Consider the following 116,333-nt stretch of genomic DNA (forward strand, 5'->3'; position numbering starts at 1 on the left):
AAACAAAATGCCATTATATATATATATATATATATATATATATATATATATATATATATATATATATATATATATATATATATAATATTATATATAATATATATATATATATATATATATATATATATATATATATATATATATATATATATTTTTATTTTACCATTCACACAAAATTAGACATTCATTTTCTACTGCTTATAGTAATAATATAGCTGTTATTGATTATTTTATTATGATTTTTGCTGCGATATAGCACGCTTTGAATAGCCTTGTTTAGGTTTAGTTATCAAAGCAGCATATTGCAATATCGCCCTCTGTTGGTTCATCCTATGTATTCCTAGTGCCTCTGTTTTTGTGTGCTGAATGATCCATTAAAGTGACGTGACATACAGCAAAGTATGGTGACCCATACTCAGAATTCGTGCTCTGCATTTAACCCATCCAAAGTGAACACACACACTGTGTACACACACCCGGGGCAGTGGGCAGCCATTTATGCTGCAGTGCCCAGGCTCCAGTGGGCTAAAACTAATTAAAAGTATAATAAATGAAATAAAATTAAATCACAATATATAAACTCTATCACTGACACAATAAATAAAAAGCACAAATATAAATAAATAAGACATAAATAAATACAATTTTAAGTGGTGAACACTCTTCAGGGATACCTCTCATTTCAATAAATGAATGTACATGGCTTTTCCAGTCATACTTGATTTACTGGTTAAGAATTAAAGATAAAGATTAGGCCTATATATGTGTGTGTGTGTGTGTGTGTAGACATCTGACAGCAGATGGTGCTAAACTGCAGAAAATGCAGCAGTTACCCTGGAAACCCCATAAATAAAGCAGCTGCACCACTTTCTAAAACATATTTCAATAATTTTAAATAGCCATTCAGATTTAAGTATTCATGGTGTTCATCACAGCGCCAAATACTTATGCTATTTATTTTCAAACTTTTTTTTCCCCATTTTAATCTGGACTAGAACATGCCCTAGATATTGTAAAAGTGTTTTGAATATTTATTGTTCATTCACACTTAACATTAGGGCTTCATTAGTTAACATTAGTTAATTGATTAGTTAACATAAACTGCCAATGAAAAATTCTTCTGAACATTCATTAATTTCAGGTATTACAATATTTAATGTTGTGAAAGTTGCAGCTGTGTTATTTAATGAGCTAACATGAACTAAGACTTGTATTTTTTAACAAAGATTAATAACTTCTGTAGCAAATGTAGCTATTGCTCATTGTGAATGTTAATGCATTAACTAAGGTTAACTAATGAGGTCTTATTGTAAAGTGATACAGATTGGTCTTTATAGTTCTTTTGCACTTTAATCTGTCTAAAACTTTTAACTATATATATATTTTTATTTCTTTGATGTATTTAAATGTTCAGTTATTTTTGTTATAAGAAAAAAGTTATTTAACCTGTTATACTGTATTATGACCACTTTCAATATCATGATATATACAAATTAAAATACTTCATAAGACCAATAAAAAAGTAAAGAAATTTTTTTTGTGAATTGTTGGCCTTCTGGAAAGTATGTTCATTTACTGTACATACTCAATACTTGGTAGGGGTTCCCTTTGCTTTAATTACTGCCTCAATTCAGCGTGGTATGGAGGTGATCAGTTTGTGGCACTGCTGAGTGGAAGGGCTTTCTTTGACAGTGGGCGTCAGTTCATCTGCATTACAGCATCTTCCTAAAGCTGGTCAGCAGAAGGAAGCATGAAGTGCTCCAAGATTTATTGGGTGCAGTGACTTTCAAAAAACACTGTAGTAACTTAACACTGGACTTCAAGCAACTTGGGCTATGAGCTTCTCCACCCTTCCTCCAGACTCTAGGACCTTGGTTTCCAAATGAAATACAAAACTTGCTCTCATCTGAAAAGAGGACGTTTGGCCACTGGACAACAGTCAAATTCTTCTTCTCCTTAGCCCAGGTAAGATGCCTCTGACATCCGGTTTAGGAATAGCTTAACAAGAGGAATACGACAACTGTAGCCAAATTCCTTGACACGTCTGTATGCCTTGATCCCAGCCTCAGTCCATTCTTTGTGAAGTTCACTCAAATTCTTGAATCAATTTTGCTTGACAATCCTCATAAGGCTCTGGTTCTCTCTGTTGGTTGTGCATTTTTTTTCTTCCACACTTTTTCCTTCCACTCAACTTTCTCTTAACATGCTTGGATACAGCACTCTGAACAGCCAGCTTCTTTGGCGATGAATGTTTGTGGCTTACCCTCCTTGTGAAGGGTGTCAATGATTGTCTTATGGACAACTGACAGAACAGCAGTGTTCCCAATGATTGTGAACCAAACTGAGAGACCATTCTGAAGGTTTAGGAAAGCTTTGCAGGTGTTTTGAGTTGATTAGCTGATTGGCATGTCACTATATTCTAATTTATTGAGAGTGAATTGGTGGGTTTTTGTTAAATGAGACAAAATCTTCACAATTAAATGAACCAAAGACTTAAACTACTTCAGTCTGTGTGCATTTAATTTATTCGATACACAAGTTTCACAATTTAAGTTGAATTACTGAAATAAATTAACTTTTCCACAACATTCTAATTTATTGAGATGCGCCTGTATGTATATATGTATGTATATATATGAAACACATTTTGTTGCTTTGCAGCCTGAAATTAAGGCTGTATTTTCCAGCTGTATTTACTCAGTGCAGCATATAACATCAAAATGAAAGATGTAACACAAACAGAATCTTTTCTATATCCACTGTATATATAAAGATAAGGATTAATATATATTTATTTTAATTATTATTTTTATATTTATTTCTAGTTATATATAAACATAAGTATATATATATATATATATATATATATATATATATATATATATATATATATATATATATATATATAATACAAATAACAATTTTAGAGCTTGGCATGACTAGAAAAAAATATTGTTTATAAAAATGCATGCCCATGGAATTTTACAATTTTAATCAGTTTACATTTTAGAGGAAATTAATTAAAATATTTTATTTAATTAATTATAATTAATTAGAACCATGCGTAACAATATTCAGGACAACAGCACTTTTGGTTGTTATTAAACCTATAACAGTGGATAATAAATACCGTATCAATAAAACTGTGGTAACAATAACTGCTGAATGTTGGCAGAAATTGTTACCATGGTAGTATTTCACCTATACAAACTTTCAATTATGACGTAGCTGTTGTGGGAGGGGCTTTGTGGGACCTTGCACTACAATGAATAATATAGTTTTTGCACTACAATGAATAATATAGTTTTTGCGCTACAATGAAGAATGCTGAGTCAACACTTTCTCTACCAAGAGTCAACCATTCCCCAGCTTTGGGTCAGTCCCATCCGCAGTGAAAGTGTTCGTCCACCTCCACGAGCGCAGGTGTTCAGCTGATGAATATACAGAAACACGATCTGTGTGACGTGACGCATGTTAAAACCACACCCTGAACACAAAGAACAGCACTTCTACACGCCCAACAGAGACTCAAGCACCTGACGCTTCAACCGCACGAGTCCCGATGGCGGAGGAGGCAGACTTTATGCGCTCTGTGTTGCCCGTTCACGGCGCTTTTCACTCGGTGGATTCATCTTTAGCTCTACCGCAGGAGGACAAGCTCGCTCTCGCGGACGCACACCGGCTGAACCGACTACAGCAACAAGTGCAGCTCACTCTCTCTCGGAAAAGAAAGAAACCAAAACCGACAGGTATGTGGGATGAAATTGCATGAAATAAAATATAAATAAATTAGAAAAAATGTAAAAAAATATATATATATACAGATAGAATACAGGCAACATGTTTATATTTCTTGAAATTTACAGGATCTCAGTCAAATGTTTATGGTCAGCTTTCATTGGTCCTTTGTTCTTAACTCTGTCCTTTGGTTATTTTATTTAACATTTTATTTGTGTGTAAAATAACATGCAAAAACATATTTATTAATTCCTTCATTTTTTAAATATATATTCTTTACAAAAATACTTTGGTTCTACCATAGTATCAGTGTGATATCAAAGTGACTTTGATGTATAACACGGTACTGAATAATTATTTTCATGTAGAGTAATATTTACATAGTACTTCAAGGAACTTCAAATAATATCTGAAGTCGAAATACAATATATATATATATATAACTATGTAATATAACAATGTTACAAATAAACACATTTGGTAACTTTTTGTGAGTTGAGAAAAGTGAATCCTTCCTTAGTTTGTCAGAACTCATTCAGACCTATTTAGTAGGATCTGCAAGTGATCATGAAGAGTACGTTTTCCATTGTGTTGTATTGTATGCAGTCCAACTGTGTGTGTTTTGGGCGTTGCAGAGTCATCTCTCTCAGACAGTCTATCCAGCTGTCATATTTCCAGTAGTACATCTTTAGGAAGTCTACACCTGAAGGTAAAAACAATTTTCCAGTTGGATAAATTTGTTCTTAAAGAGAGTGCATGCAAAAATTTAAATTCTGTCATCATTTGTTGCCATACAATGGAACTGAATGGTAACTAGAGCTTTCTGGTTTCAAAAAAATGACAAAAGCACCTTACAATTTGTATAAAAGTATTTTGTATGATTTGTGCATTTTCTGAAGCTGTTTGATGGGTTTCTGTCAGAAATGGACTATATATTAGTTTTTATCCATGCTTTTTTGGTTGAACTAATCCTTTAATATTACTAACTTGATTCACTTGAGATAATGGTATACGTCATACTTTGCAGCGGACGTTCACCGTCATTCATGAAGCCACAAGGTTGTCACGGATGGTTGATCGATCTCAGTGGTCAAGTACCGAGCCACCTCGATCTCACAGAGGCTATGGAAGCTTTCGTTACAACACTAAACAGCTGGCTTTATGCTGTGGGGCTACTTCTCTCAGTCTCCCCTCTGTCCCTACAGTCAACCGTTTCCATATGAACAATCAAACTTTACATTATGCCCACTCCGAGGTTTTGCGAAGCCCGAAGTTCGCAGGCCTGTCGGCTGTCACTCAGCTCCCCATTAAGCCTGTGTATCAGAACAATGACATAGATGATACAGATGACGTGTTTTTACCCAACCCCCCAAACAATGCAGAGAGAAACAGGATGGAGTTACAGAAGCACACCCTTCAGAAGACCCTCTGCAGCCTGAGAGAGGGGGGTTTTGGTCTTCAGGAACAATCAGAGAACGTGTCCTGGCAGAGCCGAATACGGAAGCCAAGCCTGGAGTTTGTTGCAGGAAGACGACCCTCCCAACCTGGCTCAATGATCAGCATGCAGGAGCAGTCTGGAAGTTTAGGGAGGATAGCGAAGCTGGAGGTCACACAACATGCAAGGACAGCATCAGCAAAGTATGCCAGTAGTTTATATATTTTAGCTGCTTAATCACACTTAATCACCTATATGGTTTGCCAGGGTTATATAACCATTATTATGTTATTTTAATATCACAGAGAGATTAATTTAGTTTGTTGTTTGCAATTTGCACTTCATAGTATTCATATTTTATACATATATAGGTATACATTTGCATATTTTTGATTAATACTAAAATTATATATTTTGACTGTTTTAGTCATACTTTACCTAGTAGTCAAAAATAAAGTATTAAAACACACACACAAGCATATATTTTATATATATTATATATATAATATATAATTAATATATATTTAATTATTTAATTTAATTTAATTAATTATATACTATAAATAGAAATGATATACATTTTATAGCATTTATACAAGTATCAGTTTGTTAGTAATTACTTTTCAACAATGACATTAGCTATAGATTGCCCTAAAATTTACAAAAATCTTTTCAGAATTTGGTTAAATTACTATTAGTAGTAGTAGTAGTAGTAGTAGACTTAAACTATATAATACTGAATATAAATTAAACCTACATTAAATAAGTGTTGAATTAGTATATTATACTTTACAAAGATTGGCCTGCACTCTAAATTTTTTACATTTAAGTTGCATTTCGGCTATCTGCCTTCATAAGTGTAAAAATGATTTGTTTTTCAGTGATTATATAGAAAACGACAAGCATCAGGTGACCATAATTAGTCCACAGACTCCAGTTTAACATTTGAAACAAATTAATGGGTGCAATAACAGGCAAAAAATGTTGTTCATTAAAATTGTACCCACAATAAAAATGGATATGGAAAAACATTAGACATTAGCTTACACATTGGACAAAGACATACATAAAATTTGGGTACAACTTGGTCTGAACTATTTTAGATGGAATGAACTCTACTATATTTCTGTTGTTTGTCTGTTTGTTGAAGGAAGGGCAGACAAGCTGAACTAGGTCCAGAGATGACACTAAAAGAGGCTGTAAATCTCCTTGAACCAGATAATATGGAGACACAAATCACCGCGGCCAACTTTATACAGAACCAGTGCTTTAACAGTCCTGATGCCAAAAAAAAAGGTAAGTAATACTTCACTCTCAAATGACTAGAATGAAATGCTGATATGCTAGTATGATCCACCCCAAAATTATGACATATCTCGCACAAAGTCTAGCCTCTATGGTTGCATTGATAACAAACACCTTGGGCAAAATGAAACAATGAGTCATAGTACTACATGGTGAGCTGGCTCTTTAATTAAGTGGAAAACGGGTGTGGAAGAAAGTAAAGAATGTATTTAGTGGTGTATTTACACTGCAGTCGAACAGTAAATTATTAGCATGACAACATTTCATTTACTTTTAAGTTACGTTTCTGCTGTTCATTTTCCGTAGGACTTGACCTTCACAAATTTGACTTTAAAACATTGCAACAAACATTCAAAGGACAATTCATATAAAAAAAGGAGTGGTTGTAATGTAGTGGTTTAAGATACGAGCTAGACAATTCATGATCTATCACCACTGAATCCTTGAGAAAAGGCACTTAAACACAGGACGCTCCAAGGGGATTTCCTGCATTCCCTTTGAACCCAAGAATAGCCGAAATTAAAACAGTGTCTGAATAAATACAGCCCCAATCCACCCTTATCATTTCTGAAAACTAACCTGCAATTTATTCTGAATGATCGTGGTTGTGACATTATGACTGTTAGCACATGCACACATGGCCGCCCATGTTTACATATCAACAATGATTCGGTGCTCAGCAACTGTCCTGCGCCTGTCCTGCTGAAAGACAGTGTGAACTGGTATGCAGAGGTTAACCAAATATAAAAGGTCAATTACATATACCACCATTCAGAAGTTTTGGGTCAGATAGTTTCAGGTTTCTACAAAAAAACAGCACAAGTGTTTTCAACATTGATAATAATAAGAAATGTTTCTTGACCAAATCAGCATATTAGAATGATTTCTGAAGGATCATGTGACACTGAAGACTGGAGTCATAATGATGAAAATACAGTTTTGTATCACAGGAATAAATTACATTTTAAAATATGTTTACATTTTGGTATAAGAACCTCGACTACACTAACAGAAATGGACTTTACGGGGAGAAAAAAAAGAAAAGATACAAAATTCTAGAATATGACACGTTTCAATGTTGAAGTTCCTAATTTTAGCATGTTCCTTCTGCTCAGGTACTTTATCTTAAAGGCATCCCAAAATTGCTGAAGCTCATGCAGAATGAGAGCGAGGAGCTCCAACAGGCGGCTGTCAGCTCACTCCGAAATATTGTTTTCGAAAACAATGAGAACAAAATGGAAGTCAAAGAGTGTGAGGGGCTTCCAGTGATCCTGACACTGCTCAAGAAGAACCGAGACATCGAGACCCGACAGCAGCTCACTGGTAAGGCATCCCTTTAGTGTGTTTAAGCTTTGCTGCATTTATATTTCATTACTCAGTCAAACTTGCCTTCACTTTAGCTGATCCAGCTAAAACTCAAACCATGTCTCCAACTAAAAAAAAACATCCAGATCTCGAACGTGTGATCTCTAGCCTTCCGCTAACCTTCCAGATGTTATTCTCTCTCCAGGGCTGCTGTGGAATCTGTCTTCTCATGACCTCCTGAAAGAGCAGCTCGCTAGAGAAGCGGCCAAACCTCTCACAGATAGTGTGCTGGTGCCCTGCTCGGGCATTTTGGAAGGGGAAGACCCCAAGTTGGAGCTCCTTGCTGACCCTGACATTTTCTACAATGCTACTGGTTGCTTGAGGTATTATGAACGGAAAGAGAAAATAAATGCAGATTTATTTTGATAATCCAAGCCATTCTTAGAGCTACAAATGCCGAAGCTATACAGTACATGTGACCATGGACCACAAAAATTGAGATAAATACATAATCTGAACGTTGAATAAATAAGCTTTACATTGATGTGTGGTTTGTTAGGTTATAACAATATTTGACTGAGATACAACTATTTGAAAATCTGGAATCTGAGGGTGCAAAAAAAATCTAAATAATGAGAAAATCACCTTTGAAGTTGGCCAAATTAAGTTCTTAGCAATGCATATCACTAATCAAGAATGAAGTTTTAACATATTTACAGTAGGAAATTTACAAAATATATTAATGGAACATGATCTTTAATTAATATCCTAATGATTTTGGCATAAGAGAAAAATCAATCATTTTGACCCAAACAATGTTTTCTTGGCTATTGCTACAAATATACCCCGGCGACTTAAATCTGGTTTTGTGGTCCAGGGTCACATATACACTACAGTTCAAACATTTGGGGACAGGTAGGTTTTATTTATTTATTTATTTTATTTTTTAATGAATACTTTTATTAAGCAAGGCAGCTTTAAACACATATATACAATTACATATAATATTACAAAAGATTTTTAAAAGATTACCAAATCAGCATATTAGAATGATTTGTGAAGGATCATATGACACTGAAGACTGGAGTAATGGCTGCTGAAAAACCAGCTATGTCATCATAGGAATATATTACATTTTAAAATATACTAAAACAAAACATGGTTATTTTAATTTAGAATAATATTTACTGTTTTTTCTGGTTTATTTTATTTGTAATTTTTATTATTAAAACCATTGGTGAGCCTTGGTGGGCATAATAGAGTAGATATTTTTATATGTATCTTGCATTGCATAAAATGTGTTATTAAATTAAACTTTTTTTTTTTTTAGAAATTTAAGTTCAGCTGGTCCAGATGGCCGTAAAGCCATGCGGGACTGTGAGGGTCTCATTGAGTGCATCATCTATTATATCCGTGGTACCATTGCAGACTACAAACCTGATGATAAGGTAAAGAGCTACTCACATTAAATCCCCATCTTTATCAACAGCAACAGTAAGTCTTTCATTTAAGTCTAATAATTAAAGGAGTCGTATCACAAGGAATCAAATGTTCCTTGATCTTTGAAGATAAAAGAGCTTGATGTTCCTGTACACTGAAAACTTTTAGATAGCTTTCATGACACAGAACGTCCTTCCCAGTGAGGAAATAGAAAGTTTATTCAAACTAAGCTCTTAAAATGACTCATTCTGAATGCTATGAACTTAGTGACACAGATGAAATGTGTAAGGGTGTGACCGTCTACATTTACGTCAAGTGAAGAAGATGCTGTCTAATATGATCCGGAGTGATTATTCCGACTGGTGAACAATTCATAATAATTGAATTATTAATTCTTATATTCCAGGCCACAGAAAACTGTGTGTGCATCCTGCACAATCTTTCTTATCGGTTTGATTGTGAGTTGCCTCGTGTGGATTCCCCGGTGGTACAACAGCCCATACAAAATCACAATGCAGAAACTAGCAACCCTGGCTGTTTCATCCTCAATAGTCCCAAAATCACTGAGGAGGTTAGTGTTACACCGTAAATTAAACAAAGAGTTTGCACCCTCAGGCCATCCGAGAGGTACATGAGTTTGTCTCTTCATCAGAACAGATTTAGAGAAGTTTAGCATAGCAACACCAATGGATTTGGAGAAATTTAGTATTACATCAGTTGCTCACGACTGGATCCTCTGCAGTGAATGGGTGCCGTCAGAATGAGAACCCAAACAGCTGATATTACAATAATCCACAAGTTATTCACATGACTCCAGTCCATCAATAAGCGTCTTGTAAAATGAAAAGCTGCATATTTTTAATAATGAAATCCATCATTATGGCATTTTAACTTTATACCATTGCTTCGAGTCCATAGTCCATAATAACACTTACTCTAGTGAAAGAGTCCATCTCTTGTTGTTCTCTCACATCCAAATACACTAATTTATTTGGGCAGTTATTTGTAAATCTGCTTGATCTGTGCATATTTCTCTCCTTATTCATACAAGATTACTTTTTTTACTGGAGAAAGCAATATTACACAGAGGACTTTTCGCTTTATTAATGGATTGGGGTTGTGATGGATTGGTTGTGGATTATTGTGATGTTTTTATCAGCTGTTTGGACTCTCATTCTGACGGCACCCATTCACTGTAGAGGATCCAGTGGTGGGCAAGTGATGTAATGCTACATTTCTCCAAATCTGTTCCAGTGTTGAATCAAACGTATCTACATCTTGGATGACTTGAGAGTGGATGAATTTGGTGATTCAATATTCTAGCTGATTCCTGTTGAGTATTCAGACTGACCGAAATGCCATCTCTAATGCAAATGTAGTGGTGTGGAACACAAATTGACCTCATATGTTGTGTCTCACCTCAGGAACCAGATGCAGACTATCCCTTACTCGAAGAGAACGGCAGCCCTCACGGTGTGGAGTGGCTCTGGAGCGCCATCACTGTCCGCATGTATCTCTCTCTCATTGCCGTCAGCACAAACCAGCACACAAAGGAGGCATCCATTGGAGCACTGCAGAACCTCACAGCTTGCTCTGGAGAGGTATAATCTAGAAATAGATTATATATTTATATATAAGCAGCATTGGCTTTAAATGACATTCATGCTTAGATGAATTAATGTATTTTATCTCCATTAGATGTCTCAAGCAATTGCACACTTCATTGTGCAAAAAGAGGGAGGCCTATCTCAGGTGAAGAAGATGCTACAAGAAGGAGAGAAGGAGGGGATTAGAATATCTGTGTCACTGCTAAAAAATATCTCTCGTTACCGAGAATTGCACAAAGATATTAGTAAGCTGCCAGTATACACAATAACAGCATGGTTGTGTCAAGGCAGAAAAAGGGAGTAAACAAATGTGTTTTACATCTCTACAGTTAAACAGGTGTTACCGGAGCTGGTTGCCATCCTGCCAAACTCTGACCGAAGTGTAGAGCAGCCTATAGAGGTCACCGTGACAATATGTCGCATTCTCATCAATTTGAGCCATGCATCTGTACCCAACACCTGTGCCATCATAAACCAAGGAGCGTTACCCAAGATCATCAGCATTAGCACTAAAGACAACGGGTATGGTTTCATTTTCAGGAACTTCCAGTAATGGGGCGTCTAATAAAACTCACAATAAAAGTGATTTATGTGGCTTATTTAATTCATACATTTAATTCTCATTTCAATCTAGGTTTGGCCCCACACGGGCGGGCCAGGCGGCTTGTATTTTACTCCATACCCTATGGAGGCATTCAGAGCTGCATAGCAATTTCAAAAAGGTGAGATGTTTTGCAATATGTTTGTATCCTTCAGTCATGAAGTAATAAAGTGTTATTACTTACTATTTTGGGGGACAGATAAATAAACAAGCAGTACATTATCACCAAGAGTCAAAGATGCAGGTCAGTTTAGGGCAGCTACTCAAGATATTAAGAGTGTTAACAAAGAAGGAATGAATGCAGTTAACTGTGGGAAGAAACTAATAGAACAAAACTTTGTAGTTAGTGTTCATATATGTTGATTTTTGGCACTAATGCAGTGAAGCAAATCTGTGTCCTTTCACATCATTTCCTGATCTCATTATTCTGCCTCACTTCCTGATCATTTGTGCCTCATTCGCTCTCTCTCCCATAAAAGTGGCAAAAAGGCCAACAATTAGATAGTACGTGTAATGTGAGAAATGGTCAGAAAGACGCAAAGATTGAATAATATTAGAAAACATTTAAACACAATAACAACAAAAGTGCTTCTATATATTTTTGAAAATGCAGGCAAAATGTAAATGATAAAAAAATGTATATCAGTAATAAAGATACCTATAATTAACACAAATATGGTGTTTTATTATATAATTAATTTGCATAACTTTCCTAGGTCTTGAAATAACTCTTTTTTTTTTTTTATTAGGTTAACTCATATATCTTAATTTTCAATGGGAAACCAGATTTTCCAAAGGTGTGAGGGAGTGTGTTTCAATTAGAAATATTTTGATTTTTATTATTGTTTTTGTTTATTTTTAAAGCACGTTTTGTCTTATTTTAAATCATTTCAAATCCTCATGAGCTTCCTTGGAAGTTTGCAGACTCCGGGTTTAGAACTACTGATCTAAAGTACTCAAAAACTAATTCACATGTTTTAGAATTTGCTTTCATTGCATGCATATTAACTCTTGTCATTTTTTTTTTTTTTTAATCTATGGCAGGCCGGTTACAGGAAAACTGACTTCATCAACAACAGGACAGTAAAGGCTGTGAATTCAGTTCGTGATTAATGGGATCCAGAAATACATTACAATGATCAAGGCTTTTCACCTGCTTTTTTAGGCTATATAAAAAAATGGTGCTAATGACATGGCTTTGGTCTGTGCTTGTGTGTGTGTATATATATATATATATTTGTCTTTGTGTTTTAATTAATAGTTAGCTATGTCTGTCAAAGTATTTATTTTTTACTGAACTTTTTAATATTGTTACTTCCTCGTGTCTATTTAAATAGCAATATTAAAGCATTTTCATCAAAAAATATATCTTTTTGTGTATTTGTTTCTTATTTTGCGGTGAGTAATGTCACTTCCTAGCATCGTGTAGCAAAACATTGTCGATTTTTTTCAAATAAACTAACGTTACAGTATTTTTTCCCGTCGCTTCATGTTTATTTGTGTTTGTTTAGTTACCATGGTTCTGTTTAAATCATATAGCATTAATAAAAACCTCAAAGGAAATTGACATTATACTTTAATCGTGATGGTTTCTGTAATTTGAGAATCACGCTAAAGGTCCAGGAAGTGATTTGAAATCTTTTTGAACAAATAATCATAATTCTCGGTGGGAGGGATTAAGCGAAAGATCGAAGTCCCTTAACGTTAGCGACAGAAATAAAACGCTCGGATGAAACGGACACATACTTACCTCGACAATATATTACGAATTTTTTATGCTTTGTTACTTTTTACAGTAGCTCGCTTTGTCCTCAAAGCATGTTTTAATGTTCTTTTACGTCACATCCGTAAACAAAGAAGCTCATGCGAGCTGGACAGTGCCATTGTGTTACTAGGGGGTAATTGACAGTCCTGTACAAAGCATATTGTCGTAAACTACATTTTTTGTAGTTTTATAATGAAACAACAGTCTCGTGACTATTTTATATTTAAACATCTCTTTCGACAGTTATGTGTTAACTTCTCTTATTAGCTTTACTTTGTAAAACCAAGGCAAAATATCGACACCCCTGTAGCTGCCGAATAATACATTTTCCCGGTTTCACAAAACACTAGCCAAGTGTTGTTTTAAAGAGCCCTTTAAAGTCCTAGTGTACTAAGCAAGGAAGTAGCATTCTGCAAAACGAGGATAAACTCGGTTGTCCACTGTTGTTTGCCAAGTCCTCACTTTCGAGGACTTGACTCAGGTAACTGTTACATAGTTTTAATCGTCGAGTTTATTAATATATATATAAGTTATATAGAAAGGTTATAAATATATATATTGGAGAGCAGGACCTTGGTTATGTTTGCATAGTTTACTCACTAAATGAATTGCATGACTAATTAATTTATTATAAGACACTGGACAATTAAATCGAACACGTAGCTACGTCTTTGTCGTGTTCGCTTTATTAAATGTGCTTGCGCGCGCTATCTGTCTTATTTATTAATATTTTTCTTACATCCGAATCATAAAGTGACTGTTTACTAATTTCGCGTTGCTAATCGTTAAACGGGTTGGGGGTTGCATGATCTAGAAAGTCCAGTTCGGCTGCTCATTTGCTTTGACAGTTTGCTCGTGTCTTGTCCTTGTTTGTGTGCTGAAGATAAGGTCACGTGTGCAGAGCAGCTGAGCGCTGTGTGTGTGTGTGTGTGTGTGTGTGTGTTTGGGTCTGTTACAGAACCTCCTTTTAGCGCCCAGAGCTGCAGGAGCTGTAACCAGTGCCAGTGGTGCTGTTATCTGTCCTTCCTAATTTAAACCTGACTGAAGATGTGCATGTGCATGGGTTTCTGTTTTTACCACCACAATGCTTTTTTCCTATCCTCAACATAGACACTCTCTTCTGGGAGTAACAAGAATGGGAGGGCTTGAACATGTGGTCTTTCTATTGTAACCAGGCTCCAATTACAGGTAGAAGTACTGGTATTTGTAACTGCTATAAACTGTTAGTGAGCAAGTTGAGGTACACAGTTCATAGAAGTGCCCTATCATGCATAGTGAAGTCAACATTATTATTTTTAGAAATTATAACAACACTAAATAACTATAATGTTGAATAAATAAAGCCAAATGTGAGCATTTGACCAAATTATACATTTTATATTATTATAGTGTTTATTAACATTTTGAATCACTTTTCATTTTTAAATGGTTTGTTGTCATTTTAGTTTTAGTAGTTTTCCTGTGCATTTGCCATTTAAAACACAAAGTAAATAGTGACTGAGATTGTGTTCCACAGAAGTGCGAAATTAATACAGGTTTGGAACGACCTGAGAGTGAAGAAAATATGAAAGAATTTACATTTTATGTTGAACTATTCCTTTAACTCTCAGAATGTGCAGAGAATCAATGGAATTTCAAATTCTTGTTGTTTTCCAGTAGCACTGGGAGAAAAAAAGTGATATTTCGGTTGTGACAGATACTAATTACAATATAGTTTAAATAAACAAGCAGTTTTGTCAGAGCATTAAGAATGTATGAATGCATTTTTATTAATTAATGAAGGTCATTGTTAACTTTTTACTGATGCTGACTCAACTTCCTGAAAGACAAGCAGTTAGTCTGTTAAATTAGGAAACAGGTGTGTAGTGGAGCCTATAAAGGCAGAGGGGTGTAACGAGATAGGTTTGCTTTTAAAGCTCACGCTGCTATCTGGTGTTATTTGTTACCCAAGAGGCAGCACCGGTCAACGTCTAAATCACATTTAAAATACAATGTCCCTTTGTGGGTCACATGAATATCATTGAGGCCTTTGGTTACCCATTTATTTTCCCCCTTGCCTTTGCAAGTCAGTTTTCTTTGTCAACAAAGCTTTATGTCCTTGTGGAATTTTCCAGCACTGAAAGTGTGCCAGCTTTTAACTTTATCCTATTGTCATGTAAGTGTTGCCCCGTTTCCACTAAAAGCATCAGCTTTAAGTTTGTCTCCCAAAAAAAAAGAAGTAATTTTAGACACCAGATTCTCCTCAATACCTTTTTTTTTTTCATAATCAGCACCAGCCCCTCACAATGCCACTGAACGATGAACGTCCCACCTCCACATCTACGGTGGCCAGCGAGGACCAGAACAGTGACACCGAGTCATCTGAAAGGTGTGACAGTTTGACCTCGTCTAGCGATGTGGACTATTCTCGCCAGAGCTTCACCAGCGATTCATCCAGCAAACACAACTCTCCTTCTTGTAGGTGTCCTACATGCAAATGCAAATGCAAAAAAAAAAAAGTAGTTTAGCATTTAGTTCAGTTAGAATATACTATCATTTTAGTATCATTTATATGCAATTGTAGTATTTATTAATAAATAATGAATGTTATTTTTTGTTAACATTTAAGTTATTTTTATATGGAATTATAAGTCATATTTTTTTTTATTTAAAAATGTATTCTATTTAGTTTTTAATTTATTTTTATTTTGGTTTAGCAATTTAGTACTTCAACTTATTTTATTAAAGTTGTCAGTAAAACAACATGTCAAGTTTTCATTTAAGTCTTTCTGTGTTATTTCAGATTTATTTCAGTGAACAAAAACAGTTTTAATAGTTAACAGTAACAACCCTTATCTAAACATATGTAGTTGTATTGAAGATTCTGTTGGTCTTTTAATCTGTATTGCTACTGTATTCTCAGGCAGCCCACCAAAAACCCTAACGCTTGATGAGGTCATGGCCTCGGCTCGGGACCTTTCTAATCTGAGCCTGGCTCATGAGATCGTAGTCAACCAGAACTTCCACCTAGAGCCTCCGGATCTACCTCAAAATAGGTACTAAACTGATCTAGATATGGGTCCCACATGATCAAGAAAAGATATACAACTAAAATATACAAAAGGCAATGTTTAGGCATTTTGCTTTCAATTTTGCTTTTTTACTTTCTATATATATATATATAAATAGCACAATTGAATCCAAACCATGTTTTTTTCAAGCCTGGAGAAGAAAGTTAAGGATATGGTGCACAAGGCCTTCTGGGACTGTCTTGAATCTGAGCTGAATGATGACCCTCCAGAGTACAATTACGCCATCAAGCTTCTGGATGAGATCAGAGATGTAAGTTACACATTTAATCTGACACAATGATGAAAAGCAGTCTGATGGCAAATGACGTCTACATCTTTTTCTTCCTATCATCAAAGACCCTGCTGTCCTTCCTGAACCCCGGGGCCAATCGGCTGCGTACTCAGATCATGGAGGTTCTGGACATGGACCTGATCCGCCAGCAGGCTGACAACAATGCGGTTGATATCCAGGGCCTTGTGTCTTACATCATCAATACTATGGGCAAGTTCTGTGCGCCGGTCCGAGACGATGAAATCAAGAAGCTCAAGGAGAACTCGGCCAACTTAGTGACACTGTTCAAGTACGTTATTAAGGTTTCTTCTTTTATAGCTTTGTAGAACTATGTCAGTTTCACTTTAGCACCCATTGGCTGATGTAGTATCATGTTAATAATGCGTCTCATTTTTGTGCATTATTTTGTGCATTATTTTGTCTTGAGTTTACTATAATAACGTTGCATGTAACAATGTAATAATTACATTTTATACATAGATATTTCATCTTAAATATATAAGAAAAAGGTTAAGAACAAGTTTTAGTATGTAAGCACATGTTGTGACATGATATTTTTTTTAAAGGGTAAGTTGTCCTGTTCATACAAATATGAATAATCCAGCCAATTATTAGTAAATGTGATGCAGTAATTGAGAGGGATGAGGGACACAGATCTTCACTAACGGCCATTTGTTGCGAACAGTCACCTGAGGCAAAGTATTTGACTTGGAAATGATCACTTGTGTGGTAACAGGGAGATCTTCCGGGTGCTGGACCTGATGAAAATGGACATGGTGAATTTTACCATCCAGAGCCTCAGGCCAGAGCTTCAGAGGCAGTCAGTAGAGTACGAGAGAGCCAAATTCCAGAGCATTCTGGAAAGAACTCCCAGTAAGTCCACAAAACAAAATTCATATACGAAAATCATTGAAAATTATTTCACATAAATTGCATTTTCACCCATTTTCATAAAAATAAAAAAATTCTGTCTTTATTTATCATCCTTTTTTCAAACTCTGAAACACAAATGATGCTTTGAAGAGTTTAGACTGCTTTTGTCCAACATTGGACACCACTGAAGTTAACTGTATTGACAAAAAATCTCATAAAAGTCATATAGGTTTGAAATGACATCAGTATAGTTCAACCAAAAGTATCTGGACACTTTTTAATTCACCCAGGTGCTTTGGACCACACAAACAAGTGGATCAAATTTTCAATTGAGGAGGCCACTCAAATCATGCCACCATCAGAAAAGAGCAGCGATTCTGGGCAGAGCGGCAAACCCTTACCGGGCCCAACGTTGGTGCTAAATACAGCCTACATCAGACTGCTCACTTGGGACAAGAGCAAGGGCCCGTTGCCTGAGGTTGGAGAACAAAAATGCATTTAAACTCAATCTGAGCTTTGATATCAAACTCAAAATGCATCTTTCAGAGTGTTTTATGACCTGACGGTCTCAATTTTGCACTTGCAGACCCTGATGACGGATGAAGTGAGGTTGCAGGAGATGCAGCGCTCTCTTCAGCTCTATCAAGTGGTCGCGTCTGTTCTGCTGATAGTCTACAGCTCAATAGGAGGGGCTGTGTCAGGCCTGCCCACTCTTGTCGAGCGACTTAAGAAGATGACAGCAGTGCTGCTGGAGGGCATGCACAGCGCGTACGTCCGATCTCTGTCCTTCCGCTAATCTCTGCTCAAGCTAACACATGCACATGTCACACACATACTTCTGCATAAACATAATAATGAACATCTGTCGGCTTTGTTTTTTGTTTTTTTCCCGTTTGGCTTGCAGTGATTTTAATCTCACTGAAGCTCTTGGAAATGTCAGCGTTCAAATCTGCTGTGAGGTCAACAAGTCTCTGGCTGAAAGAAACTTCCCAGCTCTCCCGGCTGAACTGCAGGAAACCTTAAAGGGCCAGATCTGCGACATTACCCAGGAAAACAACCCAATACGCACCCTTGTTGGTAAGGAAAATGCAAAAGAATATTAGAGTCCAACAGCACTTGCGACACTGCAAAAAATTAATTTTTTATTCTTTTTATGTCTTGTTTACCGGTACAAATATATATATATAAAAAAAACATTCTTAAATCAAGACACAATTACCTGAGAAGCAAAATGGATCATATTTAATAATATATATGTTAAATTCTTGTTTTATGCAGCTCAAGTGACTTGATTTAAGAAGGTTTAGAAAAAAAAATTTGTTATGGGAAAAAAGACAAAATACTAAGTAAGAAAATACCTTTTTTGCCTTAAAATAGAAATACATAGAGCCATATTTTGGAGGATTTAAAAGCAGAGACTTGAAACATACAATTTCATAAAAGCAAATACATTGACTCTTCTGTTAAAACCAGTGTATTATTTAAGCTATAAAGCTGTTCAAATAATAATTTTTCTAGTCATTTTACATTGTTTTCATGGCAACTAAGTTATACAATTGCATATAATGGTTAGCAAGCTTTTTTAATATTAACAAGCAAATTGTTTACACTGTGTGGCTATAATTTTAAAACAGTGATACTTTCACATTTATAAATTGATCCCATTCACTTCCATTGCAATAAGCATTTCTGCTCTATTTTATTTATTTATTTAATATGGAATAAAAAAAATGAAAGTGGAAATACATTTCTGTGATAATCAACATTATGACACAAATGCCGTCAGTTGAACTTACCTAGTACTGAACTCGTAATATTTGACTTCGCGCTTTAATGTCCCTTTTCCGTCCCACAGAGGGAAGGGTACAGCAGTACTTTAGGGTGGTCCTGGCCTCTACCAGCTCTCACAGGACGCCCCCTCCCGCACCGCCAGGCTTGGGTCTGATTCAGTCAGAGCTCATGGGGCTTGGGGTCAGTTTCGTCAACCTTGTCAACTTCAACAAAAAGGTTTACGGTCCTTTCTATGTGAGCATCCTGAAGAATCTACTTTTCATTGACATGCCAGCGCCAGCTCCGCAGAATGGGATCGTACAGGGGCCACCCAGCAGTCCACTGCAGTCCAAATAAACCAGGATGCATCATTTACTTGATCCGTTACTATCATCAGACCTTTCACTCATGTGTTTCTCTCGTGTGAATTATTTGAGGCTTGATTCAAGGGAGTCACTACAGTATGAAGGGGACTGAAGAACAACAGGGTGTTATGGTACTTAAAACGGGAAATTATGGGTTGGGGGGCATTGTTGCTGTTTATAATGTTTCAAAGAATTCTATATTCCTTGCCAAGTAATAATTTTAGCATCTCTCTAACTGTGGTTTTCACTTGACAGTGTTACTGCAATAGAAATGCAGTCATTACGAACAGTATATTGACCAAGTTTAGGTGCAAGGCAGAAACTTTTCTATATTTACAGTTGTTAAAGATATAGCCAAAAATAGGCTAATATATTTACATAGATCATTTACATGACTTTTGAGAATATGTTCTATTCGTGTAGAGATATATCAGTGTTGTTGTTTCCCACGCCAATTTTCTAGATCATTAAAAAAAAAATTGTTCATCGGAGCATACTGAAATCCATCCGCAACAAAGTAAAATTGTGCTTTGTTTGCCACACATTATTTTGAAAGAATTGTATTACAATCGTTGACTGTATTTATACTTAAATATTGTCTATTTCGTATTCTGCATAATTTGGAATGTCAGGAACGTGAAATTATATAAAGAGGGAGAATCAAGAACTCTGGGAAGATCAAAATGAACAATATTGTTACATTATTTTGTTTATTATTATTTTTTATTTCTTTGGTCCTGGGAGTGCATTTTATATGCCTACAGATATGACTGGATGATCATCTGTTGTCCTTTTTTATTTTTAAGAAATCAAGATTTTTGTTAGTTCTGAATGCTGTTTGTATATCACTGTGCTTTGTAACAGGCATGTTTGTTTTTATTACTGTTGTTAATGAAAATTAAGGCCATTGTCTTAAATAATTTTTGTGCTCTTACATTGAGTTATATTAATAGTTTTATTTTAACTGTTACCAAACCGCATAGATCACGCCCCTTGTTTTGCTGGTGATTTTTTGCCGTTGTGACAAGCGAATGAATAACATCTTTGTGTGGAAAGCCATTGTTTCAACATGACAGACCTTCAGTTTAACCGTTTTGCAATAGCCTATGTGTTGTTTGTTTCAAGATGTAAGAACCCTTGTAAGAACAAAATATGTGCAGTGTGACAAGCACTAAAAAAAATTAAAAGAAATAAAAGAAAGTGTGAAAACTAGTTCATTTTCGTTTCTTTTAAACCTCTTTCTGCATTCAGTATTTCAATATTAATTTGTTACATTTAAAAAAAATCAATTTAATTTCAATTAATTTAACTACTGTATATGGGATAAAATTAAAGTATTAGATAAATCACAAACTGGTCTATAATTACTTTGTCGTAGATCAATTAATCTGTGCCCTTTACTTCATAAACAAGACTCTTATTTTGCAAGAATACTACTTCCGGTGTGTGGCTGTCACGCTGATGTCATATCAAGCTGGTTAAAGGCTAGACGTGTGTTAAACCAAAGTCCTTTCTCCTGTTAAGTTCACAAGAATCCTAGCTTTCGAGACCTGTGTCACTGTTATTTCGTTTCTTTTCATAATTTCAAAGTTTTAATCATGATGCAATTCATAGTAAGTATATATACACACCTGATCGTGAGATTGTAAACGTGCGTTAACTAGCTGATCAAATGGTTTAATTTGAACTAAACAAACATTTAATATAGAAACAATGTATCTATATGTCATATAAGTTTGTTTATAGAGCATCTTGTGTTTTTGCAGCTCGGCTTCACTCTGGGGAATGTGGTTGGCATGTATCTGGCACAGAATTACGAGGTTATAAAAACCATATTTTTTCACATATTAACTGATTTAATCTGTGGTTTGATAATAAACTGATTTAGATTTTAAGACTGAAATAAATAGCATTAGTCTTGAAATAAGATTATACAGCTCTACTGTTTAGCGATCAATGTCTGAAATAATTTCTTTCAAGGTTCCCAATATTTCAAAGAAAATCGAGGCCTTTAAGAAGGACGTGGAGGCCAAGAAGAAACCCCCAGAATGAGGGACAGGAGACCAGCCCTGTGGGGAAATATGGATAGTTGTAATTAACTAAAGATGGACATTAAAGAACAAGAATATGTTATCTAGTATGTGTTAAAATATGGAGATTAGCCCTCAAGGTGCACAGTATATTCCTTGTGTCAAATAGTGCTTCAAAATCAAATTGTTTTGAAAGTTGACGTTCTGAATTTTGCATTGTACTCTCTCTCTCTTTTTCTCTCTCTCTCTCTCTTTCATTCTAACGCAGGGTGAATTTGTTTACACCTGATGTATTTGCTGTTAGATTTGGGATAGTTATTCATTTATATATATTATATATATATATATATATATATATATATATATATATATATATATATATATATATATATATATATATATATATATATTTCTGGGTTCAGAAACGGCTTGCAGTGTGATGTAGTTCTTGGGTTCCCTGTATTTATGGAGAAACAAGTTTGCAGTGCAAATATAAACTGCACATAATAATCAGTTGTTCAAAATAAATTACTGCAATTTTCATAAAGGCTTCTCAAACAGTGGTAAACCTGGCCTTGTCCCAACTTTTTTGAGATGTGTTGATGCCATGAAATTAAAAATCAACGTATTTTTCCCTTAAAATGATACATTTTCTCAGTTTAAACATTTGATATGTCATCAATGTTGTATTCTGAATAAAATATTGAATTTTGAAACTTCCAAATCATTGCATTCAGTTTTTCTTCACAATTTGTACAGTGTCCCAACTTTTTTGGAATCGGGTTCATGTATGTGTGTACATATATATATATATATATATATATATATATATATATATATATAAAACTTGGCTGAATTTTTTTTTGTCTAAAATACACCAGAGAAACATAGGATTCAAATAATGGGACACAGACTGACACATTATTCATGGAAAATGCCAAAAACATCCACTTAAGATTATTCATCATATATGAAAGTATAAATTAGATAAAAGCTTACACTGATGGTAGGATGATGATAAGCTCACTGGGCAACTTTAGAAAATGTTGCAGTCAACGGGCAACCAGGTTAGACACAGGGCTCACAACCGATCTAAAGTATTCAGATTTAAATTTGTAAACCATCCTTAATGGGGAAGTGCCTAAGCAACGTTGTTTAAAAAAGTTGCCTGGCAAAATTGCTCAAAAAGTTGATTCAATTTTTAAATTGATGTGTGAATGGTGCTGGTTAAAAGACGGACCTCTTTGCCTGTGTGAACAGAGCGTTTCTTTACTGGGAAAGTCGTTCCGGTAATTTTACTGCAATTTAATGCTATTACTGTGTGAAAGGGACTATAATCATAGACTGATTTAAAACAGGATATAGTACTTTAGAAACTTCCACAGGTAGACCGGGGTGTCCTGTTAAAAGTGTGCTGTTGTAAGTTTTGACCGGCAGGTGGCACACGGAAATAAACAACTTTATCCGTACGTTAGTCCAAATATTACAGTTGCATCTGTGTGTACATTTATCAAGGTTATTCTGGTTAAAATTATGTATGTAAAATAATACATATTAACAGTTACTATATATATTTTTACTACAGTGCCTTTTATCACGTCATCACGGAGCACGCAAAAACACATTAAATGTCTTAAACATGCTTTAGATTTGTTTATCGTAGTACTTATTCAAAAAAAGCAATTATTCAGAATCAATACGAGATACATCAGGTTTGTAAAAGTGAATCGGGGAAAGTTTCTCCGGAAGCTGAAAGTGAGTGTTTCCGGTACGCGTGGTCGCCGCTCCGGTGTCAGCTGTTGAGCGAAACAAGCCAAGATGATCTCCCTCACCGACTCCCAGAGTAAGATCAACATAACCTGTCCGTCTCACTGACAGTGTCTAGAGTCAGTGCTTTCACAAAACCTGCGGTGTTTATTATTTCGCCTCTCTCTGGAGGGCCTATGCGTGTGTAGATTCATGCAGCTGCGTGTAGATAACACTCCACCGGTTACTGTTACAGTTACAGTATAGCATTAAAGACGGAAAACAGACGAAAACGGCGTTCTGGCTGAACCCCCACTTCAAATTTGACAGTAAACTGCACCAGACCTAATGCATAAAGACAGAACCAGTCATATAAACACAGCTTCATACTTCTGATAATCAAAATCAATAAATCACATATTCGCATGCTGTTAAATGCATGTGTTTATATATTCGCAAGCTATTAAAGGCATGTGTGTGTATGCATTATATATATGATATATATAATATATTATAACTATTCTAACTAGCTTGCTCTATTCTTTTTTTTATTCTATCTGTTTTAATTTATTATATAATTTAAAAGCCCATGCTACGTGTACTGTGTTAACCTAACTGAGACTTATAGCATTTATATATCATTGTTCTTTTTGTTGTTTTTGATTGCTTCCACTGTCTTCATTTGTAAGTCGCTTTGGATAAAAGCGTCTGCTAAATGAATACATTTAATGTAAATATATATATATATATATATATATATATATATATATATATATGTCATAATATTGGTTTAATTTTATGGCTTTTCATCTCTCTACAGAAATTGGAATAGGGCTAATGGGATTTGGTGTATTTTTCCTGTTTTTTGGGATGATCCTGTTTTTCGATAAAGCTCTCCTTGCCATAGGAAATGTAAGTGTTCTCATGTTGTCATATATATATATATATATATATATATATATATATACACACACACACACACACACACACACACACACAGATGTATACACATTCAAATGTATACATTTTAATATTAAAATATATTCCTAACTATAAATTAATTATTAAATGTATTTAATTTATGTATCAAAGTTTAATAATGTAATATATTTACTAGTCTCTGATCAGTTTCTTTTGTATAGCTTTGTTGTAAATAGTATCTACACATTGATTCACTATGGATTTCTACTTACATTTTCATCATATTCTTCATTATGCTGCTTCAACAGTTTCCTGCTATCAAGTGTCTTTTCATAATAGCTCAAGCACAATTTTTATATAAATTTATAGCACAAGTGAACTTGAGACACATAAGCACAGATGCCTCCACCCAAGGCCAGATTTCCTCTCTCACCTCTCTCTTGGTCTTCATTTGTCTCAGATCTTTTTTGTTGTTGGGCTGGCATTTGTGATCGGGCTGGAGAGGACCTTCAGGTTCTTCTTTCAGAAGCACAAAATGAAAGCCACAAGCTTCTTTCTAGGAGGCGTCTTCATAGTGCTGATTGGATGGCCCATCATCGGAGTGATTCTAGAGTTTTATGGCTTCTTTCTGTTATTCAGGTATTTTTTTTACAGGACTAGGAATCTCTTATCCAGGAAAATTATGCAGCTATACATAGCTCTAAGCAGAGATGTTAGCTTCAACTGGTTTTTAATAGAAACAGATTGGCTAAACGCAGATATAGATATTATATACGCATATACAGTAAATAAAGTAAATATTAAACAGTAAATAAGAAATTTAAATGAACTTTTTCATACATTGTTAAGTAAAACAATTATATTATGTAAATATATATCGTGCATTAATCTCAAAATGATTCCAGTAATTCCTAATAATATATCTTCTTTCTCTTGATGTGTAGGGGATTCTTTCCAGCCGTCGTAGGCTTCATCAGGAGGATTCCTGTGCTGGGATACTTGCTGAATCTTCCCTTTATTAGTGGGGTAAGTTTTACTCAGCAGGGCGATGAAGAAGAAGAGATCGTGAGCTGGTCTTTTTATTTCCATATAAGGATCCTCTAAGATTGCAGTGAAGTCAACCCGTGTCCTAACCAAGCATTATGCAATAAATGACAAATAGCAAACATGAAAAAAAAAAGAAGAAGAGTGTAAATGAGCTGTCAAACCATTAAACAAGTACGTTCTGATTGAATGTGATTGTGTTAACATTTGCACTATCAGTGTGAACAGACACATTACTTATCAATATCAGCTTATAACATTATATCTGTTTAGGACACGGTCTTAAAATAGATTCAAAAGCTTTTGCTTGCTTTAGGAGGTATGAGACTAACATGCTTTTCCACTAAATGGAATACAAATCAAAAGAGGCATCTTTGAAAACAAGTCATATGTTTGTTCAGATATATTCGGAAATTTTCTATTTTATTTTTTAATATTAAGGGCTTTGTTTAATAGCAGTATTTTTCCTTAGTTTTTAAAAATATCATCCTAGTACAAGCTAATTCTATTTATTTTATATATAAGTGGCCATGCATAATTTTTTTCCTTGTTTTCTCGTTATTATGACTTAATTTTCCTGTTATCTCGACATAACGGAAGTTTGTTTTCTTGCTATCACGACATGACAGCTTTTACTGTTGCTATAGTAACAAATTCAACTTTGAAAACCATCTGATGGACAGCCAGGCAGGCGCTCTTACTGTAGCCTAAATTTTTAGCAAATTTTGCTTCACCTATAGGTAATAACGCCTACAATACATAAATAAAGGCTGATCAATCACTGTTGATTTTTCCAGAGACAGTACACGTTTTTGTAATAAACATTTCAAAACAACAGTGCAAACACGGGCTGAGCACCTTCAGAAGGATGCAGAACTATTCTAAGATCTTTTAGAGCTGCTTGGATTAAACTCACTTTTAATTTTCCCTTTATTTGAAATAAAATTATATATAATTTGTAATTTTTGTATTCATCATATGCTGTGACCGATATATCATGTGCGTTACAAGCTTCTGTTTGAAAAGAGCATTCATGTGTACGTGTAGTGTATGTGTGTGTGCAGAAAAAAACGATTACAACATCATAGAACAAAACTGAATTAAATTAGCCTGTGCACTTAACATATACATCACATTTCTCATCAATGTGATTAACAATAAAGATTAATAATAAGGAAAAAAAGCACATAGGAATAACGAGAAAATTAAGTCGTTATAATGAGAAAACAACTTTCGTTATGTTGAGATAACAAGAAAATTAAGTCATTATAACGAGAAAACAACTTTCGTTATGTCGAGATAACGAGAAAATTAAGTCATTATAACGAGAAAACAACTTTCGTTGTTGAGATAATTAGAAAATTAAGTCATTATAACGAGAAAACAACTTTCGTTATGTCGAGGTAATTAAAAAATTAAGTCATTATAACGAGAAAACAACTTTCGTTATGTTGAGATAATTAGAAAATTAGGTTGTCATAACGAGAAAACAACTTTCGTTATGTCGAGATAATAAAAATATTAAGTCATTATAACAAGAAAACAACTTTCGTTGTTGAGATAATTAGAAAATAAAGTCATTATAACGAGAAAACAACCTTCGATATGTTGAGGTAATTAAAAAATTAAGTCATTATAACGAGAAAACAACTTTCGTTATGTTGAGATAATTAGAAATTAGGTTGTCATAACGAGAAAACAACTTTCGTTATGTCGAGATAATAAAAATATTAAGTCATTATAATGAGAAAACAACTTTCGTTGTTGAGATAACAAGATAATAAAGTCATTATAACGAGAAAACAACTTTCATTATGTCAAGATAATTAGAAAATTAAGTCATTATAACGAGAAAACAACTTTCGTTATGTCGAGATCATGAGAAAATTAAGTCGTTATAAGGAGAAAAAACTTTCGTTATGTCGAGATAACGACAATATTAAGTCGTTATAATAAGAAAACAAGAAGGAAAAATATTATAATGCATGGCCGATTAGAACTTCCGTAGAAATTACATACACTACTGTTTGAAAGTTTGTGGTCAGTACTTAAAAAATAAACACAGGAATAAATAAGCAAGGATGCTTTAAATTAATCAAAAGTTTTTTTTTTTTTACTAATAATGTATTAAGCAGCACAATTGTTTTAAGCATTGATAATAATAATATTAATAATAATACGTAGAGGAATAGTCTCTTGAGCACTAAATCAGCATATTAGAATGATTTCTGAAGGATCATGTGACACTGAAGACCGAAGAGTAATGATGCTGAAAACTCAGCTTTGCCTTCACAGGAATAAATTATATTTTATAATGTATTTAAAAAAGAAAACGGGTATTTTAAATAGTCTTTCACTGTATTGTTGTTTTACTGTATTTGTGAGCATAAGAGACTCCTTTCAAAATCTTTTGAATGGTAGAGTATCAAGAACATAACCTGAACTGACGGTAGCACTCAACTAGTGGCTAACGCAAACATTTAGATGAACACTTGGATTGCCACCTGTTTTCACCTTTCAAACGGTCTCTTGAAAGTGTCTTTCAACATGTGTTTGTTGTTCTTTTAAAGCCTTCCTAAGGCTGAGCGGACAGTAAGCTATCTTGGTCAGTCACTGCTAATTCTGCGCATGTGAGCATGAATCATGCCGTCCTTTGTGCACTAATTATTTTAAGTGATAAATGTATCATCAATCAGATTAGATCTAATTGTAATTTCATATCTATAAAAATCTAGAAAATTCCTTGAAAGTGTCCTAATCCTTTTTTGTTTTGTTTCTTTAGTATGTGGACAAAGTGAGTGAAAGCAACAACATGGTTTAAAAGACTCCGCTTATTTATGATGTTTTTTCTAAAGCATTACTATAAAACAGCCATGAGAAGTATAGAGGTCGTATTACTGAAGCTTTATATTCAGACATGTTTCCATTGCAAGGAGGTCTGAGTGATATTTACATCAGTGAGAAGCAAACTGTGCAGGGTGGAAGAGAAGCCACTCCTTCGTCAGCCGTTTGCCAAAGCAAAGCCATCTATAGAGCTGCGTCACAACATCCAGCATCCCTGAACAACTGTGGCCTACTTTATAAACGCAAACTTCACGAAGAAGTTACCGGAGATCCTCTCATCAGGAATGTTTGTTTGAATGTGTAAAAGTGACTTCTTAAAATGTATTCTGTTACAACAATGACCTTTTTACATGGTTGTGTCTATATTTGTATTTTAAAGCAGGAGGAGAGCTGGATGACTCTTAATTTCTGGATTTAAAAAAAAAAAAATTATGACACCTGCTGAAAAATGCAAGTGTGATATTAACACTTTCTGGTATAATTCAACTGTTTCTAACCAGACTGGCATATTGAGATGTTGTTCTTGTTATTATTATAATAATTATTTATAAGTATTATTATCATTGTTAAATATTTTGTTCTTTTTCTGTCTTCGAAAATGTATCTCTATTTCTCAATCACTGTCAGATTGCAGCACTGGAATTTCAAAATGGTTCTGCTGCCACAAACTTTGAAAAATATATTTAAAAACCTGATATGAGGTCAGTGTCATTATTATTATTATTAGTATTGCTTCATTAGGTATTGAGGGTATAGAGTAAAAATGAAAAAAAAAAGTGCAATAGACATTTTTTGGGTTCCTCAAAAAGGGCATTTAAAAAGTTAATTTTTTTTTATAAAAATTCAAAATAGTATTAAAATAGTTGAATTCATTTTATTTGATAAAATATTATGTTTGAATTAATTATCACCAAAAGCAATAATTAATAGTACATTTCTATCTATATGCACACAATTTCTATAAATTACTTCATATATTATTCTGATAAAAAAATGAGATTTTTATTGTTGTTCTTGTTGATACAAATATTTTTTTTATTAAATTCATTTTATTCTTTTTCTAAAACTTGCTTTGTTTTATACACACACACACACACACACACACACGCGCGCGCAATGCATTTTTTGTTTGTCTTTTGTTCTGTTGACCTGAAAAATGACAAATTGTGTCTCAAGTATATTGAGGAATTAGACAGACTTGTTTTCTTCTTCTACCTAATTTTTACTCTGCCATGATTTGTTGTTTTGTAATCTATTTCAGAGGCTATACCCATTTAAGGCTGTTTCTTATCCATTATTCCCTTCGAGAAGTGACATAAATTGCAAGTAATTTAGAGGCAGAGCCCAGCAGGTATTTATATATGTAGAGTCAGCCGCTCACTGTTCATTCATAAAAAACGATTAACTGGTGTATTTGAGACGCTTCATTGCTGAAGGTGCAAACATATCAATACTTTCCCCCCACTTCTTTTCATTAGTTAGCTATTAAAAGTGCGCACGAATGGAAATTTCCCTTCAGTAGTGCTAGAACACATCCTAGCTAACAGATGTAAATGTAACCAGCCCTGCGATTGTGTCTTCAAAACGTCATCGCAGTAAAGTAGCCTTATTATTTTTAAAGGAAGGGTTAACTAATAGCTCCGAAAGGTTCATGGTCCGGCCCCGTTGTGAATCAATGGGACTTGACCTATAGCCGAAGACTAATTCATTCAACATTCCCCCACCCTGATGATTATAAATATCGAGGACACACTTCACAGTCTTCATTCTTGATCTCGCCTCTGAGACTCAACAGTTGAAGAGAACGTCTGACACTATGAAAGTAAGTCCACATTCATGCCTTCACTGACTAGACAGAATAAAAAAAGAGAGAAGCTGATGTGACCACCAGGAATTTAGTCATTTTAATAGTAGAAATCTTGTTTAGATACTTTTGTGCATTATGTAATTAACAATGAAGAGAAAAGAGACTAATATACAGAGTTGTAAAAGGCTGATTGCAATGCTCTTGCTCATGGGAAATGATATATTTTAACATGACTTCATCTTTTCAGGATTTAAGGACTCTTGCGGCTTACGCACTTGTGCTGTTACTTCTGGCAACATTTGTGTCCCATTCCTGGTGTGCACCCAAGGTATGATTTAATATTATTTCTTTAAACATTTACTATTTTAAAACTTTAATTATTTGGAACTATTCGATATTTTAATTATGTTCTACATCAACGTGCAAATAATTTATCAGTTCTTTTTTCTTTAATATATAATTAAAGGGCAGTTTTCAGCGTCGGAATTGGACACCTCAAGCCATGTTATACCTTAAGGGCACACGTATGTTCCATATTTTTTGTCTAAAACTGCTTATATGATTACTTTTGTTCTGTACAATTTTGAATGAATTAGTCTTTTATTGTTTCTAATAGAGGGACGGCGCTTTGTGACAGAAGACAGAAATGACGGGGACTTGTATGACACAATACGCTTGGGTACGAATTAAAAAGAAAATCTCACGATGTTTGACTTTTGTACCGTAAACCATTATTTATGCTTGCTGAGACTTTAGTGTGCATATTGCATGCAACTGGGAATCTATTTGTTTAATACTAAGGAAGTGTAATACTAATTGTAAGTTTGTAAACAGATATTAGTATTAATTTGTAAACTCATATGTACACTCCATAGAGTCCCGCAGCCAAAACACAGAAAACCTGAGGATCTCTAAAGCGGCTGCATTTCTCTTAAATGTTCTCCAGCAAGCCAGAGACGAGGATGAGGCTTACTGAAACTTGCTCGAAGTGCGCCAACAACTCCCTCTTTCATCTTCCTGCTTTGTGAGCCATTTGGAATTGAATGTTTTCAAGTTTTCATCCTCTGCTACAGTGACGCCCGTGTTTGAGATCTCTGAAGGTTCATCACTTACTGGTCAACACGATTACAGTCAGATTTGAGTAATGTAGAGTTATGTGTGTCTCCAGATTGTTTGAATGATTCCACTTGGACTGCTCATTTAAAAAGACTGATAGTAAGATATTTTTATTTCTTTTATTTCTTTTAGGGGAAATAATGGGTGGTTTTTTCAAGACATATCATCTTGGAAAAGAGACTTATTTATGATGATTGGAATTCTGTGTAATATATAATTAACTGTACAGATTCTTTTTTTGTCCTTTTAATTTAATTTTCTCATGTGAATTGACTGGTCTGCAAAATACATATTTGCAAATATGTGAACATTTTCTCAATTAATTAAACTGAATTTGCACTGATAACCACTACTGTGAGTGAGACTTTTTAATAAAACATGGATATAGGATACATGAACTTTGCTAATCATTAATAATAGTTTTTCAACATTAATACACAAATTAATAATATATGCCAAATTTGATGTCTAATGTGGTTTAAAACACCCAAAAAGATGTGTTTTTAGTACCGAATTTATATCCAAAAGTCTACTTGAGTCAACCTTGATGAGAGTGTCTTGAGCTTCAACAAAAGCTACAATCATCTGTACAAATGAGTCCACATGGTTCAGTTACCATTTATTTTATATGGGTTATTAAATCCCAGATTTTCAGGATCATCTTAGACTTTTGAATCCCACTGTATGTTATCTTCCCATTCATACATTGAACATACTTCATCAATAATCCGTTCAAAGGCTGCAGGCAGATGAATGTAGCACATTCTCAGTGGGCAGGGGGTGTGAATATTTCTGAAAGAGTCTGAACTACAGCAGCAGGTGGGTGCAGATCTTACTTCCCTTTTTCCATTTCACCCAGAGTGAACGGTGCCTTGATGTTCTGCCTGTCCCTCTCCGCCTCCTCCTCTTCGTCATAGCTGTCGTCATCTTCCTCATCGCTGTGGTGAGGGGTGGAGTGGAGGGAAGCCGATGGGGATGGAGGGACGGAAGAGGGTCGGGGGTAACGGAAGCCTTGTGTCTGTGGAAACAAAAAGATTTCGATTTAGTCACACTAATTCAAATAGAGTCAGAATTAAATTAGAGACTTCTTTATTCAATTATTTCATAATATGGCAGGTTTATTTGCGTGTGTGTGTGGTTTTAGTTAAGTGTATGTGTAGATCAGCTGTGAGCGAGTCTGTGGGGATCGCCACAGTTCGAATGGAAATCAAGTCATCTTCCTGTGCATGTAAATGTTATCCTGTCAATTAAACTCGAGAACGAAGCTCAGTTCATCCTCATCACTCTGGAGTGTTAGACGTCACACATACCGGTACATTCAATAACACTCGGATTAGGAAAGAGATGAACAAAGTGGATAGAAAGTACTTGCTCCACATCAGCATGAAAATTATTTATTGTCTTTGATTTCTATAAATTATGTCATATAAACCTGACTTTCAGGACTAGGTGTATTTGAGTGATTTTCTATTTTTATGGAAAATGTTTTTTAAACAAGTCTTTTATGCTCCTCAATGCTGAATTTATTTGATCAAAAATAAAGAAAAAAAATGTAATCTTGCAAAATGTTATTTCAATATAAAATAATGGTTTGTATTTTGTTATCATTTAAAATATAATTTATTTCTGTGATGCAAATCTGAATTTCCATCAGCCATTACTCAAGTATAAAGTGTCACATGTTCCTTCAGAAATCATTCTAATATGCTGATTTATTATTAGAATGATCAATGTTGGCAACAGTTGTGCTGCTAAATATTTTTTTGGAAACTGCAATACTTTTTTCAGGATTCTTTGATAATTAAAAAAGTTTAAAAGAACAGCATTTATTCAAAATATAAATCTTTGCTGTTGCCTTGTTTTAAATTAAAAAAGAATAAACATTTAATGACTCCAAACTTTTGAACTGTAGGGTATATTGTTAGAAAATATTTTTATTTTAAATAAATGCTCTTCTTTTTAACTTCATCAAAGAATCCTGAAAAAAGTATCACAGGTTCCAAAAAAAATATTTAGCAGCACAGCATGTTTACAGCGCTGTTAATAAATCAGCATATTATTAAAGTTACACACTGAAGACTGGAGTAATGATGCTGAAAATTCAGCTTTGCATCACAGGAATAAATTACATTTTAATATATATATATATATATATATATATATATATATATATATATATATATATATATATATATATATATATATATATATATATATATAACTTTATTTTACATAATAATATTTCACAATAAAACCTTTTTATCAAATAAATGCAGCCCTAATGAGCATAAGAAACCCAAATTTTTGACTGGTAGTGTATATACACACACACACATATCATTTTACATTTTATTAATGATATATTAACATCCTTGCCCTAGGGTCATACATTGAAAATAAGCACACAGCTTACATGGAGTGCAGCACTCCATTGAGTTGTCATTGTCAGTGACAGAGGGACATGACAAGCCATGAACATGCATCTGAGAGAGTGTGAGTGTTAGCAGGGCTCACCGGTGCAATGTTAAGATGGTCCATTTTGAATTTACTAGGGAAGGATCTGCTGAGGGACAGATGCCGGGCGTACATGTAGAACTAAGCAGAGAGAAACCCGGGTCAACACCATATTAACCAAATGAAGAAAAGTGAAACACACCTGAATGCTCAGAGAAAAGCTGAGATGACACCCACCCGTCCGAGGTATCTCCAGTCTAGCAGGTCAGAGAGTCTCTCTGTGCGGTTGCGTTGGATTATTCGCTGTCTACGTGACTGCTGGCAAAACGAAAACATGAACTGAGTCAGCTGGTTACAAGAGCCCTCCGCAGAACGGAACCGCCGGTCCACAATGTAGATTCCTACAGCACATACGGAGACAGATTCAATGTGTTATATCAAATACACTCCTGAACAAAATCTTAAGACCGCATTGCAAGTTTTACACATTTCACACTTGTGGATCATAACCGGGTTGTAAGTGCTGCTTCAAAATGCCAAAGGAAGAAACAGGAACAAGAGACAAAAAAATAGAGTATAGGCAATTTATTGAAAACTGCATTTAAACTCATGTTCATCAGCTGATCAAAAGTTTAAGACCATAGCCCAAAAATAAACGCACAACAGAACTAAAAGTGTCAAAAAAGGACTCAGTAGTGAGTAGCCCCACCGTTCTTGTTGATCACTTCAAACACTCGTTTCGGCATGCTTGATGCGACTGTTTCCAGGAGGCTGATGGGAACGTTGCTCCATGTGGTGAAGATGGCTTTACGAAGGGCATCCACGGTCTGGAACTGACGTCCGTTTTTGTAAACTTCCCTTGCCATCCATTCCCAAATGTTCTCAATGGGATTTAGATCAGGGGAACACGCAGGATGGTCCAAAAGAGCAACGTTATTCTCCTGTCCTTCGTCAGGCAGGCGTTGTGAATTGCAGCATTGTTCTGTTGAAAGACCCAGTTATTACTGCACAGACAGACAAGCCCTTCTCTCGAGGATCGACCTGTGTGTTCACGGACAACCCGTCGGATCCTGCGGCTCAGTGCAGGTGAAATCTTTTTGGGTCTACCACTTGACTTTTTTGTCAGGATTTTTAAAGAAATGTAAAATGACTGTCTTACTGCGTCCGACCTCAGCAGCGATGGCGGGTTGCGAGAGGCCTTGCTTGTGCAGCTCAACAATCCTGCCACGTTCAAAGAGAGAAAGCCTTTTTCCCTTTGCCATCAGGAGATCTTGACAGTATGACTGCTTGAAGAACAATGACATGAAAGCCATATTTTTGTGCAGATTTGACCTTTTTATGGCTATGGTCTTAAACTTTTGATCAGCTGATGAACAGCCTGTTTGAGTTTAAATGCAGTTTTCAATAAATTGCCTACTCTCTATTTTTTGTCTCTTGTTCCTGTTTCTTCCTTTGGCATTTTGAAGCAGCACTTACAACCCGGTTATGATCCACTAGTGCGAAATGTGTCTTGCAGTGCATCCCCCGGTCTTAAGATTTTGTTCAGGAGTGTATGAAGTGTAATTGAAATAAAGTGATAATGCAAATAAATAAATGATTAAGCAGTGACTTATTCACTCACCATATTCAGAAGGGTCAGATACATGCTCCTCGATGAAACAGCCAAACCCAGACAGATTGGTGGTTACGCTAGGGATGCCCATGACGGTACACTCACCTGAACACATCACATTACAAAAAATGATCAGTAAGAGTCATATAATGCAATATACATGATGCAAAAAATATATCATTTCATTATATGAGATCATAGATCCTATCCTATGCATACAAAAAATCTACATTTTAAATAACATTTATACTGTATATATATATATATATATATATATATATATATATATTATATATATACAGTATTGTTCAAAATAATAGCAGTACAATGTGACTAACCAGAATAATCAAGGTTTTTCGTATATTTTTTATTGCTACGTGGCAAACAAGTTACCAGTAGGTTCAGTAGATTCTCAGAAAACAAATGAGACCCAGCATTCATGATATGCACGCTCTTAAGGCTGTGCAATTGGGCAATTAGTTGAATTAGTTGAAAGGGGTGTGTTCAAAAAATAGCAGTGTGGCATTCAATCACTGAGGTCATCAATTTTGTGAAGAAACAGGTGTGAATCAGGTGGCCCCTATTTAAGGATGAAGCCAACACTTGTTGAACATGCATTTGAAAGCTGAGGAAAATGGGTCGTTCAAGACATTGTTCAGAAGAACAGCGTACTTTGATTAAAAAGTTGATTAGAGAGGGGAAAACCTATAAAGAGGTGCAAAAAATGATAGGCTGTTCAGCTAAAATGATCTCCAATGCCTTAAAATGGAGAGCAAAACCAGAGAGACGTGGAAGAAAACGGAAGACAACCATCAAAATGGATAGAAGAATAACCAGAATGGTAAAGGCTCAGCCAATGATCACCTCCAGGATGATCAAAGACAGTCTGGAGTTACCTGTAAGTACTGTGACAGTTAGAACACGTCTGTGTGAAGCTAATCTATTTTCAAGAATCCCCCGCAAAGTCCCTCTGTTAAAAAAAAGGCATGTGCAGAAGAGGTTACAATTTGCCAAAGAACACATCAACTGGCCTAAAGAGAAATGGAGGAACATTTTGTGGACTGATGAGAGTAAAATTGTTCTTTTTGGGTCCAAGGGCCACAGGCAGTTTGTGAGACGACCCCCAAACTCTGAATTCAAGCCACAGTACACAGTGAAGACAGTGAAGCATGGAGGTGCAAGCATCATGATATGGGCATGTTTCTCCTACTATGGTGTTGGGCCTATTTATCGCATACCAGGGATCATGGATCAGTTTGCATATGTTAAAATACTTGAAGAGGTCATGTTGCCCTATGCTGAAGAGGACATGCCCTTGAAATGGTTGTTTCAACAAGACAATGACCCAAAACACACTAGTAAACGGGCAAAGTCTTGGTTCCAAACCAACAAAATTAATGTTATGGAGTGGCCAGCCAATCTCCAGACCTTAATCCAATTGAGAACTTGTGGGGTGATATCAAAAATGCTGTTTCTGAAGCAAAACCAAGAAATGTGAATGAATTGTGGAATGTTGTTAAAGAATCATGGAGTGGAATAACAGCTGAGAGGTGCCACAAGTTGGTTGACTCCATGCCACACAGATGTCAAGCAGTTTTAAAAAACTGTGGTCATACAACTAAATATTAGTTTAGTGATTCACAGGATCTAAATCTAAATCCCAGAAAAAAAAAATGTTTGTACAAAATAGTTTTGAGTTTGTACAGTCAAAGGTAGACACTGCTATTTTTTTGAACACACCCCTTTCAACTAATTGCCCAATTGCACAGCCTTAAGAGCGTGCATATCATGAATGCTGGGTCTTGTTTGTTTTCTGACAATCTACTGAACCTACTGGTAACTTGTTTGCCACGTAGCAATAAAAAATATACTAAAAACCTTGATTATTCTGGTTAGTCACATTGTACTGCTATTATTTTGAACAATACTGTACATATATATATATATATATATATATACACACAATATATACTATATATACACAAATGAACAAAATATTATTAAGCTAAGTAGTCATTTTTATTAAAATTGAATATGCTGAGAAGGTAATAAAATGGAAGTTTGTGTGTGTGTGTGTGTGTGTGTGTGTGTGTACGTGTGTGCGTGCATGCGTTCTGTGTGAAACCTGGAGTGTAGCCCCATGGTTCATAGTAAGATGGAAACACTCCCAGATGGCAGCCGCGCACAAACTCCTCATAGTCCATGGGCAGCAAGGGGCTGGTGGAGGACAGGAACTCCGGATGGAACACAATCTGACATAAAAACAATGAACGCATTCATAATTTATCAGTAAAGTACATAATTTTTATGCAACAGCGTCATGGTAAAACACAAAAAATCTTAAATTCAAATACAACTGGGCAAATGTGAAAAAAAAGATTAAAAAAAAAAAAGTAAATACTGTGCCCTACATTTTAGCTGCTTTTAATGAAAGTATACTGGCATCCGCCATAGTAAACTACACACCTTCACTCTGTCATTGCGTCCATTGAAGAGGCCGATTCTGCGGATGTTGCTCAGGATCGGGTCTGTGGAGTCGTCCAGCATGTTGTGAGTTGTAACTGGAGGAAGAGAGTTTCTCTGTGGAGAACAAACGCATGGATGTAATAAAAAATTGAATCATGTATTTCCATTCCATTTAATTTCAGTAATAATAATAAATCCTAATCTTACTATAAAAATTGGCTGCCTGCTCTGCTTCTGTGTTTCTGCTTGCACAATTTTAACACTTTCTATACATTACTTTTGCCATTAAATTCGAGAGTCTAGGTCACTCATATGAAAAACGTAAATGGACTTTTCCCTTTAGAAATATTAGACACATTTCTTACTCTTATTCCTTCTTATAAACAAACACCAACGCTAACAGATCAATATCTCTCCCCGAAATATTGATACCCAGATAAATCTAACCGGAGTAGCTGTATATTGACTGGCTGCTCATAACACTGCCATTAAAAAGCTGTAGAATAAATCTCAGTAACACATTCAATCGATTGACTGCAGACAGTCAGCAAATGCGGTTAAATACGTCACTAAGCTCTGTAACACAAGTAATCCAGCAGAGCGATGCAGGGGTTTCCACCTCAGATTTACAGAGGCGTAGTATGTCAATATTCACTACAACCTAAGCCTGACCTTTGATTAGAGCCTATTCATAAAAAACCATGCAGGGGAATGAAAACCCCCTGAGAATGCTTATTTATTAGTTCTGAGATGTCCATCTTCAGACCCATATCCTCGTTTGACGTGTAGCTAAGTATGGTGGCCCATACTTGGAAATGGTGCTCTGCATTTATCCCATCTAAGTGCACACACACAGCAGTGAGAAGATGCTGGGAGAGAGGGTGAGTGTGATTTCAACAAGTACAACATGTTCTTGGATCAACAACCTACGTTCCAATTGACCAATCAGAATAGAGATATAACTTACCAGAAAATATCAGTTTTAGGCTTACAATCTGGGTTAGGTGCTTCTTACACCCTTGTTAATGAGCTATCATTTCCCACTGATTTTAGGAATAAATTATTGGTAGGGTTATGTTTAGGGGTCGGAATTAGGTTAATTCTATATTTTTGGACATTAACGTTGATCCAGGTTCATCAAAAAATGTTGCTTGCTTGGCAAAATCACGGTGACCGAAAGAGAGCGCTGTACATTTACTCCCCCTCACCTACAATTCCAACGGATACCAAAACTAAAACATGCAACCTATAGTTTACAAATCTGACTCTCTAACCATTAGGCCACGACTGCCCCAAAGAGATGATGACAAAAACTTACTTGAAAGCAACCTTAGCGTGATGTTGGGCTTTTTAAGATAGCGTGGTTGTTGTGAGAACACGATTTCACGCCAATCTGTAACTAAAGTCACGTTAGACCTAGCTGTCAGCAGAGGGATAGCAACAAAAAGATGAATGTTGAAATTTCCCGTATTTTGGATGAGTAACTCGAGAAATTTCCCTTATTTTCAATGTTGACTTAAGCTATATAAATTAATATTCAGATGTTATGGTCTCCGTAGTCGCGCCTCCAAGCAGGAAAGCGGTGTAAAGTTAATCCATTCTCATTTTATTTTCCCCATGGCGATTATGTGTTGCGCTATTACACCCCACAATACAGCAATGGTTGAAAATGGTTAAAATAGATTTTTAATTAATCAAATTAAGACACACGGATGAGAGGGAGTATGTCTAAACATTGCGCAGTAGTCCGAGTGGCAGTAAAGGAGGCATTCAACATGGCGGCCACGCCAAGTAATGACGTCACGACGCCCAAGCCCTATTCACAGCATTAAATTTGCACGTTCAAAGTCTAGTGTGACCGCCCCTTTACCCTTTACTCAGTTTCCGGTCTGATGAATTCACATGCATATGAATGGAAGTCAATGGAACAAAAGTACAGTGTGACCGCCCCTTTACTCTACTATCCTCTCTGGTTTGTTTGTCCGAAGAAAATTGCAGATTCGGCGTTATGATTGGTCAGATCAACTGTCAATTTATTTATTTTTTTATTACAAATTGCATTTCTATTAAAAATGCTCTTGAACAGTTCAAATGTAATAACCATTTTTAAATATGTCTATTAATTAGAAAAGTAAATTTTCTATGTCATTTTTTTTTTAAACATTTTGTCTAACCTGTGTTGCAAAAATGGCCCTCTTCATGATTGTGAAATCATCTCTGTTCAGGATTTTGCTCATGTCTGGGATCTCACCCCTGTGAACGCAGAAGAGCTTCATTAGAGGAGATACTATCTGAATATAAACTCAGTTAGCCCAAGCCTCAACTCATGGGAAATGACCCACTGACATCACACAATGTCATTATGAATATCCTATAATCTGACAACTCCCTGGGGAAGTGCAGGGCACTCAATCAACACCTGGATAACGCTGTGAAATATCAACACAGCCACTCCAGTTTATGACATCAGATTTTCATACTTCCTGTTCATTAACATATACTGACAACATTTACTGTCACATCAATTTTGAGCCCTGTTATGACAGGAAAATCACCAACCTTAACAAACTCTCATAAAGGCTTTTGCCAAATTTCTCCTTCACGAACTGAGCAGTGTCCCTAAGAAACAGACGAAAGACATTTTTAAGAAGTCTTATACACTAAAGCCATTTAAAAATAAGAGCCATTTCTGGATCGGGGCTTCCTTTCATTGCTTAATATATAATATTAGTATAGCTAAGGAAACGCTGATCCAGCATCAGGGCTCTATTAGTTGTACATATAAAAAAATTAACAAACAAAATGAATTTCATTAATATCCTGGAGACTTGTAATGCTAAGGTTATGCATTCAAGCAGATACGCACCACAGCTGCTTGCGTACAGCCTGTCCTTTAAGAGACTCCACGTTGAAGTTGTTGGTTTTGGCAGGCATGATGAAAAACACAACCACTGTAACATCACTCTTATGAACCTAAACACACAATTACATATGAAAATCTTTGCTTTGATTGTTGCTAGATTATTATTACATTTTATTAAAAAAAAAACGATAAGTGTTTTCTTAAGTACAGCCGTGACTGTTCATACCCTCAGCAAGTAGTTTAATCTGGAGAGAGACTCTAGCAGCAGGTCTGCTCCTTTATTCGAAAACTCATATCGTCCTGCGGTGAAAAAGAACAGGGTCTTTTCCAGATTGAAGTCCAGATGGCTGCCAATGAGAACATTTTTATTATTATTATTATTATTATAACAAGTACAATTTTTTTGTAAGTGCACAAGTATGTGTTATTGTGCAGACAGAGAGAGCTCTAACCCGTAGAAGTGACCCCTAACAAACTCCTGGATCTTGGCTTTGTTCAAGGAGTGGAGGTTCTGGAACTCGTGCATGGCTGAGAACTTCCTAACATTCAGGCCGTTTGGGGTCACGACATCTGCAAAGGCCATAAATATAAACATGAACTTTTAACGTGATATATCCAGAAGTCAATAATATGATGAGGTGCTTTGTAATGCAGTTGAAACCTGGTTGTCTATGGACCATGTGATTGGCCTCCACAGCTGTGATCTGTGACACTGTGGTGAAGACATGTGCACAGTGTACCGCAGTTCTCTCCAAACAGTACCGATGGTAGATCTGTCTCTCTCCTGCCTCTCTGTCTATGTTAAACTGCATGAGGATAAAAATGACCAGTTTGAAGGGAAAGACTATGGACTAATGTTATTCAGAGTTCATTTTTTCAGCCTTCACTTTCCCTTATCAGCAACTGAAGGAAGTCTCTGTGGAACCAGAGGGCAATCGCATCAGCCGGTAAATCATAAGTTGGTGTCAATTACTCTTCAATCAACCCCTGCAACCTTCAGGCATGATGACCTTTATGCTCCTTACTCCAGGGCCAATTATCACTGCATGCACTCACACCTGCTCAGTTCCACCTCTAATAGGTGTTCACTACACAAGCCAACTTGACTGATTTCTGTGGGAGACACTTTAAATAGTAAAAAAATGTGGGATGTTGTACTGTATGTCTTAAATTGTAATATTTTGTATCATTGACCCCCACCCCCCAATTTATTTTAATTTATTTTATTTTAGGCCATATATATATATATATATATATATATAAAAATTAATTTATGTGTATTTTTAAAGATAATGATAGGAAGTGCAGGATGGCTTACATTATATATTAAATACATGATGTAAATTTTATGCATCTATTAATATTGTTATTAATAATAATATATAAAATATATATTTTTTCAATATTTTTACATTTTAAAATGCTAAACAAAATCTAATAAAATCATGAAATGAACCGAGAAATGACAAGTGAAATCATATTTACCCCTATATCTATTCTTTCTTTTTTTTTTTTTTTGAAGCGCAAACGGTTCTTGAAACTCCTGAAATTAGGTTAAATTAATCCACCTATATCAACACCTATATATCCTCAGGGATGGCCCGTGCATTTGTGGGGCCCCAGGCAAAATCATTAAATCGGGGGCCATTTTCATGATCTTATCAATACTGCCATTTAATTCACACTACATAACGGATGCAAGCATGAATAAAATCACAAAAAATAAGCAGACTGTGGGTTGATGACAAACATCATGTATGTCCTGTATTCAGGTCTTGTATATCCCAGGCATATAAAAGTAGTAGACACAATATGTAAGGGGCCTTTGAATATTGTTGGACAGTGAGGGTACAGTGTACAGCATCAAAACAATCCTCACCTTGTCCAGGTTGTTGTAGAAGTCTGCATTGCCAGCACACAGGTACCGCCCCAGTAGGGTGGCATGTGTGGTAAAAATGGTTGCCAAGGGAATCTTTTGGGAGCGGCTTAGTAGAAGTCCTGTCCCAGCTTGCCACTCATGGAAATGAGCAATTATGTTCTGCTTGTCCTGTAGTTGGTCTGTTAACTGCAGAGGAAGAAATGCGGGTTTAACATCACCGGCACATTACTCCATCAAACCTTCAAAGTTTCATCCCACAAAGTTACCATACACTAAATCATTCATATTACAGCTATGAAGGACTAGAAAAGTACAAGCGAAACTACAAAAATAATCCATGCAGTGTGTTCTAGGCAAGCAAAATCAGATGGTTTCTTAGTGTGAAGTTTACTAAAGGGATTCCTTCACCTCCTTGAAGAACCAGGCCACAAGAGAACCAAAGATGAGCGAGTCGTTGGCCTCTCTGTCATGATAGGGCAGCCCGATGTTGCACACTTTCCACAGATCCCCCTTCCAGCGGTCCAGGTTCCAGGCAGATGCCCCAATATCAAAGAGGATGACGTATGGACTACCCTCAATCAACCAGCGGCCAAAGTGCACCTGTGTTTAGAGAGAAAGTAAAGGCCAAAAACGCTACTAATAAATAAAATCTGGATGGTGTGAAGATGTTGACCCTTTTATTTCTATTCTTGTTGAAATCTGTCAAATCAAAAGCATCAGAAAAAGAATTTCTGAAAAGTGACACTCTAGCATCATCTGCTGGTCAGAAATGGTCAAATGAACTCAATGAACCTGATTATTAAGGTCTACCTGATCATACCAGGTCTACATATAATATGTGGACCTTGTGATAGGAAATCACCAATAACCACCTGGGAACCGTTGTTAATCAAGGAATCCATGGCAGCTTTGATGGCTGGGTTTGGGGGTTCACATTTCTCCACCTGGGTCTTGAAGTTGTGTTCGTAGTAAGGTCCCATCATGATGTAGTTCTCTCCCCATTCATCCGCTGTGATCTTTGCTTTAGTCTGAATAACAGTGTATATACCGCCAACTGGAGACAGACACATGTTTGTAAATATAACATTTGTAAATGAGAAACAGAGAAGATAAACAAAATAAGAACGTTGCTGAAAGTGAAATTTAAAAGTATCCATTTGGACATTGTGTAGTTTCAAAAGCAATTTTGTATCATCAAGATTACATTTAATATGATAAATAACATACCCACAAACTCACATCAGTTGTTATCTTATAAAACATTCCAAAAGATTCAGGTCTCAAAAATCTGGCTATTGATCTGAAGCTTAATATTTAACCTGTTATACAGCCCAGCTGATACAAGACTGTATGAATTCTGCACACATGAAAACATTTGCCTAAGTGACAACTCTGTCTTGTTAAACTATTTTCAAGCCTTCTGATAATAGGATGAACAGTCTTGAGGTAAAATGCACTTTCAGGGGTCAAACTCACAACTACCTTCTAGCTAAAGTTTGAAAATAAATGTAAAAAAAAAAAAAATAAATAAAAAAAAAAGAAAAGTGATTTTACAGTTCTAGACACTTTTGGCCTAATGTACTTTTAGAAAAGGCATCATAGGCGACATATAAGTATCAAAGCAAATAATATTTAGAGTATTCAACGACCTACACATTTGTCTGGCAAAGGTTTAACTCATAGCTAGCATTTTATGTATCATAAATAAAATCTAATATTATTTTCATATATGTTTTCATAAATTATTTGCATATATGTAATGTTAACATATTACATAAATTAAAACTTCTAACACACTTAAAACATAAAGTGTCGCAAGTTCTTACCCTTATTTGTGACTTCCCACGAGACCTCAAAAAGCAGGAGATCTTGCACAGGTAGACTTTCCTCTTCCCATAGCGGAAGCCCACTTAATGACGATATTGACAAAGACCTGGACAGTCGCATCTCACAGAGTCTTTACAAATTGTTTTTATCTGTAAACTGAGGTTTGCAAATGTGCAATGAGCCAAATTACTATTATTACTAGTAAAGAACCTAAAACCATCAGCCAACAGCCACCAATACAACAAATGCTGTTTCTCTTATAGGTAATGCAGCGCCTGGAGCACCTAAATACGCTGTGAATTGTTGCTCAATCTCTTCCTCTAACCTTTAGTGAAGTCTAAAAAAAAATTGTGATTGCATATCTGATGTCCACACATATCAAGGTCAAAGGTTTAGCCAGGACATCAGGAGCACGCACACCACATAGTGCTATTTTTATATACTTTTTACTTTTCTATAACGTATTGCATATCTCAATGGGTTTATCATGAATGGGTTTTTTTCACATCAGTATTACTAGTCAAAAATAAATTAAATACATAAAATATAAAAAATGATGATAGTTAAGATTAAGAGAAGTTATGACAAGGTATGACACACGTCTATGTGTATTTGACATATAACTGCTGAACTACAACATTTGTCATTTATTTTTATGGAGAAAAAGTCCATTAAAGTTTATATCCAAAATTCTGAATTAAGCTCTATAGGTATAAAACGATCTATCTGCTGTATCTATGTATCTATAGATCGATCGATCTATAGATAGATAGATAGATAGATTAGAAATATTAGATGAGTAGATAGATTTTATACCTTTATTTCTATGCCTTATTTGGTAGTTCTGGTTTTTAATTGGTATTGCCTGCCAAGTTTGCCACCCCTTATCACTATATTTCTCATAATGGTGGAATTTGGCCAAATCAACACTACTGATGTCAGCATTTGGAAATCACCCAAAGTTCACAGGGTTATTTTAGTTCACAGGTGCATTTCAGAGGTCAGTTTAGTTCACAGATACAACTTAGTGGAATATTACCAGGACCTCCCAGTGGGGGGTCTTTTATATGTCCAACACTACTACTGCCCTATGGGAGGGCCTTTATACACCTGACCCTCTTCATGACATTAAGTATTTGGGAATAACTCAGCATATTGATCAGTATATTGCTTTCTTTCATAGTTATGCATAACATTATAAGTAAGATAATACCATATTGAGTAAATAATATAGAATAACACATTTGTATTGAGTAATACCAAAGAATAACACAATAATTGATGGATGGATGGATGTATGGATAGATAGATAGATAGAGACAGACAGACAGATTGACAGACAGATTCTAAACATGGCTGGGTTAAAAATAACCCAGTTGGCAACCCAGCACTGTAGAGTCTTGTAGACCTCCCCTGTCATCCACGGCTTCTGGTTTTTTAAGCTCCTCTCTGTGTGGTGTAAACAAAGTCTAAAATGTTATTACCTCCTGTTGGAAAGTGTATGTGTTGGTGTATTTTTGGAAACACACTCTTTAAGTCAGCATGTTTGAAATCCCCAGCTATGATGAGAAAAGCATCGGGGTGTGCTGTCTGCTGCTCACTGATGTGCTGGTACAGTTCATTTAGCGCATCGTTCAGGTTGCAGTTGATGTTCAGGGGAATGTAAACCGAAACGAGCAGTATGGCAGTATATTCCCTCGGCAGATAGAATGGCCGGCCCTTGATAAACCATAAACAAGCAGGGGTGAGCAGTGTTTGCAGATCACAACAGCATCACGGCACCACGCTTCATGTCACTGAAGTTACTAAACAGATGCTAGTTGAGAAACTGAAGTTAAATATTTATCTACTGCCACAGCTGATAGATGCATTATGTTTTGAAACAGTGCAGTAACTTCCCCCTTATTGGCATTATTCACCTAATTATATATATTTATATATATATATATATATATATATATATATATATGTATATATATATATATATATATATATATATATATATATGTGTGTGTGTGTGTGTGTGTGTGTGTGTGTGTGTGTTATTGAGTTCCCACAAGTTTCACTAATTTTGTTGCTGTCATCTGGATGTGTCAACTGGGCAGGTCAAAACCTTTTCATGGCCTCGGTTGCATAACAGAGATTACCCTTGATGCAGTTCCAACTACTCCATTGGGCAACCAAGATCACAAAACTTTAACTGTAATATTTAACTTTGCAACGTGCTGACTGGGATACATCTCTAATGTAACCTGCCAAAACTCAAATGGAATCCCATTTACTTTAGCATCTGAGTTTCCAATGCCTCACATGGAAACCTGTCAATCCGTGTCAAGGGTTGGACAATAATATGGGCGTGTTTGTATTGGGAGGTGACGTCAAATGCTTTTGCATTTACACTGTCACAATTTATGCGTCCACATGTGGAAAAATGCAATTAAATATACAATTGCAATTCCTTGTGAAAATTGTCCAGAATATCCTTACCTGTCCATTGATTATGATCAATGCCTGAGAGATCTGCTGGCATTTTTTAATCACCATGACAAACGGGTGGGGGTTTTGTGGACTCTCCTCGGTTAAGGAATTCCATGTTTGTTATTTTTTCCAACCTACAAAATAAAGTAAACAAAAAACATTGTTTTAATAGCAGTGATTCAATTCAATGAACTGTGTGAAGTTCGTCATGAAATTGAGTTCGTCATGATTATTAGTTACATTCACAGGTCTACAGAAGCTCGAAATATATTAAATGGCTATATCGACACATACATTCAGAGTCACTGGCACACAGATATGGGAGATCACGCTGCATATGTACACACAGACATTTCTATGACAAGCCACACATGTTCTGGGTTACTCCACAGCTTTAAAATAGCACATAGGTTATATAAACACTTACGTGTACCAAAAACGCAATTTGGAAAAATTGCTGATGATGTATGTACATATTACAATGATGTATTCGCTCATTATAAATTCTGAACATTATGAACACAAAGTTACAAAGTGCATCTTTAACTTTAGCACAAAACAAAATTATATGTGCGTTTAGTTACTTTATAAGCCACACAAGTATCAAATCACCTCACTAAGGCGGCCTATGGCACTCGCTGTGCGTGCACGCACCAATACCACTTTCGAGGCCCTGAGATGTCGATTCTTTTCCATGGATGGATGGATGGATGGATAGCTTTTTACATTACGTTTAGTTATGTTTGTAGCTTTACAAAAAATAAATAAAACTTGAAGGCTGAGGGTAAAAAGCTTTTTATCTGTGCACCATCACAAAAGTGCTGTACCAAAAAACCATCCTACATTTGCATTATTCATAATCACACCATGCAAGATAATGTTGTATGCCAGTAATATTTTCGTCTTGTTATGATATCCAGGCATGGCCATATGCTGATTGCTGAAGACAAGATTACAATGAAAGCTTACGGTGTTCTTCCACAAGTTACAGAAAATGACCATGATTGTGCACCATTACGGTGGCTTCATTCATGATTCCCTATAACAAGCCCTCATTTTACTTTCATATCATGTTTTCCCTGGCAACAAATGAGAGTAAACTCAAATCCAAATGTGTATAAAAACACACATAATGTGCTTTGGTGGGATCTGCAGAACTTCAGAAGCTATCTGAATAATCACAGTGGATTTCAGTGTACAATTTATCACGAAATAAAACATGTGAACAGTGAAAACGCTCTGGATGAGGCTACAGGGAGGTCCTATTTGCCAGAGACACTCATACATGTAAAATAAGGTCAGAGGATGTCAGCAGCAAAGCTTTATATTGAAGCAGGACAGCAGAGCATGGGTTTGTTCACTGAAGAGAGAAAGGCTCAACTGTGCTCCATAAGCTTTCCAATTCAGCAGCATGAAAATCAAGACACTGATTCTCTTCATGTCTGCAATGATCTGTCAGTCCACAGCTTTGAGAGCCTCATTCACTGACATGGATATATCTGATTCTGAGCCCGTTCCAGGTAAGGTGATGCATTTCAATCGAAACGCTTGATAAATATATAAAATAAAAGCTTGTTAAGGAGTGCTTTGAAAAGCCTATGTTACTTTCCAGACTCCAAGCAGCACTATCTCTCAGTGGAGCGGAGGCAGTTTGACGAGCCCAGTTCTTCAGACGACGCAAGCCTTTGTTTTTTCTTCCAAGAAAAAGACGAATCGACACATATTTCCTGCCAACATCGATTACCACGCAGTAAATTCAACTACAACCCGTTTGGGCTGCGCTTTGGGAAGCGAAATGAAGCGCCAACTGACAGACCCAAACACAAGCACCTGCTGCCAATGATGATTTACCGGAGAAAACAGTCAGAAACTTCTTGAAAATCACATTTCTGTCAGTCTTCATCAGAATGGAAAACTGTGGGTAATTATTTCAGGCACGCCTTGCCTGTTATTATGCTTTTTTTTATTTCCCAGTCATGGAATTTTATGGCGCGCTTGTTTCAGTCCGTAATTGTATTTGTGCAATAAACGTTTTATTTTGTTTGATGGCTTCGTTAAGTAAATCAAATGTATTTGATTGTTGACACGGTGTGAATTGGGAGTTTAATTATTTAAAGTTGAATTATTTTTTTACAAATCGGTAAATATTATTTTGAATGAGTTTCAAACATTTTAATAACAGCTTTAGGTTTACAAGTATTTTTAGAGTGAGTATTTTCACCTGGCCGTTTGCTGCAGATCACTTTTATTCAATTCAGAACATTGACAAAAATACTTAAATTTCCGATTATTCAACATCAGTTTTTAAAAAGTTTTTTTTTTTTTATATATATCGTTTTCAAAACTGTTAGCTTAATGTGAAATGGTGCAAAAAAAAAAAACGAGAGAAACCGTTTTAAAATTATTATTGTATAATTTGCACACTTACTATTGAAAATCGTACAAGTTCCTGAATTTAACCACAGAAGGGTACAAAATATTTGTATTAGTGCATGAAGATGACAAAAACAGCTAACAGACAGATTTGAAAAGATTGATTTATTAACTTCTTATACACACTCCTATGACTGACACTTACAACATGATTCAGAAGAATGAATACATTTGTATCTATTTCACTTCAGTCCCTTCTCCTCTTCAGTTTAACAGAAAGCCATAAGAATGATCCCTTCCCTAACGATCACACTAAATGATGTCCAGACAAGAGAGGTGTTGGTTCTTTCTTCACTGCCCACGCAGAATGACTTGGTTAACAAGTGCAAGTGTGAAGAACCAAAGATCTTTCCTTTTGATCATTCTCTTTAGAAGAAGAAACATTCCACATTTTGGATTATTATGCCTACACTAGCCACCATGAAAAAAAGCAATCGTGTCCAAAAGCAAGTGATAAGAAGGAACCGACATAGAGAGCGTGTACAGATACAGAGGGAGTGTGAACAGAGTCGAGGGAAGCGGTGCAAGGTGTCCAGCGGTTGATCTACAGGTCCTTCAGGTCTTTCTGGATGCCCCACAGAGTGTCTGCGCTCTTCTTCAGCTGAGCGATCTCTTCATCGGTCAGGGTCATGTTGATGACGCTGCCCACTCCACCGCTGTTCAGCACACAGGGCAGGCTCAGGTACACCTCCTCACCAATACCATACATGCCCTGCAGAAGACACCATAGGAAACACATGAAGTGATCACTAATAATAATAATAAAAAAGGATGTTTACACATTTCATCAGTGCAGTTCTGTGACATGGAGGATCATGATTCTACTGCTACTGTAAACTCCGCTCACCTTCACCATGGTGGAGACAGGGTGGACCCTGTTCAGGTTCTTCACCAGGGTCTCAGTCAGGTCGGCCACACTGAGGCCGATGGCCCAGTTAGTGTATCCCTTCAGCCTGATCACTTCGTAGGCACTAAGAGAAGATAGCAGCAACTAATTAAGAATAGATATTTTATTTTCATTATTCAAGCCTGTCATGCAGTTTCAATCCTCGCAGCTGCCATTTCTTTGTTTCTGAACACAAAAGGAAAATTTGGAATACAAACCCTGCATCCAAATATACCTACTATATAGCAGTATGTGAGAGGAGAAGTATATCCAAAATTAATAGTATTTTGAAACCAGTAGGCGAAAAGTACCCAGATGAGATGAAGATTTGAAGTGCATTTCTGATTAACATTTTACCATCCCATAAGGTCATGGATTTGAGATGGAAGGTGCTGGTAGGTCATGTGACAGTGGCACAACGGGGGATATTGTATATAGAACCAACTTTTTAAAGTTTAAATCTAAACGTAGTACCTACTAGAAAGTACGTGATTTCGGTTGCGTCTTTTTGGAGCTGTACAGATGTGGTCACAGTGTAAACTTGAGTTTTAGTGTAAGAAATACTTCACAAAACCTCCTTTAGTGTTCAAATAATAATAATAATAAAAAAAGAGACTTCATAAGGGTTTGAACATTAAAATGTGTCTGAAAATTATTTTACCTTCTCAACAGCACTGTGGTCATCTAAAATGCATTGATATATATTCCCAATCAGTCAGATGACCAAAAAAAATAAATTTGCCCTACCTGTCCACAACCATCTTGTGAGCTTCCTTCCAGTTCTCGCTGTCTTTATCTGTGCCGATGTCAGGGTTGAGTTTCTGCAGGCTCACGCCAGCCACATTTACTCCACTCCATACAGGCACTGTTAAACACAAAAACAGCACTTTATGCCGTGACTGACTGAAATCACGCCACATCAAGCAGCAGTTCACATTCATCCATCTTATTCTTTCTACCAGCCCTTCATCCCCTTCCAGCTCCCCCGCTCACCGCTGGAGTCTCCGTGCTCTCCCAGGATGTAGCCGTTGAAGCTGCTGGAGTGGATGCCCAGTTTTTCGGCCATGATGTAGCGGAAACGAGCGGAGTCCAGGTTGGTCCCGCTGCCGATGACACGGTGCTTTGGCAGGCCGCTCAGCTTCCACGTCACATAGGTCAAAACATCCACTGTATGAACAGAGATCCACACTTACAGTTATAAATACAGCACAGGAGTATGAAAGGGACATATCTTTAGAATGCCATTTAGAATTTTGCATTCTTGATCTCATTAGGAGTTGCACAATATCTGGGGCTAATATTTTATTTGCCATTAACTATGAAAACATATACTTGTATTTCTTCACATTGGTTGTTGCGCTGCACAGGAAAGCATTGAGATTAAGCATGATGTGGGAGTGTGTTCGTTTGCTCACCTGGATTGGACACCACAATGAGGGTGCAGTCAGGACTGTATTTGACAATCTGAGGGATGATGTGTTTGAAAATGTTGACGTTCCTCTGCACCAGGTTCAATCTGCTCTCACCCTCCTGTTGACGCACTCCGGCCGTCACCACCACGATACGAGAGTTAGCGGTCACGGAGTAGTCTGTCAAGCAAATACAAATCATAAACATAAAAACTTTGGATACCTCTATTGAAATAAACATATACCTTCAAACATTTCAGCATTAAGGCACAGTTCCATTTACCACTCGCTGTTCATGGGCAAAATCTAGTCATTTCACTAGGTATGCATGTGATCTGGAATTTCGTGTCAGGGTGAAAGATTATCCCATGCTGATTTTGCAATCAGTTCAAGTTGTTTGAGCAAAGGCTGCTTGGTTATGAGTTGTTGTTTTTTTTTTGAAAGAGAGATGTGCTTCATGTGTCACTGCACTATTGACGATTTAAAAAAAAAAAAAAAACAGCAACTGACTTTTGTCTAAAATTTCACTATTGTGACCACACCTTATAACTTTAGCTCAAAAATCATAAGATAATGAGTGGGAAAAAAATGAGTCCATCTAAACTTAATATACATTAATATATCATTTATAATAATCAGATTTTTAACAGTAAGAGTCAGCCCCATGCAATGGAAGTGCGACCCACCCTTATCAGCCACAATCTTAGGGGTTTTGAGGAAAAGGCTGCCATGTTGCAGATCCAGCATCTCCCCCTTCAGTCTATCCTCCACAACATCCACCAGAGCCAGTTCATCTGCAAGCTCCTACAAGACCGAGAACAAAGTGTATGGAACATTATAATAGATTAAATAGCTGACACAATAATAGTATAAAGGTGTGGTGGTCTTGCATGCGAGTGAAATCTGCACAGGGAACGTTTGTGCCCTCAAGTGAAACTCCTGATTGCACAGATTTCTATTGCAACCACTGGATTTTGCCAGTGGAACTTCACCAAGCAATGGTAAATGTGATTCAATGTGATATATTTCGAAATATAAAAGCTTAAAATAAACAATATTTGAATACTTTGCTCAATACACAAATAAACCTTCATTGGTGATTAAGATCTCTTACCCGGAGCAGGATGCTGACGGCACATGCCATGCCCACCTGCCCCACGCCAACAATAGTGACTTTGTTCCTGGGGGGCTCAGCGGGGCCGCTGGCCAGAGGGGTGATCAGCTTCTCCATTACTGAGGCCATGATCACGCTGGAAGAATGGGACAGATCATGTTCACAAATGTAAACTATTAAGAGTGTACGATAATAGAAAAAGAAAAGTTCAGAGAAAACCACAGTAATCAGTGGGGTAAACCGTAAATGTTAACTAGGTAGAAGTTTCAGTTAAACTTAACATGGTCAGGCACCAAAGCTGGGTTACAACATTACTCCATACTGAGAAAATTACCATATCCTAAATTGCAAGCAGAGGCCCACACAGTAATATAATTAGCCACTGGAGTCAGGTCACTCTGCCCACCTTTGCTAATCTAGACAAACTACACATACACACAAGGTTATTTAGGCAATGTGTGCTCACTTTAGTCAATGACCATTTTTTTGTTCATTACAAGCACCAAAGAAAAAATCCATTACTGATATAAACTAAATTAAAATTAAGTTTATGCATCTATAGGGACTTTTAGAGAGACATTACACAAGTAGAAATTTATATTTAGACCGTTAGAATTCCATCCAATCAAGTTTATTCCAGTTGACTAGACGGTTTATGAGCTTGCAAAGCCTGACACACACAGCCTTCACGTGAAACACTAATCCTCAATGGGCTCATGAGGATTATGTCAGACATTAGATATATTCAAGAAAACGTCATATATTGCCACAATAAAAGGTGCATCTCTCCCTTGCCATAACACGGTCGTGTGCTTTTATATCACCCAAGATAAACCTTATCTTGGAATGCTGGCACTACTTAACATAACTTTCTTAATGAATGGAGAGCCTATAATGAGTGGATGCTGATAGCGCTTACTTTTTAATTATAACAACAACATATACATACATACCGTACATACACACTTCAATTGTGTTATGTTTCAATTATTTTATATATGGATTCAAAACAAGCATAAAATAAAGTTTAGTTTAAAATGTACACATTTTGTTAAAAGTTAAAGAAAAAATACTGTATAATTCAAATAAATATTTGCTCATTTTAAATACAATAATAATACATAGGTTGTTGCAATTTCGTATACAACAGAAAAATCACAAATGGTTAAAACTCTGAAAGAGAAAGTATTAAAACTTAATTTGGCGCTATTACGACGCAACTGTCCTTATGATGTCCTTGACGATTTGGACGCAACGATTGCGTTTGAAAACAAACGGTAAATTGTAAAATCATGACGGTAATCGATCTGCTCTTATTTTAAGCGTCTCGAGTTAATCACACATTCGCAGTTAGGCCTCGTTCCATCAGATCTTTCCAAACAAGTCCAAATTCAAGTTTAGCGTGCTCTGGATTCCTCCATGTTCACGCGTGCACCACTTAATCGTCATTGGCTGCTAATCTAACAATTCAGAATAGAAATACGATTGTGGCTTCACTTGTAATGCAACAAAAAAAACTTTTAACCTCGAGATGTGGTGCACGGAAGTGTTGCATTCATCACTGAGCAGCCGATTATCCGCCACTCTTCAATGTCAACGACACTGGTTTAACGCAATGCTAATCGAGAGAATTTATTTAGATGAGGCATATGCAAAGCAATAAAACAGCCATTCAAAGTATATACATACATTTGTAGCAGGAATGTTAAATAAGAATCCTTAGCTGCAGGAAGGGCAAGTGAGAGCCGCTGTGCACCGGTGAGAGAGTGCGTGCGCGTTCGCGTGACTCGTGGAGGAGCAGAATTTGAGCGTGGGGCGTTACGCAGAGAGCGTATGACCTTCTGCTACAAGTGCATGCGAAGCCCTTGATGATATGAGGAGTATGAGAACGACTGACCGGCCCACTTTCTCCTTGGATAGTTGTGTCAAGGATTTCACTGCCATCATCATACAAATACTTCCTCTTCACTGACCTTGGTGTTCAATGGCATCTGTTTTAATGCAATATTTGCCACATTAGAGATGTATCCCAGTCAGCACGATGCAAAGTTAAATATTACAGTTAATGTTTTGTGATCTTGGTTGCCCAATGGAGTAGGTGGAATAGCATGAAGGGTAATCTCTGTTATGCAACCGAGGCCATGAAAAGGTTTTGACCTGTCTAGTAAACACATCCAGAAGACAGCAACAAAATTAGTGAAACTTGTGGGAACTCAATTATAAATATATATATATATTTTTTCTTTTAATGCTTGGCTACTTTATGTAAAGAGGACATATAAGAAACCAAATGTTGAAATACACATGCATGTATGTACATAAACATGCTCTAAATTTTAAAACCCAAAAACTGTTTGATAAAAATTAGTGTTTCAAATGGTTTTATTTAATGTTGGAGCCATATAAATGTTTACTAAAGAGTGATGTCTATTATAGATAGATAGATAGATAGATAGATAGTGTTTGTGCTATGGCACCCCAGCAACAGTTTGCCTTCACATGAACAAACAATAGTTCCTTTACTCCTAAATATGGGGACCAATGAGGCTCCTGTTCCTCCCACTGGCTTGTCCAATAAGAGCATTTATCAGTCAGTGACATTTGAGCAGCATTAAGGGCCTTGTCATTATTTGCTAAAAGGAAGAATGTGTGTCATACTTTAAAATGGGGAAAAAGATGAAAGATAAATGGAGAAAGATGAAAAGGAAAAGAGCAAGAGAGAAGAGGCGATGTGTTTGTGTGTGTGTGTGTGTGTGTGTGTGTGTGTGTGTGTGTGTCACAATAAAAAAATAGGAAATTTAAAATTTGTATCATTATTTACTCTCCTTCATATGCTCCAAACTGATTTTTCTAAAATGGTTGATTTCTCAAAGATGTCTTGTGTTCCACAAAATAAAGAAAGTCATACAGTTTGGAATGACATACGGGTGATTAAATAATGACTGAATATTCATGTGTGTGTGTGTTTACTATTCCTTTAAGACAATCAAGCTGCCAAAGAACACTTCAGCATGGTTATCTCACATACTTTTTATCTTAACTGTGTCAATCCTGCTAAATTTAGATTTTTGTAGTCTAAAAATGACACTTTGTAAATATCCAAGGACAAATACAACCTTTCATGTCACTGAAGTTAGTTATCAGATGCTAGTTAAGAACTTGAAGTTAAATATTTATCTATTACCACGGCTGATAAATGTTTTCTGTTTAAACAGTGCAGTAACTGTGTACACATCATGGGTTTGCCCCTTATTGACATAATTAACCTCATTTTTTTCTCCCCAGTCAGTGAAAGAGTAACCAATCACTGCAGAGAGAGAGAGAGAGACGGTTCTTCATGAGGGTAATGAAGGCAGCTGGAACATAGGATATGTATAGGATTTCTTCCATGAGTTCTGACTATGAGCTGGCTCTTCAATCTCTCTCATGGAATATTACAGCGGCTGCCAATCCTTTGGTTATTAATGAACTCTTGAGACCCGGCGAGAGGACCGTATGCTATTTCAGACTGACCTTTATGAGACAAGGGTTGTGACAATAAAGAGAGACAGACACATTAACTCACACTCACGTGCACTACTCTCTTGTGAAGCTGTACAGGTTATGATCTCTTCTTCTGGCCTAAATGTTCTACTTCAGCCTTTATTATAAACTATTATAAATGTGGTAAAACTTTACAAAAAAAAAAAAGTTTCATTTGTTAACATACGTCATGAATGAAAAATACTTCTAAAGTATTTATTAATCTTAGTTGATTCCAACATTTACTAATACTTTATTCAAAAAAAAAGTTGTATCTAATAATGTTAGTTAATAGATGTGAGCTAACATGGACTAACAATGAACAGTTGAATTTTTATTAACTAACGTTAATACCAACGAATATATACTGTGACAAATGTACTGCTGACTGTTACTGTAGTTCATGCATTAAACACAGTTGACAAATGGAACCTTATTGTAAAGTACAAACAGTACCAAATCTTTATTTTTGTCAAATATGAAGCCAAAACTAAAGGTAAAGCATCATCATTACTGCCCAAGATCTCAGTACTGTAACAAAAATAAATGATTATTATTTAAAGTTGTAAATTAAACAAAGATAACTGTAGTATATTTTACAAGAAAATACCATTTCAGTTTTTCTACTTCAAAAAGTCATGTTTATTTAATTGTTACTTGCTGTTATTTTTTAATTGTTTGAGAAAACAGTTGATCAGTTTATTGATATTCTATTGTAGTTTGCAGTTTTTATTGTTTTAAAAGAGTTTTAAGTTTATATATATATATATATATATATATATATATAGAGAGAGAGAGAGAGAGAGAGAGAGAGAGAGAGTTTATATATATATATAAAATACACACACACTTATAAGTAAAAATAAGTTTATATTCTTTTATATTTTAAGTTTATTTTTTATCTTATTTCAAGCCTATAATAACTCTGTTTCTGACGTTCTAATTAAGTAACTTTCTAATTAAATGTTTCATCCAAACACTGCTGCTTTTAAATTTTTCGAGCCATGCCAGACTGAAGTCTAACAAAGTCAAACTGAACTTGTGTAATTTCACTGCACATGATCACAAGAGCTTCACAAATAGCTGTTGGAACCCTCTATGCACGTGTGTTCACTAAAAACAGCCAGCTGCACTAACAGTATTATGCACTCATGTGGGTTTTGATTTATTCATTCATTCCAGTTTGTATGATTTGTAAAACTAAAGTTCAGTTATATACCAAAGGCACCGTGAAATCATGTGCTTTCAACGCACTTTGGATGTCTTGATGCTGCATTACTCACTAGGGAGGTGAAGGTGCATGTGGAGCCATTACAGAATGAATGCATTAGTGCCAAAAAAAGGTTACACTGAAATTTAACTCAGAATCCCATAACCTTTGACCCTCAGCATCAGTGGCTTAGTGAGAAAATCAGAGAGCATTCGTTTCTCAGAATTCAACTTCACAGTCCTGCCACTGCAAACCACATTAACAAGACAAACCTAATGGGATATAATGACAAAAATGGAGCACACCGACTATCCCCTTCCACACTTATATGTGAACACCCAGTCCCTCGCTCTCAAAAACTCATGCACTCTCATAAAGACGACCCAAATGTAGGCACACTCTGTGAAGTGAATGACCCCTCTCTGCTTGGTGTTCCTCTGATAGTCATGAGGTCATGGGTCATCATATTCCTGTTGCTTACATCAAGCTGATGAGGAAAGAAGAGGAGAGAGAATCCAGGGGCATTGTGACATTACAGTGAGACTGAGCAATCAAGACCCTGTGGATACCACATCTCTTAATGTGACTGAAATATTCTATAAAACATTCAGAAATGAAACTAATTAAAAGGTGAATTCAAATGATATTCCAGAGCAGGAGTTTGAATCTTGTTTGCTTTTGTTAGCAGAACTGGTATGACCTAAAATGTGTACCTGACTTAATGCTTACCTTTCAGAAAATGTCATAACAGCTTCACATGTAATTACTATTATTATTTTTTTAATTATTTAAAATTTGAATAGCTTTTAAAGATCATGTTCTTTCTTTAATTCTTAAATGTTATGTTTTTGTTTTAATGATACACTTTTATTTAATATATCTTTGCATTAGCATTTGTATCACAATCTCATAGTTTTTTGTATTATGTATGTACTATTCTAGAATTTTGAATTAGCCTTTATTAATATAATACATTATAAAATATAATCATTTATATTCTAGTTTTAATTTTTTATATGCTTTTGTCTTTTATAAGTATTTTTTCAATTTTAATAAAATGTTTATTTGCATTTTATTTTCAGTAATTCTAATATTTCAGCTTAAACTTATAGTATTTTATTTCAGTTGGGTGCCACAGCAACATTTGTAATTTTCATTTTTTGTGTTAATATTGTATTAGCTTTATTTCAATTAACAACAACTTTTAATTATTTTTAGTTAACGATAAAAACAATGAAACCCTGTTTTATTGCATGCAAATAAGAGTATATAATTAAACTACATATAAAATACGTGCATACCAATATTACCTAATTATAGAAAAGTTTTCTACATATATTGTCAAAACACACAATGTCTACACTAATGTCAATAATACCCAAAATTATATTTCTAGTAGATAAATACATTACTTTTTGTGGTTTTAGTTACCTAATGAGAGCAAAACAGTTTGACAAAACACACAGGAGTCACATAAAAATCAACAGATGTTTAGTGTGTGATTGATTTTACTCTAATATTCATACAGGCACACAATGTCCCTGGGAGAACCTACTGATAATTAAATACTGCTTTCAACACTGATAAACACTTCAGGGACTGGAGTTTTTTGCAAGTGGTGAATGTGGAGGAAATCTCTGACTTTGTTTAGTTACTCAGGATACTGCTGATGAGAGAAAAGTCTAGCAGTCCAGGAGACCCATCTTCCTCTTAAGGGACTCGGGCATCTCAGGGGGCGGTGGACGAGGCAGACGGAAGTACACCTTCACCGAGTCATAGATGAACCACTGTAGAGCGGTCAGTGTGCCAATCATAATGATTCGAGCAAAAAGACCCTTCCACACACCTGTGGGAAAAACAGTGCCCACATCAGCATTCATTTACACACAGAGTGACTAGACCGGTTACTTAAACTGTGCTAATCTATCCCTCCTATCTCATTTCATGACACTTAAACATGCCAATAATTAATCATCTGAGATAAAAGAACAAAATGAATTGGTCATTATTCATTTCTAATGAGATTCCTATGATACGGAGCTGATCTAAAGGGAATAAACATTAGACAACAGCCTCCTCTTTTGGTAATAAAGGGTATTACATCCCACTGTAACCTCACTGAAAAGGTGCTTCAAGGTCTTTTATGAACAATATAATAACAATAAACATGTATAAACAGTTTTTAATCAAATAAAAAAAATGAGAAGGTGAATAAACAATATTATACTTTCGTTTTTTTGTTTGAGGGGAAAATTGATTCAGTATAATGTATTATTTATTTTTTAAATACCAAAAAGAATGGGTTCTTTCCTGAGAACTTGCATTCATCCATAAGTAATTTAGCCTTCGCTATATACATACATATATATATATATATATATATATATACATACACAAGATATATATACACACACACACTCATCTGTATCTTTGATCAGCAAAGTATTTATCTGATCTGCTGTTGACTATTATGTTTTATATACGTGTCTGACTCACCTGCGGGGCCCAGCCTTTTCAGCACCTCAACAGCTGAACTGCCGCTCTCTTTATTCAGTACAGACACCACAGAGTCAGCGGGATGGGACACCACAGCACAGAACACGCCAGCTGAGAACAGACATTCAAGGATCATTATTTGGATCAATCTCTATTGATGCAAACTTGAGCAAGTTCTCTTTTCTGATATATATACACATCATGCTAACCTGTAGGTCTAAATATTTCTAAATTGTACCTAAGGGCCTAACCACTTTTAAAGTTAACTTACCAATATAACCAGCAACGAAGGTCACCACCAGCTGCTCAGGTTTGGAGCACTCACTACGCGGTTTTGGTACTATGTACTTGTACAGCATCTCCACGGTTCGCTCGAAACAGGCAAACTTCATCATGGTGTAGGGGATCTGCCTCAGCCACAAGGGATAAACACCTTTATAGAACCTGCACAGACAATAACACCCACAATCAGGACTCCAGCATGTTTTTGTCTACTAAAGAACCTTTAGGTTCTTCACGTAACTAACGGTGTTGATTAAAATGCCTTCATTTTTATGAATGTAATGCAGTCAATGACTCACATTTTGTACAGTTTGGTTAGCCTTAACACTCTGGATATCTTTTTAGAGAAATAAACTGTGCTTGATGCGTTATATTTATTCAAATATAAAACCTAATAAAAGTTAGTAATTATATCTGAAAAAAAAAAAAAAAAAAAAAGATATATATATATATATATATATATATGTGTGTGTGTATTACATATATAAAGAATATTTTATTTATTTATTTATACAATATATAGCCCTGTATAAACATTTAGAAAATACATTTGCCTCATTTTAACTGTTATTGGAAATAATGAATTTTTGTACAGAAAAGGTAAATATGGCCTAGATTCATGAAATCTCCTTAATTAATTATTATTAAAGAATAAATATTACTGAAATAAAATGTAGCATTCATTTCATAACTCATTTCATTAACAAAAACGTTTATTTGGTATGTTTTTTGACCTCCAGGGATTATAAGTGTGGCCCCTGAGTGACTAGTACCAGAGGGTTAAGGATCTACTCACGCTTTTAGCCCCTCCTCAGCATGCATTTTGGGGGCGCACTCTCTCAGGGTGTTAGCATAGCCAGGCTGCGTCTGGATACGCACTTTACATGCTTCCATAGGAGCCAGTGCAATATCAGCAAAGAATTCAGCACTGGCAGATGCGGCCAGATACACTGAAGTCCTCCACAAATAAGCATTCTCCTGCTCGCCAGACCAAAAAACAAACAAACCAAAAATGACAGCAGTTAGCTGGTGATCTATCACAAATAAATGTGCAAAAACATGTCAAATTAAGCATTTTGGAATGATATTTGCAGGTTGTCTTTGTATCCCAAAGACGACTTACCTCTCCAAGCATGTCATTGTACAAGACCTTAAAGACTTCATAGAAACCAAACTTGCAAAGGCCTTGCATGGAGTAACCAATAAATGTAGGAGCCCACCCTTTGCCCAGCCCCCTCAAGCCATCCTCTCTCAGGGTGACTGAAAATCCATTGAAAATAGACTTGTACTTAACCGGGTCCACCTGGAGGACAATAGAAATGATGCATTTGCCCAAGTCAGGTTACACAGTCAGTCAAAACAAATTGGTAACTTCTCTAGTGTAACATTAAAACATCGAGAAACTAAAGTAGTAAAACAGACACCTGTATGCGGCATTTAATGAGGTCGAGGGGCACGACTGCTGTGTGTGTGAGACCACAGCTCAAAATCCCCCCGAAACCGCAGAGGGCGTAATATTTATTTGACCCATATTCACAGCTCACATCTGCATCTGAGGGACAAAAACACACATTCAACAACAAAACTGCTCGCCAACATCAATACTGTGTGTGATAAAACAGAGGACAAAACTGTTTGAATTAAGAAACAAAATTGTGCATTTCAGTCCGATCCAAATTATTTATTTCTGAACCGGATACTGTGCCTTTCTCGAGTTCAACTCACTAATTCAATGAACGGTTTGCAGCAGTTACCAGTAAATGACTGAATAAATTGAGTTTGTCACACAAAACTATGGCACGACTGCAGAAGACTTCCATTATTTATATAAATTATATATTCTTTACAAACCATTTGAACTACAATCATGATGATTTTGCAAGCTTTGTCCTCACTTATTGCAATTGCATATAGAAACCAATCAGCACAAAAATGTCTTCTTTTGTGTCCCATGGAAGGACGAAACAGGTACATAAATGATATTTGGGGTCAACTATTCTTTTAACAGGAAATAGGTGTCCTACATATTCAAGTGCAATATTTTCTTGAGAAAAAGGGTCTAGGAATTAACAGGCAATCATGACAAGGTAAAGTCTATTAGCCAGACGCGTAATCCTCGTGGAAGAGGTGAATTCTTTACGAATGGAATGACGAGCATTCTGACAGTCGGAGTTCACTTTAAATATAGTAGAATATTTCCACTCGGCATCATCACAATGCCAGCAAGCCAAAAATCTTACAACACATAATAACTACCATAAAAACAATACAATTATCTATTTTGCACAAAAGTCATATTCCATGTCTACTACTTTCTGCAACCAACTTTCCAATTCAGAAGATAAAGAAGAACTTCTTACCAGCATAAGCTGCTGCAGCAAGTTTGCGTTTTATCGGTCGGCTCTCTTGTTGCTGATCTGGTTTCATGAGAAACCGAGGAGTCTGGAAAGGATTCGACCGTGCCAGCTGTGTAAGTGTGGTTGGGTACATTTTCACCAGGGTTTACTGCTAAAAGAGACAGGTGACATTTCAAATCAAACAAAACTAAGCCGATTGCTTCGAAACATGGCATTTATCTCTCATTGAAAGAAATGGTCCACTCACTTGGTTGTAAAGAAACGTTGCCTCCTGGGTGCATCAGCGGCGGGCGAATCTAAGACATCAGATGACCTCGGACTAAATCACCCTGACCTTCTGTGACGTCATCACACGGAGAACGAACACCTATTCATTTCAAAGAGGAATTATGGGCCTCACTAGCATTCATAAAAATGAGCAATAAAATAAAAATACACCACTTTATTGGTGTAAATATGTGTCCAGGTAAATTATAGTAACTGATGGCTGAGTCTCATTGCAAACTTCAGCTCATGGTAGCGTGTGTGAGCTTATTACGCACAGCAGTGGCTGGTGTAAGGCGATTAAACTCAATGAGACGGTCTATTCCTGGACCTTGCAGAGTTATATCCTCCTTACCTATCCCAGATCAAAGTAAGGTCAGCCTTTCCAGTGTCTCTGTGAGGAACTGCAGCAAACCCATTCGCTCAACCTGAAGACAATGCATTAGGTAGAGGAAAGTGCTAATAAATAAGGTCAAACATATACACGAACTTATCCAAATAAACCAGCCAACTGAGACATAGCTGATATGAGGTAAACCGCTTTATTAAACCATATTCTGGCATATACATAAAAAGTACCTGAAAGCACCCAGCTTTCTCTCAGAAATCTACAGCACCTTATGAAAATTAAGTACATTTTCAGAATACTGAATCGTTAATGCATCAATCTTAAAAGCAGAGTAAAGGGCATAACGCTGGCCATTCTACTCCTTGTCCAGTTCTACAAATGTAACATATCAAGTATCAGGGTCTTACAATGTCACTTAAACTTAGAGAGTATATTTTTTCAAATTTGAGAACTAGACAGTCGAGTTTTGTTGCAAACTCTCAGTTAGTGTTTAGGTTGTTCAGATTAATTGTTGACATTTTATAAAACTGCTTGTAACGCCAAGTTCCTGAAAATTATTCAACAAATTTATTGAAAATATTTGTATTTCCACAACATACACAGATACTACAAGGGCCTTCAATGTTAAGATAAGGCACCTATAAAGAGCTACATGTGAAAATAAATGCAAAAATATGGTCACAAGTAGACACTAAATGTGGTTTACAAACAAAAAATGTGTATTTAGCCAACTCCTTCAGCACTTCTACTCACATTCATGGACAGCACCAACATTTATCTGGAAAATAATGTACAAATGAAACACACACACACACACACACACACACACACACTATACAAAAGGCAAGAAAAGTGACTGTTAAAATTAAAGCCAGGCCTCATTTGAAAGAGGGTATGAACAGACATGATGCAAAATCTGGAGTTTTCTGTCTTTCTGTATGAATCTATAAAGATCGCAGATAAAAGTCCACGGCTGCCGAATCAGCAGAGACATACTGGCTGAGTACGATAAAGAGGGAAGAGTGGGGTGATCCGCATAACATTCATTTGCTGGTGCTATCATCTGCTCCACTCTGCTTGAAGAGTCCAATCTCATTAGTCTCCATGGCCTGGTAGACAAAGAACAGGAATCCAGCGACCGCACTGAGTAGCAGAAGCTGCACCCACACTGGCAGGCTGCGCCGCGCTCTGCTCTTCACAGCAGGGGGCGCCGCGGGCTTGGAAGCGGTTAGAGGGACTGCGGTCACACGCGGGACAGATCGGGTCTCAGTGTAAGTGGAGGAGGAGCTGGTTTCTCTGAGCTCCTTAAGATGGAGACGGGATTCATCCAACCATGAGTCACCGACCAGGGGCCGGCCAGCTGCTCCTCTGATTGGTCGGCGACAGGTGGCACTATAAAATAGATTTGAACTTCATTTAAGATGGATTCTCTTAATTTTTCAAATATAAAAAATAAATAAAAAATAAAAATAAAAAAACACTAAGAAAAATGCACAAAAAGACAAAAATAGAACATTTTGTAAACGTACTTTTGTCCGTACGTTTTAAAAATGTTGGTTTACAGTGGTTTATTTGCAATCTTTTGGTACTTTTTAAGATTAGCTGAAATTACCTGTTGTTTGCGTATATAAAAATTCAGTTTTAAAGTTCACAACACTCATTTGGTTCAGTTATTTTACTCCATTTTAATAAAATGAATGCAACTCATTCCTAAAATCACTTGAATAAACCTCTATTATAAGCATGTTAATATTTTTTCTGTTTTTTTGGGAGACAAATTCAGTGTGATACAACGATCCACAATCTATTATAAAAAATAAAAAAAATTGCTATTTTATCATTTTTTTTCCCCTTTACATTTGTATAAGTTTAAAGGGAGTTTAAAAATATTATTATTTAAAGATTATTTAAAGACATGGACACACTTCTTTCTGTTTGATCTAGAAACCCCTTCCCTCCGTACCTGATTCCAGTAGGAGTGCTGAGGTTTTCACTGGGAAAGATCTCTTTAAGCACATCTCTCTCTACCGTCCTCGGGGTCTGATCAATAGCCGACACCTTTTCAACCTGCGCACAAAGACAGCCACAAAGATGTGAACACTAGTGCGGGATATAACACCACCACAAACATTGCAATGCTGAAGATCAGTTACAGCTTTCACTTTAAAAACAAGAGAAACTTGTTTCATCACACCAACTCCGTGCATAACCTAAGTGTCTCTAAAATCCCAAGTTTCATCATTACCTTTACACACCTGTGGAGCCAAAAACCATAAAGCTCATGAAATTACCATTGGTGTCTTTGGCGTCTCTGTCTGGCTGCTATCAAGTCCTTGGACAGAAGTTATTTGGGGGAAAAAAAGGGGGTGATTTTGGACTGTCTAGTCCTGGTCTTCGGTGAGCCAAAGCTCTCCTGATAAACCAACAATGTAAATTACAACTTGAAATTAATGTAACATTGTAACCTATTACTGAGTGACACACACACACACAAAACAATTACCAACTCTATTAAATGTGATCCTTTCATTCTCAAGTTGATACCTTGTCAGCAGAAGTGGCACCGTGTAAACCAGATATGGTTGACTGGTAAGGAGTTGTGACGTTTTAGTGATTCTGCACAATCAGTTGCAGACATAAACAGTAGGAGCACTCTGAGGGTTTGGGATCCTTTGGCTCTACCTTTAATGACACCATTTAAAAATTCAAATAAAATTAAAAAAAATAAAACTGTGGCACTAGAAAAATGAGCTGCATCATGTTCATGTGTGAGGTTCATTCTGGACCTACCAAAGGTTGTGCTTTCACCCTCACCTGAGGAATAAAGACCTCCTTCAATACTAAGGGCTCAGAGCAATCCTAAGAGACATGACCTCCAAACCTGTGGAATTTTCTTCTGTTGAACACAAAATTACATTTTGAAGAATGTTGGTAACCGAATGCTGGTAGCCATCGACTTCCACAGTATTTTTCCATACTATAGAAGTCACTGAAAACCTGTTTAGTTGCCAACGGTCTTCAAAACACCATCTTTTGCGTTCCGCAGAAGAAACTCACTCACAGATTTAGAACAACTTGCAAGTGAGTAAATTATACAAATTTCATTGAGAACTTTGTTTTGCCTTTTATGTCAAATTTAGATCTCAGACAAGGGCTTTTAAGCAGGAAGACACCTCATCAGTAACAGGAGCCTCATTCAAATCAGTCTTCGATGAGAGCTTTGACATCTTATCTGTGAGCAAAGGTCTGGGCTCTCTTCTTGTTGGCTTGAATATAAAGGACAAAAGCATGTTCATAAAGCAAGGATGATATTTTAGACAGTTGGCACTAGGCCAGTTTCATGGCCACCTACCACAAGTCCTGTCCTTCTCCTGTCTTGAGTAACATGATGAGAGCTCAGTTCTCCTGAAAACACCACACATGCATACAAACCTCATTAACCATTGACTAATAAAGTATATTTCAGCTTTGGCTCATTTGTGAAGCAAATAGGAGCTCAACCAAACCCTGTACACCCGTCTGCAAACCCAAATAGGTTTTTAACTTTAATCACCACACACAGAAACCCGGTGACGCACATTAATATCATAACCACAGATTGTGTTACATTGTCATTGCTTGCAGGAACTAACTGATCCAGCCTGTGAGAAGATCTCTGCAACTTTCTCTTGATGTTGGATACTGGAAAATCCTCCTCCTGCTTATGTGCCTCATCCTCCTACACGTCGCACAATGAAAGGTCTAGAGTTTTCCATACATGAACAAATGGCGTATCTGAATTCTCAGGTGGTGCTACTGAACCCTGAACAGATAATACTGGGAAAATATGCAGGCAGGAATATCAAAAAATTGCAACCAAGTATAATAGACAACAAACTTTTTTTTTAATAGTAAAGGCTTTGATGGGAGCATATTATTAGCTATTTGTTTACAACTGACTTGAACAAGTCTACACAGAAATGCAAAACCTTCACACAGGAATGAGAAAGTAAAGTGCGCCTGGAGGAAGGGAGGAAGGAAGAAGATAAACCGGATTAAAGTCTGGGCCAAGTTGGAGCTAAAGTGAAAGAGAGAAGGGATATGGAACGGTAGGAGTGCTAGCTGTAATTGAGATCATGTGAACATATCTTCAGTCTGCAGAGTTTGCTTCATTTGCCACATACGCACAACTTCTGCCAGACTGATCAAATCGGCCTTAGGCTAATCATTTACTCCTGGAACCAGATGCATTTCTGAATAAAACAACATAAATATTAATGACGTTTTTTTTTAATGACTAAAGAAGCATGATCTCCAAAGCTGGATTTATTTGATGACGAAGGGTAATTTGTGCAATATTATCACAATTTCAAACAATCGCTTTCTATTTGAATACATTTAAAATGCAATTTACTCCTGTGATGGCAAAGCTACATTTTCAACAGCCATTAAAACCAGTTTTGTATATCTGCCACCTCAGTCCCTAGATACCGACAGCTAGAGCTCGACCACCCAAAAGGCAAGGAAAAGTACAATGCACAAGTTTGGTCCTCACCCTGTTGTGCTGGCCACTGCGTGTTCTGCTGGTCACTGGGGTTTTCCCTCTGCTCCTGGTCGGTCTCTCCACAACTGGGATCGGCTCGGCCTCTACATCCGGTTCAGGTTGGGGCACAAACACAGGAGCTGGAGCTACCGTTTCTGACAAACAGGCAAAGGAGCATTTTTTAAACATTTATTTCTATAAGTATGTGCTTAAATAAAGGGATGTTTTTGCCCATTACCTTCCTCCTTGTCGCTGTACCGGTCCGAGTCTGTGTTGCCATTCTGGCTGCCGTCTGTCTGTGATGTCTCTGAGGGAGGGACCAAAGTCTGAGGAGGACCTTGATCTAACAGCTTCTGAAGCCTCTTCTCGTAAATCTTCCGAGTGGACGCTGATGAGAAAACATTGGTCAATGTCAGTGTCAGATAAGTAGACTTCTTCGGAGCATGACAGACAACGCTGCTGAAAAATATCGTCTGATTTAGATGAAAATTTATTTGCCCGTTGAAAACAAGCAGTGAGAAAGTCAGCTGCTTTATCGGAGGAGCTTTCTAACATCCATTTAAGGACATTATAACCATTCAGGCCAGAGTTGGATAAACATGCAAAGCTGGATGCTAGGTGAAACTACCGATTTAATGATAGCCTTGCACAGAACCACAATTTTTTGTTGTTGCTTGTTTTGCGCGGTGACAAAAAGACAATTTGTGTGTATATTACATTTCATGACGTTTTTATGGTATTGTATTATATTTCATGTCCATACATGTAAAAAATTTATTTCCTGCCTTATGCTTATAGGTCATTGTACTTTTTTTCTGGCAACATTTCAGTCTGTTAAACTGAAATAAATATATATATATATATATATATATATATATGGGGAATAAAAAAATTCAGTACATATCTTAAAATATTTTGTATCACACAAATGCTGTTTAACATAGTGGCACCATTTTTTGCAGTTACTTTTAAGCAACTGTTGCCAGGTTTTTTTTTATTTTAAGGAATATATGAAGCCAGTCCTCATCCAACAAGTGAAGTTCACACACACCCCAACTTTTTTGCTGTTTTCATTGTGTCACGTGGCTGCAATTAAAGATTATTTTGATAATCGACTAGTTGGTCGACAATTTTTTCGATTAAATTGATGAAAACTCCTATTTTCTTTCATTTTTACTGACAAAAACACACTATTCCACTTTCTTCCCAATGTCCTTAAAACAAATGTGTCAACTGAATGCAATGAAAACATACAGGGCTTAATTTATTAGACCACCAAATTCTAAAAATGTCATTTTAATTGTTGTAATAAGAGGGCCTTCTTTGCCTTTGATAACTGCTCACATGCTTGCTGGCATTGTTTAGGGCAGCTTGGATCACATACTTTTTCAGCAGGAGCTCATTCTGTTTCCTCCAATATTTGTAGATGCGTTTTGTCCATAGAAATGTGTTATTCAGTGCTGTAATTTGATGCGACCGGCTTCAGTTGTACGTGCACTGTGAGCAGACTCAACTAATTGACAATGAGAATCATCCAATTAAAATAATCTAATTTTATCGATTAGTTGATGCAGCCCTACAATTATGCTCGGTGTAAGTGCCCAAATACTTACGGTTAAAATGATACATTTTCTGCAATATTTACACTTTACAGGGAGTTTGAATGTAATAAACGGCTCACCAACAATGGGTCCAATGATCAGGCCATACTTCAGTAACAGGTCTTTCAAAGCCTCGTTGCTCAGTTCAGTGACATCTACATCCTCTGGACGAACTTTGTCTGTTTTCCTGGTGGCTTTCTGTGAAGATGATTCAGTGAAGAATCAGTTCTGTGATTTATCATTTTCAGCTTAATATTCACATGCACTTTGCAAAGCTGTAGTACAAAAAAAAAATAAAAAAAAATTAAAGAAATAAAAAAGGCATGAAGGTAAAGTATCAGCGCTTGTTAAGCAATAGGTGCAAGGTAGTTTCAAAGGAAAATGAGGGTACATTCATTACATCCCCCAGACCATAAACATACTATACACACTATTGCCTTTTTGAGAAACTCAGGAGCTTAGCGCCAACTGGGTGGAGTTTAAAACAAGCCCTATTAAGAATACACGCCTAGCATGTAAGTACAGGAGCAAATGTTCATTTGAATAAACCAATCAAGTTAAATTAGGGGGTGAAAAAAAAAAAAATCTATAATGCTAATGCAAATTTCCACAGAGATGGTGGCATTTGAGACTGAAGGCATTGCAAACAGACTTTCGGAGTGGGACAAAGCATGAACAATGAAAATCCAGCCACATTCCCTGGTGTCGAGTCTCGCTCCACAAACACGGCCATGTGACCGAGGAGAAATGGTGAAAACAGTGAAGAGAAGGAGGAGAGAATTTGTTACGAGGAGCAGGAGATCGTGAAGGCGCATGAGCTTCAGTAAGGGGCCTTCAGAGGAGCTGATCTGGAACACTGCCTGTTCAAAAAAAACTTTCATAATGACAGCATTCCAGCAGCATGGAGGGAGAAAAACCTTTCCTTAGTCCACGGACAACACCCTCACGCCCACAAAATTTTGTACATCGTGACTTTTTTTATATTTTGCAGTATTTTGTCAGATTAAGCTTTTGCTTTTCTGACATTTCTGGTTCCAAGTTTCAGATCAGCAAGATTTATGGGCCATTGCAAAGCATAATCTAGCCCAGATACTTTTACAATGGATTGAAGAGGTCGAACATGAGATCAAACAACGGAATTCTCAAATTCTCAAAAATGAGAATGATGTGCGTTAATAAAAAACATGCCAAAGAGGAGCGTCTCGCACGTTTCTGAAATTACTCTCTGAGAGACAGTAACTTCAAAGCGGAATGCAACACACACATCTGGCAACCGAAGCAGAAATTCCTCTTCACAAGAGAAGTATTTCCTTAATAAAGGGACCAAACCCACTATAAAAACAGCCTTGTTATACGCTCATCTTATTATTATATAGTTCCCATTCGATCAAGTCAGGTGTTTACAAAATAAGGTCCAATGACCCCCACGGGGGACAAGAAGTGTTTTTCTGTGCAGAAAAACATTATTTTTATATTTATAATATTAATTTTCAAAGTAACTTGCATCTTTACACATGACAGGCACACACAGCGATATATACTATGCACACAAGAGCTGCCATCTAAATTTTGAAATCTAAAATCCCTGATTTAAGCGATTTGTTTACCAGCTGAACTTAGAGTAGGCTTTCATACCTGATAAATACTTACTGGCATGTTTATTGCTAAAGAAAAATATCTTAGCAGGCAAGATGAAAAGGTGGTTAATGACAGAGAAACTCCCATTCAGGAAGAGTTCACAATGACAGGCCACAGTACCTCATTCACTGGCACTGGAGTAGAGAGGTGCCTTTAACATCAAACATCTAACCTTATGTTAAAACAAAAGGAGTCTGTGTAAGTTAGTTGTCTGGGTGGAGGGTTCAGGGTTGAGGTAATCTGGTTCTCAGAAAAACTTGAAACTTGTAGCATTCACTCTAAAAATGTATAATGGAAACAATAGACACATCCTTAACTGATAGAAAAACTACGTTTATTCAAAAGCAGTCTGGCTTTATAATGAGTTTATGAAATTGCTATTGGTATTAAAAAATGAGAAACAAATACAGAGGGGGGAAAACGCTCTCACTTCTCTAAGACCAGGTGTTTAATTACTTCAGTGGTATTTATGAAATCACCATAAATATCATATCAAATATCAAAATAAACATATCAAAACAAAACCGTGTGCGTTTTCTTTAAAATTACCATGGTACGCTAGGTACGAATTACGTACGAATTTCCACAGTATGGATCTTCCCTGAAGTGTACGTTTCATGTGACTTGAATGGACACGCCTGAAACAGATGTCGAACGGATGAGATAACAGCAGTGTAAGATTCCTGACACCTTAAAATCTCTGCAAAGTCATGCATTTATGATTTTAAATACTTGAATCAATTGAAGACCCTCTTGACGCATTTACGCGGGAAATAGGAAGTCTGAGTAGCGTTCGAATCGGTTCTTTCGAACGGTTAGCTTGAAACCCCTGCTCTAAAAACGATTCTTTTAAGACACTACGTAAAAGCGTGGTACCATATTTTTCTGCACGACATGTCATTACAATAAGCGTTCAAATAAAGCGAAAAAATACATTTAGCTGTTCAGACTACATTTATCGTTAAATGTGTTAACAAACATGCGTTTTGATTAGATCTTAAGGGCGTACCATGAGCCCAAGTTGGGTTAGCGAGGATTCAACTTATAAAAAGTCATTTAAAACCAAAATATAATTTGCATTTGCGTCAATCAATGGTAAAAACATGATCAAATATTGTCAGTATATTTTAATCTAATATTATTCCATTAAATATATGCTGAGAGTGTGATAAATTACATATACATATATTTATAACATTTATGTTGTGTAACACTTCTATTCTACTAATTCACTGTCGGCAAACGAATCGTTCAGACAGGTTTTGTAATAACGCTCAATTGGTTCACTGAAATGATCCAACTCAAAATAACGATTCGTTCACGAATCGGACACCAATTGTAAAACTTGCCGTGCCATGCCGGTTTGTTTTCATTTGTGAGGCATGCATTGGAAAACCGGACACTTTTGTCATTCATTTTACTTAATCTGATAATACTGACCTCTTCACTTTACTCTAACCTCGAGCATCTTTTTGATTCAACGGATAAAAATCGCAACTGCAAATTGCATCAAATTCTGGTTCGTTTTATATGGAAATCAAATAACCAGCCAAAAAAAAAAAAGCATGCATTTTCAAACCAAGCAAGTCAGATCAACAATCAACCAACCCACCCTGCCAGAGCGGCTCCTGTTGGAGACCACGGGGGCTGGAGGCAGTTCCTCGTCGCTGGAGAAGACATCCGGAGAGCCGCTGCTCTTTTTGTTTTGCACGGTCAGATTCTTCAAGTACAGCTGCACGTACACGTCCTTCTTCTGGTCGCCGTTCGGCAGAACCACATTATGGGCCAGCAGTGCACTTTTAAGCTTATCTTTAGTGAGCACAGACGGGTCCTCCAGAAATTCCGACATGTCTGTTAGCTTGAGCAGGACACTATCGCTGGCGGAGACTGATTTATTTTATGGGATCAGTGACCATCTTAGAAAAGAGACCCCTATTGGACGCGTTCCGCAGAAAGAAGCGCTCTGATTGGTTGTTAGACTATTTAAACTCACTAGCGATAAATGGACGGGTTGAACCACTCGTTTATAAAAGATAGATCAATAAAGATTTGATTCGAATTAGAAAAGTGGACTGGTGGGCATTTGAAGAGCAGAACATCACAGCATTACGTTATTTGTAATATAACTTAAAAACAAATAAATTAAAACTTTTATATTATCTGATAAATAAAAACTAGTGCTATCAAATGATTTATCGCGATTAATGGCATTCAAAATAAAGGTTTTTCTTTACAAAATATATATGTGTGTACTGTGTATATTTATAATGTAATTAACACATGCATGTATATATTTAAGAAACATTTTGTTTATATATTATATTCATATATAATATACAATATATAAATGTTTATACATGTAAATATTTCCAAATATATATACTGTATGCGTGTTTATATACATAAACAGCACACATACATATATTACATAAACAAAAAATTATTTGGATGTGATTAATCGCGATTAATAGTTTGACAGCACTAATAAAAATACAAATACAAAGAAAAATGTTCCATTTGATAAAGGTACGTCATCATTTTATTGGCCAAATTATACAACTTGTTGCAACCAAAGACAAAATTATTAAAGAACTTAAGTCACTTTTTAACATATTTCCCAGGCTGTCGCGGAAAACATTTACCACAAATTCACACTACTTTTGATAAACACTTGAATAACACGTTCCTCAGGAGCACTTCCGCTGAGAGATGATACCAAACCCAACATTGAACTCATTTACAACCAAAATGTACTGAAAGCACATGTTGTAACACCAAAAACAAAAAGAAGAAAAAGAAAAAAATCTTAACGAAAGTGATCACAGTGCTGCAGAAACCGACCGCTTGTGAAGGAGCTGACTGTTGTATCATGGGTATCAAAGAAAGAGCAGGCAGCTGGAGGATTAGCATCTGAACTAGCGCTCTCAGCTCAACCGCCATCTCCTGATGCTCATTTCAACAATGTGTATATGCGTGATGGTTTATCTCCACGCTCAAAAGTCATGCTCGGCAGTGCGGTCCGTCTCATGTGAAGAAGGGTGGTGGCACAGCACTCTGCTGGGGTGTGGTTTCTTTGACCCATCCCGTCCCCTGACCTCTCCCTCTCCTGTGATCTCTCCTCCTTTGCCTCATTTTCTCCCTCTTTCTCTCCCAACTCAGGCCTTGATCTCTGCTGGAGGGCAGTACAGGACTTCAGAATTCTCGGATGACAGCTCCTCTGAAAGGGACAGAGAGATTTTAGTATAGGATACATGATCTGATACACAAGGCCACATATGAAGCCTATTCCTGACCTATGAGGCACTTTCAAATAGTCACAAAAAAAAAAAAAATCACTGATAACCAAATTACTTAATATTGAATTACTGATGAGCAGGCATTTGATTCATTCTCATTCAGCTAGAATCATGCCAGAATAATAATGATGACACAATATAGACCGTGTGTAAAACTCTTATTTTAAAGATTCTATGCTGCGAAGTTTAAATATTTCACATACTTTTGAAAATCCAGCATTCAGCTGATCCTGATAAGCGCTCATAACAGCTTTCTTCTAACATAAGGGGGTTTGACGTCACAGCATATTTGTTTCTAGGCGGAACGCTAAAGAATGTGATACGCACATCTCCCGGAAATCTTGTATAATTCAACCAATCTGATGATGACTTTGAAACTCCCAAAGTGTTTTAAATTTTGTGTGCCATATGCATCAGACGTTCAGCCAGCGGTCCGTGAGCGTGATGTCTTAGGCTGAGACTAACTGTGCGTTCACACCGCCGGCATCGAGAGCATCAAAAAAAAAAAAAAAAAAAAATTGCTCTTGCCGCTCTGCTAACGACGCTGCAGAAAGATTCTAGAGTGCTCAGACTCTCTGACGTAGACCGAATGCTCATTTTGTATTTAAAGCGGCCGCAAAGCAAACAAGCTTGTTGATCTCGTGCAGACTAACGTTAAAAGTTAATCTCATTAAATATTGTTGTGGACGAAGTTTTAAGATCCTTTACCTAATAATGTATAAAGCACTGTAAAAATACTCTGATTCAAGTAAAAGTCTTGCATTGAAAATGCTACGTAAGTAAATAAAATATAAGTATAAACATTAGTTAATGTAAGTTTAATCAGGGAAATTTGTTTAACAGTAAACAGGGACTACAGTAATATTATTTATTATATCATTAGATTATTATTCCTATAACGTTACTGCACATCTGCAACTCAACAGAAAAATGAACAATTTCAGACACCTTGGTCCATGTATCACTTATTTAATTTATTTTATGTGGTCGGACACATCATAGATTATTGCAAACGTGAAACAGCAATAATCAACCTGTCCTCCATTGTGCTTGGGAACTTATGTGGTCGGAGCTGCGTTCTCTGGAATCCTCTCAAGCGGTGGACTTCTACGTTCCGATTGGTTGCTGCCCAACCGCATCATATCTCATTACCATAAAGTTGCCTTGATTTCAACTCTCCTCAACGGCCAAGTCGCACTGCGCCACTCCTCGCCGTTGCTCGAAGTTAGCTTACATTGAAAATGAATGACTTCCGGCCACTTTGGCGCTCTCCACGCCGGCGGTGTGAACACACAGTAAGGCAGTGACATCTGTCATGAGCCTTTCAAATCTAATGACAGTGCTGCAATTCTGCTGGACTTAGGGCTTATAATATAGCATTGTTATAATTTCTATATTGCAAGCTTTTCTTTTGGTCAATTAATAGAAGCGTATTAAACTGATAATGTACGTTTAGTTTAGGCTTTCAGAAATAAAGTGTACATCTTTTTACATTTTTGTGATGTTGACACTGGTGACAAAAAATTTGAAATTTCTATGGTATCAAACATTTTGATATCATGAAGACCTAATTTAAAGCAAAAATAACTATATTGTGGTATATAATGTTACTGTGAAATAAAATTACTCCTATAATCCATCCCTAAACTTTAAAATAAACATACTGCTACTACTAATAAGTGTTTTTTTTTATTAAAGTCTTAACGTCTTTATTTAAGTCTTAATTTCTTTATTTTAAAATGTTAAACCACCAAGCTTTCACTTCAGTGGAAAACCCTGCAGAGAACCCTTAAAACATCTGTTTTGTTGGATAATTAGCAGCACAAGTTCTCATTACAAGTTTGTTTAGACAGTTGGAGCATTTTGTGTTCCCAAATAAGCGTGTTAAGTGACCCAAGCAAAGAGTAGCATTTACTGCAAACTGAGCTGCTCAGAGACACCTTTTGCAGCCTGACATACTAACATTCTTGACCGTATCTTCACAGAATCTGTGTAAACTTACCAGGCAGGACACATTTCCACAGGCCATATGTTTTCCCAACAGCTGTCTGCCACAGACGCAGAGTGCCATCCTCTGAGCCACTGGCATACAGCTCTCCATCAGGGCTAAACCGCACACAGTGTATGGGTCCGAAATGACCCTTATATGACTCTGAAAGAGAGACAAACTTAATGTCAAGCATGAAGAAATAAGTATAAATTCATGAGCCAGTCTATAATAATAAGCTTTGTTATTTAAATAATGTAGTTAATTACATTAACTCAGGAACTTTATTCCTACCCATTTCCTCTTTAGTGGTGTAGTCATACTTATAAAGCTTGAAGTCATCTCCTCCTGCCACAAAGAAGTCTTTCTCAGGATGCAGTGAGGCAGAGTGAATGGAAGCAGGGGCATCAACAGTCTTAATCAGATCCAAACTGAAGAAAACAGAAACCGTTCAACTTTCAGTTCTCGATGCATTTTAATTGCATGTTTTTTTAGCCCCTAAAGTAATATTTGCATGATTTGACCGATTGTAGCCATCTACCTGTGGGCTTTGTAGAAAGCAATGGTCCTCCCGTACGTGATGACGAGGATCTCCCCATCAGGAATGTACTCCATGCTGCTGACTGAGGCATCAAACGACAGAGTCTTCACTGCCTCCTTTGTGTTCTTGTCCCAAAGTCTACACATGAAAGACAAAACACACTCAGAATCAGACACGCATACATAAACCAACATATATAGACATACTGTAAAATATCTGTCTGCAAAAAATGTATCTACTGTAAAATTCAAAGACTTCATCCATTACCATTTTGGCCACTTACCGGACAGTTTTGTCATCAGCAGCTGAGAGAATCTGTTGGTCATTGTTACACCACAGAGCTTTCTTTATGGCAGAGGTGTGGCCTGCAATCTCCTGGGGTTCTGCATTACAAATGCCATTTAGCTGAACATGTCCATTTATCTTTAAGCAGTTATGACTGGGCACTGGATTTTGAGAATCAAAACAAATCAAAAATGTCACTTTACATACCTGCTTCAGGTTTGCTGAGATCATAGATGCGCAGCACTTTATCATTCCCACCAGTCAGGAGACAGTTACTGTCCTGTTGATTTAACAGGTGCAGATACAAATCTCTACATTTAAAAAAACGACTCCGCCCAATTAATGGTGTTTGAAAATATGATATGAATGTTATTTCATTAGAACTGAGAAAATAAATCTTAATATCGTTCAGCCTTAGAATTCAACATTTTTGTAATTGAAAACTGTTTTCATTGCTTTGAGTAGATTTTAAATATTTAATGCAATGAATAAACTAATAAATAAGTAATATATTTAAAATTAAGTATTTCACTTACATAAGAATTTTGTAAGTACACTATTGTTTCTAAAAGTTGGGGTCTGATTTTTTAATGCTTTAAATGCTCACAAAGGCTGCATTTTTTCATTTTTTTTGGACAAATAATACAGTAAAAACATTAATGTCATGAAACATTACAATTTATAGTAATTTGTTACTATTTGAATTATTGAAAAGGAAAGTAACTTTTCTATTTTAATTAATTTTGATTGTAATTTACTCCAGCGGTGACAAATCTGAATTTCCAGTAGCGATTATCCTTCAGGTGTCACATAATCCTTTAGAAATCATTCCAATACGCTGATTTAGTGTGGGCTCTCTGCATCATGTCTTACCTGTGTGAAGTTCACAGATTTCACAATGTGCTTGTGCGCCAGTGTGAGGACCTCATCTCCAGTGACAGCATCCCATACCTTTCTGCCAGATTCCAATAAATAAAAGGTAAAATAACGTTTCACCAATATTACTTAACCCATATCATTATTATTATTTTTTCCTATTGCTTGTACTTACGCTGTAAAATCTGCTGCGGCTGTAGCTGCTTTTGTAGCTTCGTTATTTAAGGTGGCACCCCAGACAGCACCCTTGTGACCCAAGAACGTCCCGATCCAGTCCCCTGTGTCTCCCTGGCGCAACATAGGTTTGCCATCTGCAATACAGTCATTGAAATTAATCTATAGACAGACTTTAAACAAATTGTTACTCTACATGCTCAATGCCCAGCAAGCAGACCATGTTTTCTTTTAAGGGTTGGTTTTAAATTTCAGAACACACCTACCTTTACAAGCGCTAATGAGGAAATATCCATAAGGAGTTATTCCACTGAACGCCAGATCCACAACAGGTCTGGTGTGACCAGAGCAGGTGAGAGGAGTCTGTCTCATAGCCATACTCACTGGAGACCTAACAAAAATAAATAAATAAAATAATTGCAGGGTAATTTTGTGATTTTACTCAAAAACAGCTACACGTGTAAGTCTAAAAACAAGGTATTTAACAGGACAGGACAGAGCAGATGTGCTGGCTAACACAGGCTTAGCTAGCTAAGAAACCAATCATTACCTTGCAAAGACAGCAAAACAACGACACACACCAGTACTTTGTGGCCAAATTACGTATCGGGGAGGACCGTGGAGCTCAGAGCTGCACTCCCAGCTACAGTGCTGTGCCACCAGCTACACGAGGTGTGTGTGAGTGTGAAAGCTATACTCGAGCCCTCGCTATCGCTACAGGAACATAATGGAAGCACTAGCGTGAAAACCGGCCATCATTTCCGGCCCGCGGCGCCACGGGATTGGTCAGAATCTTGTCACGTGGAGCGCTATAGAGTCCTTTCTCTAACACCAAGTGCATACAACATGCTTGCTAACGCGTATGGTAAAATGTTTATTATGTAATATAAAAAAGAAGAAAAGCCCATAAGGGAAGCTTATAACCGTGTATATGAGAACTTTTTTTTTTCATTATTATGAGGTACGAGCTCAAAAATGACGAGAACGTTGTTGTTATTATTAGGCTGTACGGAATTATAAAGAGAATTCGTTTCAATATTATTTAATTATTATGTTATTAAGAAACACATTTTAACCAGAAAATGTACTTTCAATCCTTAAAGTACACTTTTTGAGCCTCGGAGCGCCCCCCATTCCTAAAATTTGAACTATGCTGCCCGTTTTCTTTTTCTTTTTTTTTTAAATACAGTGGTCACGAGATGTAGGCTATTACACATAAACAGGTTTTGAAGGGAAATGTTTTACATACAAAGATCCAGGTGCAAACGTTGTTTTAAAATTAGGTAACATCTAGTGATGCTTTATTATTATTATTATTAATGCTCAGAAACAGTATAGAAACAGTAATACACAATTACCAACAAATAAAAATGATAAACAATGGCAACAAAATACAAAATAAAATAAAGAAAGAAGAAAAATATAGATGAAATGTACATTCCATCAAAGATAGGAAAAGAGTTACAAACAGATAAAGTTTTTTAAAGACAACTGGACCAATGAAAGGTATAGCTCAAATTCTCTCATGAAAACAAAAAATGGTATTCTGTGATGTCATGATAATGCCAGGGTCATTACCTGTTTTAAAGGCAGGGGATACATTTCTGGAAAGACTCCTATAACATGGTGGATGGATAGATATATAGCTAAATATAATGATAAAGTATTATTAACTTGTCAAATACATGTGCATCTATTAACCAATCAATCCGTACATATTTATGTGGTTTATTTATAGTCTAGTCCTTTGTTACATTTATATTACGTCAATCTGAAACTGTAATGCTTGTGATTGCCATTAATCACAGGTTGCTTGCTACACCTTAGATTATTTTATCTCGCTAAAAGCTATTCAAAATGAACATCGACAGTGAGCACACATTTTCATGAGTCGAAAACAGTAAAGCAAACACGAAAGCCTTTCTACCTTAAGTATTATCTTAGTGACACAGTAACGCAGTAGATGTAAAGCATTGTGAGTGTGAGTCATATAGTACCAGCATGCACTGCGAGAGTCTCTGAAAGCACAGGGGTGGGATCACCTGATAGCACTGAGAAATCGAATCACTTTAGCGAATCGGTTCGTTCGCACTGTTCACTTGAATGAACCGGTTCAAAAACCAATTCACTGATTTCCATCAATCATCGCTCATGTTAAACATTTCGTTAAATACTTATGTTTATATTTCCAGTGCACAGATGACACCAAATTTATTCACAGCAACTTTCACCCAGACTTTCAGACAGCCCCAAGTTTTTATTTGACAGCACATCTTTACATCTTTTTTTAATCTGTTGTGTTCCGCGTAAGAAATGTACACAGGTTTGGAGCTATACAAGATAAATAATCATACAATTTTCACATTTAAGAGAACCGTCCGCTCAAAATGCTAAGCGAATCGGTTCAGTTGAATCGCGAAAAAGAAGAACCGAGTGGTAAGAACGCTTGATTCGCGAATCGAACATCCCCACTGGAGGCGTAACCGTGCAGAACCTGAGCTTAAATCCTTACCCTGCGTTACTTTATCGCATTCACTGAATCTTCTCCGTCTCAGAGCAGCACCAGCAAGCGTATATAGCAATGGCCAATTACATTCACGTCCCAGAAGGCGCGCCTTTGGTTCCTAAATTAGACGTGACTCTAGACGAGCACGATTACAGAGCCGGAGCGCTGAAACTCATCAAAACGTTGAGACCTCACTGGAAACCTTCGGAGGTCAAAATGAAGGTAATTCTCGTGTCTCATTTTTTTTGCCTACGATTCAGGTGCTCGCACGCTGGCTCTAACCGATGCACAAAGTCTGCATTCACCGACAGCAGCCAATTTGACGCCTTATATAATGCATAAAAGCGAAGTTAAGCGTGTTTCGCCTTCAAATCCTGAGCTGCGTCACCAGATGGACCCGTCGGCACCATGGCGCTTAGCAGAGACACGGCTGCCAATGCGAGCTGTCAAAGCGCTTATGTTGTAACACTCTCATTCATAAAAGTATATTGCTCTTCGCTTCAATATATTTAATGCACCATTACGAGAAAATTAAAGCAACAGTATGAATGTAAAGTGAAACTGCAATGGGAAGAACGTGGGTGGTTGGATCTTTGGATGTTGTGTATTGACTTTTTTTTATAGCTTATTTATTCCCTTAAACGAATTAACTTTAGTGTCTGTATTTATGTTACTACTATTGAAAAAATTACTTTAAGTATTCCAATAATGAGTGGTTACTTTTTTACAATTCGTAATTAGTACTTATTTTTGAGATACTTGTACTAATTACATGAATCCTAATAATGACTAGTAATTGTTATGGTTAACAAATTGCAATTTTTGGCTTTAAATTCTATACTGTAAAAAGTGGTAACCTTTAACACGTACCTTAAAGAGGTATTACTACCTGATTAAAACTGTAAAACTTAGTTTTGTTGGTTTAAATTATGTATTTAGGTTGATTCAGCGATTACTAAATAATATTTAAAACGGGTTAATTTAAAGGTTACTATTTTGCTCAGTGTATGGAGAACTATTCAGTTTCAGCTAGTATTACAATAGTTGCTGGTGTCTATTATAGTTGTACTAGTCACAAGGTGTAGGTACATTGTTACTAAGGTGTAAGTAATTGAAACTAGTTAATAGTAGGGAGGCATGATACCATTTTTTTTTCAGAACCAGTCTGATCCCAAAAATGTTGAGTATCGGCTGATACCGATTCTAGCACTTTAAAAAAAAACAATGTAGAATATCTATGTTTCTGTGTGTTGACCTTATCACTGATTTTTGTGTTAAATGCAGTCTACTTAATATAGACAACTTAATTATACAGAAAAATAACAAATGAAAAAATATATAGCTATAATCTATGAAAATACTATTATAAACTAGGCAAATGGATAATTCAGCAGCAAAGGTTACTCTAGAAAAATGGTCAGTGCCAATACTTTTATAAAATCTAATCATTTAGTGAAAAAAATGTTATATATTGCTCTTTGTATTGTTGTAAAATACATTCATTTAAATTTCAGTTTCTGTGCATGTGAAGAACAATTCATTGTGCTCACTACTCTGGTTTTGTGATCTAACAGACACCCTGTAGAAAGTAACATGATTTAGAAACCACACTAAACTCCAGCAAAATAAAGTCCTTTCATGCAAAACCATTGATCTTTTATCTACAGATCAAGTATAATAATAGGAACATTGAATAATCTTGGAGAGAGTTTCATTGTGGTTAACACCTGACACACAGTTTGAATACTGACTGAAAGATGACAGACAACTGCAGTGGAGAGACAAGTTTATGCAAACTTGAATTTAACATTAAACAACGGAACAGCTTCAGAAGAATTGGAATATAGTGCATGGAAACTTTATGGTGCTTCATAATGTTTTTATGCCTTTCATGGGGCTTAACGATAACAGAATACTATACACACAATTGGTTTGGATCGGTCTCCTCTTACCGATACCCGATCCGGCAGAAAATGGCAGTATCGGAGCCGATACCTACCGATACATAGTATCGGATCGGCACATTACTAGTTAATGGTGTATATAAAAATTTAATTAGAACTTATCGGATATTAGATCCAATTTATGAGACCTGAAGGCACTGGAAAAGGTATATAAGACTTTTTTTTTTTTTAACTTTTCAATTACCGTTCACTGATGCTTTGTTGAATTATATAATGTTATATAATTATATAATGTAGATGTCATTTACTGTTCTGACAGATGTACAGGAAAGATGAATGAAGTATAAGGACATTTTCTACCTGCGTTAGTGCCTTATGGTCATACAGCATTCCTCATTTTTAAAATGGCTCAAAGTCAATATTTGTGTAGGATAGTCAGTGTCAAGGCATTAGTTTGCTATCCAGTCAAATTACTATAACACTATAGGTGTGTGCTTTCAGCTGACATGGAAAGACGTCTGTGACGGTGACATTACACTGCTCTGTTCACCCCAGAGCACTCTGCATTCATTAGGACTGGGACAATAAATCGATGCAGTGAGATTTTCAGAATGCATCGCAATTCCTCTGGAATCGATTCTGAGTTTAGATTTTAACAGCAGATGGCGCTCTAATCTACTCTCAAATACTCATGAAGAGGAGTGCTGATGAGCGCTTGTGCATTCGGCTGAGTCATGTAACGTTAATTTAAACTCAGCTCAGAATGCTTTTTTGACGCAAGATTAATGTAAACACAGCCCACTCTGAACACCCTTGTAATTCGCTTCAACCTTTTCAAATTGTATGAATTATTTTGGGTTCAAGTGTGTGTAAGAATTTGGAAACGAGCAGTAGGGCTGTGCGATATGGGGAAAATATCTAATTGTGTTTTTTTTTTTTTGACAGATATTGCGATTGCGATTTGATTTGCGATTTTACATTTGCAAAGCCAAGCTTGAAACCGGCTGGTTAGTAAGACTGTCACTGAAGACTGACAGTCATGCATATGCTCAGGAACAGAGTAATATCGCGTCTACATCGCAGGCTTTTACGATTAGGAAATCACAACAACTCAAATAGCGATTTCGTTTCGATTTTAATTAATTGCACAGCCCTAACGAGCAGAGTACGGCTTTTTCTAAAGCATGCAGTGTCATCTGCTGTTCAAAACTAAGCTCAGGATCAACTCAAGAAAGAATGGCTATGCATTCGGAAAATCTCAGAAATGATGCTTAATAATCTCTCGATTCGTGATTCATCGATTTTGTTTTCTCAGCCCTAGCATTCATAGATGATTAAAACTGAGATGGGCGGAATCGAGAACAGTGGAGTACATCTATACACAAAGCCAAAATCTTCTTTAATGATTGAACAAGGCATCTCACAGAAAAGCCTTTTCCAAGAACAAACATATTTCACATGACTACTCATTCTCCAAGAAGTTTTCAGCCTTTCCAGGCAAGCAGAATTTCAAGTAGTTTCTTAGAAACGTGGTGTGTACGAAGTCAGTTTCACTGATTACAGAACCGACATGTATTGACTATTGACTACGGCATTAACAATGTTTATTGTGATGGTTCAGGTTTCCGTTGCCTTGGTGTTGTTTAGTAATGTGAAGATAGCAATCTTTTCTTTAGCTGGGCACCAGGGGAGACACCTTGAATCAAGTTTTTCAAGTGCTACTACAGGCATTGAATCGAATGCTCCCTGCATTTGGGATTGCGAAAGGCCGAATGGACATTTCCATGAAGTCATTGGTAAATTATTGATGATTTTACCACAGAAGTTCACAGCTAAAGAGATTTTTAAGGATATCTGAAAAACATTGGAACTCACGGACAAAACATATACAGAAACCTGATATGTTCTTCAAAACATCTTCCTTGGTGTTGGACAGATTAAAAAGAAAGTCGTACACACTTTGGAGTGACATTACAGAATAAAGGATTACAGAATTTTCATTCTGGGCATTTTAAAACCATATAAGAACTCACTTCCCCATTACAGTGTAAACCCAAACATCCGAAGCCTCCATCCGGATAAAAAGTCATCAGTCTGTAATTATATATTAGTAAACTGAAGACTGTTTAGCCTAAGGTGTGGAACAGTGTTTCCTTGTATAAATAGAGTTGGTAGGGGTGTGTCACGTCGCTTGCATGTGGGAGGGAAACCAGATATGTATTGGGTTGTTTTCATCAACTTTGAAACAAAATTGAGTGCTCAGCACATGCCAGACCACTCTGACACTGGCAGAAATCAAATTCCAGACGTTTCCCCCACTGCCCGTCAATCCCAAATAGTACAGATGATTGTGGCCTGGAATGCTTGGCGTCCCAAACACGCTCCTTTTTTTACATTAGTGGACAATGTTAATTTGTTCAGCTCTGTCACCCTGAATAACCCCACTTTTGATTCAGAATAAACTAAAAGTAATTTAGTTGTTTTGCCACACTAAGTTTGGTGATCAGTCGTTTTTTTTATACATGTAAATATGAAGTTTCTCTTCAACTTATGTAGTGGAAAAAGGAACTGGAGGCATGTGATGCTGATCTTAACAATTCGTTTTTTAATGAACATCACTAAAGGTTAACCTCAAGCCATCTGAGCGAGCTGAAAGCGATGACCTCTCCACTTGTTTTCTTCCTCTTTCTGCAGTCTTTCACCGACGGTATCACAAACAAGCTGATTGGCTGTTACGTCGGCGGGTCCATGCAGGACGTGGTCCTGGTTCGGGTCTACGGGAACAAGACAGAACTGTTTGTGGACCGTGAGAACGAAGTGAAGAGCTTCCGTGTCCTGCAGGCGCACCGATGTGCTCCACGCCTCTACTGCACCTTCAACAACGGCCTGTGCTATGAGTTCCTGCAGGGAGTGGCCCTGGAGCCCGAGCACATCCGTAGCCCTGCCATGTTCAGGTGAGAAATTGTGTGTTCTAATGGGATGATCATCCAATCATCCTTTATAATACTGAGCTAATTGATTCAGGATGACGTGACGGGGTGGAGATACCGGGGTTGATCTTCCAACTAGCCAGACACTTGTCACACAACCCCAAACTTTACCCAGTAATGCCTTAAGACATGAATGACGCACTACGCTTTCTCTCTCGCACTCTGACCCAGGCCTCCAGCCAATACTTGTCGGGTCTCAGACAGCTGTGAAAGAACAAGGCTACTGTGTTAGCAAGCAGTGACTAAAGAGTTGGCATTTAAATGCACTACTGCTCAGAAGTTTGCAGGAAAATTTTTTATACTTTTCTTCAGCAATGCTGCATTAAAGCAAAATTGATAGCAAAGAGATTTAGAAAGCTACAAAGTTTTTTTTATTTCAAATAAATGTAATTCTTTAGGACTTTCCAGTGGTTTTTCACATTGATAATAATAAGAAATGTTTCTTTAGCACCAAATCAGCATATTAAATAAAAAAGTAAATTAAATTTATGCATTTAGCAGATGCTTTTATCCAAGTGCATGGATAAAAGTGCATTCAAGCTATCAATTTTTACCTATCATGTGTTCTCGGGGAATAGAACCCCCAAACTTGCGCTTGATAACGCAATGCTCTATTTAACATTAAACAACAGGAACACTATAATAATAATAAAATATAATAATATTAGGATGATTTCTGAAAGATCATGTCTCACTGATGACTGGAGTAATGGTCTTAGAGATTCAATTTACAGTACAGTACATAAAAAAAAAGTTTATAATAGATAACAATTTGCAATAATATTTCACAATATAATACTTATTTTTGATCAGATAATTGCAGCTATGGTGAGCATAAGAGTTTTTTAAAAGTCTTTAAAAAATCCCAAACTTTTGAACGGTTTGTAAGTATATAATATACTGTAGAGCCACTCTAAAAAACCTAAACCTAAACCTGAAAATAAGACATTTTTATTTGTTTACAGGCACATTGCGAGGCAGATGGCAAAGTACCATGCCATACATGCCCACAATGGCTGGGTGCCCCAATCAGACCTCTGGCTGAAGATGAGCAAGTTCTTTTCCCTTGTTCCTACACACTTTGAAGACCCTGAGATGGACCAGAGGTGAGCTTTAATTTTAAGCTTTAATTTTAAGGATTGCATTGTGTTTTGACATGTTTTTTTTAGCAAAGCAGAATATGTAGAGTAACACACCCTTCGAGTATAATGTCTCTTGGCGATATTAAAGCTGTCAGTACAGGGAGGTTTTTGCAGATGCAACTAAATTTGTACATTGTCTGAAGGGAGTATGACTGGTTTTACATGCAAAACTGAGACATGGAGAATGTTGCTATGTGGATTGTTAGAGCGTCTGCCCTAGTCAAGTTTGAGTAAAAGTAATAGTTCAGGTATGTTTGAATTCAGGTATGTTTATTTTAATGTTTTATTTTTAATTATTTTAAAACAACTGCTGGAAACAAATCAAACACCCATAAGTGTCTGTGCAGTTAGTTTGCTGTTTTTAAGATGTTTATCTTATTGAGTGAAGCAGGTTTGTGTACAGTGTGCCTTATTTGAATCACACTGGAACAGAAGAGCGCGTTTGTGTTTTCTGAATGCATGTATGTGTCGTCTGTTTCCAGGCTGAACAGTGAGGTGCCCAGCACCGCGTGTCTTAGAGACGAGATGATCTGGCTTCAGCAGAACCTTTCTAAACTGGGTTCCCCAGTCGTTCTGTGTCACAACGATCTGCTCTGTAAGAACATCATCTACAAACAACAGGAAGGTGAGTACAACAAACCCCACCGGTTTCCTTCAGCCACAGCGTATGTTTTCCCAACCCCCCCCTGCCTAAGGTAGGCTTAAATTTAGTGTTTTCACCTCTGAAATATAGCATGGATGCCCTTTCCTAAAGGGTAGTACAATTAAATGATCATCCGATTTTAATCAAGGCAATCAGGAGAATCCACTGGTTTCCATAAAATGTGTTTTCTGTTCTTGAAATCAAAAGCAAATGTGTGTTTGTGTTTGCTTTGGGGAATGTTGTTGAATGCTGTGATGCTGTTTACTATCTTCATGATGTACAGACTGGCGACCATCTGCCGCTACCTGGCCCACAGGATGGAGAGTGAATGCCAGTGTGACATTCCTGTTATGCACAATGTTTTCAGTTCGTTTCTCTCTGCAAATATATTTATGAAATGAGGAAGTTTTTCTATAAAACACAGTATCAGACTTTCATAAATATGCCCAGCTCAGGCCAAGGCACTTCAGCTTTATTTATACAATGACAAGAAAATATAAGGAAGGAAATTCAAAGCCTAATTTGAATAAAAGCAAGTAATTTGATCATTTTGAAGTTTCAGTAATACAGTATTTATTTATTATATGTGAATTAGACTAGGAAAATAAAAGCAATTTTTCTTTAGTTTGAGTGGACTTTTTGTCATGTTCTCAGGTGCCAAACCTAAAATAAAGTACAATATCTTAATTATATTTATAAATAATATAATGAATAATTAATTATATATTTATTATATTACATATTTAGATATATAGATATTTTTCATATATTATACTGTAGTTGTTATTTAAAAATGTATATAATATATAAACATTATTAATTAAAATTCACTCAAAATCATCAGCATAACAGGAATGACCCACTTTGAAGAGTAAAAGCATGAGAAAATGTTTGCTCTGCCACAGCAGTAGTGTGAGAATGTAGTTCCTGTCTCTCACTTTTTTTTTTTTTTTTTTTTTTTTAAGTGGCTGCAACCGTCAAACTGATTACCAACAGCACGTATCGGTTGCCCTAAAGGTATCACTTGCCCCTAAAAACTGTTCTTTAAGCAGTAAATAATTGACAACAAGCGATTAAAGATTGGAAATCTGCTCCGAGAACAGGGTTTGGAGGCAGCTGCGACCTTGGGCACTTTAACTTTGAGAGAGGAAGGAGGCTCTGTTTTGAGAAAAAAAGCCAAGCCACTTCCTCCAACTCGCTTTTAACACACAAACCAAGGGGTGGGAGGAAGTTTTCACAGTAAAATGTTTAAGTTTTTGACATTCCTGCTCACTCAGCCCCCTCCCCTTCCCGGTGAGACCTATAGAAGCCAAGAACAGGAGTGTTATGCAATAGGCCAGCCTTCCGAGCTCGTACCTGTTTTTGTTTTTCTTGCCTTCCGTTGACACTTAGGGAGTCAGATAAGTCTGAGAGTCCCACAGGCTCGACCTGCACAGGAAGCCACTGTGGCATTTGCATAGAGCCAGTAACTTGGGTCCTCACTGGCTGGCTAATGGACCAATGGGGATGCTGTGTGGTGGGGGTGTGCGTTTATGAGATGAGCCGTGTTTGTTCTTAACGGGGGAGGCGCCCAATGGCCTCTCTGCAGTGAAGCTGTGTGTGTTCTGTGACAGATGTGAGTTTGCCCAAATCTCTTCATCTGCTGCACAGGGCTATAGCCACTGACTGGAGGTGTTCAGTGTGTCCCGCTAGGACGCCACCGGGTCCGGTAACCACCTCACGTGTCTCTTTCTGTAGACCAACACTTCTGTCCAATGTCAATCAAACTTTTTTCTAGACACCAGGAGCTCTAGAGCACTGGGAATGCAAGGCAACGTAAAGTCAAACACACATTAGGTGCAATAATGTGCATTTAACAAACTAGGCAGTGATTTGTCATATATTATACTGTATTTGTATACATATATATATACATACACACGCATTACACATATGTAGAGTAAGTGGAGTAAGGCTTTGTTTTCAACACTGTCTACATCACCTGACTGATCAAGTCACTGCTTGCTAGATCACTGCTATACAGACTATGTGCCATTAGATGGCAACATTGCCCATTTTCTCTCCTTTACCTCCTCTGTCCTTCCAACCCTGTGGTTTTACAGTACAGCCATGTCTGCATTTTGTAAAGCTGTCAACTCTTATCTAACCTGATTTGTTTATCCATTTCTGCTCTATTCACTTTTATTTTACTCTCTTTTTACTTTTACTGTTTCCTGAAGACTGTTTATGCGAGGTGCTCTTTCTGTCACCAGTAACGAGATTTCCTGGAAAACTTGGAATAACTTTGCACACTCATTAATAATTTGTATTTAAGAAGGAATCATGGTTTTTTTTTCAGTTTAAATATTAAAAAAATAATAATAATAATACGCATTTTCCTTTAAACTAAAAAATCAAAGAACGTTGCAAGTTTTCCACTTTTCTTCTCAGCAGACTCATGTAAATGGTGATTCATCAATTAGATAAACTTTTATTTTTTTTTAATTGATAACATAAGCCATTTTATTTTGAAAAGATGATCATAATTTGTATATCATTATAAAAACTTTAAACGTGTTGTTTTTAATTGCTTGTGTTGAAATGTTGCACTTTTCAGAATAAAGAATCAATTTCATTTACCCCATACACTTAAAAACTAACACATTATTGAATTATTAAAATCATGAAATGATGATCATGATTTTGATGATCATGTTTAGTTATGATGGAAATGATACCTGATGTGGTAAGATGGGTATAGTGAACATCAAAATTATAATGGAGAATGTTGCATCATGATCTGAAAGTAGGTTTTTTTTGACATCATTAACAAAATAGTCAGTATTTGAGAATTTTAATCCAGAAACGGTATCTTTTCAACAGTTCAAGTTAATTGAGCGCAATGTTGTGTCCACACACAAAAAATCATTACCATCACACACAAAATCAATAACCTATCATATGAGGATGTGAAAAATATTTTACATGAAATGAAACCGTGTGATAAAGTTTCATTTTTCAAAGTTACCCTAATTGAAGAATCACCCATATAACATGCTGTTTTTTCCACATGCATGCTATAAGTGCATGAAATCTGTCCCCGTGTCTTGTTCACTTCATCATTCGTTTATTCTTTCTCGTCTTGCACCAGAATGCAAATCCTTACTCCTTTTTTCCACATTTGATTTGAGAAGTCACTTAAATTGCAGATAATGCCAATTGTAGTGTTGGTTTGCTAATACAGGCAATAGATTGTTACAGTAAAAAAGAACAAGGGTTATTAAGAAGACAATGCCCGTGTGCTTTTCTAAACAAATTGCTATTTGTTTCCCCTCCTGCAGGAAATGTCAAATTCATTGACTACGAATATGCTGGGTACAATTATCAAGCCTATGATATTGGCAATCACTTCAATGAATTTGCAGGTAATGCTCTATGAACACAAATTAAGCCATTGGAGAGAAGAGTAAAGAACCTGCTTAACCAAGTGGGTGTGGCCTTCTTGTGATTGACAGGTCTGAATGAGGTGGACTACACGCTGTATCCCGGGCGAGAGCTCCAGTTGCAATGGCTCCAGGCCTATCTGGAGGCCTACAAGGAGTACAAATCCCAGGGCACACAGGTGTCCAACACTGAAGTGGAGGTGCTGTACGTGCAAGTCAACCGCTTCGCCTTGGTGAGTCGAAACTGGATTCATCTGCCACGGTCTGGAATCGTGACGCACTTCCATCCATCTGCACCCTGCCAAATTAAACATCAGACATTTGTTTTTTCAATGTAATTACTTTCTTTAATGACACGCAGCATTTTACAAAGTAAACTGGAACATCGTGAGCAGTTTAACTATTTAGCAGGTAGATCGTCTGCATTAGGGCCAGTGGAGACGAAGGTATGAATAATGATTGGAAGTTGTCAGGGAAGAAGCCTTGAGATCCTTGCAGGCGTCGACCTCTGGGTGTTTGTGTGTGCACAGGTCATTCTTCCACAATCAAGTAGCACACCTGCCCTTTCTCGACAATGATATTTACTTTAGAGGAAAACTAATTTAATATCTAGTTTACTCTCACCATTCAGTCTTTCGGGATCAGCAGACGTGTTAAAAGCAGGGCAGACATTTTTTAATTTCCAGTCTGTTAGGAGAAAGAAGAGAAAGAGAAAACATAATCATCCTCTGGCTCTCGGTTATGGGGGCGCAGTTTTCTCTCCTGTCCCTGAGAGGGACCTTGAGAGACGCTAAAACAAACGCCAGAGGAATGCCACAGTGTGGGGCTTAATGATAACAGATGTGCGTTGCCTTTGTGATTTGTTGCCTTTCACTTTTGGATTCCTTTTTCTTGCAGCTTTAATTGAAAGAGAAAATAGAAGAGTCCTTAAAAATATGGGTATATACTGATTAAGTATCATGTTAACGCACCATAAACAAATTAAGCCAGTATTATGGTTTCTAGAAGTTGAAGGCAGCTGGCGTAGCTTTTAAAAATCAAAATGTTATATTCTGATCATTAATTTATAGCTATATTATATAATGTAGATTATATAATAGTAAACAAAGGTGATTCTGAATAATATCACAATATTACAATATTACTAAGATGAAATCAATAGAAAATTGCCAGAAACTGTTTATACAATAATTGATAAGCTTTGCACACCAAAGTTGAGTCAGTCAAATTATTTTCTTTCAATAAAAATGAATACATTTAATCGGCAAGGATGCATACAGTTGATCAAAAGTGACACTAAAGACTTTGTTTATCAGAGAATCCTGAAAAACTCTTTCCACAGAAATATTAAGCAGCTGTTTTCAACATTGATAATAATAAGAAAAGTTTCATGAGCATTAAAAAAATGATTTCCGAAGGATCATGTTACACTGATGACTGAAGTAATGGTGCTGAAAAAAACAGCTTTACTATCACAGGAATAAATTATGTTATGTAATAACTATATTATATTGAAATAGAATACAGTAAATTTAAATAATGTATAAATAATCGATCAAACTAAATGCAGTCTTGGTGAGGATAATGGACTTCGTTCATAAACACTAGAAAATCTTACCCAGACGTTTGAACAGTAGTGCATTTTACATCAATTCATAACTGTATAAAGTAAGAATTTAATTGAGTTTATTGAACTAATATTTCCCCCCAAAAAATCTCTATATATTTCAAGGACTATGTATTCATTTTAGATAGACGTGGGTGTGTGGCGCCCAATGAAGCTCTGCTTTATTATGTTTGCACACCATCCTCACATGCCTAGCCAGGAGACTTTTATAAAAGATGGTCTGAATATACTCCGAGATTGTGTCTGAGGGGGTTCAGCACCCTTGGCTCTGGCAGAGGCAAACATTTATTCTGTGCAGTTGAGCAAAAAACACAGAGGATAGAGACTTTATTATAGGCCAGCAGACCAATGATCTTTACTCACATGATGGCAGGAGTGATTCAGTCTCTTCAGAGGGCTTTTATATAAATGCCACATTTTATAAGCTTTTACATCACTGTCAGTGATCCAGAATCAACACCGATAACTTCCATGCAGTTATCGTTTTTTTCCTTTTTTTAATGGGTCCACTAAAAGGAAGCCGTCTTTGCTTAGAAAGGCGTGGGTCAAATGTTTCCAAGCAACAATACAACATGCAATCTGTCCCAGTGAACTCCAGTGTCAAGGTGAATCTCACAGAGCCTGTCGAGAATATTCCTTAGTCCTATTTTCCCCTGAAATCAAAATAGAAAATTAAGAGCATTTGGTGTTTATTAAAGGAAGCCTCTTTTTTTTTTGGGAACATTGAGATCTGGGCATCGAGAGATTATTTTTATAACAATTAAGCCTCTACCTCCTGCAATGTATATCAAATTTGCATTAATTTAATCAGAAAAAAATTATATATTTATAGATCATTTGAAATATTAATACATTAAGGCAGTATTTTTTGCACTACATTTAAATTACACTGATTCTAATCAAAATAAATATCCCTGGTTTGTTGTTTTGAGGATAGATTTTTCCAATGATTAATTTATTTATATATAGACACAGAGTTACTGGAAATAGGCTTCTTTCATATACATTCATTTTAGTTAAATTTTAAATTAAATTAAAATAAAATAGCTTATTTTTTCTTAATTTCTTAGTTAACAATGAAAACACTGATATGAAATATATATATATATATATATAATTTCTATATATATTTTTTCTTTTCCTTTTGGGGTACAGTATGATTTTATTTATTTATTATTATTATTATGATTTTTAGTCCTCAGTACCCTGATATATTCTTCTGTGAAAAAGTAAAAAAAAAAAAAGTCTTAATTTTTCCTCATGGTCTTTGTTTTTTTTTGTTCTCCCCAGGCATCTCATTTCTTTTGGGGACTGTGGGCATTAATCCAGGCTCAGTACTCCACTATCGACTTTGACTTCTTGGGGTAAGTTTTCACTTTTGAACAACACTGAACAGCATCCATATAATCAAGACTGAAACTATGTATGCTCATTCTCGGCCACCATATTTGTTCTTGCAGATATGCAGTTCTCCGTTTCAACCAGTACTTCAAGATGAAACCAGAGGTGATGTCACTGCTCCTTCCAGAATAATCTCTCAGGTCATGGCTTGTGCTACTCTAGAGAAGGGCTCCCCCTGGTGGACACAAGAACTAGCTGGAGACCTCTTCAATTTGTAGACCGAACACTGCACTTACTTGTCTGAACACATTATATTAGATAAGCCCCATCTCTGAACTCATAGTTGGTTTAGCGTTGTAGAAAACCAAGCACTTAAGCCCCCCTCCTCTCTTTAATGTGGCGATCAAGAGAGAGGGTCACCCCTGTGCCCTAGTCTATTTTAGTGATATTGCCAATAGAGGAAGCAAAAACTGACACACAGATGGCTTACTCTGGAGCCTCCACTTGCCAATGTATGTGAAGAGCGAGCCCTGGAGAATTTCAAATAAAGAAAAGCTCCCAGATACCGGTCCTCCAAGGACAGGGATCCTCCCTCAACAACAATTATTATCTGAAGTCAGAGAGGAGGGCTGCTGGGTCTGTTCCCAGCAACTAACTGTTCTCACCCTGAAGGTCATTCCTGCTTGTTTACACACCTTTTAATGAGAGAAATCAGTGTACTGTAAGATCATGTAGGGTTTACTGTATGGATAGTCACTGATTCGGTCTAAACGGGGAACTTCTGGCCTGTCTGTTCCTTTAAGTGTTGTTCCTGGCACAGCCGCGGTAAGATGCGTAATTCGGGGACCAATAGAAGCTTCGTTGTTCGTTTCTGGCAGACGATTCCTCCCCCGTCCTGTCACTGTGAACCACTGTATAGCGCATTCATAAAGTTCTTCATTGTTTTCTCAGCGTGGTGCTTGAAGAAAGTAGCCAAGGCTACGACAAGCCTGTAGCTAATCTGAAGCCCACACCAAAGTGCTGATATTTCTTGCTTGTACATTACAGGCAGTGTATTTTTCCACATTAGAAATAACGTGGTAATATTTACGTCACATGGTGGTTTTGTACTGATTTAAGTGGCGCTGTTAAAGAGGTCGCTCTTTTTCTGGGAGGTATCCATGACCTTTTTTGTAATGGATGTATTTCCTGGAAGCCTTAATGATGGTATCGCTTTCTGAATGCACTACTAAAGCTTTTGTATTCGTACTCCCCATCCGCATAGCTAAATGACAGGCCTTTTTGCACAAACTGACTGCTTTAAGAACAAAACCAGTCCTCAGATCACCGTGCGATGGGCCGCTCTTTCTGCTTTAGGACTAGTTTAACTGCACATGGTGAGAGTAGAGATAATGCTTTATTTAGCAGGGTCCCTCCACAAGCCGCTCCACACAGAAATGGTGTAGTAGTTTATTCATATTAATCTGGACTTGGGGCAAATAATGCTTGAAATGAACAAAAATGCCCTACATATATATATATATTACACCACTGTTCAAAAGTTTGGAGTCAATGAGATTTTATTGATTTCTTTATTTATTTTAGAAAGACATTAATACTTTTATTCCGTTCTCTCCTTTTTATTCATTAAAGAATCTTGAAAGTAAATCAGTTTTCACAAAAATATTTAGCATCACAACTGGGTTTAACGTGTATGATAAGAAATGTTTCCTGAGCACCACATTATTATATTAGACTGATTTCTGAAGGATCGTGTGACACTGAAGACTGGAGTAATGGCTGCTGAAAAGTCATGGTTATGGTTTCTACATTCTGATCAAGTAAATGTTGCCTTAGTGAGATTGAATCTTCTTTTGAAACTGTTAGAAAATCTTCCTGACCCCAAACCTTTCAACATTTGGTTTCATAATATTTTATTCTAGGCTGATCTAGTTTTGTGTTTAGACACCATGGTGACCACTTATATCAACTGATTCATTTAAATTATTTGACAAAATATCTTGGAGAGAAAAAAAAATAGCCATCATGAATATAAAAAAATGCCACTGAAATCAATTCCAGTTAGTTTCAGATTATGCTCAGTACACTTGAGCAATGTAGTGTAAAGTGTGACCAAGCTTTTTTTTTGTTCTCCCAAAAATTCTGGTGCAAACCTTAGCTCTGAGACCTGCCTTTGCACCGCCTGGCCACCCTCATTTACCTCAGTTTCCTGTGTCAGTTTGCCTATACTACAAACAACCATGTATAATTCTGTAAATACTAGAAACTGTGAATTTCAGGTTGTTTTATAGTATTTTGATGTATGCTTCTTTTTCTATGCCAGTTCTTTTGTAACGGTCAAGGTTGCACCTTGATCATGTTTTTGAACTGTCAAAGACCACACAGAATGCTACATTTTCCTTTTTTATTTTATTTAATACGCCAGAAATGTTCATCAAACATCTAGTGGAAAAACTCACTTTAAGAGTCTATAACTGATTTGCACTCTTTAGCATTTGTAGAAAACCGAAAGTGATGCGTGGTTCCACCTTTCATGCAATGAAGTGCTTCTGGTGAACATCAAACGTAAAGGACTGCCTCATGCAAGCATCTACTGGCAGTTTTTAATGTAGGTGTATATGTACAACTGTAAACATACTGTAAAAGAAAATCTTGGCTTATTATTAAACAATGCCTGTTGTCAATAACTAAACAGAGATAGTCTTTTTCTAAGAAGAACTGTTTAAGTAGATTTAATAATAATCCGGGGATTAAATCCTGAAGTGTAGCATAGATTCTGTAACAAATCTGAATAGAAATAAAATTGAATGAAATAAAAAAGTTCTTGGTCTTGATTTCCCGTTCTGCTTACCAGAAAGAGATTGCGTCATAAAAACAAAATGTAATGTGGTTAACCTTCATGTTGTAGTTGGATCATGGACCATGCCTGTGTTTTATGCTACGGAGTGTTTCAGAAAGAAATAATTATAACAGTGCTCCAGTTCCGACTGTAATTGAATTAGTTCCAGTCCCTCCAGCGACTTCCACCAAGAGCTCCGCATTAATTACCAAATTCAATATCTGGATTCACGCCTCAACTTATTTCCATTTTACAATGGTCAAATTACAAACACTTGTCTGAAATAATTACAAGTGTGCGAGATGCACAACATATCGACATATTAGGACAATTCTTGTGCCTAGTTTACATAAAATAATATGAGCAAAAACATATAGTTTGTTCCCTACAAACACCTCTACAATCGTTTGTCATTGAAAGCAAGATGCATCAAACAAAAAAGCCCATGCACACTGCACACATCTATTCATGCCTCCGATTTTTTTCCACAACAGGTGTTAGACATGGACTACATGACTGAAAAAGCTTTAAAGCAGCTGAAGGCGGAACAGATCAGACAAAGCTCGCATTCACAACATCTCTTTTAACACACTGCAGGAGGGTGTAATAAAGCCATACACAGTTATGGGAGCGTGTCTCATAGAGACAAGGTCATGATAATACAGTTTGAGGAATAAAGATGTAAAAGCCGCTGGGTTTGTGAGTCACAAACAATGTGCAGTGGGTCAGGACGTTCATTCATCTTGATTAGATGTGCCAACCTAATTACAAGCAGAGGAAACAGTAATTAGCACAAGTCTCACCTCGTTAATCACAAAAGACTTCTTCAGTCTATTTTTATCTGATTAATGGCTCTTTAAACATGGGGTGGGGTATATAGATTTGGGGTAATTGTACTCGGCTTGCACGATCTAGTTTTATTTCACTTTAACGTCATTAGTTTTCATTGTTTAATGGGAGCTGTTGTTGTATCTAATGTGTGGATCTTCACAATGAGATGACTGTAATAGGCCGATCTGATGTTTTGAGGATGTTAATGAAGACTGTTTCGTTTATGGCTAGCAGCATTTGAATATACAGGTCACATATGGCTGTGTGTCAAACCTAAATCACATTATGTGGATTCATGACTACTTAAAATGATTAAGATAGGAATGACATGAAGTAAAACTAACACCATACTAAGCTTATAAGTCGCATAAGACATGTTTAAATAAATGTGCACAAATTTGCCTATATTTCCAGAACAGAATTCTGAACCTAAATAAACACCGGTTCAAAGTTCTTGGTTCTTTTGTTGACATATTAAAGTTTTATGGCCCCCCAAAAAAGGCAAATGATATATGAGCAAGTCCCTCTTGAAAAACCTTTTCTGGAAAAAGAACTGTAATGTTTGGTGTATATACTGTAAGTGCTACTGGGGTGAAGACGTCTGAGTGCATGAGGAAAAAACTCATTTTGAGAAAACAGATGACTGACATCTACAGACACAACTAGATAAAGTGTAATAAAAAAGTCCACTAGACTAAAGGGAGACATATATAACATAAAATCTCAAAATCGACAGCCACACACATAAAAAAAAAAAAAACCTTTTGTTTTGCCTTAAAACAAGTCTACAGCATCAAAATGGTGTGAATGCTTTAAAGGAACAATATATATATATATATATATATATATATATATATATATATATATATATATATATATATATATATAAATATAATGTAGTCACCCTCATGTCTGCTTTATTTCTTCTGTGCAACACCAAAGATGATATTCTGAAAGTTTTTTATGATTTTGAACACGATTAAAATCAGTGGAGTCCAAAAAAACCATTTTTGGACCCCATTTACTTTCATTGTATTGAAAGAAAAAAAAAACATCAAAGTGCCTTTTATAAGTCATACAGGCTATGGAAGAGAATGACGGTGAGTAAATGATGACAGAAATTTAATTTTTGGTGATCTATCCCCTTAAATGAATACGGTTTGATCCTATCCAGGTGCATTTTGACAAATAATTTTTAATCAAAGCACTCAAAAGTCACTGTTGTCAACTAATAAATAAGTCATTGTACAATGAAAGATTGCAGCGGAGAAACATCTGGCAACAGCAGCAGGCCGCTGGAGTGTTTGTGTATAGCTACAGATGTGGAACAGTTCCAGCTCAGATTTACAACAAAGACTACATGCAATATGCGGCGTAATGGCCCGGATCAAAGCCCTAAACTGAGAAGCTAAAGATCGCGAAACAGATTAACTATACTCTCGCACAATACGGACAGCTGTTCGTAACCATGAGAGCTAAAGATATTCCCTCAGATTAACAGCGATGACAATGCCAGCAGCTGCTGCTAGAGCGGATAATAACAATAGACGGGCGAGCGGACTAAGAAGATGGAGAAAAACATGTGCTATCATGACAAAGGGGTTGACAGACTCAAACGCTTTACATCCCACAATCCCTGAGGATCAAACAGGCTTTGTATCAGCGCGCCGCTTACGAGAAAGCTCCAATACTAATCTTGCCGTTGCTTTTCTCTGAGCAAATCCTGACTGTGATAGTGTTGTTACAGGCCTGCTTGTCTGTGAAACGAAAATGATGGAGTGAACGCCATTAATTGTCAGTTCACAAAGCAGGAACAAATCAGCCTCTGACAATGTCAGTGTTCAGTTAAGCACTGTCGACCATGGGAAGCTTCCTGTGTGGTCTCCGCTGATAGAATTACTGTTGTTATCAATAGTTCGGTCAATTGATAATGTTTTACTCACATACAGTAGCCTATATCCAATGCATCACAAGCACAATATATGCAGACCAAGTCTTTTCATTTCTATGAGATTATGGGACTAGCTTGTTTTCTTTATTTTCTTTTACACTGTAAAAAGGATTCTTTAAAGTTAAATACACAAATACACACACACACACACACACACATATTTGTTTTTGTGAAAAGTGGGGACATAGGCGTAATGGTTTTTATACTGTACAAACTGTATATTCTATGGCCCTACACCAACCCTAACCCTAACCCTCACAGGAAACTTTGTGCATTTTTACTTTCTCAAAAAAACTCATTCTGTATGATTTATAAGCGTTTTGAAAAATGGGGACATGGGTTATGTCCTCATAAGTCACCCTCTCCTTGTAATACCTGTGTCATACCCATGTCATTATACAGAGTTGTGTCCTGATATGTCACAAAAACAAGAGCACACACACACACACACACACACACACACACTTTTTTCTATCATGTTGGAGACTTTCCACTGACTTCTATTATTTCCATCCCAAAACCTAACCCTCACTGGAAACATTTTGCATAGTATTTTCATCAGACATCATTTTGTATGCTAATTAAGTCATTTTCCTTGATGTAGGTTTAGGTTTAACTGTACTCGAGGGACATTCGGTTCACACTAAAAACGCAACATCTGACCCAAACACACTAGAATATGAGACAAACGCCATTTTCTCCTGATACTCCACATGCAAATGACTGCACACCAGGAGTCATGTGCTTGACCTTTATTTCCTAATGTTCCTAATGACATTACCTTTGGGGTCAGAGGTCATCAGAGACAGGTCTATGGGGTGTCAGTAACCTTGTGCAGTGGGTAATTAATTATGATCATGTACGCTTCCTACCAGAATCGTAGTAAAGGTAAATTTCAAAACATTAGATTTTTTTTTTTTTTTGCTGTTTGTGTATTTTTAACTCCAGAGAAGCCTGGAGTCATTTGTATCGCCGTCTGTAAAGGGCAAGTTTTTTTATTAGTTTATTAATCATTCTGTCTTAAATCAGCATACATTTCAAACTCAAATAGATAGGGTAAAACTGGATGATGAATGCTGACTATTTAAAGCAGACTGTATTGTTATAAATCTAATAATGTAATGGATGGCGCATGCGTTTCTGCGCCACAAAAAAAGGCCAATAGATGGCAGCAGTGTGCTGTCCATGGCTTAGAGTTAAAAAGGGCCTCTTTTTAAGATGATAAAAATGCTCTGTAGTATATGACTTTCAGCTACAGTAACTGCAAGATCTGCAATTCCTTATGTCATATAAGTTATGATAAAATGAGCAGCTGGATGGCAGTAGAACCGAGGTGAGTTTCTTCTGATCATGATCGAGCAAAAATAAAATTAATATTTGTGTTTTAAAGTAAGAAATATAAACAGCTTATATGATATATGTTCAGCAGTGCTCGGTACAGTCTTTATTTCTAGTTTGCTATGCAGTTTTTAAGGCCTCAGAAATTTTTGAAAATACAATTAGAAAATTATTTGTCATACCACAGGATCATTAAAGTGATAAATAAATAAATAATATTAATTTATTTACAATAATATACATTATGACAAAAATATCAATCCTATGTCATTTTTTTAAATTCCTTTATATTTTATTCATTCTTTTAAAAGGTGATTAAAACACTATTCAAGCTTTTATTTTGCAAAAGACTATACTAATTTATGTGGTAAACACATCCAAACATTTTAATTGTCTTGACAATTTACATAACACATTTTATAATTGATATAGTACATCTTACTGTTTTAATCATTTTTGCATTTAATTAAATACTTTTGAATTGTAAATTGGAGATAATATTTTCATCAAACTGTCATATACAGCAATGTACCTGTAATTCAGAATATGCTTTCCCGCTCTTATGAAAAAATATATAATTTGATGTAGTTCATAATAATATATTATTAGGCCAGGGACATGTTTACATTTTCCTCCCTCCATTAAATGAAGAATGAAGTCATTCTTGAAGCAGGAAAACACTGTTGTATTATTACAGCAATGTGTTTAGTCTCTGTAGGTGAAAGTGACAAGAGTTTTCGGAGGTGTTACAGTTCGACTTGTGTGCTTTGCAAGTCAGTGGGACAATGGGTCATCTGTGCCCCACACAAGAGGGAGGAGAGGTCATCGCCAGGGAGACTAAACTTCTCACCTGATTGGCTGAATTGGGGTTCTGAATCGTTTACTCTGGACTGACTCTGATGTAAGATTTTGTTCTCAATTAAATGTGGAATGCAGAGGTTCTTTTTTGGGGGGGGGGGGGGGGTTGCCGATGTGTATATGTGCCCTTTCTTTTCATTTATAGGTAAATATAAGGGTCCCTTTAGAGAGGTTTTTTTTGAGTGAGTGAGAGTGATATAACATAATCTGAAGTCTTTTTAGCGATCTGATTTTACTAGTGTTGTCAAAGTGTTTCTGCTATATGCGAAAATACACGAGAGACACCTTAAATCTTATTTTGTTATTGCTTTTCTTCTCACCTTTCTTCTTCTTCTTTTTTTTTTTGGCTTAGAATAAACTTAAAAAATGCAGGAGAGGCTATTCCTGCATTACTGAAGTAGAGTTTATTTTGTTTGAATGTAAAAAAAAAAGTGCATTTAACGCAAGGGATATTTACGCTTTAATGAACCTACATTAGAACAAACACTCTTCGACAACTTTGAAATGTGTCTCTCTAGTGTTCATACGCAGGGAAAACATAAAAGTCGAAGCAATCTTAGACGACACAAAGACGAGCTTTATTCTGAGCATGAAAATCAGGCTGATCTAAAATAATGAATATGTCCTTGAGAAAAACAAAGGGCCCTCACAAAGCAAGAGACGGAGCTATAGAGATAGGAAAGATGGCTGATAATTGTTTTCAAGTCCTAGGCTATCTGTAAATGAGTTTGTTGTGCTGAAAACACTGTGTTTCCTGTCTTTTATACAGCTCACAGTTTTTTTTTCTTTCTTTCTACTGCTTGCCTTTGTCTCCCGTCATCTCAGCTCTCATATTTACTGTCTCCCTGGCTTTCATGGAGCTCCCGCTGCAAATTCTTTTGTGTACCAGGCTTTTAACATCTTTGGCCGGCTATTTATTTCTCCTCTCTGCTTTCACCCCAGACTTTGAATCTGTGCAACAGAAGACATTTTACCTCAGCTTTTATTGGTAATTATGCGATGTCCTCCCTCAACCCAGTGACCCCTGTGAGATGCATCAGGATCACAGAGTAAACAAGCACAGAAGGGCCTCACGCTGCACGCACAGAGATGGTTTGTGTTCAGTGTTTATTTTATCTCAGTGCAAATATTCTGAAACAGTCTGCAGTATTTGCTTTCGCATTTGTTCAAAATGAAGTGTGGATATCAAATGCTTTTCCACTAAAATCAATATATTTTTTTTAGCTTTATGATTTATATACTTATATAATTGTTATATATATATATATATATATATATATATATATATATATATATATATATAATAGAAAAAATAGTAATTTGAATGAATTTCAAACAAATTACAATAAACAATCAAAAAACGATGAACAATCAAGAAAAAAAATAAATAAAAAATGTGGGAAACGTCATTGTCAGGAATGGAATGTTGGGACTGCAGCCGTGGCAAAAAAAGATTAAATAAAGAGTAACAAAGCTGCATTAGACCAACAAGCCTTTAAAAAAATATATATATAACGTAGTTTGCATCTCTGCAGAGCTGAAAATAAGTGCTTGCAGCCTTTATGTGGTGTGAAAAGATGGCCAAGCAGTCAAAAGAAAACAGGTGACTGCTTGATAACCTTCCACGAGAGACTGGCTCATTTCATTTTAAAAATAACTGAGGTTGTTTTGCGGTCAACATTTCAATTGAATCTGAGGCGTCATCCCACGATTTTCAAACACGGAGACTGGGACAAGTTGCAAATCGTTTACAAAACGTTTCAGTGATCCAGGGTTCACCATTAGTCTTGGTAAGGTCATGTGAGCTCTCATGTGGCCCATCCTTCGGGTTCCCACCCCCACAATACAGTCACATTTTCCACAAAGTGGGCTCGGGGGAACAAGGTTTCCCTAGACGCATCTCCAGACTTCACTCATTCTGACAGATGAATGCTGGTTATACATAGCCCTATTTGCAATGCAAGTTTCATTAAATCCCAAAGTGTCATTACAGTTCATATTCTTAATTATATCGCAAATTTCCCTCAGGGAACTTTTGTGGAGGCCACTTCTCCCCACGATCTGTCCATATGGTGTTTAATTAAAAGTTTTCTTAAAGAGTAAATTGCATTCAATTCAATTAAAACTGTAATGTCATAGCCAAATAATGGGCTCAGCCAGTGTGGAGGAAAAGGCAATATCATTTCACAATATTTGTGGAAAAAAAGTGCATATCTTTTTTTTTCGTTCTCTTTCTTAAAAAAAAAAAAAGAAAATAAGAAAAGAAAAAAAATCCCTGAATAAAATATGCAAGAGGCAAATATCACTAAAAACCTCCTACATGTTATCAGGCCTCAGGCACTGCACATTAACATTGTTGGAGCTATTTCTAGATTCCACTCTTGGATTTCATACCATGACAAATGAAGCGTTGGAGTTTGGAATTCCTATTTATCTGCAACGAACAGAGGCACCTCTTTGGGGGAGAAGAATGGAGGCTTTAAGAGCGAGAGACAAAAAAAAAAAAATCCATTTTGCAGGATAAATAAAAAAATAAATAAATAGATGGAGTAGTGTTTTGGAAGGTAAACTGGCGTGATTGCGTCTGGTGAGAGGGCGGCACGGTGTTGGTGTCAAAACATTTCTATGGGCCCAGCAGTGCCAGACTGTTCTCTATGCAGAGTTTAATAATGTGAGGGCAGATACAGTCCTGGGGGCAGAGTGGGTGACCACAGAACATCTTTAAACGGGGGGAATTACAACCATCTGCTGGGACTGAGCTGAGGTGTCTTCTTTTTTTAATTCGTAAAAACCTCTAAATCGTCATGGAAAGTAGAAGATAAGTTCTCGTCTCCCTAATCCTCTCTGCCGTTCTCACATGTCTGAACAGTGGAGGCCCCTGAAGCATAAACAAAGCCCAGTGTATTTCCTCTGTGAGTGGAGGGAAATGGACTGCAGAATGTTGGCTCCATGTAGCCTCTTGCTGATGGACCGCACCACAGTGTTCACCCCCTCCCCCCACCACACGACACATGCAAGACAAGGCCGAAGACTCTCACACACGAACTGAGACCCCATCCCTTCCAGATCAATGGATTCAAGAGAAGTTACTGGGATCATGTGACCCTCTTTATGAATGTTAAGTAATCTACACTGATGGCAGCATGCTGTTCTGGGCAAGATATCTCAAATCTTCACAAAGCCATTAAAGCACATGCTCAGTACAGTATAATATTAGTGGGGAATAAAATCTATTTTGTATTAAGATAACACCACTGTTTTCCATTATTAATTGTTCCTCTTTTACTTTAATGACAGCAGCATTTTAGCTTCATTATCTCTACAAGTTTGTGTGAAACGTAATGATAATGTTCTCCAGCATGATTTGAAATGACTCAAAGAAGAATATCTGACTGTATAAAGGAGTTACATGATCAATGTCACAAATGAGCTTATTTGAATAAAAAAATAAAATCTGAATCTGATTTTAAATATCATATTATCAACGTGGCAACAGTCTTTTGAACCCCAGTGAATAATCAAAAAAATATAATGTGATTTTATTCATTTATATGTTTACTTACAGCAAATGAACATTCGCCATAGCGCTGGTAGTGGACTAATGGTTAAAGATCTGGATTTTTAAACCTAAAGCTTGATGGTTCGGACCTTAGCTGGGTTAATGCAGAAATGTTTCATTCCATATATAAATGTATATCTGCTCATCATGAATATACAATAAAGGAGCATTACACTTCCAAAATAAAAAATAAATCTAAGCAGTTGTGACGTCTATACTATACTAAATCCTGGAATGTTTTCCTCATAAACCGTAATTTTGTTTTGAATGAAGAAAGTTAGTCATGAACATCTATGACATGGGGGTGAGTAAATTAGCAGGATTTTTATTCTATAAGTGGACTTATCCTTTAAGTCAAAGGCAAAGGGGTGGTAAGAGTTTTATTCGTGGGTCTAAGTGCTTAGCTGGGACTGTTGTATGACAGAATCCCATCCGTAGTATTATGTCCAGATGATCATGCAGTATACTCCTCTCTGTCCTCTTCCTGCAATTTCAAAATGGGACACATGACTCTTAAGCTTCTAAAAAAGCCAGTGCTTCTTAAAATATTTAACTCCAAGGTCTTCCACTGTCCTCAACAAAATCTGAAGCCCCCATGGCTTTTCCAGTTGCTTATGATGGTTTGTGCATGACAAAATATTTTAGAGCTTGGAATAGGCTAACTAGAAAAAACATATATTCTTAAAATGTATTAAAATGCCAAGATTGTAATAATTTAATTACCAGGTCTTGAAATAACACTTTTAAAATCAGTAAAAAATATATATATCAAGATATCTCTTAAAAAAAAAAAAAAAAAAAAAAAAAAACTATGGGGTGAACTGGAGTGAGGGGTTAGCTCTTCCTTGGAAGTTTGACTGAGGCCCTTAGTGGGGTCCGGTCCCCCTGGTAGAGAACCACTGATATACATATATATATATATATATATATATATATATATATATATCTTCATGTATTTCACTTTAGCTACCTTTTTTCTCCTAATTATCAAGTTCTCAAATGTATTTTGAATGATAATGTTTCTTCTACATTTTTTTTCAATTAATAATTTTACTAAACTAAATATATACTACATATTTTTAAATGTTCCCTTCTACATTTCTGATTTTTCATGAAATTTGTTTAATAATTATCTTACAGTTTGCATTTGTGCTTAAAATAGTTTCATAGAGGACTCTTGACTGAACGTTTATTTCATACTCCATTACAGCGTTCACCTGACACATTCATATTTAGGCTATTGCATTCAAAAAGAAAATTTCTTTAACTGGACTCAGCTCTTATCTCGACTCTGTTTGTCCGTTTCAAGTCCTTGGGACTAAGCTAAACAAGGCAGCCAAAGGCTCTTGAGATCCCAACATTGTCACCGAACTTCTCATCTCCATGTATTTATCAAGCGACCGGGAACACAGAGCTCGCGGGCACTGTGAGGGGGGCGCGCGAGCGGGGTCCACCCATGAACTCGTCCGAAACTCTGAGGGAGACACATTCTTCACTTTTAATTGAGTGTCAAGAGTGGTCCACAGATTAACTCTGCTCCCATCACACAGATAAAGCAATGCTTCATTATTTGTTATTAGTATTTACGGAGTGTCATCGCTCCTCACAGGCTGAAGGGATTAGAGTCCGAAAGCTGGCGGCTTAGCAGGACGCTGAGAACCCTTGCCAAAAACCCGATACGGAAGAACTCCACGTCCACCCCTCGCAGAAACAATCACAGAGATTCCCCACCCCTGAAGACATCCCTTTCAACAGCCTATCCGGGAAAGTAAGTTGGGGGAAAGTGTGTATTTCAGAGCGTGCAACATATTGAGCCGAAGGGAAGATGAATATAATGAGGGAACTGAGGAGAAATGGTTTCATGACATCAATTAAAAAACATTATCGATGTAGGAACTCAGTTTCGGTGAAAACATGGGTAAAAAAATAAAAATAAAATAAAAACGTATTTTCAAAAAAAAGAATGAATTAATCCGCATTCTCTCATGCAGATATTTGGACCCCACAGTCTAAAAACATATAAAAGGACAACACAATATAATGCATACTTTTGCATTAGTTTCTAATTTGATACAATTGTATAATTAATGAATGAATAAATAAACAAACAGGCAAAAGTTAAACTTCAATGCAGATTAGTTCTAATACATTTCTCAGTAGCCTATTTTCGACTTCTATGTTTAATTGTTCAAGAATGTAGCCTAAACAAAGATTACTTTTTTTTAAAGAATTGGGCACTGAAAAACTAATACTGATTTCCACTTTCAATGAGAGCCCTATTAAAACAAATAAATAAAATTACTTTCTTTCTGTTTTGCATCAGTATTTCAAGTGAGGCATAAAGCTATTTGGAGTCTTCCACTTGTTTCTCTGATTTTCTCAGGCGCTTTTACACACTTCTAAATTAACACCAGTGCTCTCAAAACAAAGCACACCCACATCTGACCCACATCAAAAGAAATGTGTTATGTGAAAAGAATGTACTTCATTATAGAGTGAAACTGTACAATGTTTTGGCAAATTAAGAGTCAGTTTCAGTCGCTATGTTAATTGTTTTGACAGCACTGACCTTAGTTTGGAGATTAGGACACTTAAAATGCTCGAAATGTCATTGAATTAAAACAAACAATAAAAAAGAGAGAGAGATTAAAACAAATAATGCTAGATCATTGCTCAGAACTAAATTCACTTAATTGCAGATTTTTGGAAGTTTGACCCTCCAAAAGTGTTCTTGAGCAAAATTCTTGAGCTTTTTTCCTTTCATGCAGTTTTGTTACACACTTCAAAGTGACTCCGTGTTCTGTCACTTCCCTCCATTGACGTATCTTCCCTGGTTTTCCTGTATTTTGGTATTTTTATCGCTCTGCTTCATCCTACAGTCTCCATTCGAGTCGTCCTGCCACCGTCACTCCATCTTTCCCTCAACGTTTCAGCTTTTTTCCTCTCTCGACTGCTCTGTACTGCCAGTTTTGCTGACAGACAGCCATGTTCCGATGGCATCTGCCTGCTGCTCTACAGCTTGTGTGTGTGATCAGCTGTCTCCAGCTCCTCAACTCTTCATCTCCTCTTCTTAGCGGGCCTCTTCTGAGCTCGTGCAGCTTGCGTGCCAGCTTCCAGCCTCCGTTAACTCCTATACCATCTTATGTACTGCCAAAGCAGATTGTGTTTGGAGGGCAAGCAATTAAGGGGTAGAAAAAAAACTGTAATGTAATTTTGGCTGCAATATTTACAGGAATGGTAAAGCTTAAGCGCAGAAACATGACAAAGTCAACGCCGTGGAGAATAATGATTTAGAGCCCAGATTTAGAGGGAAGGGAGGCTGGCACATTCCTAATTACGCAAGGCCAAATGTCAAGCCTGCTTGCTGTCAACGTGTTTCGTTACTGTTTTTTCTCCTGCTGCTTTTTTTCTAGCAATTTCAGCCTTGTTTTATGAATCTCATTATAAGTCATTAAACTCCACTACACATCTCATGGGCTCCTCTCTTTGAGGCCTGTGCGAGAAGGAGTTTTTTCTTCTTCGACGAGTGCCTGCGAGCGCCCGTGTCCGTTTAATGGAATGAGGAAGGGCGAGAAATGACCACCATTAATTCACCCCTGCTCAGGGGCACCGAGGCAGAAACAGCGGTAAATGAATTAAGACACTCCACAACAAGACGTTTAGCCTGGAAGATGTGAAATTTCTCACAGTAATATCATACTCAGAGCGTAATACAGTGTGTAATATCATCAAGCCCTCACGCTCTCCTCTCGGGAACGATCACCTGGGACCTCGATTACTGAGAGATAATTAAATAAACCTGTGGGGCTTTTGTCTGTTGTAAGAGCTAAAAAATTCCGCTTTGGTCATGCATGCGCTTTCGCTCTCCACCAAAAGGATCTTTTTCTCTGCAATGTGCTCTTCTTTTTTTCCCTTCTCTGGATTAGAGTTTGTAGGGAATTAGTTTACATAGCCAGACATTTGACTTCCAGCATTAAGTCTAAGGTCAAGAACCGCTCACTCAGACAGCAAAAGATCATCTGACTGACATATAAAGCAGCCAGCCGCAGTTTGTTTTCTTTTTACGTGCCATTTAAAGGTGGGTTTATTTGAAAAGGTAACATTTGACAAAAATAGATAAATTATTACTATGTATATTATTACTTATACATATTTAACACATTATGTATAAACACACACACACACACTTTTTTTCTATCATGTTGGAGACTTTCCACTGACTTCTATTATTTCCATCCCAAAACCTAACTCTCACTGTATAGTATTTTATTATTAAGAACATAAGTATTAATATTATAAAATAATATAAAAATAATATATACAAAATAAAATACAAATTATATGTATATATTTTTTCAAAATAAAGACACTAGCAGCAGAATGTTCCATAAAATACAGGTAAAAATTGTGTAATAATTAAATATATCTTACTTAATATTACTATTTATGTATACATTTAATTAAAACATTTAAAACTTGAACAGAACTACATTATCAATATATTTAATATAATTTCTGCTATTAGAAATGATTTCCATCTAAAATGATGGCTTAATGACTATTTCAAATATAAAAAAATATATACATAATAAAATAAAGTCTTATATAAATATATATTTTATGATTAAGCATTAGTGATAAAAAAACCTAGTGATTTTACAAAATGAAAAGCTGAATATACAGTTGTGCTAGTACTTTGATGCCACTAACCTTGCAAACCTTTGCAAATTCTTAACTATTTATTGTATCAGTCTGTACTATTTTAACATTTTAGGTGGACTAATACCACTTGTGTGCTTTTACTCCTGGAAGTAGCAAAGACAAGCCAGCTTGAACATAACTGGCGATGTGATGTGCGGTATCCATCAGGTGGTCAGTTGACTGACTGTGGTCTCAGCCTAGTAGGGAACAAGCCCTCATCTTCTGTGCTTAAATGTGTGAGGATATGACAGGATATGTGTGTGCACTGCACGTATGTTGTGTGTGTGTGTATGTGTGTGCATGACTAGGCCGTGCGGGGGCCTGTGCTTTGGCAGTGGCTGGGTGTTAGCAGCGCTGCAGATGGTGAGCGCTCAGCACTGAAGGTGATAGGAGTGAAAGTGAGTGTGTATGTCTGTATGTGTGTGAGAGAGAGAGAGAGAGAGAGAGAGAGAAAGGTTGGCAAGGTGCACATTGCCAGAGAGAGCAAGGAGGCGTCGGCGGCGCGTGATATTGATGCCGCGCTGTCACCTCGAACCCCGCCGGCACCCTGTGACTTGGCGAGGGGTAAAACCAGGCCTGCGTGGGCGTGAGACGCAACGATCCTCTCTGTTTGCGTGTGTGCGCGTGCACGCGTGAGCGAGTGTCAAAGCCACTTTTCACCTGTCTCCTGCATGTGATTTGCCCTAAAAGGTGGGGGTGAGAGGGGTTGGACTCTAAAAACAACTTTTTTATCCAAGTATTGAGCCTTTGCCCGGAATCCTATTTTGAGTACCAATTCACTGTATTAACATCAGGCACATCAACACTGAGCAGAAGCAAGAATAGACACGGTGCGGAATGATCTCATACTGCGAGAACCTTGTCTGTTTGATACGGAGCAATTCAACGAACGTTTGCCTGTCAAAAAAAAACTGTTTGTCCAGAAGTCGAGAAAAGAAGTTAACAAGTGTAATTTAACCTTACAGCTGGAGTCAGCTGGTGACCTCACCAGGGTGAACAGTCTGCAGGATGCTGTGGGTGACTTGAAACAGAGACCCGAAGAGATGGCATGTGTGATCTCAACCAAGAGTGTACTGAAGTTGACTAGCCATCATGTTGCCTGACCTTGAATGCTTGCTTATGCATAATGTCTCTCAAATAAGAGGACCTTTATGGGCTACAAGGACCCCATTTGAAACAGACCAGTTTGTAAAATAAGAATGATGGAAGAAAACCGACTTTGGAGATAATGAAATGTAAAACAAGCCTTGAAAGCCAATAATCGAAGCGCTCACTTTTTAGGGGAAAGTGACCCTAATAAGTTCAAGTACAACATAAACTTGTTTCTTCTCTTATTCCAAAAGACAGAAAGCACAGCAAATGGACATGTTTCGTTATCTGTTATCGTTGTGTTAGTTTTCGTTTGGAGCTAATTTTTATTGTAGTTTTTTAGTCATTTCTAATCAAATGTTATTGTGTGACAGAAACTGTAGACAGACATGTCAAAATTTTGTTGTTGAATCCCCCCAAAGATGCTATTTTTCTAGATTCTGGTAACTAAATGGGCAGAGTATTGAGTAGAATGTATTTTAAAGCTACATTGTGTAATTTAAAAGATGGATTTTATATCTGTGGCGTGCACAGTATTACACTGCCTGACAATTATTGATGCAGTAAACAAAAATTAAAAAATTGAAGAATTATCTTGAGCCAAAGATTATCATAATGCTCTGTCTGTAATTATAATCCAGAAATATTAAGTTTTTTGTTGAGTGAGCTTATTAGGATCATTTCACTGACCCCCTGTCATTCGTAATAAGCCCACTTAGCTAAGAACACAACAAACCTCATATAAAAAGCTTTAACTGAATTCATTGTGCTCAGAACACCTCATAAAATTTAGCCACTGATCATTTCAATGTGTGGAAAAAATAGAAACTGAGTAAAATAATCCACACTCTTAAAGGTTCTTTATATGGTCCATTGATAATATTTAACATATATGAAACCTTTCCATTGATCAAAAAAAAATTCTGGAAAAACAAAATATTTTAAGAACAGTTCAGTAAAAGGTTCTTTGGGGAATCCAAAATGGTTTCTCTGCAGCCTCACTGTCAAAACCCCCTTTTGGAACCTTTATTTGTCAAAATTTGTCCAGTTTGATCTTAAACTATTTAAACTGACCAATAAAATCAAATAAACACTTCAAGACTGAGAAAATGTGAAGCATTTATACATTTAAGTGCATAGAGTGGACTTATGTGGAACATGGTTGGACTAAAACAGTAAACATGCACCTTATAACCCCCCCCCCCCACCCACTTATGACAAAACACTACATGTTCATGTTTGAATCTTCAATTTAATGCTCACTTTATGAGACTACTTAATTAGATTTGTCTGGGCTTATAGCAGAGTGATGATATCTCACCAAACACCACTAATAAAATCCATTGGATCAGGCGGAGCATGTGTACTTCTGTCAGTCAAGAAATGCTCCACCCACTCTTGCACATCTGTGCTCTGTGATTGTTTAAGAGAAGAAAAAATGTCTCACACACGTCTCTCGCTCCGGGTGGAGTGAGGTACTCTGACAGCGCTTGACACCCGGCTCCACCTCTCTCACTCAGGGATGGACGGTGTGGGAAACCCCCACAGGGCTCAAGTGAACACACACACACACACACACACACACAGGCCCTGTGTGTATGACACTAAACCAGTCAGTGGAAAAGTCTTCACCTCTTTAACACAGGCTGGCAGGTGAAGCTAAAGCTCTCCACTGCTAACATGCTAGAGAAGCCAGCCTGCCAGCATGGCCTCCAATCAGGACTGTCAGAATAATAACGGGTTTTTTACTCAAGGGATGCACTCTGTGAACCCTGATAAACATACACTGTGTGATCTAGACACACATGCAAAGTCGGACATGTTTCTGAGAGGGAGAATAGGGCTCGGTTTCTAAAACCTAATTTATTTTCTCCAAAACCTGCTTACTTTTCCCATTAACCTTTACCTTTACATGAAATCTCATAGTTACTGATAACTAGAATTGACTCCACGCAACACATAAATAGCACTCTGCACTGGAGACTATTGATTGTAATAGAGTTGGATGTTAGCATGTTGCTAGGTAACAGCTTGATACTCTAATGAGCATTAGGTAAAATAATCTATTTTAATTACACTGGGCATTTTTAATGACGTTTTTTGGAATTGAACAGATTTATTAGCTATTAGTTATTAGTATTAGACGATAGCATGTTGCTAAGCTAATAGAATAATACAAAATTATAAAAATCAGATATAATCATTAAATAGTACAAAAAATATCAGCACAAATAACATTTTCAATTTCTATAGTGAACTATTTCACTGGCATCTGAACTTACAGTGGCTTTCAATAGTTAACTTCTAAAATATTGGGTAAAATAATATATTTTCAATTATACCAATATTTTTTATGTGTTTTGGAATTGGTCAATACCTTGACATTAACTTTATTTTAGTAGAGTTTGCGAAGATAACAGTTTTGTACTCTAATTATCATAATTTCTTTTTTACAAATATTGCCAAAAATAGTCAGTCTTTACACGTAGGAAACTCATCCGTATATTAATTTTGACTTGCAATTGATTTCAATAAAGTATATGATGTTAGCATTTTGCTAAGCTAATAGCTTAGAATCAATTAATAAAATAAGAGAATAAAAATAGTATCGCTCATATTGACTTGTTACTGATTTGTTAAAATGTGATCGTCTTTTGTTGGCAGTTGATTTTAATATAGTCTCAGTAGCATAAAAATTTATAAACATTAGGTAAAATAATATACTTTTAATTACACTGTACTGATCGACTCTTTTGAGACTTTTAAATATAGACATCTACATTTACAATCAGCATTTCTTTCACTCCATGGAATTATTCACTTTTGCTGCTTTAGAATTGTAAATAGTATCTTAAAAGGAAGGGTAATTGAGTTACACATTCCTCAAAGAGTAGAGCATGGTACTAGCAACGCAAAGGAATTATATAAATGCATACACTGAATGCAATGTAAGTTGTTTATAAAAGCATCTGCCAAATCCATAAATGTAAGTTACCTTTTGGAACTGTCTTCAGGAAAACATTCCGTATTGACTTAAGATGCTGCCTCTGTAGGCAGCTCACTCAGTGAATCTTACCGTACACAATTGTGTGCAAACACCACAAAATGTACAAGTCTAGTGTGTCAGACAAACTTTAAATAAATAAACTCAGCTCTGCAGATGAAATTACACTAATGCGAGCGCCATATAATGAATACAGATGTTTCAGCAGCCAGAGACGGAGACAATCATGGAGAGTGGATGCCAAGCACAGGGTACATGCCCCTGAGGTTACAGGCTGCTTGGAGAAGGTGTCAGGTACGCCTCTCTCTCCCTCTCTCCCTCTCTCTCACACATACTCACACAAAAGCACTGCACACCCGGATAACAAATCACTGCCGGAAGGAGGTCTGTGAAGCTCTTCGGCTTTTCTAATAACATTTAGGAGACGCTTAAGCTGGTAAATTAGCGAATCTGGACCGCAGAGATTTTATTTATGCTTGTCTGCGGTGGAGAATAAGGAGGCTTGATGGGTAAATTGTGTTTAATTCTTGGAAGGGGCCGTTTTTCTGCACCACAGCATGATACGAGATTAATCCCTTGACAACCTTTGCGACACACTTCAGATCACTCGCAAATGTCAGCGATGCAGATTTGCAGTGGGAGAAATGCAGATGGAGGGGACACAAAGATGGTCCGTCTGCACAAATGTAAAACAATCTGGTGTCATATACATCATGCATGCATACACATATGCAATACACTTAGAGACAATGGCACAAAATGCTTAAATATTTAAAAATTTTAAAGAAATGAACAAAATATTTTGTATTTTCCTGTTTTTCTAACTTTCCCTTCAGATGCTGCATGTTTGATTTGCTGGTTTCAGTTCGAGGACGTTTCTACACTATGATTTTGTCTGTGTTATTAAGATTCAGACACTGTAATTATAAAGACAAGGGCAAGGGGGAATCTCTCCCCTTGTCAAAAACAGTCTCAAACTGCTTTCCATTTGAAACAGGTTGTCAGCAACATGGAAATAATGTTATCCTGACATGGTGGGGGCGTTCCTTTGCTTACCCCCCTGTCTTTGGCACAAGGGGATCCCCAGTGCGCAAGGGTCTTATGTCACCCCTCCCTCATGTGTGTTCACCCCCGCAAGCTGTGGCACACAGGTTGTGTGTGTGCTTGTGATACAGAGAGAGAGATGCCTCTTGGTCCCAAGTCAAAGCCCAGAGCATCTGGATCACTTTCAGGGGACAGAATCTCCGCATGACCTGCGGAACCAGAGACATTCCAACTGTCAACACACATCCATCCTCTCCCCCTTTCTCTCCATTAATTCTCTCATTCTCTCTTTCCCCCGCGTATGCTTTTCATCTCGAGCCGCTTCACAGCTGGGAGCTCCGGAGGGGAGCTGAACACAGACAGTAATTAGACTGTAAACACTTCCGGATATCAGAGGACTTTAAAGGGTCGAAAATCAACAAAACTGAGATTCTGAAACAAAAGACCACTGACTTCTGTTTGTTTTCTTTGAAAAAAAGAAAAAGAAAGAAAGAAAATCCAATTAGAACGTGAAAGAGTTCAACTGCAACATAAACACATCCTCAAACACAAAGATGTTCTAATGTTGCATTGTAAATTGAGTGGGGGAAACTTTTTGCAAACATCTGACCACGGCAAACAAAACAAAATGACACGGCGGCTGTTTCCACGGAACAAGTAATATCTGATAATTACTGTTATTTGCAATATTTCAGACTTGCCAATTATGCTTGTCTAGAGAATTTTTATGTATTTCTGCTCTCAAAACAGATGCATGTGGACAGTGTGTATGAGAGACAGAAATACTATTTTTTGATTAAAAGTAATGCTAAGAGCTATTGTCCTCATTTTAATTTCTTAATGTGTAGTTGGCTTTTTTATTTAACATCAATATTTCGATTACAATTTCTATACACACATAAAGGAATATATATATATATATAATTTTATTTTTTTATTTTTTTATGTATGTGTAGAAATTGTAACCTGAAATATTGATGTTGAAAATAAAAAACCTGAAAAACCACTTCTTTGAACTATTTTATATATTACACTTGAACATTATGGGTTGAAAAAAAAACAGAGATTTCTTAGCTTCAAGTGTCTGGTCTCTGCAAAGACAAACATGGCATGATGTCTGCACACCATCCTTTCTTCCATATAAGAGCATTCAACATATTTCTCCTTTCCAAATTCTTCAAGCTGATTTCATGTGACCTGTGATCTTTTATCAGAGCCGGAGTCTGGCTTGGCTCCTTGGACACATCTCTCAAATCACACGAGCGCTTGCGATGTTCTCATTGGAATCCTATTTTTTTGTCACAACTTGGAAAAAAATAGCGGGTTTGACTTGTGTTTTTGGCTTCAAAGAGATTTCTTTGAAAACATCATAATCCATAAGCCGATGAAACATGCAGAAATACTCCATCCATGCGAGGATCTGCTCTCTCTGTCCATCAGCTTAAAAATAAAACAGAAAAAAAACAGGCTGTGCTCCATTTAACACTTTTTTTTACCAAATTCTCTTGAGCTATCTATAATAATATTCAAGACAAAACTAGCATTATGTCTGTGTGTACTGTGGCAAACTCCCTGGCAGTCAGGCGCCGTTTACAGGCCTGTAGTTTGTGGTGTGCAGTGTCCCCTTGCTCTTATTAAAGGACTAACCGCAGGACTAACAGACACCGCA

General features: G+C 36.6%; 12 protein-coding genes across 17 annotated transcripts; 7 read left to right on the forward strand and 5 right to left on the reverse strand.

Annotated features, from left to right (window-relative positions):
- The first annotated feature begins 3,309 nt into the window (after nt 1–3,309).
- On the forward strand, nt 3,310–12,554 carry LOC113048023 (plakophilin-2-like). The gene is given in 14 exon segments (XM_026209518.1): nt 3,310–3,534; nt 3,536–3,749; nt 4,374–4,447; nt 4,766–5,376; nt 6,324–6,466; nt 7,592–7,801; nt 7,989–8,166; nt 9,114–9,231; nt 9,630–9,794; nt 10,648–10,824; nt 10,922–11,075; nt 11,160–11,352; nt 11,465–11,552; nt 12,476–12,554. Coding segments are annotated over 14 exon segments (2,457 nt in total). The 5' UTR covers nt 3,310–3,471; the 3' UTR covers nt 12,545–12,554.
- Nucleotides 12,555–13,541: 987 nt separating this feature from the next.
- Nucleotides 13,542–20,728, forward strand: LOC113048025 (T-complex protein 11-like protein 2). Of its 3 annotated transcripts, XM_026209520.1 has the most exons (10): nt 13,542–13,677; nt 15,467–15,657; nt 16,103–16,231; nt 16,397–16,517; nt 16,604–16,827; nt 17,275–17,411; nt 17,702–17,889; nt 17,998–18,179; nt 18,316–18,488; nt 19,267–20,728. In XM_026209520.1, exons 2-10 carry the CDS (start codon nt 15,482–15,484, stop codon nt 19,536–19,538), a joined length of 1,602 nt encoding a protein of 533 aa, XP_026065305.1. In that variant the 5' UTR covers nt 13,542–13,677; nt 15,467–15,481; the 3' UTR covers nt 19,539–20,728. The 3 variants fall into 3 exon arrangements, with proteins under 3 accessions (XP_026065305.1, XP_026065306.1, XP_026065307.1); XM_026209521.1 differs by lacking the exon at nt 13,542–13,677 and having other exon boundaries at nt 17,998–18,175; nt 18,312–18,488; XM_026209522.1 differs by lacking the exon at nt 13,542–13,677 and having other exon boundaries at nt 15,467–15,653; nt 16,099–16,231.
- A 270-nt stretch (nt 20,729–20,998) lies between these two features.
- Nucleotides 20,999–21,914, forward strand: LOC113048609 (short transmembrane mitochondrial protein 1). Its single transcript, XM_026210478.1, has 3 exons — nt 20,999–21,159; nt 21,313–21,366; nt 21,527–21,914. Exons 1-3 carry the CDS (start codon nt 21,145–21,147, stop codon nt 21,596–21,598), a joined length of 141 nt encoding a protein of 46 aa, XP_026066263.1. The 5' UTR covers nt 20,999–21,144; the 3' UTR covers nt 21,599–21,914.
- Nucleotides 21,915–23,328: 1,414 nt separating this feature from the next.
- Nucleotides 23,329–28,826, forward strand: LOC113048026 (vesicle transport protein GOT1B-like). Of its 3 annotated transcripts, XM_026209525.1 has the most exons (6): nt 23,329–23,419; nt 24,143–24,234; nt 24,704–24,882; nt 25,188–25,269; nt 28,070–28,081; nt 28,221–28,826. In XM_026209525.1, the coding sequence occupies exons 1-6, from the start codon at nt 23,395–23,397 to the stop codon at nt 28,227–28,229; spliced, it is 399 nt and encodes a 132-aa protein (XP_026065310.1). In that variant the 5' UTR covers nt 23,329–23,394; the 3' UTR covers nt 28,230–28,826. The 3 variants fall into 3 exon arrangements, with proteins under 3 accessions (XP_026065310.1, XP_026065308.1, XP_026065311.1); XM_026209523.1 differs by having other exon boundaries at nt 28,070–28,826; XM_026209526.1 differs by lacking the exon at nt 28,070–28,081.
- Nucleotides 28,827–29,595: 769 nt separating this feature from the next.
- Nucleotides 29,596–31,138, forward strand: LOC113048612 (spexin). Its single transcript, XM_026210480.1, has 4 exons — nt 29,596–30,266; nt 30,405–30,462; nt 30,555–30,617; nt 30,814–31,138. The coding sequence occupies exons 1-4, from the start codon at nt 30,153–30,155 to the stop codon at nt 30,912–30,914; spliced, it is 336 nt and encodes a 111-aa protein (XP_026066265.1). The 5' UTR covers nt 29,596–30,152; the 3' UTR covers nt 30,915–31,138.
- Nucleotides 31,139–31,198: 60 nt separating this feature from the next.
- Nucleotides 31,199–44,436, reverse strand: LOC113048027 (glycogen [starch] synthase, liver-like). The gene is made up of 16 exons (XM_026209527.1): nt 44,155–44,436; nt 43,201–43,382; nt 42,737–42,928; nt 42,329–42,514; nt 41,111–41,255; nt 40,902–41,019; nt 40,676–40,796; nt 40,453–40,559; nt 40,146–40,205; nt 39,761–39,839; nt 37,587–37,700; nt 37,246–37,372; nt 35,130–35,225; nt 33,746–33,909; nt 33,569–33,649; nt 31,199–32,072 (listed from the first exon to the last, which is right to left on the reverse strand). The coding sequence occupies exons 1-16, from the start codon at nt 44,273–44,275 to the stop codon at nt 31,887–31,889; spliced, it is 2,079 nt and encodes a 692-aa protein (XP_026065312.1). The 5' UTR covers nt 44,276–44,436; the 3' UTR covers nt 31,199–31,886.
- Nucleotides 44,437–47,985: 3,549 nt separating this feature from the next.
- LOC113048613 (uncharacterized) lies at nt 47,986–48,679 on the forward strand. The gene is made up of 2 exons (XM_026210481.1): nt 47,986–48,153; nt 48,246–48,679. Exons 1-2 carry the CDS (start codon nt 48,045–48,047, stop codon nt 48,509–48,511), a joined length of 375 nt encoding a protein of 124 aa, XP_026066266.1. The 5' UTR covers nt 47,986–48,044; the 3' UTR covers nt 48,512–48,679.
- A 473-nt stretch (nt 48,680–49,152) lies between these two features.
- LOC113048028 (L-lactate dehydrogenase B-A chain) lies at nt 49,153–54,331 on the reverse strand. Its single transcript, XM_026209528.1, has 8 exons — nt 54,165–54,331; nt 52,476–52,611; nt 52,048–52,165; nt 51,368–51,541; nt 50,946–51,119; nt 50,700–50,817; nt 49,914–50,037; nt 49,153–49,778 (listed from the first exon to the last, which is right to left on the reverse strand). The coding sequence occupies exons 2-8, from the start codon at nt 52,602–52,604 to the stop codon at nt 49,611–49,613; spliced, it is 1,005 nt and encodes a 334-aa protein (XP_026065313.1). The 5' UTR covers nt 52,605–52,611; nt 54,165–54,331; the 3' UTR covers nt 49,153–49,610.
- Nucleotides 54,332–58,681: 4,350 nt separating this feature from the next.
- LOC113048673 (phosphate carrier protein, mitochondrial-like) lies at nt 58,682–62,475 on the reverse strand. The gene is made up of 7 exons (XM_026210528.1): nt 62,346–62,475; nt 61,410–61,576; nt 61,109–61,288; nt 60,782–60,963; nt 59,975–60,147; nt 59,704–59,814; nt 58,682–59,053 (listed from the first exon to the last, which is right to left on the reverse strand). Exons 1-7 carry the CDS (start codon nt 62,473–62,475, stop codon nt 58,890–58,892), a joined length of 1,107 nt encoding a protein of 368 aa, XP_026066313.1. The 3' UTR covers nt 58,682–58,889.
- A 654-nt stretch (nt 62,476–63,129) lies between these two features.
- Nucleotides 63,130–72,612, reverse strand: LOC113048029 (lamina-associated polypeptide 2, isoforms beta/gamma-like). Its single transcript, XM_026209529.1, has 6 exons — nt 72,329–72,612; nt 69,159–69,276; nt 67,716–67,865; nt 67,490–67,632; nt 64,919–65,022; nt 63,130–64,347 (listed from the first exon to the last, which is right to left on the reverse strand). The coding sequence occupies exons 1-6, from the start codon at nt 72,563–72,565 to the stop codon at nt 63,999–64,001; spliced, it is 1,101 nt and encodes a 366-aa protein (XP_026065314.1). The 5' UTR covers nt 72,566–72,612; the 3' UTR covers nt 63,130–63,998.
- A 615-nt stretch (nt 72,613–73,227) lies between these two features.
- Nucleotides 73,228–78,635, reverse strand: LOC113048030 (serine-threonine kinase receptor-associated protein-like). Its single transcript, XM_026209530.1, has 10 exons — nt 78,426–78,635; nt 78,142–78,266; nt 77,877–78,012; nt 77,699–77,780; nt 77,033–77,105; nt 76,824–76,923; nt 76,541–76,678; nt 76,294–76,430; nt 76,015–76,164; nt 73,228–73,933 (listed from the first exon to the last, which is right to left on the reverse strand). The coding sequence occupies exons 2-10, from the start codon at nt 78,251–78,253 to the stop codon at nt 73,872–73,874; spliced, it is 990 nt and encodes a 329-aa protein (XP_026065315.1). The 5' UTR covers nt 78,254–78,266; nt 78,426–78,635; the 3' UTR covers nt 73,228–73,871.
- Nucleotides 78,636–80,355: 1,720 nt separating this feature from the next.
- On the forward strand, nt 80,356–96,270 carry LOC113048031 (ethanolamine kinase 1-like). Of its 2 annotated transcripts, XM_026209531.1 has the most exons (8): nt 80,360–80,603; nt 84,980–85,239; nt 86,241–86,381; nt 86,900–87,042; nt 90,381–90,464; nt 90,555–90,715; nt 93,400–93,473; nt 93,570–96,270. In XM_026209531.1, the coding sequence occupies exons 1-8, from the start codon at nt 80,457–80,459 to the stop codon at nt 93,640–93,642; spliced, it is 1,083 nt and encodes a 360-aa protein (XP_026065316.1). In that variant the 5' UTR covers nt 80,360–80,456; the 3' UTR covers nt 93,643–96,270. The 2 variants fall into 2 exon arrangements, with proteins under 2 accessions (XP_026065317.1, XP_026065316.1); XM_026209532.1 differs by lacking the exons at nt 93,400–93,473; nt 93,570–96,270 and adding an exon at nt 88,674–88,768 and having other exon boundaries at nt 80,356–80,603.
- Nucleotides 96,271–116,333: the final 20,063 nt, after the last annotated feature.

This window comes from Carassius auratus, chromosome 29 (genome assembly GCF_003368295.1).
Source record: "Carassius auratus strain Wakin chromosome 29, ASM336829v1, whole genome shotgun sequence".
Lineage (NCBI taxonomy): Eukaryota > Metazoa > Chordata > Actinopteri > Cypriniformes > Cyprinidae > Carassius > Carassius auratus.

Excerpts from the sequence above, each read along its gene's own strand:
- LOC113048030 (XM_026209530.1), bottom strand. The coding sequence starts at position 78,253 with ATGGCTATGAGACAGACTCCTCTCACCTGCTCTGGTCACACCAGACCT. Across the intron at positions 76,924-77,032 it reads TCTCAGCAAACCTGAAGCAG|AACCCCAGGAGATTGCAGGC; the intron begins GTATGTAAAGTG and ends TTTGTAATGCAG. Across the intron at positions 76,165-76,293 it reads CACCACTAAAGAGGAAATGG|AGTCATATAAGGGTCATTTC; the intron begins GTAGGAATAAAG and ends TCTCTCTTTCAG.
- LOC113048673 (XM_026210528.1), bottom strand. The coding sequence starts at position 62,475 with ATGTACCCAACCACACTTACACAGCTGGCACGGTCGAATCCTTTCCAG. Across the intron at positions 60,964-61,108 it reads ACAATGACATGCTTGGAGAG|GAGAATGCTTATTTGTGGAG; the intron begins GTAAGTCGTCTT and ends TCTGGCGAGCAG. Across the intron at positions 60,148-60,781 it reads GCTGAGGAGGGGCTAAAAGC|GTTCTATAAAGGTGTTTATC; the intron begins GTGAGTAGATCC and ends TTGTCTGTGCAG.
- LOC113048031 (XM_026209531.1), top strand. The coding sequence starts at position 80,457 with ATGGCCAATTACATTCACGTCCCAGAAGGCGCGCCTTTGGTTCCTAAA. Across the intron at positions 87,043-90,380 it reads CATCTACAAACAACAGGAAG|GAAATGTCAAATTCATTGAC; the intron begins GTGAGTACAACA and ends CCCCTCCTGCAG. Across the intron at positions 90,716-93,399 it reads AAGTCAACCGCTTCGCCTTG|GCATCTCATTTCTTTTGGGG; the intron begins GTGAGTCGAAAC and ends TGTTCTCCCCAG.
- LOC113048612 (XM_026210480.1), top strand. The coding sequence starts at position 30,153 with ATGATATATTTTAACATGACTTCATCTTTTCAGGATTTAAGGACTCTT. Across the intron at positions 30,463-30,554 it reads GTTATACCTTAAGGGCACAC|AGGGACGGCGCTTTGTGACA; the intron begins GTATGTTCCATA and ends TGTTTCTAATAG. Across the intron at positions 30,618-30,813 it reads GTATGACACAATACGCTTGG|AGTCCCGCAGCCAAAACACA; the intron begins GTACGAATTAAA and ends TACACTCCATAG.
- LOC113048026 (XM_026209523.1), top strand. The coding sequence starts at position 23,395 with ATGATCTCCCTCACCGACTCCCAGA. Across the intron at positions 24,235-24,703 it reads CTCTCCTTGCCATAGGAAAT|ATCTTTTTTGTTGTTGGGCT; the intron begins GTAAGTGTTCTC and ends CATTTGTCTCAG. Across the intron at positions 25,270-28,069 it reads ATCTTCCCTTTATTAGTGGG|TATGTGGACAAAGTGAGTGA; the intron begins GTAAGTTTTACT and ends TTGTTTCTTTAG.
- LOC113048025 (XM_026209520.1), top strand. The coding sequence starts at position 15,482 with ATGCCACTGAACGATGAACGTCCCACCTCCACATCTACGGTGGCCAGC. Across the intron at positions 17,890-17,997 it reads GCAAGGGCCCGTTGCCTGAG|ACCCTGATGACGGATGAAGT; the intron begins GTTGGAGAACAA and ends TTGCACTTGCAG. Across the intron at positions 18,489-19,266 it reads CCCAATACGCACCCTTGTTG|AGGGAAGGGTACAGCAGTAC; the intron begins GTAAGGAAAATG and ends TCCGTCCCACAG.
- LOC113048028 (XM_026209528.1), bottom strand. The coding sequence starts at position 52,604 with ATGGCCTCAGTAATGGAGAAGCTGATCACCCCTCTGGCCAGCGGCCCC. Across the intron at positions 52,166-52,475 it reads CCGTCAGCATCCTGCTCCGG|GAGCTTGCAGATGAACTGGC; the intron begins GTAAGAGATCTT and ends TCGGTCTTGTAG. Across the intron at positions 51,542-52,047 it reads TAAGATTGTGGCTGATAAGG|ACTACTCCGTGACCGCTAAC; the intron begins GTGGGTCGCACT and ends TTTGCTTGACAG.
- LOC113048027 (XM_026209527.1), bottom strand. The coding sequence starts at position 44,275 with ATGCGACTGTCCAGGTCTTTGTCAATATCGTCATTAAGTGGGCTTCCG. Across the intron at positions 42,929-43,200 it reads TGATTAACAACGGTTCCCAG|GTGCACTTTGGCCGCTGGTT; the intron begins GTGGTTATTGGT and ends CTCTAAACACAG. Across the intron at positions 32,073-33,568 it reads ACCATCTTAACATTGCACCG|ACACAAGGCTTCCGTTACCC; the intron begins GTGAGCCCTGCT and ends TTGTTTCCACAG.
- LOC113048029 (XM_026209529.1), bottom strand. The coding sequence starts at position 72,565 with ATGTCGGAATTTCTGGAGGACCCGTCTGTGCTCACTAAAGATAAGCTT. Across the intron at positions 69,277-72,328 it reads ACAGGAGCCGCTCTGGCAGG|AAAGCCACCAGGAAAACAGA; the intron begins GTGGGTTGGTTG and ends TCATCTTCACAG. Across the intron at positions 64,348-64,918 it reads AGCACTCCTACTGGAATCAG|TGCCACCTGTCGCCGACCAA; the intron begins GTACGGAGGGAA and ends TCTATTTTATAG.
- LOC113048609 (XM_026210478.1), top strand. Across the intron at positions 21,367-21,526 it reads ATCTGGCACAGAATTACGAG|GTTCCCAATATTTCAAAGAA; the intron begins GTTATAAAAACC and ends ATTTCTTTCAAG.
- LOC113048613 (XM_026210481.1), top strand. The coding sequence starts at position 48,045 with ATGAAAATCAAGACACTGATTCTCTTCATGTCTGCAATGATCTGTCAG. Across the intron at positions 48,154-48,245 it reads TGATTCTGAGCCCGTTCCAG|ACTCCAAGCAGCACTATCTC; the intron begins GTAAGGTGATGC and ends GTTACTTTCCAG.